This window comes from Pseudopipra pipra, chromosome 1 (genome assembly GCF_036250125.1).
Source record: "Pseudopipra pipra isolate bDixPip1 chromosome 1, bDixPip1.hap1, whole genome shotgun sequence".
NCBI classification, from domain to species: domain Eukaryota; kingdom Metazoa; phylum Chordata; class Aves; order Passeriformes; family Pipridae; genus Pseudopipra; species Pseudopipra pipra.
The window spans coordinates 52,457,756-52,588,710 of NC_087549.1; the positions used below are offsets into that span (position 1 = coordinate 52,457,756).

Consider the following 130,955-nt stretch of genomic DNA (forward strand, 5'->3'; position numbering starts at 1 on the left):
GCCTTAATATAAAACCCTTTTCATAGTTCACAAGGCTAAGCTTAATTAAAAGGAGAATTGTGGATGCTCTCCTTTCATTTGGTAGTAAACACAGGCTCCTTCACTCCATACAAAGCTAATGGTGGTAAACCAGATACTACACTACTCTGTATGGGAATAGTGTACTGTGGAATATACTGCTAGAAGGAAACAGCATTACTATTCAGTAAATTGAGTTGTAATTTATGAGAACCTCACTGCTCCTGCAGTGAACGGGAAGGCAAGAAGGTATCACTGTCCCGCCGCTAAGACTCCCTGAATTTTGAAGTACAGATCTCCAGTTATCGCTCCAATAAGACAACATATAGTTTGGTGAAGCTGACATTTACTTTCCCTTTTCAAGCAGGAAGTAATAGCTAGCACCTATACCAGAAGCATGGAAAGAATGGAGCCACCCAATTTCATCGCCACCAAAAGTAAACTGAGACAGTTCTTGTCATTTCTCGTGTTCACTCATAAAAATCATCATACTGTCTTTTCAAACTGTCCTCAAAATTGGCAGCCCAGCGACGACTGATAAAATGGAACAAGTTACAATAGCTATGGACACAACCAAATCGCAACCTTGAACGCCCCCAGTGGGCCCTGTTTTGAACTGCGCCTTGGTACATGAAATCATGACAACCTTTTGTTTGGATTGGAGTTTACACTGCAAACACCTGCATGCTCAGGCATATTTCTGTATGGAATGATACATGAGAAAGGATTCATGCAGCCTCATGGGCTCACATTAGTATTTTCATAAGGCTCATGTGGAAAAGGAGTTTGATAATAAGATATGGAGCTTTCATCAAAAACTGTATGAATTCATCCTGTATAAACTGGATGGATTTTGCTAGGCTAAGTGATTTCAATCTCAGAGAAAGAGCTCTAACTTGATTCATTTGTGACACATCAGGCCTGGTGTCCAGCCTCAGCAGTTGGTGTTGACTGGCTGTCACGATTTAACCCCAGCCAGCAGCCAAGCCCCACACAGCCACTCGCTCACTCCCCCACCAGCAGGATCGGGGAGAGAATTGGAAGGGTAAAAGCTAGAGAACTCAAGGGTTGAGATAAAGACAGTTTAATAGGGAATGCAAAAGCCACGCATGCAAGGAAAACAATCCAAGGAATTAATTCAGTGCTTCCCATGGGCAGGCAGGTGTTCAGCCATCTCCAGGAGAGCAGGGCCCCATCACACATAATAGTTACTTGGAAAGACAAACACCATCACTCCAAACATCACCCCCTTCTTCCCCCCACCTTATATACCAAACATGACCTCATATGGGATGGAATATCCCTTTGGTCAATTGGTGTCAGCTGTCCCAGCTGTGTTTCCTCCCAATTTCTCACCTGCTCCCAGTCTCCTTGCCAGTGGAGGCCAGAAAAGGCCTTGGCTCTGTGTAAGCACTGCTCAGCAATAACAAAAACATCTCTATAATATCAACCCTGTGTTCAGCACGAATCCAAAACATAGCCCCATACTAGCCACTGTGAAGAAAATTAACTCTACCCCAGCCATAACCAGCACACGGGCAAATTTACTGAGTGATACAGACAAGTAATCTATTGGATCACCGAGTCTTGACTTCTGTTTTTTCATGTCATCTCAGAAATTTCTTTTCATATATATAAAGCTCTACTTTTAAATTAGTTTGCTTTTCATTTATTGCTCTGACTGAATGTCCCAAAGCCTTAGAAAGCCCTACTCCTAACTTTCAGACTAAATCCATCTGAAGCCAATTTATGTCTATTTTTTAATTGAGCCAATATTTTACTTTAGCTAGTCTTGTCCTTTCTTGGTGCTTAATTTGCTATGGTATTTGTAGCATCATCAAGTTGTACCTCAGCTTCTGTTTTTCAGATGTAAGCAAAAAGCTTTTTCTGATTCTTTTCCCATCTAACAGTGGAGAAATGGTAGCTCTATCACCAGCTTGGGGCTATGGGACATCTCTTGCAAAGAATGAGAAAACTTGCATTACTTTTCACACCTTCGATAGGAGATTGCCCTGGGGATTAGCAGGGAATAAGTAAATTAAACTTGACCCTCTTGACAAACATACATCTCTACTGCCAAAAATCTTTCCCAAGCACTTTAGGAACAGTGAATCTGTTACAAGGTCCAGCAAGAAGCTTTATACAAACACTCCCAGGTTTTATTCATCAGCAATAATGCTGCTTTTCAAAGTACTTGGCAGTGAAGCTGCAAGTAGGATCTTACAGAGGTTTACTCCCCTCTAACCTTTTCCAGCAGATTTTTCTCTTCAGGAGGGAGTAACTGGACCATCTAACCGCCACAAACAGGAGATGTTAAAACATGAAGCAACACTACAATAAAATGAAGTGACAAGCAACTTCAGAGTCTCTTGGCATTCACACTGGAACCAGTGGGCTATGAAGTGCCTAATTCACTTTTTGTATGTACAATGAAGTGGAATAACCCTTTTCAGGGTAAAAACAAAAATGACAGTGGCTTAACTGAAATCAGAATCAGGCTCTTATTTCCACCAGGTCATTTCTGTACTCTGGTTTTCATGTCTCCAGAGTATCATGATGCCTTTCCAGGGCAGCCCTTTTCTAACCTTTGTGGTGATTAAACAAACAAACAAAAAATAGCATCTTCCAGAATTTTAGCCATTTCGTAACCACTGGACTTTGCCTGAGATCTAGGGCCTGAGCTGGAAGCTGCTCCTCCCACTCAAAGAACGCTTGCTCAGCAGCAGCTGCTTTCGTTTTAAGAGATTTTGGCAGTTTCTTGGGCAAGCACCAGAGAAATTTCTGTTGTGGCAGTCATTAGTGTACTGCGTGTTTGTGTCATCCAAGGGATGCAGAGGCATTTCTCCCAGGGCAGCAGGGAGTTAACTTGTCTCCTGTTCCCTGTCTTGGGAATAAGAGCTGGGATGGCAGCCCATAGTAGGAGGGCCTGGACCGAATTTGCCAGTGAAGAGGAGGGATAACAATTTTGTGTGAGAAAGATGCTTGCCAAGAAATAGAGAAGGAAAGTAACATGGGAGAAAGGAAGTAACTCATCAGTGTTCAGGACAGAACAACAGCAGTTTCAGGATCTGGGTACACATCAGGGTCTTGGTCAGATTTCTCTCTACCTAGGTCACTCAGCAGAGAAAGCAAGCAGAAGGAGGAAGGTAGATGCCTTCATGAGTCCAGGAACACTGCCAGAACCTCAAAACAATTCAGTTTCCTACCAATACAGGCTAACTAAATACCACTACACCACTTGTAGAGAGGAAGAGGCTGAGGTTGTAGAAAACTTTTAAACATAGGACTGGTTTTCCACCAGCACGAGCCACATTGGGTCAGGAACATGTGGGTAGGGGCAAAGAGAAGGGCAGCAGCAGCCACAGCTATCACTGCTCTACTCTAAAGGAAGGCTGCTGAAAACCAAAGTCACTTGGCTTTGTATTTTCCAGAAGCAAAATACACTTGGGTAGAAACAATTGAGCTACATCACTGCTTCAAAACTTACAATTGTTCATTGAATAAGATGCTACAAAAGGAAAAAAATAAACAAAACCAAAAACCCTCAAAAAAACATTTGGGATGCAAAGACTTGTCTTCCTTTGCTTTTAACCAGCCATTTGAAAACACTGCAACATGACCAATTCCACAAAAATGTTTTCCTGACCACAGTGTCTTGCATGCAGACAAACACAAGGATTATGCCAGTTCCTGGAAGAATGAACGTCAGTAGCTTTTTTTAATATTGGAGCACGTGTCTGTTTGTATTGTTGTTTTTCTCTCTTCTTATTTCTGTAATTTTGGGGGATACATTTTTTTTTGTTGTTGTTCATAGGCTCTTTGTTTAAACAACTACAATAGGCTATTTTTTCCTCTGGTTGTTCATTTTTGTTTGGCTCTTTATATTTTTTTCTGCCTGTGCAAGTAAAATTGCCCTTAACAATCTCTCTCCTGCTGTTTCAGCTTGATCAGCTTCCACTGGGTCACCATCATGCCACTGTTTTAAACAATTTGCTTGTTTGTAGGTAGCTAATAAGTTATATGCTCTCCTTAGAAAGAAGCTTTTGAGGTCTGGGCTGTAAATTTTTTTTAGTGAGATATACTACTGTGTATTTGAGAAATTTCCCCAGGTAAGATGAAAGACGGGAATCTGACTTGCTTTCCCGGGCAAATTCCTCAGGCACTGTTTTGTATTTTGGTGGTACTGAGTCAAGGCAGCAATTGGACGTGTACTTACATGCCTTTGAAGTTGGTGAGATGCATTACTGTCTCAAAAATAGACATGCTTAAGCAAGCGCTCTCCCGAACTGGAACTTTATTAATTGTACTCTAGTGCATGCCCGCACTGGGAGGCTTTAGAAAATTAAGGCCTCTAGGTTAAAGCTGCAGAGCCTATGCACGAACAGTGAAGTACATTAATCTGTTCTATGGAGTCTCTCATTGCCATTACATCACTGTAGCGTAATCTGAGCACACCTATGGACAAGTCCTCAAGCTGTGCTTGTGACACTGAGCAGCTTTGACCATAGTGTGCCATTTATCAGTCTCTTTCTGATCCACAGTCTAATGTAGAATAGATTATAATTTAATCCCCATCCCTGCAAGTGTTCAACCCCGCCTGGATGGCGCTTAGAGCAACCTGGTCTAGTGGAAGGTGCCCCTGCCCATGGCAGCTGGGTTGAAACTAGGTGGTCTTTAAGGTCCCTTCCAACTCAGGCCATTTTATGATTCTATGATAGTGTAATTTGAGTGTTTCTTGCTGAAATTAATTCAGATAGCATAATGTTTCATGTGTACGATAAGCAAAAATTCCCTAACTTCAAGAATTACAAAACTGGGACTAAAGAAAAAGGTACATGACTAATGAGATACATGAAAGACACAGAAATGTTTGAAGATGTGACAAAAAAAAGGAAAGGAATCTATGGAAAGGTGCTCCTGAAGCACAACACTGTCAGTGAAAGAATGTAGTGGGATGGTGTAAAACCTTAAAAATTAGTATCTCCTGTCAATTTCTAGAACTAATTACTAGCTGAAATGTTGAGCTTCTTTAAATTAGCTGTGCTATGAGTGCAAACTGTAACTGTTTTATGTTAGTGAGTGTATTCTATTTGCTTATTGAAATACTTTATTGTATAATGCAATCTTGTGGAAAGGCAATGAGCAGCCAGGATCCTAGCAATACTCTGTATTGCTTGCCTGAAAACCTGATGTGTTTTGTTTCTTTTTGCTAAATTCTCCTAAAAAATAAAGCTTAATTAAATCAAAAGCATCTCTCTGATGAGCCTTTCCTTTGATCTCTCTCATTTGATACTCTCTCTCCTGACAGGCTGTGATACTCTGCTAGAAATACTTTGTGCTTTCCTCCATAGGTATAGCAACTGCTCCTCTCCAGGCATTTCCTTGGCCTAAGATTTGGGAGCTCTGGAAGAAGGCAAACACCATCCAGCCTATAAGTGTGAGTGCGGGACTCCATGTGGAACTAATTAGTGACATAATGAACACCACAACAGTTTATTGCCAGGAAGCTCCTAATGACGTGGCAGTAATCTTACAATGACTAATCAAGATTTTCTTCATTTCCCTTTAGCAATTGTACCTGATAAATTGGGGGGGGGAATAAAACTGTAAGTAGAACAGAGGCTTTGATTTAAAATACCTGACAGGTGATGCTCTTCTGCTTTCCTGGGGTTATAGTGTGCAACCCTGCTTCATAAATTCTAGAACCCTGGATACTGAAAGCAGAGTGGTTATGACTCCTTCCTCAATGATTTTGGTGGACCGGCTTAACTTAACTTAAATTTAGCATAACTTTGATGTGTGGGGTGCAGCCCTACTATCAACCTGAAGTTGACTGTTTTAATCAAAAATGAGTGTGTATTACCAGGATTAGGTAAAAAATGGAGCTACTGTTTTCAATGTTTTCCGCAAATAGTAAGAGAAACTAAAAAAAAACAAAAACCACATAGATGGATTCAGATGGTTCTCAACCGAAGTAGTCCCCATCCTGTGCCTAGCCCAGCACATGGTGTGTAGGACTGAGCATATGTGCAGCCCCATGCAGGAAGGATGCTGTCTCTCACCAACTGCTTTTCTCACAACAACAAATATTTACACTGCAGTAAGAGAAAGACAAGGAGCTACTGGAGAGGGTCCAGCAGAGGGCCACGAAGATGATTAGGGGTCTGGAGCACCTCTCTTATGAGAAGAGACTGTGCTAGATGGGCCTGTTTTAATGTAGAGAAGACTGAGAGGGGATCTCATTAAGGCACATAAATATCTCAAAGGCAGGTGCCAAGAAATGGTCACTGGCCACCACTCTATTCAGTGGTGGCCAATGGCAGGACGAGGAGCAATGGCCATGAACTAAAACATAAGAAGTTCCACCTAAGCATGAGGAAGACCTTTACATTGAGGGTGGCAGAGCAGTGGAACAGGCTGCCCAGAGAGGTTATGGAGTTCCCCTCTCTGTAGACATGAAAACCCATCTGGACGAGTTCCTGTGTAACCTGCTCTAGGTTGGCAGGGGGGCTGGACCAGATGAGCTCCAGAGGTCCCTTCCTCCCCACTCCCCAGCCCGCTCCAGGGCTCAGCCCTAAGGCGCGGTTCACAGCCCCAACCCCGGCACATCCCGTGCGGGTTCCCCGGTCCCTCGCAGCCGGGACCAGCGGCGCAGGGAGCCGGGGGGCAGCGGCGAGGCGGAGCCGGGCGCATGTGACCGGCGGCGGGGGCGGCCCCGGCGGGGCTGAGCCGCCTCGGCGGGGCAGTGCGGAGCGGCGGCGCGCCGGGGCATGCGGAGCGGCCGGGCCCCGCGCAGATGATGGCGATACGCGAGCTCAAAGTGTGTCTGCTTGGAGTGAGTAGAGGGGACCGGCGGGTCGCTTCCCCCTTTCCTTCCTTCCTTCCCCACGCCGCATGGGGGGGCTGCGGGAGGCGGGGTGCTCGCTAAGCTGGGGAACGCTCCCAGCCCCCGTCTCCCCCTTCCCGGGGGGCGCCGCGACTCCCCGTCCCGGCCGGGCCGGGGGGGGGCTCGGCCGCAGTAAATTCCTCCACGCCGAAACTTGGCAGCCGCGCACCGAGGCGGGGGGAGGCTTCGGTGGGGGCTTTTCGTTGTTTTTGTCTTGTTTCTCAACTTTTTAAAAGTGAGAAGGGCGGGGGGGAGGGGACCCTCTTTTGAGGGGCCTCCCCGCAGCGCTGCCCAGGCGGGGCGCGGAGCCGTCTCCCCGCCGGCGGCCGCGGTGACATCGCGGCGGGTCTCCCTCCAGTGCCGGAACCCCAAAGGTGCCCGGGAGGGTTTCCCTGCCCGCCATCCCCGCGGGTAGGGGAGCTGTGGGGTCTTGTGGCCTCGCCGAGCCCCCGCAGCAGTGGCGGGGAGCGACAGGGAAAAGAGCGGCAGCGCTGCCCACCCTGGGACGCTCTCTCGGGTGGTTCCTTCTCCCGGGGCTCGGTCCCATCTCACCCATGTGCTGGTCAGTGCTTTGTTTAGTTTCTTGCCGGGGTTTATTCAGACCTTCTTTAGCTCGGCTCCTTACAGGAACGTCCTTTCTGCCATTCCTTTTTTTTTTTTCCCTCCCTTCTTTTTCTGCTCTTTTGGCGAACCCGTGCGTGCGTTTCACATCTGGAACAGCAATGTGCTTAGCTCTGCAGTTTGGCTGCGCCTGCCCCCTCTCTGCCCGGCACCCAGGGAGCTTAGCAGCAAAATGCACCCACCAAGTTGGGACAAACACCTCTGGAGAGCAGAGCCACCTCTCTTGACAGTAACTAGCAGAGCATCACTACTCAGTTCTTTTTTAAAATCAAACATCTCAAATTACTGGGTGCGAGTGAGGCTGCTTTTAGGCCTCTATCTCTATAAACATTCAGAGAAGCTGCATGAATGAAGACTTTTTAGGGTGAATTCTCTTTCATGTGCCATCCAAGTGAGTTGTAAATTTGAAAAACAAACAGAAAAAGACACTCTGGTTCTCTCTGATTTGTGTTGACTCTTAGCCCAGCAGGAGTGGGTACCTTGCCCTGGAGTAAGTGCTAGGATGCGGTGCCAGGGCACTGGAGAGTTCAACCCAAAGTATTTGGCAGCAGCCATTCCTCCTTTCCTGGTTAGAATTCCTGCCTTCAACTTTTAAAATGGCACAGTGACAAAAATAAATGTGGTTTACACAAACATGAAGAGTCTGCGGTAGAATATGTGGATGTGTCTTTATTTTCTTCCCCAGCAGAAAATGTTGTAATTTTATGAAGTGTCTTGTGGAATGAGATTCCTCATGGCTATTATTTATTGCTGTTTTGTAACATTTAAATATACTGGGGGTTTTGTAGGGCAGCTGTTTACTTTTTTACGACAGGAAAAGAAACCTATAATGCAGCTCTGTGTTACTAGGAGTATGCAATTACTATGTAGATTCATTAAAATGATAGGGTGGCAGTGGTAACACTTAGGAACATGTGCCTGTAGTTATAGTAACTTAATAGTTAGTGAGATGTTCCTGAGTTTTAAAAGGGCATAGTCCTAGAAAACCATCTACTTCTGATCATAGACATCTCATTTACCATGAGAATTGACACCATTTTCCCAAAAGAGAGGAGTCCTTCAGATGATGAATCCTTTTGAGAAGTTCAGACAGATTTTCAGAGCAGGGAAGCTCCATACCTGTCTGTGTGAACAAATGCATGCATTAATCTTATGATCTACTTGAAAGCTAGATGGCAACTCAAAAATGCATTTTCAGGTCTACCAAAAGAAATCTTGACAGTTTTTATCAGTAGGTCCTGGGCCTGGTAGGTTAATCTGCACTGTATCTAGTAGATCCCCTAATGATCAGTCAAGTCTGGCATGTCCATGTCCCAAGACTTGGATTTCTTATCCTTATTAGAAATAGGAATTAAATCAGTTTGTAAACCTGTATCCCTCACCGCTTCTGAACAAAGCCCTAGGCTACACCTCTAGATCAGACAGGAGGATCACTGATGGTCTCTGGCCACAAGGTGTGCAAAGGGCCTGGGCTTGAGCTGTTTATGCCTGTTTAGAATTTCCTAAAGGGGAAAAATTGAAGCTGGCGCAACATTTGCAAAGCTTCTCCAGAGCCCTATAAGCTACTACAGTGCTCCAGGGCCAATGCATGGCCCACAGCCATTGCAGTAGAGCTGGGACTAAGTTATCAGCTCCTGAATGTTAACTCTGTATTGCCAGGGGGAACCTGGCCTGTAATTTTTAGCATAATGTAGCAAAATGGGCATTTGGGTATCTGCATATCACTTCCTCCTCCTTCAGAGTATCTTGGGGTTTTTAAAACTCTGTGGGTGTCATGGGAGTGATTTAGAGCAGCCTGGAGTAGTGCACAAGACATGGGACTTGTAGATCTTGAAGGAGACCCCAGCAAAGAAGGACTGAGAGGAAATCTGGGGCAGTGCAAGACTAGTTGTGGGTCAGTCTGGAAGGCAGGCTTTGATGGTCGTGGGGCTCTTTGAGACGAGATGGTTCCAGCTTGCTAGTGGGCTGGCAGGAGCAGGATGCTTCCCTGATTGTTTAGTGCCGCACAGCCTTAGGTGCAAGAGCTACGGAGGTGTAGTTTAATAGCTCTCTTTAGTATGTTGCCATGCAAGTGTCCTCACGCCTGCTGCTAAAACTACTTCCTCCAGTAAATTATTGCTGCTGGGCAATGAGGTATCTGCATGTGGAAAGTGTTCATCTTCGTAAGTGCAAACGCTTGAGCTCTGCTCCAAGTCCTGTCTTGTCATGCCAGACTCTTCCTGATCTCTCAGTCTGGTGGTGGTGTTTGGTGCCAGCAGTTGTCCCTGCTTCTGGGACTGAACAAGTTTTAGCTGAAGTTCAGACTATGCAGTGGAATGAAGTGCAGCTCCCACCTGACTTGCATGGTGTTTCTGCGTGGGTACCTTGTTGAGGGGATGAAGGAGAGAGGCGCATAGCAGGGCTGGTGTGTTCCTGAGCCATGTTTCAGTGCTGAAATGTGGCCTGGTGTGCAGCTGCCAGGTTTCCTAATCTGTCTGTGGCTGCTAAGTGCCCTGTGTCTCAGCTCCCAACATTTTCTTTATGTGGACTGGAGGAGTGATTTACAACTCTCTGCCAAATCTGACATAATTGTGTGTGGCAACTGCAGAAGAGATTGCCAGGTTTAGGACTAAGGCAAAGTTTCTTGTCTTTGTCACTTCCTGAGGAAACTTTGACAACTCTTCAGAGAGACTTTGGGAAGTGGCTTGCTAACTACCATCTGAAGTGACCTCCATTACTCCTTTCCTTTTGTTTTTGTTTGTTACATTTTTGTGTTGTGACTGTTCATCATGGGACCAAAGGAGTTAGGTTGGAAGAGGCTCAGAGGTCACCCCTTGCCCCTAAAGCCCCTTTCATAGCTTTCCTAACATATGTTTGACTCCTCTGTCCTTAAAAACTCATGATCTTCTCCCCAGGGTTATGTCCCAGGGCTTAATTGCTCTTACTGTAGAAAGTTTTTCCCAAACATAGTGCTTTACATCTTCCTTGCCTGAGACTTCATTCCTTCACCCTTCTGTTTGTGTTTCCATTTTTTTGCTCATAAGAAGTCACTTGCTGGCATGCATTCTGCTAGCGTGAAAATACTGTCTGAAACTGGTAAGCATACATTTGTAAAAGGAGAGACATATTTCCTCTGTGGAGGAGAAGGAGGTTTTCTCTGGAGTTTCTCTGCAACTGAATCCCATTTGCTAGGTGTGGAGAACAGTTTATTGCCTTTGAGGATGTCCTGTACCTCGGTGTGCAGCGTCTGCATGCGGAGGCTGTGGAATTGAGCTCAGAATTGTTTGATATTCAAAGTAATTGGGAACGTGATAATAGTTTTCTTATGGAGAAGATCTCTGGTTTTCTTATCTTCATGTCGTGGTAATGTAAAACTCTGGATTCTGCTGGATGGAGAACAAATTCCTGTAGCAGACCATATGCATGCATCAGACCTTTCAGTGCAAAGCTTAAGTACCCACTCTTCTTCTCTAAGTAGCTATGCTACTGATCATATATGACTGGGAATCTTTTAGTGTATGTTGGTGTCTGTGAAAGACATAAATTGTATTTTTGTTTTGACTCTAAAATATTTGTCATTAGTAATGCTTTTAAGGCCTAAATGTCCCAACACAGATAGGAGCACTGCTGTTAAAAATGAAACTGCACCCCTGGATGGGTTGTACCAGTTAAGGACCTTTCTTCCTACTAGGTATGTGCAGGGTGGCCTCCGTGTTAAGATGAGCATCCTGCTGAAGACAGTAACACTACACAGTGCAGAAGCCACAGGTGCATCAACAGCTGAAGGCTGAACAAGAGGGACCAAAGTAGAGCAGATGACAAAGACGATCGTGAAAAGAAGAAAATTGTACTGATGAAGTGAATGTATATAATCTAAAATTTTGTCCAGAAAACGTCAATTTGAGAGGAGAAAAGACTGAGAAGTGATTCCCCCCCCTTGTGTTAATGGTTCATCATCATCTACTCATTCAGTTGTATTTTATTATGTAAACAGGTAGCTCTATCATGAGAGAAATTTTTGAATCATGACTACGTGGCTGTGTGTCTTGTGGAGTCACTGGTTTGAAGTGTTCATCACTGCAGCCTTTCTATTAAAGGTGCCCTCTCATCTGGTTCTCTTTCCTAGCCACTTATGTTTATGCATTGTAGTGAAATACCAAATCCCCGGGTAAAACTGAACAATGATTTTAAGTTCATGGGGAACTGAAAGACGGAGGGACACACAGCTGCCTGCATAATCACCATTTTCTTGGGAAATGGTTTTCTTAGTATTCTTCCCTGGTGAAGAATAGTCTGAAATTTCCACTTAATGTGTGCCCATAATTCTTCCATATTTCTTTGCCCTGCTTTGCCAGTTTTAAGAACTGTGTACCATGATACTGAAGTAGACTTGGACTGGCAATTTTTTTTTTTAATATTGCATCAAAATCCAGTTATGCACCAAGTGAGAAATGCCTTTTCTCTTGTATCAATAAAAAAGTGTCTTCAGAAGCCTAAATAACCTTTTTCATATTAATTTATGAAATATTTAAATGGCTACAATCAGATTTTTTGCAATACATACATTGAATATGTAGGTAAACAATTTCTGAGAATTTAACCAAATTCAGGATTTTTATATTGACCTTGGCCCTATTGCTTTCCTGCCATAGCTACAAAACTATTTTATTTACTAATCTCTTCCAAAAGTTTTGTGTGGGATTGCTTAGAAGAGCAGGGTGGATTTTAACTGTAACATCCTTCTAGGAAAAGGTGAGTATGGAGGCCACACTCTGCTTTTGTTTTCAGCAGCACAACCAAGCTGGATTTCTGAAGCAGCAGAAGGCGGAATTTGAAGCATGTTTTACTTTCAGAAGCAAAGCCACAGAAGGGGAAGCTTGTTACTGCTAATCAGCTGGGCAGCAGAATACCCCATGGCTGATGCCTGTTGCTGCACCTGATCAGCTCCCATTCCTTGCTTGTAACTTGCCTGTTGAATGAGTCCATGCAGTGACCATCGCTCAGAAATCATATGCAGGCTGTAGTTTTATTGTCTCTCAAATTCTGTTTATTTCTTTTGTTTATAATGTTGTCAATTGGGTTTTTTTTTTTAGGTTTCCCCAGCCCCTTGCTTCAATCCCTCTTTTTGATTTCTGGATGAAAAATTGTGAAACTTCTTGTTTTATGGTAGTTCTGTGGAAAAAGAAAACCTAAATTTTCTTTCTACCAAAATAAGGAAGTTGAATTGGTGATAAATTGCATTCTTTTTCACACGGTTGAATGCAGTTTTAGCCCTACTCAGTGAAGTAGCTCTGAGGCAGGCTGTGTGAAGCAACCAGAAACTCTGCAGTCAAGCGAAGTGTGGGGGAAAGAAAAATCTGTCATTTTCATCAGATGGTTCCTTTTAACTGGCTTAAGTCAAGCCATATTAAAGGCCATTTTTAATTTACATTTAAAGTATGTTTTCTGAGACTCTGGTTGATGGTATGACTCGTTTCTAAGGTGATAATTTGACTTATTGATGGGATGTGTTGCAATTACAGTGCAGTTGAGTTGCCTGTGGGCAACGGCCTCTGAGTCTGCAGGGCCTTTGCTTGTGCTAGTGTTCATAAATTACGGTGCTGGTAGGTTTTGCTTGTGTTGGATTGTGTCTGAGCTGGTTATGATGTGGGTGCTGCAGTCTGCAAGCGTACAGGCTGGATAGACATTGACGTATTCTTCCTAAAATTTCTCAAGCTAATTCCTTGTTGAGAGAAGCATTTACACGGAGGCTGGAGCCACAACTCTGCTCCAACTGCGCTTGAACACCCACCTTTTCTGTTCCCTCCCTGTTGATCCTTCTTTCAAATGCCATTTGCCAAGTCTTCAGCTCTGTTGGACCCTCCAGGGACTGCTGTTGATCTTGGATTTCCTGGCCACATCTCCGTTCAGATAAGATCAGTACAGGCACCGTTTTTTCATTTCCTGCACTGCGGTTTTGAGGGGAAGGCAGAGGGACATGTTGAAGTGAACACAACTCGCTTTAGCAAGTTTGCACTGTTAGAGAATCATACAGTGGTTTGGGTTGGAAGGGACCTTAGAGGTCATCCAGTTCCAACCCTACTGTCATGGGCAGGGTTACCTTCCACTAGAGCAGGTTGTTGTTGACCCCACCTTCCCCACTGTTCAGGTACTGCCTCAGAGAACTGAGTGCAGGGTAAGTTGTTTCTCCTCAGCTTCGGTGGCTTGCCAGTCCCCACCGATGGGGACGCTATGTTTGGGATTGTGGTTTGACTGCCTTGCCGTCATCTCCACCTTTATCTGAAGGTCTGGGTCTTTCTCAGCTCATGTTTTTCTCAAGCTGCTTCTGAGGCCAGCAGAATGCCCAACACATGGATAGATACCTAGAGTTACCTTCCAAAAGGGTTGAGAAAGGAGGTGGGAAACTCTGTAGAGTTCACCTACCCAAGAGCTACATACAAGTCCTACTTTCGTCCGGTGCTAATCACACTGATGGGTTAGAGCATGCCAATAAGTTGGATCATCCCACACTTTTTGGAGAGGGCAGAGCAAGCCTTCTGTGCTTTGCTCCTCGTTGGGGCTTGTCATGTCCCCCACTACCCACTGATTGTAGGCTGGGGGCAGCTCATGTGAATATAATTCTGCAGCCATGGGACATGTTCTTCCAAAATAAATGAAAGTAAAATATGTTTTTATTCTTATAGAGATGTTTTTCTTCTCACTACATACCTTATAGAGGCAGGGTAGTGGTGTAAGGCTCAAGGTGAAAGGAAATTTTTTAAATTCCATCTCAACTTCTAAGACGCCGGGAAAGGGACACATTTCAGTTTTCTTCTGAAACATCTTGTACACCCTTTCCGTGAACGCTTGCTGTTTTGAACACCACTGCCAAAAGACAAATCCAAGCTTTAGAAAGCCGCCAGCGGAGGTGGATGGGAGGCTGACTCGGAGCACAGCCTTGTGTAAGCAAATGCCAGTGGTTTGATTTACAGTCTCTGGCCTTGCAGGACTGCCCGCGAAAGCTGAGCAACAGGCAGTGGAACAAATGCTTTTTATTTTTGCCTAGTTATTTTTAAACATAAATGCTAGTTAGTGCCTGGCTTTTATGTTTCTTGGAGGAGAGGGTAGAGAAGTTATGGTTTTTCACTTTTTGTTTTGGCCAGAGTATGTTCTTATTTGGGCAACATGTGGAAGCACATGTGCATGAAATCCAGCTACTAAATACTTCGTGTCCCTGAGTTATTGTTTCCTCCTTTGTCAGCAGAGTGACAGGATGCTGCAGAGACGTCATCGGGTGTCCTGGTTGGACCCGTCAGCTTCTGCAGGGCACAACTGCAGGGGAGCATAAAAACTTGTGAATGACAAGTATCAGGCATTTACAGGAATTGACCTACAGTTAGGGTCTCTCTGAAGCAGCTTCTCCTTTCCTTTAAAGCCTGTCTACAGAGCCAAAATGAATTAGAAGAGATTCCTAAATTGGGTTTAATTCTGAAAAAAATAAATTTTTTGGCCCATTTAATTCTGCAACAAACAAAACCTAAGTGTTTATAGGACCTAATGGTTCATCAGCAAAGCTGTGCTTCTGGACAACAGGATGTGTCTGAAGTCACTTGCATGCTCATTGGTGACTTGTGAGATACAGCAGGCATTGGAGTAGCTTTAACCTTCTCTACCTAATACTTGCAGTTAGTAGCTGTTACCTTGTCTCCAGTATTGCCATTGCATGAGTTCTCCAGATGTGCCCATTTCTTAATTGTGAAGCTGATGCTGGGAATTCAGTGACAGAAGAAAAATCCTTAGGAATTTGGTCAGCATGTGGTGTGTGCCAACACCGGGAAGCTGTAGTAGGGATCACCAGACTTACCAAAGGCTGATGTGAAAAGCATCCTTGAGAGGATTTCCTTGAATGTAGTGTGGTGTCACACTAAAGCTCAGCTTGATTCTTGTGAATTTAATTAATTTTTAACTACTCAATTTAAGGGAAAGTATATTACCACTATGGTTGGTAGTTCAGGATTTAGAAGCATGTTACAACTGAAAAATTTAAACTGTTTGTCACTGTGTAGTCTTTGTTAGTTAGCCTCCCCCCCAGCCTCTCACTGACTGATACATACCAGTACCAGCCTGTAAGGGCACACTTCTACTTTGTGGCTGGATAAATCTGGCAGTTGGTTAATTCCTGGAGGGATTTAGGAAATGAGAAAGAACGGATTCCCTTTCTTGAATAGGAAGTCCATTATCTTTTTTTTTTCTTTCTTTTGTATGCTAAATATAAGTATACCTATTTTAAGAACCGTAAAATCAACACTTGCAATTAATTTTGTTAAAGCTGATAGGAACAGGAAGCAACCATCCTTTGGCCAGAAGTTGTTCATGGTGCATAATCCTTGCTGACTTCAACCTTCTCAATACTGTACAGACAAATTGACTTTTAGGATGATCATTTCTTGACTGTGCTACAACCTTTTTTTTTTTTTTTCTTACATTATCTGTTTAAGTCAGGAGTTTTTATTTTTTGGACAATATTGCTCTTTTGGAAAATTCAAGTAAAGTTGAACTTGGTTTTTGTCTCACTTTGCTTGAATGTCAATAAAGGATCATTGTCTTAACTGTTACTCCAGCAGTGGAGTGTAGGTTGTCTGAAGAGTCCTCAGAGTCAATTGTTCTGTCCCTTGATATTTTTTTTCCTGCCTTGGATATTTTCCGATGTTTTTTTCTGCAAGGTGTGCTTGAAAAGAATTATTGCATGCCAGGGCATTAGACAGACAGTCAGAACATGTTTTATATGACAGAAATGGCAGTTGCATAAAACCAGGTAACATAAATTTGATTTAAGATTATATTACTGAAACCCTAATCTGAGTAGCATCCTTAAGCATATGTTTGATTCTAAGCATTAGGGTAATCCCCCTTCAGCAGTGTATCAGGGTACGTCATTCAGCCTTTGCTGAATGGGCTAAATTGAATCCAAGGCTTAAAGCTCAGCATATGCTTTAATGCATAGCTGAATACAGTGCGGTGTGGAGAACAAGATAAATAGTTTAAGTAAATTATGTATTTGAGATAAGACAGCTTGTGAGTGATTTCTGTCATTTAACATTAAAAGCAGATAAAGTAGCTCAGTTCTACCTCTCCTTGGTTTTCAGCATTTGGTAGGCTCTTTGGAAATGGTGCCTTATTTGAGCAGGTATTAAGCTAACCCAAGTGGCCAGGTTTGCCTTCTCCCTTAGGCTGATGAGGAAAAATGCAGGAGCTCTGGTAGGATCTCATTGGCCAATAGAGATGTTTTCCTCAATCCTTATACCTGTTGTTCTGCCGTGTCTGGGATCTGTGGGAACTGTGGAGTCACTTCCACATGGTCCCAAACACTCAGGAAGTGTGTTTAGTATCCAGACAGTCTGTACTGGGAATGACTTCTCAATACCTTCTGTGTGGCTCAGTCTTTTCCTGCTTTAGAGGAAAAGATCAAATACCCTCTTCTTCTACTCCCTTGTCCTTTGAGGAGATGTCCTTAAATGTACTAAACTTCATGGTTTAGCATTCCAGTCAAAATGCTCCCAGCATGTTTTCAGTTGAGGTTTACAAAGTCCACACATCTGACCGTTTCTGGTTTCCAGTTTTTGAATGAAGATGAGAAAAATTGGCTGGGTGAATAAAAACTTCCTTCTTACAGTTGTAAGTTAGATACTGATTCCCTACTTATTTTTGGGTGGAGAGAAGTATAATAATAGCAACAAAAGCTGGTTTTGCCCATTTTAAGGGCTTTTTCTAAAATATTGAATTTCATGGCACTAGAGCTACCATCTTTTAGGATTTGCTGGGTTTCATATCCAGTGAAATCAACGGGAGGTGAATACATTTAAGATGTCAACTGCTTAAGGGATGCGGCCTTGTGCTGATAACGTCTTCCACTTATGAGCCTGTCTAGTGCAGACAGCTTTACTTTTAGTAAGTTCACAGCAGCACACAGTAAATCCACAGCTAAAAAAATTTAGCCCTAGGTCTTATTATACTGTGCTTGCTGTTATCTCTTCTGTTTACTTGCATGGGTGACAGAGGGGAAAGCACCAGGTGGGTCTTTATATGATGCTGTTTAAAATAAGTGGTGATGCTTACTGAGTTAGGGAAAACTTTAGATCCAGACAGTAGGTGAAATGAACATGTAATCACTATTGATCAAAGTTAATTAAACCTAACAGTTGGGTAAAAAATGTCTTAACACAGATTTGGGTTTATGCAAACCTCTGATTGTCCATTCCCAGTCCTACACATCAATTCAGGAAATGAAAGCCTCCAGCTTCAAGGATTTTAGACCTCCCCTTCATGCCACTTAATGTCCACATGGATGTATATTATCTATGTGTCATTTGCAGTTAATGGTAAAGAAAAATAATGGCAAATTTTAGAAAATCTCAATTTGTCCCCTTCCCCTGATATCCCCTGGAGAAGGCACATGTTTTAGTGAGTCTGGAAGGCTGATGGAGGCAGATTTCCAAAGGCTGCAAGTGGGCTAGCAAATTTATAAGAGCAGCCTGCAAAGAGGATGCCTTCAGTAGCTGGCCAGCCTTTAGGCTGCTGATAAAGGAGAGTAGCTCACACCTTAGATGGTCATTGGAGGCTACTGATTTTACAGGTTGTAGTGTAAAACAAACTGATAAGCTGAGGCAGAGTTTCTGACAATAAATCCAGATATGAAATCAGTCCCTCTCCCACCCTTGTAGAGTTTCCTGAAGTTGCTGGTGTCTGGCTGCCTTTGGCCAGTTGTTTGCATCTGGTTGGTAGATGACATACCCTGTACCAGGGCTCTGCTAATTTGGAGCCAAGAGTCAAGGCCATGAGACTGGTTCCTGTTTGTTAGCCAAAATGTCAGTTTTTATAGCTGCCCCCCTGAAACTGCCTTCTTGCTCTCTGTTGCCTGTTGCTGCAAGAGAAGGGATCTTGTCTCCAGGACTGAAGTTTTCAGCTGGTGTTTTGGTTGACACTCATCATTTATGTGGCTTTTTTCTTCCTCTTTGGTATGAAATGCAGTAATAAGTTGCAGGTGGGCTAGTTACAAATTGGGAGGAGTATGCCTGAATGTTGAATTGGAGAAGGCTTATTGAGCTTGGATGGACAAATTTGAAGGTAATTAAGCCCTTTTACAATTTTTTCCGGCAACCATTTTTATATTAGTGAAACAGTAAGCCGAACACAAGAGCCATTTTGTCAAATGCTGTACCTAGTTGATGTGCATATATTTGCTTGCATAAGAGCCACTACCTTCATTTAATAAAAGAAAATGACTGTTGGCACTTACAGGCAATCTGCAATATGAATTATAATGTTTGGATTGGAAAATGAATTCCAGACTGGCTGGAAGGATTTGAGTATCTTCTATATTGGGACAGGAAAATAAATTATTTTGGTTTTGTATTTACTAAGTGTCACTAGGAAGGCTGTATTTTGAAATTATGGCCCCTAATGATAGGATTTGACTACAAAAGTGGCAGGGTATTGGAGTACAGACAGAAACTTGTGTCAAACAGCAACTCAAGTCAAAGATTATCACCTCATCATACCATTATTTTGAAAGTTTCAGCTGCTACAAATATATGTGGGGAAGGTTCACTTAGGAAAAGAATTTGGTTTGGAAAGAACAACACAGAATTGTTTATCCTATTTTTTGCTGCCAAGCTGTACTCGAAAACAACATTTGTCAGGATGCTGTTGCCTAATGTGTTTACTGAACCATGAAAACTTCAGGTTATTTATGTATTTAGTCTGAAAATTAAATTTAGTTTCACTGATCACTGCACTGTGCAATGGGGATGAATGATATTTAACCAAATTGTTATGCTAGTGTTTGTGCATATGGCCAATAGAGATAACAGCCCCTGCAATCAATACTCATTATCTCTGACAATGTGAGGTACAGTGAGTTGTGTGTTACTTCCCTTACCTAATTTTTCAAGTTCAGGGCCAATTACCAGGATTTCTAAGTAGATATTATTCACATAATTTTTTACTGTATTTATAAATAAAAATTTATCTGTGGGAAGAGTATTACATCAAGTGGATTTTTGTGATTGCATGTATATTTTGAGATAGAGTGGGTAGGAAAAGGATAGCTGTGTGCAGATGTTAAAACATCTCTCAGATTTGTCCAGAAAATAAACTCTGACCATTGGAATTGCAAAAATTCAAGTATTGCTTTCAGTAAAATTGCAATGGAATTAAAGCAGGACTTGCAGTTTTTATTTATTTTTACTTTGGCTTTTTTTAGCTCCTCCTAGTTGAGGTTTGACTTGCTGGAGAAATCCGTGAAGTTGGCTTTTGGTTCCTCCTTCATTGGTAGGGGGAGGATCATGAGACGTGACTGTGACCCATCTGTGACACCAGCAGTAGGAATGTTCCCATGGTAAACCAGGGAACATCCTCACCTGAAAAATGAAGTGGTGAACATTGAAAAGATCATACTTAAGTGTTTGTAGTGGAGCTCAGACTGGAAACCAGCAAACTGGTAACAGGGAGGTGTTGTTGAGGTGAACTGGAGTGGTAGGATAGCATACCACAGATTGTGGGTGTGAGGTTGCTCAGAGAAGCTGTGGATGCCCCATCCCTGCAAATGTTCAGTGCTAGGTTGGATGGGGCTTTGAGCAGCCTGATCTAGTGGAAGATGTCCCTGCCCATGGTGGGAGGGTTGGAACTAGATGATCTTTAAAGTCCCTTTTAACCCAAACCATTCTGTGATTCTGTGATTCTGCAACACACTTTCTTATCACAAGGCATCCGTCAGGGTAGGTTTACCTGCTGGACTGTGTTGTTCCTTGGTCAGGAGGATCCTATGATCCAGTGATCAGTAAAAGGCAGTTAGAGGTATGATTTTTCTTTGGATTATAGTGACTCCATAAAGTCCCACAGCTATAGGTCTCCTAAAAATTAACCGAAATCATTCCCTCTGTGGCATACAACATTGTTGATACTGTGCAGGTTTAGGTGTGGGGGGGTTGTGGGTTTTGTGTTGGTTTTTTTTTTCCTTTTTTTGTTCATTAATACAATGATTTATGTGTGGTGTATGGGCATCCCTTTGCAGCTGCCTTTGGCTCCCCAAGGTGGTAACAGCAGTGGGAGGAGCCTGTGATTCCTGAGGAAGGTGCTCAGGCACTCTTCTTTCCACCTCAGTCTGTCTCACTTGTCTAGTTATTGTAACTCCCTCCTGCTATCCTTTTTCCCTCCTTACCCAGGCTTTTGTTTCCCAACTTGCTCTAGCAATTTAGGCGGTGGTCCTTCCTCCTTTCCTCCTGTCCCAGCATGGCCAAGTTGATTGGTTCCCTTCTCCCTTAGTCCCAGGAGTCACCAGGTGGTGCTATTGCCCAATTAAATGCCCTCCCTTGCATTGCAGCACAGTCCAGCCCTTGTAGAATGGTTTGATGGTGTTTGGTTTTGTGATGGAGTGTTCTCTGGTGGGCAGCTGTGTCAGGTAGTGCGAAGGGTCTTGCTTTTTGCCATCTGTTCAGTGTTGAGTCAGTTTTGTTGATGCAAAGTTGTTTCCTGTGACTTAATCAGCCAGTGCCTTGTTCGATGATGAGGTCCCCAAAAGACTGGACTGTTTCTACACAGCTTGTGTCTGCACTGTTGTACTCAAAAGCTGCTTTACTGTAGTGTAAAGCATGAGCAAGGCTCACTAAGGATATCCACAGGCTTTGTGCTGTTGGGTCTGCCCCTGCAATCCATTGGGAGGGTTTCTTGATCGTTTGTTGGCCTGTGCTGCTAGTTCAGAGCAGATTTGTGTGTGTATGTGTGTGACTGTTTCCATGAAAGGTGCTTCTCCTGTTTCTTCTTTCCTCCTCTCATCTTATTAGCCATCTAGATTGATACCACCTTATTTGCAGCTGCTTTTTATAGAGATCATGCTCTTACTTGAAACTATAGAGGCAGTTCAAAACACGGAGTTGAGCGTCTTAAGTGCATAGCTGATGCCCCCAAAAGCCACAATTTGAGATGGAGTGCAAATAAACACCAAGTTCCTGTCTTCCTTTTCATCAGGCTAAGCAATTCTTTCTCCGCAGCCGCCAAGACCACACGCTGTCAAGGGCATAAGAAATTGATTGAGATTCTGCTCTTTGATTTCAATTTAAAATCCTCCATTTCTCTTGGCAATTCAGCTGCTGCTCTGAATTTGATAACTTGTGTGCAAAGGGGAAGGAAATGTGTAAGAAAAGACACAGAATTAGCTGGAAATTTGAAGCAGTTTCTAAATAACATTAGCAAGAACTGCAGGCTGTTATCTTTGCTGTCCACACTCAGGGTAGCATGGTGGTGTGGTTAGCTTGCACTTGGTACGATAAGATGCAGTGATAAAGCATATATAGTTGAATTACAGTATAGATTTGGGTTTTGGTTTGGTTTTGATTTTTTTTTTGTTTTTATTTAACCAAGGTAGATGAACTTTAAAAATTGCTAAGTTGAATATTCCAGAGGTACGTTGGCTGCGGTGTTAATTTGTTGTTATTATTTTTTAATATATTCTGCAGTACAGATCCAAGTACAGTTGCTATTCTTGGATCACCATACAGAGAAAGGAACTGAGGTAACCAGAGTACTGACCCACAGGCTGTGTTTTCTTCATCATTGCATTTCTGTTTTGCCTTATGTTTTTAATTTATTTATTTTTATTCTATTGGAATTATTTTAAAGAATAGCTTTGAGGTTATTATAAAGAATAGTTCTGTTCTCCTTTTCTCTCAGTAGCCCCCTGTCTCATAAATAAAGATCACTTTATACTCCTGTGCCAGCTTCATAGCAGAAGAGTTGGCAAGTTGTGAAAGAGCAGCATGGTTTGTAAGTGCTGGCTGAGTCAATGTACAGAAGACACATGGGCCGTTTTGAGTTTTCTTGGGTAGTAGATAGTTTAACTGACCACTAATCCTGCCTCCCACTGCTAGTGTGATGTAAAACAAGGATTTGTTCCTTATTGCTGATGTAGTGCCGTGTCAGTCAGTCACTGGGCTGTGTACAAAGGAAGGATAGCTCCCCTTCTGACTAGGTCTTCTTTCCAGCACTGTCTCTTACCTTCTTTCAAGATAATGTTCATTCTCTGTAAGTCCCCACGTTTAGAGAAACCTTTCCACACCTGGAGTCAAATCTTCAGTTTAAATTAAAGGCATACCTACTAGCAGCCAGATTAGAGGGAGCTCTTTAGATGAAACCTCTTGAAAACTATGTGCTTGGGGAAGAAAGGAGGTGTGTTATGGCTGGTCCAGTCATCTTGAACTTCTTCACATCTGAAGGACAGGATGCTATCCAGAGGGACCTGCACAAGCTCAATAAGTGGGCCCATGGGAATCTCATGAGCTTTAATAAGACCAAGTGCAAGGTGCTGCACGTGGGCTGGGGCAATCCATGCTATCAACACAGGCTGGGGGATGAACTGATTGAGAGCAGCCCTGCCAAGAAGGTCTTGGTCATGCTGATGGATGAGAGGCTGGACATGAGCTGACAATGTGCATTTGCAACCCAATTATGAAATTATGTTCTGGGCTGCATCCAAAGCAGCGTGGCCAGCAGGGCAAGGGAGGTGATTCTGTCCCTCTACTCCTCTCGGGTGAGACCCCATCTGGAGTGCTGCATCCAGCTCTGGCATCCTCAAAACAGGAAGGACATTGACCTGTTGGAGTGAGTCCGGAGGAGGACCATCAAGTTGGTCAGAGGGATGGAGCATCTCTCCTATGATGAAAGGCTGGAAGAATTGGGATTATTGAGCCTGGAAAAGAGAAGGCTCCGGGGACACCTAATGATGGCCTTCCAGTACCTGAAGGGAGCTACAAGAAAGATGGAGAGACTTTTTACAAGAGCATATAGTGACAGGACAGGGGGAAATGGATTCAAACTGAAAGAGAGTAGGTTTAGGTTAGATATGAGGAGGAAGTTCTTTGCTGTGAGGGTGGTGAGGCACTGGAACAGGTTCCCCAGAGAAGCTGCGAATGCCCCATCCCTGCAAGTGTTCAAGGCCAGACTGGATGGAGCTCTGAGCAAGCTGGTCTGGTGAACGGTGTCCCTGCCCGTGGCAGGGAATTTTGAACTAGATGATCTTTAAGGTCCCTTCCAACCCAAACCTTTCTGTGATTCTATGATTCTTCAGGCTGCAGCTATGATTCTTCGTGCCATCAACCCAGCATGAAGAGCTTGAGATTGGAGCTCTAGTGAAGACAGCAGGATAATGCCAAATATTTTGGAAACAGTCTAAGAAATACTTTGGTTTCATATATTACATACACAAATATATCAACACCTTTAAGAAAGTGAATTTTCTGCTAACATTAGCTATAATACAGACATTAGCTGCTCTTCGGTGTCTCTCATCTCTGGCCAGGCACATCACTTTGGAAGGATAATAAAGTGCTTTTGGCCATCAGTGCTTGCTTTTGTACTTTATTGTTTGGCGAAGTCATGGTGTTGCTTGGGGGTTTTGGGTATGTCTTTGACAGAAGTAGATAGTTGGAGAGATTGTAACTAATATTGCAGTCTGGGGGTGAGGGAGGGCTGGAAATATTCTTTTTTGTCTATAAGAGAGAAAAGGGATGCAGCAATATGTTAAAGTATATTTGAAACTTTGGCATTAGGGTGGGGTTTTTGTCTCTAAAAGATTACTGGGCTAGGATCTGGTGGAGAGCAATGGACCTTTGACAGTGAAGATGAAGAAACTTGCTAAATCCAAAGAAGCCTACAGAACACCAGGACAAATAGGACTGTGTTCCTTGGCTTCAAGTATGGCAGATATTGGAGCAGCTGTGCCGGCCTGAGTTTAATTCCACAGGAGGATGTATGCAGGATGTGTCTGAAAGGAAACCACATGCTGAATAATCACACTGGTGAGAGAGCCAAAACTGGTAAGGGAGCCAAAACGGGTAAGGCAGCAGACATCTGGCTTTGGTGACTGGCTGGGAACAGGAGAAGTGGACAGGCCATAGACTCGCTTCAGCTCTGAGGCAAAGCAGGTGGGCAGACATTGTACGTGTTTTACTAATGGTTATGGACTGAAGGAAAACAAACCAAGAGAAGGGGTCAGATGATATGTCTTACATTCAGAAGTGTATTGGGTTTCTGTGGCAAGGTTTTGGTCGGGGGGTGGCTACAGGGGTGACTTCTCTGAGCAGCTGCCAGAAGCTTCACCAAGTCCTGCAGAGCCAATGGCAGCCAGCTCCGGGACAGACCCACTACTGGCCAAGCCGAGCCCATCAGCGGCGGTGGCAGTGCCTCTGGGATAACATGGTTTAGAGGTGGAAAAAGCTACTGCACAAGAGCCAGATTGGAATAAGAATGTGTGAGGGCAACAACTCTGCAGACACCAGGATCAGTGAAGAAGGAGGGGGAGGAGGTGCTCCAGGTGCTGGAGCAGAGATTCCCCTGCAGCCCGTGGTGCAGACCATTGTGAGGCAGCTGTGCCCCTGCAGGCTGTGGGGGTCTGCAGTAGAGCAGGTATTCACCTGCAGCCTGTGGAGGACCACACGCTGGAGCAGGAGCAGGTGGATACCTGGAGGAGGCTGTAACCCTGTGGAAAACCCATGCTGGAGCAGGCTCCTGGCAGGACCTGTGGACCCATCAGAAGAGGAGCCCACATTGGAACAGCTTTGCTGGCAGGACTTGTGACCATGCTGGGGACACACACTGGAGCCGTCTGTTCCTGAACGACTGCGGCCCATGGAAGGGACCCACGCTGGAGCAATTTGTGAAGAACTGCACCCCATGGGAGGGACTGATGTTGGAGCAGAGGAAGAGTGTGAGGAGTCCTCCCCCTGAGGAGGAGTGAGAGGCAGAGACAATGCTCTGGTAGGGAGCAGGTAGAGGAATTGGGAGTAAAGTTAGGCTCAGGAAGAAGGGAGGGGTGGGGGGAAGGCATTTAAAGATTTAATTTTTATTTTTCATCATCTGACTCTGATTTGGTTGCTAATAAATTAAATAATTTTCTCCAAGTCGAGTCTGTTTTACACATGATGGTATTTGGTGAGTGATCTCTCCCTGTCCTTATTTCAACCCACAAGCTTTTTGTTATACTTTTTCTCTCCTGTCCAGCTGAGGAGGGGAGTGATAGAGTGGCTCTGGTGGGCACCTGCTTTCCAGCCAGCATCAGCCCACCACAGGAGGCCAGGTAGCATTAAGCCCTGACCAGTAGATATTTTTCCATTTTAAAACACTAGGAATATACAGGTGGTATTGAAGACACCTCTAAATACCAAACTCAGCACTTGACTATCTCTTAAGGCACTTAAATAGCTCTTTGTTATTGTGCTGTCTGAGTACTTCACAACTGTCACTCTTTTACATCCCTGTAATGCTGTTACAAGGTAAAATCAAATGATTATTTTTATATAACAGCTAGTGAGCTGAGAACGACAGAGCCAAGAATTCCTGTGCCAAATGCAGTCCTTGAAGCACTAGAAGGATTGTGTTCTGATATAACAGGACTGACCTGGTTGTGGGTAGAACAAGCAGCGCGCTTCTATGTGTAGAGGGAATTAGGGTTTATCTAATTCTAATGCGCATCAGAGGAAATAGTCTGATTCTGTAGCTAATTTGTGCTCCACAACACCAGTGTTGGCCTGCAGTTAAACTAGCAATTAGAAATGACGTGTAGGTTGTTTTACTGTGGGATAATTGACACAGACCGTCCTAACTTTATGAGAGCAATAAACTAACGTAAAATATACCTATATTATATTACCATATCTTATGAGTTTAAAGAAGGGCATGCAACAAAGGGAAATGCAGACAGAGATGTTCTTGTAAGTTTCACATGTAGACAGATGACTGAAAGAACTGTGATGGTTCCTAGTGAAGTGAGATATTGCAGACTCCAGCCAGGGTCAGCCTGCCACAGGATGCCAGTGGTGGTCATCCTCCCTCTCGAAACAGAGTTGCAGTGAGATCCGTGGGTTTGTGCTGGCGTCTTGGGCAATGTGATCCCAGTATTCAGTGTGATGGTTGCTGTTCATTTGGCAAGTACCCTTCACACAGGAAAGTGCATGATAGCACAGTGACACTCCTGGAGGCCAACTTCCCTTTCAAAAATTTGCTTTGCAGCTGAGCACCCCTCAGATTGTTGCAGAAATTCCTTGAAGATCACTGGTGGTATAAGGCCACAAATTTTGTAAATTGGAATTTACAAAATTTTGTAAATTGGAATTTACAAAATTAGTGTCATCATTACATCATTAGTGTCCTGAATGAGATGTGTATTTTTTTGGCTGCAGAAGTGAGGCTTCATAGCACCTCTACCTGCATCTCTTTGGTTCAGGCTGAAGCCTAAGCAGTTCTGTGTTGGTGAAGCGGCTGAGAGCCAGTGTATGAGTCTAAGAGCTGCTCTCGTATTTTCATCTGTGCATTTATGCAGTGGTAGCTTTGCTTACTTGATACGTGTTGCAGATGGAAAAACTGAATAAAGGCGAGAAGCTATTTGCACTTCTTCCTAGACACCACTCCACAGCACATGGCTGTGTTTTCTCTGGGACAAGCCTGACACTTGGCAGATTCAGTTCAGTCCCATGGGAGTCTCTGAACCTAGGTCTCCTGAAAGGTATCTCTCCTTACAGCAGTGTTTGCAGACAAGCGAGTGATACCCACATAAAGGGAAAGCTGAAGGATGTGTTTAAGGTTAGTGAAAAGTTTATTGGATAGAGTAATTCTTGGATTAAAATACTGCACTTGGACACTGCGATCAGGAATCTGTTGTGCATAACTCTTCCTTGTATGTTCATACAGTTGATAAAAATCCAAAGGCAGTTCCAGATGCTCTTCAAGCTGCCTGCCACAGCCTTCCAGAGCAGCTGTAGCTGGGTTAACAAGACATGGAAAGTATTGCAATGCTACCTGCGTTTGATCGTGTGAGTAATGATTAAAACGTTAAAGGCAGTCATACAGGACTAAAGCAGGCTGCATATTGCAAAGCTTTAGTTTGTTTTTCAGGTTGTTGCTTTTTTACCTCCACTGGAATTTAAAAGGCAGCCATAATCCTGTACTCAGCCTTACCTCATCACATGTCTTCGAGTTAAGAACTGGCATCTCTGAAAGCATTGCAGATGCTGGTTGGGTATCTCAGTGCTACATGCCAAGCCTTGCCCAAGGAGTGACATTCCTCCTAGACACCAGGCTTGGCCAGAGTTAAGCATACATTTCTGCTAAAGCCCAGCTATAGTTTACAGTGCAGGCCTGGCAGTTTGTTTGATGATAGCTAATAAAATGCAAACCATTTAGCAGCTCTGCGATGTGATTACACTGCTGTGAATTTTCAGATTCCATCAAAGTCCTGCTGAGGCTAATGGGAGTGGACCAGGGTGATTCAACTGTAAATCAAAAACTAAAGCATGGCCAATTCTGACAGTGGAAAGAACAGCTATTTTAACGTGCAGATGCTGAACTGCCAAGTCAAAACCAGCTGCGCTTTACAGAGCTACTGGAGTGAAAGGTCTCTCTGCATTTGCATTTTTTGTAAGACTCACTGATTATTTTTCTTCCCCAAAAGTTTAAACCTTGTCTTTCTACCTCAGGTTTGGCTGACAGAGGTTTTCGGTGCCTTTTTTGGTATTATTTAAAATATCAAATGCATTGATGAGGAAAGTTTTCTCCTTTTTGGTAATTTTATACCAATTCAAGTGTTTTCATCTGCATATCTCAATTACTCCAATAATGAAAGCACTGCACTGAGCAAGGCAAGGACCTCTCCTGTCCCTCTGCTGTAGCACTGGCAGGAGTCAAATCAGTGAAACAGAGAGGAGAATTAAACTTGGGAAATCTTAAGCATAAACTGGCTCCTCTGTTATTTTTCAGTTAGTAATGAACCAGCCAAGAGGTTTGTCCAGTGGTGTGAATATGTAACAGGGAGCCAGGAATTGTTGCTTCTCTTAGAAAAGAGGAACAGCCAGCTTCCTCTCTGAGCAGATCCTATTCCAGGAGAATGGGACAGACTTTTGACTGCACCCTTGTTCTCTATGTTGGATCAATCCTTTTTTATTTTTCTTTCTTTCTTTTTTCCTTTTTCTTTTTTTTTAATTCCTTTCTCTGTATCTGAAAAATGACACAAAGTATTGCTTTCTGGCTGATCCCCTGAGTTTCATCTGTGAGCAGCTTTGTAATTCCAGCTCTATGCCTGGTGAAGAAGCTATGCCATGAGAGGCTGCCTGGGAGTTGTACTAAATCAACCCTGGCTGCATTGGTCACACTCTTTTTCTCTTGATTGGGCATCCTCAGAGGAAGGGTTGAACTGCCAAATTCTTGTGGGGCCTTTGCAGTTAGGGTAGTTAGCAGGTAGCTTTTGGGGAGCCCCAGCATAAATGGACTCGAAGGGGCAGTTGCATTCCTGCTGTGAGGTGCGGGAAAGTCCTGCTGAGTTCAGTGGAAGCCACATGAGCTATAGAATCAGTTTCTTGCTTATGGGAAAGGATAAAGACTTGTTACTTCCAAATGTTTCTCATACTGTTCTTCAAATAACATCTACTTTACCTGAGGGTTTTTTTGAGAATGTAATATTAATACCCTTCATGCTAGGGCTCATTCATCTCCTGATCTCTAAGACTAATGTATGTTAAACCTCTGCCTGTAGATTGTCTCAGTGACTCTTAGTTATTATGAGAAATGTTTTGAAGAGACACACATTTTTAATTTGTAAAAATTTATAGAAATCGAAATACTATTGATTGAATCCTGGCTTTGTCTAAGCTGGTGGGAAAACTTCCATCCTTCTGGAGGAGCTGTATGTTGGATCCGTATTTTACAGAGATCAGTTCTCCATTACCTCTTAATGCAAATTTTTGTGATGCTACAAATACTCATTTCCAGGGTATCTCAATCTTCCTTTAAAGCTGAAATGGGAAGTTAGTCATGAGATCTCTGGTGGTTACAAGCCAGATGTTCTTTTTTTTTTCTTTTCTTCCCCTTTACTTTGCAAGTGGAAGGACTGAAGGTACTTTCTTCAGTATGTTCATTCTTAGTGTGACATTTCCTCATGTGAAGTGCTGTCTAGGGTTTTTGGTTTATTTGTATTTTCTAAATCCTAGAATCATAAAAGGATTTTTGCATGGTTTATATAATTTTACACATATTTAAAAAGCCCTGTGTGTTAACATAGCACAGAAAGACTCTGCATAGTTAACACTAAAAAAGCTCTTGCAGCAGTGTGCATAATTATAGGGCTGCTGTTTAGTCATCAGTCACAACATGTGTGGATTTTTTTTGTGAATTCAACCTTTATTCCATTTCAGATGTAAAAAAAAAAAATTACACTAAGACGTCAGTTTACACAGCACAATAGGGCTTGACCCTGAATCTATTAAAAGCTATTATGATATCAAGGCTAAAGAGCCCAATCAAGCTGTAAGAGCCCAATGAGGGATGTGTTTGCAGGGTAATCTACCTCCCTTCAGTTTGGAAAAGTGTTTGGAGGACTAGGCCCTATGTGCAAAGATATCAGTGAGACATCCAGATTTAAATTAGAGCTAAATTTTTCTGCATTAGGTTTTTCTTCCAGGATAAATGCATTTGGAATGATGGGCAGAGGAATATACCAAATGCCTACTTGTAATGGGAAAATGATTTTCTTTTTTAATATATTGCTCATATCAAACTTCTGCCTGTTTTTTTTTTTTTTAATCTTCTTCTAAGATGCTGCAAATCCATCAGAAGAAATCAGAAACTTGGTTGTTGTTTGCCTCTTGTTTGCAAATGAGTTGCCAGCAGTCTGTGTTGCTGCTGGCTTGAAATATAGTCTCGTCTCCTTTACAGTAATGTAAGCTGAGAAGAGCCAAGTGGGGTGGTTCTCCATGAGCAGGAGTGTGGGTGGAAGCACTGTTTTCTGTGGCATGCTGCTCTCCATTCTGGTGCTCTTAAAATCCTCACGCCTAAATCTGCGGGTAAGGGTTTTTAAAGGAATAGAGAATGTGTTTTCTAGGCTTAAAGAATAAAAATCTGGAATTAGTCATGCTTGCCTTGGTTCCTTCTATTTATCAGAAACATCTGATACAGTTTCAGATTTTCAAATCCATTTTGCTGACCAGTGGGAGATTCTGAAGTTGTAGCTACTTATTCTGGTGAGCTTATAGTGGTTCATTTACTGTGATTACATTTCTGTTCCTTTCCTTCCTCTCCACCCCACCCATTTTGCTTATCTCACTACAATGTGGTTTATAACTGATATTTGGTAAGTGTGCTACCAGACTTACCAAGAAGAAAGGAAAAAAACAAAACACGGAGTTGGTCCCATGAGCGACTGGTAAACACCTTGATTCAGAATAATTATTTTATATTTATTTCTTCCTTGCCACTTTCTTTCATGGATTGGTATGCTCTTGATCGTGATGAGTCAGTTAATATGGTGCTGAAGCCCTGGATTTCCTCTAGATGAGGATTTTTATGTAGAATTGCAAGATCTGTTCCTTGAAGTGCAGTATAACTCCTGAAGGCATGTTCTCAGTTTCTGAAACTTGTCCAATCCATCATCTCAATACCGCTGTGACCTTTTACATCAGCCAGAATGCTATTCCTTGGTGTATGTTTGATGTTATAGCTGTACCAACATGGAGTAAAACAAAACAGAAAAACAGATTAGAGGGGATAAAAAGCTGGCAAATAGCAGAACTTTTGAGAACTGGAAAAATAACTCATGTATGCCTGAATGTTACCCAGGCATGTGCCTTGATAAGTCTGTTATAATCTTTTGAAGAAAAAGAGAGAAAACAAGGAAGATCATCTCCATCAAATGTTAGAAAAATGGATTTATGTAGAGAAAGACCATATAGTAAAGTACAAAGTAGCTGGTTGCAGGAAAGATTTATTCAGCCTTAGCAAGGAGGTTAAATTTTGATGCACTGCTGAGAAGTGAATGCCCTGTCTACTTCTTTGAAGCAACAATCCTGCTTTCCTTGTCTTCTGTGAGATTGACTTGAAAGGTAGTCCCCTATTGTTAGTAAAAGGTAAGGTCTCATTTGTATTTTTGAAGTTGTTGTATTATGTTCATACAGCATGATTTGCTTTGCTTTCAGGCAGGTGTCTTGTTTGATGGGTGTTAGTATGGAAGCGTGGACTGAAAAATGTCTGAGTAGTTTTAAATCCCACAATGGAATGATAATCACTGCCTTAAGTAGGAAGCTTTTTCTATTTTACTTCCTTCCCCTCTGTGCTCTAATTATACTCTGGTAGCAGCTCCTTTGTATCCTCCAGGCAACAAAACAGAAGGTGGCGGTGCTTGTTTCGACTGAACCCCCTTGGTGCAATAAATTGCCTGGCTCCTGGAGAGCACCAGCCACTGGCTGCAGCAGTGATCATCCTAGAGGTGGGTTCACTTGTGGTCCAAGTCCATTGGTTACACTTGAGTTACACCAGGGGTAAATTTAGCCCTCTTGGTAGTCCAAGCAACCCCAGGAGCAAAGTGTAAGAATGCCTTTAAGCTTCTGGAGGGCTGTTGGTGTGCCTGCCACGTCCTTAAGCTTAGCCGTGCTCATTGTGAGCGATGCGAGAGCAGTAGAAACTTTGAGAGTTCCTTTAACATTAGCATGAATCATTAGTGAGAGCCACGAACTGAAAGATGAAGAGGTAAGATGTTCCAGGGAAGTGAGCTAAGCTTTAATCCAAGCTTGTGGATGTCACGTCCCTGCCGGAGACCAGGCTCCTGTTATAATTGCAGTTGCCATTCTGAGTGACCTGTCAAGGGAGCTGAAGGAATCAGATGAAACTAAAGCATCATGAGGTCACAGGAGTCAATACCTGGTTTCAAACACAGTGGCAGAAACTGTCCCCACAAGAGGATAATGTAATTCCTTGCAACCAGTGGGTGATAATTCTGGTTGCTCCACACCATTTAAAATCTGGAATAATAATTAGATCCTCAGTTTCAGTGTAGAGGATTTTTAAAAATTTTTTTTAATGTGTTCTGCCATCCTGGTGTAGTAATTATATAGAGATGTCAGCTGGAATTGATAATGAAGGCAAAACTTGATAATAGTAGCAGGATGTGTTACTGCTATTGATCAAAGACTACAGGGCTGTTTTTAAACACTGCTTCTCTCTTTGATCTTTTTTTCCTATTGATTGAACAGAGTAAATAAACAACCGTCTGTGTAGCATGAGTATTTATTATGGCTTTTAAGCTGACTAAGGGCAGCTTTGAATTAAATATGAGAGTTTAAATGATGGTTTTCTAATAAGGACTTTGCTTGGTGTGACAATACAGTTGCATTTAAGCATGGTGAAAGGAAATCTAAATACGGGCATTCTTTTTCTTTCGTACTCAAAAAGAAGGTAATGCAAAATTGATTACAGGAAAGGCAAAGGTACTTTTTTAATATGTAGTTATGTGTGGGCGAAAGCTGCTTTTCTTTTATTTAATATACAGTTATGTGCGAAGCGCTCTCAAGAAACTGTATTATCTTGTCTTGGCACTTTTTGAGAAGTTTGTGTGAATTAGTCATGTCTTAAAATGTGGATGCAAATGAAACTACCAGGTGCAATCTGGTAGTTCTGCCATCACTTCAGTGAAATAATTAGAAAACTTTCCCTTGACTGTTTAATGAGTTAGATTGGACCCTGGGCTGTCATTGTTAATGTCTTGGAAAGGTCAAGATCGATTTCCTGGCATCTTTTTTGTTTCTAAGGAGGCTCTTTGCAATTCTGTGGAAGATGTAGTGATGTTGCTATTCCTCTTTCTTGATACTTACCTGTATAATTTAAGTTCTTCTACCTACCATCCAAGGCTTTGGGGAATAGCAGTGACAGACCAAAAAATGCTGCATTTTAGGGAAGTTTTTCATATTTTAAATGCCTAAAATAGTATTGCTGCGTAATTTAAAAATTTCCCCTGCCCCCTCAGGTTATTCTGAATTATATTCCGGTATTGTACTGCTGTTATTTTTCCTTACTGATTGGGTGTATGTTAAAGACTTTCTGCAAATGAAAGCAACCTTCCATGTTGCAGTAGAGAGAGCAAGTTGTGTTGCATTTGAAGTAATGCTGTTTCACTGCGGTCCTACAGCACAGCATGCACAGGAATAGCTGCACATCTCTGGGGACCCAAATCTTTGGATTCCTGCCTTTTCAAAACCACCTGAAGCCTCTGCAAAGTTTCCACCAAATGGGCTTGTTTGTCTTGCCATGAAAAGGTTATTTCTACTAGGTTAGTGCTGTCAGTGTGCTAAAAGGTTGGTGTTACTAATCTGTTTTGGAAGCATAGTTGGGCTGCCCTTGCAACAGGGCTGAATGAAATTGTTTCTCTGGCTTTGCTGAGTAATACGCTGTGTGTTGAAGAGCACAGGGTTTTCTTGTACAAGTAAGTGACTATGCTTGAAGGATTCCAGTCCTTGCAACAGGAATATAAAATCCACGCAATAAAATACAAGGCTTGGAGAGAAGGGAGTGTTGGGAAGAGGACTAGGGAGCTTCATTCACAGTGCTGAAATTTGTAAAGGATAAGCTATGTCCTTGCTTTTCTTCTGAAGTGTTTAATGTGCCCTTCTTGCTACTAGAGAAGATTTAATCTCAAAAATTAATATTTGACTATTTCTTCAAGTGAAGTATTGATATCTAGGATCTCCTGAACTCACTGTCATGGTTTTCTTGATTTTCAGGATACTGGGGTTGGGAAATCGAGCATTGTTTGTCGATTTGTCCAGGACCACTTTGATCATAATATTAGTCCTACTATTGGGTAAGTACCACACATAATGTCTTTTTTAATTCTATATGTTTTTTTAACTCACTGCCCTCTGCTGCGGCCCTTTCTTTTCCTTACTTTCGAGGCTCTGAATATTGTACATCTTTTTTTTTTCTCCATCATCTCACTCAGCTCTTTACTCTCCTTTACTGGCTTTCAACTCATGTTACCTGCTTAAGAGAGTCAGCAGCTGCTCCCGACCAGGTCAGCTCTCCTCTCTCTGTTCTGGGAATATAGAGGGGCCCTAAACTTACTGTATTGTAGCATGCTGTATTATGGAGAAGCTGAAAGAGCTCTGCCATTCTCCTGAGTCCTTTCTGGGGCCATCCAGAACCACGCTGCATTAACCTGTGTTCTTCACTGCCATGACTTTCAGATGTTCTGTTTTGTTTTTCTTTACCCATCTTACACCAAGAGATTCTTAGATGTCTTATTCAACTGGTGTCTTTATCTTTTTATCTTGTCAAGAGCTTCCCACTTTAGATTGTGCTTTGGCCATAGGACCCTAGGACTTAAATCACTTTAGTTCCCGCTGGTCAATGAAGTATCAAATTTGATCCTTGAAGCTAAAAAAAACAAAACCCCACAACCCAAGAGGCTGTGATCTGCATAATGACCAGATCATCCCATAGCTGAGTAATGGCGGGAAAACCATGGGAAACCCTTAAAGTACCTTCACTGTGTGTCCTGGTAGGCCAGGCTGGAACATGGACAGCGTCTATTCCCATGTATGGACGTACTTTTGTCTAAATTTAGGATGTGTCACATTATCCTGCCTTTCTCAAAATAGAGACAACACAATTTAAACTAAGTGTAATTAATTAATACCTCTTCTTTAAAAACTGCTAAGCTTCCTTGTATCAGATCATCAGAATCCTCTTAGTCCTGTAGTTGATTTTAATTCCAGAGGGTTTTTTTCTTTTAATATCATAGGGACAAATCTGCCAAATCCAGTGTTACCTGGAAAATTTTTAAAATTGTGGATCTCTTATGGGAAAGGAAGCTAATATGTGATTTTCACAAAGGAGTAATTTGGGGAGAAAGGGCTGATCTGCCTTGTGTGTCAGAGCTGTTTTAAATCATCTGTGAAGGCTTAGTATTGATTGCTGTGTGTTGTTCAGACGGTTAGACGATACTTTCTAAAGCTCTGCCTTTCAGTGTGTGAAGGTTTCTCAGCTGGAAGTTGCACGTTGAATTTCCAGGACAAGTTTGGACTCCTGAATGTCATGAATAGAGAAAAATGGACAGAGAGAAGGGAAGCATTTCATGAATAAAATTACTGAAGGACACTTGTTTGCAGTGAAGAAATTGATGGCAACTTGAGTGGTTTTTTTACTCCTAAATTATCAGCAGCCTTTTCCCCCAGGTAGTTGTTGTTGCTAAGTAAATGCCTTCTGCTCAAATTGGAAAATATTTTTCCTCTGTTATCATAATTATGAAGATTAAAGGGATTTTTTTTTTCCATTTGAAGATTAAAATGTGAAGGCTTGTTTCACACAGGTGATATTATTTGTCTATATGGTTAAGGTTTTTATTTTCTTCCAAATTATTCAAATGTTTTAAATATATAATCCTTGCAATCAACAGTAGATACTGTGACTCTATAAAGTTCCCATTTTTGAAGCTGTAAAATGTTGCTTAATGCTTTTTAGAAGGAGAGTGACAAGTGAAAGCATATACCCTGAAAACAACCAAAGAAATACTGCTCTTTTTTTACCTTACTTAGTATTTTCATAAGCATTGCAGCATTGTTAAATTCAAGGAATTTGCAGATGGCTGTGGAGTAGAACTCTGGTATATCATTCTCAGAAAATGTTTTGATCAGTCATATGTCATTTGGTGCCTTTGTAATGACAGTGCATTGTATCAAATGCATCTTTATGAATGAGGAAAAATGCACCACAACAGAAATTGTTCAGCAGTATCCAGATAGGATGGGGAAAATAGAAGTCTACCAGAGTTTCGCAGTCTCTCCAACCAACTTTCAGCTGAACTGCTGTAATATAGAAAAAGCCTATAAATTTGCAACCCTCTTTCGTAAAAGAAAAAACTGTGAAAACATAGATGAATCTCATTTCCTATGGAAAATAAAAGAAAACGCAAAGACTTCTGCATCCGAGTCAAAAGGGGGAAGAACGAACTTCTTTCCATTTGTTCACTGTGTTCATTCCAGCAGGTGATTTTCTGTTCCCCGGTGATCCAGTCTCATATGTTAAGTGAAAAGTGGCACTGTTGCCTTTTTCTCAGGTCCATATCTCTGAGAAGATGGAGCTAGCAAGCAGCAGAAGCTACTTGTGAGTGGCAGGAGCATTTGTGTTCCTGGACCCATGCACAGATGCCCTCTGAACCTCAGAGGCTTTTCCCTTCTTTTAAAAAATACATACATACATATATACATATATAGGTAGATAGCATATGCCTTATCTGATAAAAGGGAGACTTTCACTTCTGTGGGCATTTTCCCAGGGTTTTGGAGTTCTCCCTGTATGCAGTCTAACCCAGCAGAGCTGGCTAAGGTGTAGAGGTTGCAAATTCAGAGTGTTAGTCATGTTACAAATTCCTCCTCCTTCCTTCTTTTCAGAGCATCCTTCATGACTAAAACTGTGCCATGTGGGAATGAGCTTCATAAATTTCTGATCTGGGACACAGCTGGTCAGGAACGGGTGAGTATTAGTTTGCAGTATGCTTTCATTATCATGGTCTCTCTTGATGTGTTGGTGTACTTTTTCTACACTTTTCATCTTCAGAAGACTTTCTAAGTATAAACCTACTGAATCTTTGCAACACTCTGCAACCCAGGTGGTCAGCAGCCACCAAGTATATAGGTTACCTCTTCACAGGTGGGGAAAATGTAGAGACAGGCTGACCATACCATTTAGCAAAAAAAAACCAAACTTGCTGTGAATTGTCAGCCACTTCTCCTCATGACATTTTGAGCAGTGCCCCAGCAATCTCCAGCTCCCCTCTGGTTTTATCAGGTTTGTGTGTGGTGGCTTTCATTGGCATTGGAAAGACCTGGACTTCCAGCCCATGGGCTGGTGGGTAGCCGGAACTTACCTGATGACACTGGGGTTGTCCTGAGTTGCGACATTGAATATGGGCATGAGTTGTGTCTGCTGTTATTATTTTGGAAGTCAGCACCGTCAACCTGAACCACTTAGGGGTTTTGTGTTGATTTTTTCAAGTGTGTGAAGTGCTTTACTCAAAGCAAGCAGCTTTTCCTTTAACTTTTCAAAAAAAAGCCACAATGGAGTTTTGGGCATTAGTTCATATTGACTGTATGTAAGCCTGGTTGGTCATTTGTTTCTTTTAATAGCCTCAATGGCAGTGGTATGCAGTAATGGAGTGTAGAACTGTAGGTTTCTCTTAATATGTGTCTACATTTATCTTGAGAAGTTGGAAAGAAATGGAAAAAACTATGCATACTTTTAAAACATCTTCAGACTTCCTTGTGAAATGGCACAGTGCCTGTTCATAGAAGAATGTAGCTATTCTCACATCAGGTTGGGATAAAATGAGACGCTTATACAGGCTGGAATGTCAGTCCTGATACATCCCATTGTGTTCTTCATACCTTTTATGTGAATTGCAGGCAAAGAAGAGTTTTGCTGTTAAGTGCAGGAAATGCTTGTGCTTTTATTTACAATGTCCGCATGATGTAAGTGACTGTGATGAAATCTGTTGGCTCATAGCAATTCAGTATGTTATTTATGATGGGAAAATGGACCTTGAAAAACATATTTGAAATATAACATAATTCTTTCCCTTGGATTTTGTTTGTTGCATTTCTGCATGGTCTGGATCTGATAACTGGCTGATTATTGCAAGAGGTAGCAAAGGTTCAGTTTTCTTTCCTATGGTTTCAGCTTTTTTGCTTATTCCCTCTCTCTCTTCCCTTCCTGCTCTCCTTGCTTTTGCTTTTTCTTTTAGCTCTTTAGCACACAAAACTCAGTTCTTGAGATTTAGATAAAAGTATTACTCAGTTTTCCTGCATAGTCTTAAGACTCACAAAGCTTTTTTTGAAGAAGGTGAATAGTAATAAGGTCTTGTTTACTGAAATAAGTGATGCCTCATTTGAGACAGGAAATCTGTGACTGAGCTCTGACTCTTGGACACAAAGTCCATCCTTCCCATCTAGTCCCTTATGTTTCCTCTCAGTTTTTTCTTTTAGCTCATCGTTTTTCAAATATATGCTTTGCTTTTTTGTGTGTGTCAATCAATGGTGAGCACTGAGCTCACCATAAACGTTATATTGCTTAGAATCTATTACAGATAAGTCACGTTATGGGTTTTCATGAATTAGGCCAGGGACTATCTTTTTCTTCTGTGTTTGCACACTGTATTCCCAGTCCTTCACGAGGACTAGGAAACTGAGGTGATACGGTAAACAGAGTGCTAGCTGCAGGGGCTGACAGGTTTCCCAAGGTGAGGTCCATACTGGTCCATGTTGTTCCGTGTCCTAGAACATTCCCATTTTACAGCTAAACACGTGATGCTTCTCAATACCTGACTCACTTTAATCAGGGATTTTGGTTACTTTGTTTTTTGTTGCTCCTTCTGATCTGCTTGCTATTCAAGAACAAATGTATCCCCCTGTTAATTTCTTTCTCGTTGTGCTCTGAACAACAATGGTGACCCAAAGCTTCCAGTCTACCCCAACCTCTGGACCTATTGCTGTTTTTCACAGTGTACTAATAAATGTCTTCTGAGTGCTGATTCTGCTTCGAGAGTTGCCTTCCCTTGTTCTTTGCAATTTTTGTTGAGGCTTTCTGTTCCGCTGCTGAAGTCTGGAAGTTTTGTCAGTGCCCCATTGTCTGTACTGCTGATAGCAATGTTTAGGACTTCCTGCTTTTTCAACATTGCCTTTGTTTGGCTTCATTCTCCTAAATACAAGGCCAAGCATAGGGCCTGTGGTTATTCTGGAGTTGGGGCACACTGTGCAGCATCTACGTGCTGATGTGGAGCCTTCACAGCAGAAGAGCCCTGGGTGAGATTTAACTGAAGCCTTACTGTGGCCATGAAAGTTAAGCTCAAACCTCAACCATGGTAGAGTGGTCAGGTGGAACCAATAGTAGTGGCACTTCTGTGATCCTCGTTCATGAGTTTGTCCTTTTTAATGAGTTTTCTCTTCCTTGTTCATGAGTTTCTCTGGGAAACTGCCATCTTGGAGAGTGTAGAGAAACCACTCTTAAATATTGTATTCGCAAGCCCTTATTTGAGCAACACTCTGTGGGAACCAATGTGCCTCCTGGACACATTCCTTCAATCAGCTGGGAGAAAGTGGAAATTCATGTGGCTGCTTCTGAAAAGGAGTAGTGTCCTGGGTGCCAGGACAGGAGCCAGCTGAAAGCACTCAGCACCCCCTTGAGGCTTTAAATTAGTTTTTGGATAGCCACTTGTAATGTTGTGAGCCTTTACAAATGCTGGTCACTGTTGGGTTTAAAAGCTTGTGGGAACACCTGAGTGAGCCTTAGTACACCGGCTAGCCAATTGGAGGTTGGTCATGGAGAACAGGTAACTTCTGATTCATATCTAAGATAATAAATAGAATATTTTGGGTTTTTTGAGTCAAGAAACTCAGAATTGTAGGCAGAGTAGAGAAGGAACCAGAATTGCCATTTTTTGGGGAATAACAAATAAATGTCAATGCTGCAGAATGACAGTAATGCAGCAGAAAATGGAGATTAAAAGTGTTTCTATCATAGCCTTAGTGGGGGCGAATGCTCAGTGTGCTGCTTTAGGAGAGGACCCTGGAGATGTGGCTAACAGTGAAAAATTCACATTGTACTTGATTACAAAAAGAGAGAGCTTCTTAATCCTTTTATCTTGTTTTTTTCTTTCCCTTTTTTTTTGACTAGGAAGAAACAAACTGGCAGCACACTTAACAAAATCCTCCTGTCTTTTGTGCCTAAGTACTGGTCTCCGTGGACCCGGTTGTTTTGTGTTGGTATGCAATCCAACAAACTCTATTTTCTTCTTCAGAGTCTCTTTCCCTCCACCCCACTGTTTTCCAAATGTCACTTCCCCCCCTCATGTTTTCCCCATTAGCTTTGAATTGTTGCCACAGACTTCACGACTTAAATGCCTGACAATTATGTTATTGTTAGCAAAGATTCCCTCCCCTAAGAAGAGTCTACTCACAAGTTAGTTAATGATGTTTTTATTAGCATATATTTTGGTTCATGGTGCCCTAAGTAGCTTCTAATTACAATGCTTTGTCTGAATACCTTGGGTGGCTGCCAGCTTTCCATTTTGCCAGCTGAGGAATATGGTAGCAAATAGTTAGGGAGCCTGAGGGCCATATTTCTAGGGCAGGAAAAATTTATCTCTGTTCTTTTTAAATTTACTGTGTTGAACTCTGGGATTTTTAATTTTGTTTAATAAAAGAAGCCTCAATTACTTGAGCCCAATTTAAGCCTCAGTAGGAGATAACCTGTGTTGTGATGTTGTTGTTTTGTGGGTTGTTTTTTTTTTAATCTGCTCCACTTCCAGGAAAAGGCTGATTGATTACATGTCTACAGCTCCCTCTTTTCTGAGTGACAGTAGTTGTCCTTGTGATTCAGTGACAGTGTCACAACACCATCTATCAATGACTTGAATTATTTCTGCAGTCAAGATGCTGCCTGAATTTTGCTCTTTAGTGTTATAAAGACGACTCTGACGGTAGCCCACATTTCAGTCAGAGTGGAGGTGGTTCATTTTATGTGGTGTGAGGACCTCCCTGCATTGAGCTACTGCTTGGGTGCTGCAAATGTCAACAGGTGATTAGGTGGTATGTAAGAGCACAAGTGGCATTAGAAGTAGTAAGTGAATATGTTATTTTTATTAGTTTTAGAGTGAGTGTAAAGCATGGTAAATGTTTGAAGGGATGCATGTAAAGGTGTTTTTTTTTAAGCTTCAGCAAACTTGTAACTTGACAGCGAGTTGTGATTTTGATGTAGTGTCCTTTTCATCCTTTGTTTAATGACTGTAAACTTCAGAAGGGCTAAGCACTGGTCAGTTTTATGATGTTGCAGAAGTCTGTTTTCTGCTTATTTAAAATATCTTTAAAAGATTATCCTAAAATGTTGAAATTATTCCTTCTTCACTTGAAGAATTCTTAGATATTGGAGTAAAATGGCTCATTTATATATATATGTGTATGTATACATCTCCAAATTAACTAGCAAAAAATACCTGCAGGTCAGAGACAGACAGATCTTTCCTGATTTATTCAGCTTGCAAATCCCAAGAACTGGCATCTCGGCCTTCAATCGTGTAGGGAAAAATATTCAGGGTTTTAAAATGCTAAATGCTATCTGATAGTGGTTTTCGTGCATAACATTTTTCCCATTTGCTCTCTGCCAGCTGAGAATGTCAGGAATTTTGTATCCCTCCCTGTTCTAGAAGCTTATGTGTCAAAATAATCTGTTTAATGCTTTTGGGTTTTGCCTTTGCTTTTCTCCACACTGCGATTTTCTGTCCGTTGGCAGCCGCTGCCTTGAAGGTGGCAGGAATGGGGGGATGTAAATACCCAGACTTGGGCAAGTGAAGGCTCCTAAGCTGTGGAATGGGTTCTGTTCTTGGTGCACTGACTGCTTCAGTGAGCTCATGGAATGCAGATGCAGAGGTGGCAACCTCAGTGTCTTCCGCCATGGGCGCTTACCTGGTTGGTCCACGGAAGCAGTTAAGGCAGCTCTCCTAAACAGGCTGGTGGAAGCTTGTTTCTGGCACTGATCTACTGTTCTTTTCACCATGATAACTTCAAAGGTTCACTTTGTAGGAATGGGAGGCAACAGCATGAGGAGGAATGTACTTCAGATGGGTTTTGGGACAGGAATGAAGAGGTTTGTGGGGTTGATGTTGGCTGGCAGGAAGGACCAAGAACAAGAGAAACAGGACACCTATAATTGCCTGCAGAGGGGTAGGAATGGACTATTGAGTGAGGGGACTGAGGTACATGAATATCCTAGTCTAGAAAGCTTGAATATTGTGTAATAGGAAGGGGAAGGAATTTGTAGGGCTACCTCACTGCCTGCACGTGTTAGCGACTAGCAGAGCCAGAAGCTGTAGCTGTCCTTACCATTAATGGCACCCAGATAAAGAAAGGGTAAACATCTCTGACCTTGAGAGGAGCCAAGTGGTTTGGTCTTGGCCACTCAGATGCAACATATGTCCTCAGAGAGCGGCTCTGTAGGAATGGGGGTGAAATCTAGTCAAATGATCACAGATGTCAGGAAGCAAATCTTGTGCTGCTGTGCACCTGCAGGTGCTTGAGAAGGCACTGTGTAGGAAAGTCTCGGCTGAGTTCAAAGGTGTTTAACACTCACTGAGCACTACTGTGATTTTTCTCAGTTCGTGCGTCCTTATCCTTTCCAGCTGTGCTGGTAGGCAGAATTCTAATTGATTTGTGTAAAGAGCAGGTGATGTACAGTCTAGAATAGTAAAAGCAACCCAATAGAGGAGTTAGGTGGTGGTGGTGGTTGTTGGTTTGGGGTTTGCTTTTTTCCCTCTTGGCTGTGGAGTTGGGAAGAGGCAGCTGGGATGTAGCACCACAGGATGGTGCAAAGAGCTGCTGACATGAATTAATGTTCCTTGCTGTGCCTGTCAGATTGAGTCCTGACTGTCTTCAGCAGAATTTGTCAGCCTGTATATAAACAGCAGTTTTTATTTCTGTATTTATTTGGCCTCTGTTTTGCTTTCTAAACCAGCATTCCATAAGACAGGGCTAAGAGACTTTCACTGCCACAGCTCAGGTGTGATTTACATTGTGTTCCCCTGAATTTGGTTTTCTATTCCAAGTATGATATGACTGCTCTGTGGGTTTTTCTTCCTCCCCGTTCTTTCCTGTTAGTACAGAGGAAACATGAAAAGCATTGCCTGTGACCAAATATACCCCTCCATGATGAGATGCACAGGAAACAGAAAGCAAAATACTACAGAGCTTTTAAATAGGTGGTAGATTCCTTAATGGCTGCTTGGTTCCATCTTTCTGTCCTTTGCAAGGGCAAAGCTTCTGTTGACTTTGAATGAAGGGTTGCAGAATCCCAAAATACTCCTGAAATCAATGAGAGAAACTCTGGTTATGCTGAACCTGAGTTTGCACCATGTAAGACTGAATATGCCCTCTGTGTTGCAGGGCTGTACAACTGTAGAGATTGGGCAGCTTCTAGTTGGATCCTGAGAGAAAAAGGGGATCTCCTTTCAGTGGAAATTTCATAATGCACATGTGGCCTCAATTCTTCTTTAGTGGCAAAGGGTGATGAACCACAAGTGCAAAATGGACGTGTTGATAGAGGAGCACAACTATGTTCAACTGTGTTCAGGTGCTCTGAACACAGTCAGCATTGTGCCAGTACTTATGTGACTGTAGGTATGTGGCACACTGTGTACTGTGCTCCAAGGAAGAGGGTCTTGGAAGTCTGCATGAAGCTACACAAGTAATTGATTTTGGGGTTTGGCTCGTCTTTGGTAAAATAAATTTCTTATTTATACTTTCAGGGGCCTGGCTGTAACTGTTGAGTTGTAAAATGTACCTCTACAACTTAGATATTGCGTTGTGTGGTTTAGTGACTTCAGCCTCACCAGTTGTTATCAGCCCCTCCAAAAGCAAAGTGGGACTAATGAGTGATGAAGTGTGTCAGTATTTGAAAATAGGCAAACTTCTTTGTGGATACTGAATGAGAGACACAGGACTTCTAAATTCCCACGAGATGTGAGCTGCTAGTGATAGTTTACTCATTATACAGAATGGGAGGTATTCCCAATGCCCAGAAGGACATGGTGGAAAATGGTGGGGATGAAGTTCAGTAGTACAAGTAGAAAGTCCCTGTAGCTTTTGGCTCCCAACGAAAATGTGTGCTGTGCTGTAAGGTTGTAGGTAATTTTTTTTTTTTTTTAAATAGAGGAGGAAAGACACCTGTGAATGTATTTACTGATTAAAGAATGATCACGTGACTATGGTGCATCCATGAGAAATGTGTTACCTGTTAGGAGAAGTGCATTTAAGGCTGTTCTGTGTCGAGAATGCCACATACAAACCTGGTCACCAGCAGTCAGAAAAGATGAACTGAAGCTGGACCAGGCACAGGGAAAGGTGATTAGATGCAGATTTCTCCTTGTTACCTTTTCTTCAGACTGGAAGAGCCTGATATAGGAAACTGGCAAAGTTAAATCTGAAAGACTGCTGCTCTGTATTAATATTTCAGCTAAAGGCAAGCAGTGATCACTAAATTTTTCTAAGTCAAGGTGCAAGCAAGTTACAAGTAATTTATTAATTAGGAATTCAGAATGTTATTAATTGTCAGAATAATGTGATCCTTGTAGCAATATAATGGAAAAAAAGAACACTGATTATTTTAGTCTGGACATTGATCATCTTTTGAAATGGGTCAGGAATGTGATTATTTGTGATGGTGGGAGCCGATGGAAGTCTCTTTCTGGTTTGTGTTTTTCTGTTAGCCCAAGGTGATGTGAGCTGCTGATGGCTGTAGGTAGGGATGACATCTGTCAGGCTATGGAGGAGCTGACTCCCTGGCAAGTTGGGGTTGTGACCTGGGTGTCCGTGTGGCAGAGCTGGGAGTGGCCGCCTGAGCATTTTAGGTGGCTTTTCTCGAGAAGCAGAGTTGTTCTTATGCCAAATCTCAAACTGCTCCTGTTTCTTCTAATTTTCTTGGGAATTACTGGATACAGAAATACTGAGCTATAAAATCAAGGTAAGAGAAATTGTAATTTATAATACAGAAGGTAGTCCCATGAGATTTAATTTTGTGAGCTGTTTTTTTGTGTGTCACTTGTTTGGGCATCTGTCCCACATTTGGTCCTTGGCAGGTGAAAAATGTGCAGATTAGTATTTTGTATCCCTTTAATTAATTTTGTGTGACTCTCTTTTTCCAGTTAATTAGGCCAGAAAAAGGTTCAAGAGGACTTTCTTTTTGGGCACTGATTTAAAAGAAAAAAAAAGGAAAAAAGAAAAGAGCATCAAATAAACGTAATTATTTGCATGATATTGGGAAGTCTGTGTTCATAAAACACATTTGTTAAGAGTCTGTCATTAGATCATGAAACTCATGCAGTTAAAATTTTTCAGCTCCTCTTGATTCATTCAGTGATGCTAAGAGGCTTTTCCTTTTTTCTTGTAGAAAACAGTGATTTCTTGTGACTGGGACATTGTATTGTCACATGCACTTATTAGCCTGTATAAAAGAATGATAAAGGGCATTTTTTTTGTTTGTTTTGTTTGTTTCTAAATTATTATTTTTATTTTTACTTTCTGGCCCTAGCACTGGAAATATTCTTCAGTGAAACACCTATTACAGGAAGTGTTCTTGTCAGCTGGTCAGAAGAAAAGGGAGAGAAATTCCCAAGATGATGTACAGGTCCTCAATGTGCTCTCAGGGCCATTATTAAAGGAATTTGAAGCATGTGAATTTAACTGCATGGCTCCTGTGAAGTGTGATTACCATTATCTGAGAGCTCTTTGTAAATTCATGAATACTGTGTAATCTAGATTAAAATGTAATCTAGATTAAGACCAAATCAGCATGTGTGTGGGGTATATACGTTTTTTTGCAGGAGTTTATGGCCTGGGGGGTGAGTGCTTACACCGAGAAAGATCACATGTACCCTCCACAGTTAAGGTCCCTGATTTTCAGGCTGCTTTAACACAACTCACATGTTGAGGAGCAGGTCTTGGAAGTTCTTGAATTTTGTAGAAGATAACTTCTAGTCATGAGTACACAGTGAACCAATTTGGAAAGATGCCCTCCTAGACTTGTTATTTGTGATTAGAGAAGGACCTGAGTGGCATATGATGGTAGGTGGGATGCCTTGGCCACAGTGGTCATGAAACAGGTAATGGGTCCAATGGCTTTTTTTAGACCTCCTCTACTATTAACATACTTGAAAAAGCCCTTCTTGTTATCTGAACTAATGCCCCAAGCTTGTGAGTGTTTAAGAAGCATTTGGACAATGCCCTCAACAGGATGCTTTAATTTTTGGCCAGCACCAAATTGATCAGAGTGTTGGTCTACATGATTGTTGTAGATCCATTCCAACTGAAATGGGCTATTCGGTTCTAACAAACTGAAAATTTCTGTCATGATTTGGAAGCATAAAAATTCTGGAAAGCATTTATTGCATTAAACATGCAAATAATAAAGCCAAACATTAAAACTCCAGAAGGCACACATCTACCCAACTCCCTCAGGATCATGGCTGATCCCATTTCTTCAAACCACGCTTCTTGACTGATTCCTCTTTCTTTTCTCATCCTCTTTCCTGCTGTTTTCTCCTATTAATGAGCTCTCCCACCTGCCTCACTCCCCAAAACACTTCAGCATTTGACCATCTGTCACTGCTGCTGTGCATCCACACTGTTATAAAAGAAAGTGTTGACCTTGAGCTGCTGTGCGTGATCTGTGATGAATAGCTTACAAACTGGCAAGTGAACCAGTATTGCAAATAACTTGCGTGATACATGGCTCGTGAAACAGCAGTAAATGTGGAGGCTGCTAGGTCTGAATGCTCCGTCTGGGTACAGTTCAGAGAAAAAGATGTGTCCAGTAAATCTGCAGAGGTTTGCAACATAACACATGGATACGTGCGTGTTTGCTGGGCAGTGAGATTTATACCCTCCCCTAATAATGTATTTGATTTAGGAGTTGACATCAGTTGTCAGCTGCAGCTTAATATGCAGCTTTTGCAGATTATTTTTCAAATAAAAAATTTATAAAATGTCTCTGCGAGTACAGCAAGACTGAATGTATTTTCCAAGAAAGATTATTTTAGTTTTTTTTAAGACAAAGTTTAGTTGAATCAGCAGAAATACTCTTTTACTTCCTTTCTCTAATTGTAATTATAAGCTGAAATTGTAAGTGAACTGCTTAGTCATGTTAAATTATGAAAATTATGCTGTTCTTTCGTTTTTATAGCAAACTTATTCACTGTTTGTTGTTTTTTATTTTTCTCAAAGGATGTTTTCCTTGAAACAAAAAACTGAAGAGTAACTGCAAGAACCCATCTTTTTTAAAATATCTATCATATTATAGGATAGGTAAACTTGACAGGTTTTCAGATTTTTCTGACAAGTTAGCTTTATCAAAGTCATTTGCAATGTTTTATAAAGCTCAAACCCAAACTGAATCCAGTCTTAGACCTACAAAGCAAAGTGATGTGGTTTGCCAGGGAAAGGGGTCCATACGCTGTCAGGTTAGACCTCCAAGTATAGGTGATCTTCATGTCAAAACTTGTCCTCAGAATCCATGCCCTGTAGTGGAAAAGATACATTGAACTAGTAAGTTCTGATCTCATTAATTTAGCAGGATGAGGAACAGCAGGAGATAAAGGAGCTCTGCTTTCTTGGTGTTTAATTTTAAGGAAAATTAGAGATGTGCGACTGCAGAGAACTCTTTTTTCTATGGGATGATAGAAAGTGGGTGGTCCTGCCACGGCAAGTCTTTGTGACCTGACAAAGTGTGTGATAATTCTGATTTATTAATTATATTTTTTGTCGGGGGGGGGTTATGTTTTAACAGTTTCATTCCTTGGCTCCGATGTACTACCGAGGTTCAGCGGCAGCCGTGATAGTTTATGATATCACCAAACAGGTAAGATCTTCTGATTGCTTTTTGCCTGTATTAATTCCTCTGCTTGGGCCTGAGTTGGAGTTAAACCTCACAACTTCAGAAGTATTTATATGTTAATTTATCTGGGGTGTCTATGCTTTGATACTTTGTGTAGGTCTGGATGGAGGTGTCCAACTGCCATAAAACATTAAATAAAAAGTCCTGCCTCTGTGTTGTTTAAACTTCATCTAGACAAAATGTTGGAGGCTGCATTTTGTCAAAGTTTCTTTGGATTTCCTCTGTCTAAGTAGACAGGATAATATCCTGCAATACCCCCTCCCAGTACCACCACCTGTGTTGAATTTCTACTACAAAAAGCAGCTATTTGCTTTATCAGCTGAGTGGAAATTAAGTTTTCATATTACTGATTTTAAAACTAATTATTTTTATCTAAATGTATCATCTCATGTTTGCATTGCAGGACTCATGTCTTAACTTTGAAATCAGTAATGAAATAATAAGTCTCTGACCTTTTGTCTCAACATTAATAATTTGGAATAAAAATTGTATTTTCAGACCCTAAAGTGCTCTGGCTCATTTCTCAGGCAGAGAAGGCTAAGAGATTCTAGCTGAATGCAGTGAAAGAGGCTTTTGGAAGAAAACCCCTGCTGATAAAGCTGAGTCAGAGGTGGTGTTAATGGATGGATGGTCATGACAGTTCACTATCATTTTATTCCTTTCTTGCCAATTGAATTATTTAGCACTAGGTTGAGAGGGCTGGGTTGGTTCTCCAGTGCATTAGTGTAATGATCTGTCGCTGCTGATGGTGGTCACTGTTGCACAGCGGTTCTATTCTCCTTTGCTACTTTGCCAAGAAAAGGCGCAAGGAAAAGTGAGTGGTGCTGGATTGATACATATTTAAATCAAAAATATCTTACAGTTGATCTTGTAATATATTATAAGAATATAATTTTGTTTTGCCAGCCTTTCTCCAAGCTTATGTGGAACAGGGAAAATAGGAAAGGAAGGCCAATATGCGTTTCACTTTCTGATACTTAACATTCAGTGTTAATCATTAAAGCAAAATGGATTTTTTTTTTTCCCAATTGACTGGTGATGCTCTACCTTCATTGATACTGATACAGCCATTGCTGATTTAGACAGAAGTCTTATGTGCATTTCTGAAGGGGAAAAAATTATTTATAATATATTTGGGAGCTCACTTTGAGTATCAGTAATACTTTCAACCATGCATTATAATTAGAATCTCTGGAAACAAAAGTGATTTAATGCTATTACTTCATTAGTGTAAAGAAATAGAAAAATTACTATTAAAAGGTAGGTAACATTAGAACGTTTGAATTTTATGCTTGGAGGGGAAAAACTCCAAGTGAATTGTCTCCTGTCTCTTCGGTTTCATAATGAATATATTTAGGTTTAGCAGGTCACAGATTTGGAAATGCAGCGGGGAGGGCATCACGGTGGAAGCTCTCCTAGATGTTACCGAAAATTTGACAGTGTTTGAGAGAATAATCCACTGGGCAGAAGTTGAAATTAGACAAATGAAGCTCATATTGAAAGTGAAGGAAATTAGCTACTATCCAAACTTAGAAGAACTGGGTTAGTTTCTTCATCGCTGAAAATGCAACGTTCAGTGCTGCTTTGGGGTGAGGAAGAGGGGGAGGCAGCAAAGAGGGAAATATCCAAGTTCAAGAATTAATTTGAAGAAGTCCTATAACCTAAATCTTGAAAAGCAGATTGCACAGATACATCAATGATTTTTCAGTTTTGTGATCTATATAATTATTTCATTAATACTGTCAAAACTGTGTTCGTCTACTTGAAAAATAAGCAAACACATTGATAGAGAGTAGGCTGTTAACTTACTTTGTTATTTCTCTGACTTAGGATTCATTTCATACTTTGAAGAAATGGGTGAAAGAACTAAAAGAACATGGTCCTGAAAACATTGTAATGGCCATTGCTGGAAACAAATGTGATCTTTCTGATATCAGGTAATAATTTTTGTTGTTGCTTTCACTGCAGTAACTATATTGTTTCTTTACTTCAGGTAACAATTTTTTTCATTGTTATAGTAGTATATAATTTTGGCCAGCTGTATTGGTTCTTTCTAAGACCAATGATTCTAGCGATGCAAAACCTCAAGAACAACAGCACAGTTTGAATTATGTACTTTTTTTAACCTCTCTTTTACTGCCCTTCCTCTGTGTTTGTATAATCTCTACAACCTTTAGCTTTTGAACCACTGGAAATGAAAAAGTATTCTGTTTTATTTTTTACCCCTTCCATTCAGTTCAAATGTGCAGAATGTGATAAGGGATGAGCAAAACCAACAGTGTAAAGCTAGAAGGATGGGCCTAAGGTAAAAAAGTGTCATTCAGAGAGCTTTAAGAATTGTGCTTTGCAACAACTGAAACTGTCCCATAACACTGGATGTAGAAAGTGTTTTCTTGTTTTTTTTAGTAGCATAACATCAAGTAAAGCTTTTCATCTGCATGAAGCAAAGAACCTTCTGGGAAAAAGGGGGAGGGTTGAATCCACACTTGTGCAGAAGGGTTGAGATGATGCTATTTGGAATGCTAGTGAAGCTGGAATCACTCTTCTGTTTGTTAGCTTGATTTGGATTTACATTTATCCTTTCAGGAAATGGAAGCACATTCTGCTGTACAGTAGTGATTCTTTGTGTCAGTCCATGACTGTTATTTCTTGCTTCAGCTAAGAGTACATACTCAAAGACTGTATTTGATGCTGTCCTCTTAGAACCATATAGGCTCTCATGGTTGTGCAAATATATTCCCCTGTTGTTGTATAATCACACTTTGGCCCAGGTTCACCAGAGCCCTGGAGCACATGTGTAAGTTGAAGTAAGTGATGCAGTGCTTTGTTGAATCAAGGCCCATATAAGGATAGGACCTGTGTGGGTTTTGGTTTGTTTTTTTTTTTTTCTTTGTTCTTCCCCCTGCTACTGTCAGCCATGAACCAACACAAAACTGCAAGTCACTGCTTTCTGTAAATAGTGAACAAGCTCTGATTCTAGGAGACTCCTAGTTTCTATTGGGCTAAGAAGTGGGGACACAGGTGGCATATTGTCATCTCCCGCGTGATTTTGTGATATGCTTGTCAACATGGTGAAACTGAGTCCTAAAAGACAAACCCAAAGGTTTCCAAGAGGAAAGGACAATTACAACAATAAAACCAAAAACTGGTTAGCACAAATCAGAGTTTTTGGTTGCCCTGAAAGTCACTTTAAATTTATCGCTTAAGTGTTCCCTGCGATACAATAGACAGATTAACTCAAGGGTAGTAAGTTTGGAGATTGTGACACATGATACCAATTGCAAATGAACCCATAACCAGCCCTCTCCCTGCTTTTGGAAGCATTTGCCATGGCAGCTAGCTTTTAAATGCAGTTCCACCAGAGGCGGATTGACTTGAGGACATGAAGAAAAACCTGCACCCCAGAAACATTGTGGGAGTACTGGCATTCCTCACAGAGCAACTGCGATCTTCTCACAACATTGTTATCAACCACTACCTGTAGTGTACTCACTGCTGATCATCCAATTCTTGCTCCTGTTCTGTTCAGCCAGTACAGCTCTTCTTTGTGCAAATTGTTTTGCTGTGTGAATGGTCCTCAGCGTACTCCATGAGGTAATGTCTCTTAATTTTTTGGAGTTTTTTAGGGAGAGGGCTTTTTCTCCCTGTAGTTATGAATATTTTGGGAACATTTTTCTGTGCAGTTTTTCTTTCTGCATCCCCCATCTTTTTTCTTTCTAAAGTCATCCAGTGATGCCCAACTAAAGAGATTTTGGTGGAAAAATAGAGAGCAGACTATCTCATACATGATATATTTTCACAGTTCTTGTAGAAATCTGATTGTTTATGCAATGCATGCAGCAGTATGCATTCTCTGTCTGCTTTATGTCTTGAGATTTACTTCACTAAAAATGATTTTAGGTGAAATGTGTCAGCAGTTTATCAGATTGTTTCCAATGATTGATTCCAATGCATGCCTTCAGGCACAGAGAATTTAAAAATAAGATGATGTGAGCGCACAGGAGGAAGCTGCTGTTTGTATGCATTTTTGGCATCTCTCTTTGGTTTTGTAGAGCTTTTGGCAGATGTTTTGCTGGATATCAGAGAGAGACAGCTGCTTTTAAGACCAACACGAATAGATGCAAAAGAGGACAAGCTGACCCAGTTCAAGTTGATTTGATTCTGCCATCTCTATCAGTGTAGGAGATAATGTCCGGAGGAATGAATGTAAGCAATAAGAACTGATTATCTTCCTTTGGGAAAAGACTGACACTATTTCTCATAATCATTGACCATGTTACCCTTCTCGATTAGCATCTAGAATCTGGTTTTAAGCTTCCAAGATGTATTTGGGACACTTATGGGTCGTGCTGCTTTTCCTCAGTGTTGTTAATAGACTATCATCAGTTTTTGGTGCTCTGTTGAAGTAAATTTATTCTCCACTTTGAAGGAATTTCTACAGATAGGCAAGCAATTTTATTAAGTATAAATCCTTATCTTTGTTGTAGTATTGTCAACTCTATTACTGCTGAGTGTTCAGCATACTTTTAAGTAAAAGTCATACTTTCTTCTGATATGTGTCCTGTTGTTCTGACAGGTTACTAAAAAATTATTTCAAAGACAGGAGCTATAACTTCAATGCTAAAATGTTGTAAGTGTCCAAAATACTTCTTTGAGCATCGTAGAAGTCAATAGTCATAACAGCAACTAAGTGTTCACTTCCCTTAAAATGTGGTGCATCTTAACAAACTATGATCACTGGAAATCCCTGATTAAGAGAATTCAGCAGAATTTCATGCTCAGATCTTCACTCCATGCATCCAGAATACTTCTTTATTCACTAATTATTCAGAAAATCTCAAGGGAGATTAAGTCAATAGAATAATTTGGAAAGGATAAAATGAAATAATTGACATCTTTCAGAACAGAATGAAACAGAGCTAGCAGATCTTTAAGGAGGTCTTCCATAGAATGCAAGAGCTGGCAATCCTCAGGAGCAAGAAATCAGGCAAGGAAGGCAAGAGACCAGCATGGCTGAGTAGGGTACTGCTGGTCAAACGAAAGGGAAAGAAGCAAGTGCACAGAGAGAGGAAACAAGGACAAGTATTCTGGGAAGAGTATAGAGATGAAATACGGTTGTGTAGGGATGGGGTGAGGAGGGCCAAGGTGAAGTTGGTACTGAACCTGGCAAAGAATAACAGGAAGAGCTTCTACTGATATGCTAACCAGAAAAGGAAGGTTAAAGAAGGCGTACTTCCTCTGATAAACAGCATTGGAAAACTGGTAACAATGGACGAGGAAAAGGCTGAGGTACTCAAACAACTTTTTTGCCTCAGTCTTCAATGGCAGCCTCTCTTCCCAACCTCTTGAGTTGATGAACAGCAGGATGGGGAGTGGGGAATCAAAGTCCCTCCCTGTCATAGTTTGAAATTGGCCCCCCTTGAGAGTTCAGGGGCTCAGAGGTGTTTGGGTGCCAGGGCAGTGTTCCCTGCAGAGCCAATCACCATCCATGTTGTTCGCTTTTGCTCGAAAATCATATATCACAGCACTGGAAGTGGTTGGCAGTTCTGGTCTTGGTTGTTTTGCTGTTGGTGTCTGCTGCGTGTAGGTGGAGAAGGCCAGGGAGTGGCTGGGCTCCCTCTCTCCCCCTCCGGGGGGAAGAGGGGAGCCCTGCGGCCCCCCTAACTCTGCCTAGGCCAGAGTTAGAGACAGCATTGGAATAACTGCATGTTTGTGAGGGATGCGACTCACAAACAACTGGTAAGTGGGAGAGAGAGAGAGAGAGAGAGACAGGCCCTTTGGCCAGGCCCTCTTCTTCTTTCCTCTCCACCTTTGCAGCCAAGCTGCAGAGCAGGGCTGGTTTTTTCCCTCTCGCTGTTTAGTGAGAGTGGATGTGAGGCTCAAGTTGACGGGCCGGAGGAGGCTCGATTGCTAGGGAGAAAATCCCAGGCAAGAATTGGAGACGGACCCCTGATAGAGAGGGGCCCGGAGGATGTCTCTGCCGTGAACTAAAACGCAGGACAGTCGGAAACCCGAAGGAGGAATCAACAGACGCTTGATAAGCTGAACTACACTGCAGCAGCCTACGAACCAAGGTATGAAGCAGAGAGAGAGAAATCACACAGCAGCAGAAGAGCAAGGACTCAAAGCTATCTTCTTGGACTTCATGAGGAGGAGAGACTGCAACAAACAACTGGAACTTGGTGAGGCGGGAGCGTTCAGGCCCAGAACACTCCCACAAGAGGGACTGGTTACTTTCCAGCCTTGAAAAGCTTCTTTCTGGACTAAAGTTAAAGGAAGGGGCTAAAAGGACTGACAGAAATGTAAATATATATATGTAGTTGCTTTTGGTTTGTACAGTACAGTATATTTATTTGTGTAAATAAATGTATATACTTCCCCCTTCCCATACAGAAGCCTCTGGTCTGAAAGTTTCTCTCTGGTGTTAGGATAAATTGTGAGAAGGGGTGGGAGGGAAGCCTGAAAATTGGATTTTGGATTTCTAATGTGGCTCAAACTGCTACACTCCCACTGTAAGGAAAGATCAGGTTCATGTCCACCTGAGGAACCTGAACTTACATAAGTCTATGGGACCCAATGAGATGCATCCCAGAGTCCTGAAGGAATTGGCTATGTATTTGCCAAGCCATACTCCATGATATTTGAAAAGTCATGAAGTCCTAGGTGACTGGAAAAGGGGAAGCATTGTACCCATTTTAAAAAAGGCTAGAAAGGAGGACCCTGGGAACCACTGACCTGTCAGCCTCAGCTCTGTGCCTGGGAAGATCATGGAACATATTCTCCTAGAAGCTGTGTTAAAGTACATGGAGGACAAGAAGGTGACTCAGGACAGCCAGCACAGCTTCACCAAGAGAAAGTTCTGCCTGACCAACCTAGTGGCCCTCCATGATGGAGTGATGACATCAGTGGACATGGGAGGGGCTACAGATGTCATTTATCTGGACTTCTGTAAAGCTTTGACACGGTCCCCCATAACATCCTTCTCTCTAAACTGGAGAGATGGATTCGACTTGTGGACTGTTCGATGGATAGGGAATTGGTTAAACAGTCACGTCCACAGGGTAGTGGTCAACGGCTCAGAGTCCCAATGGACACCAGTGACAAGTGGTGTCCCTCAGGGATCTGCATTGGGACCAGTGTTATTTAATATCTTCATTAATGACATAGATGAAGGAATCAAGTGCACCCTCAGCAGTTTGCTGATAACACCACGCTGAATGGTGGTATTGGCACACCTGAAGGATGGGATGCCATCCAGAGGGACCTGGACAAGCTCAAGAGGTGGGCGCATGGGAAGCTCATGAGGTTTAACAAGACCAAGTATAAGGTGCTGCACCTTCTACCAGGTCAGGGCAGCCCCCAGTATCAATACAGGCTGGGGATGAACAGATCAAGAGCAGCCTTGCCAAGAAGGCCTTGGGGATGCTGATGGATGAGAGGCTGGACATGAGCTGGCAGTGTGCACTTGCAGACCAGAAAGCCAATTGTGTCCTGGGCTGCATCACAAGCAACGGGGCCAGTAGGTCGAGGGAGATGATTCTGCCCCTCTACTCTGCTCTTGTGATACCCCACCTGGAGTGCTGCATCCAGCTCTGGGGTCCCCAGCACAGGAAGGACATTCACCTGTTGGAGTGAGTCCGGAAGAGGGCCACCAACAATGAGTAAAGAGATGGAGTATCTGTCCTACGAGGCAAGGCTGAGAGAACTGGGAGAAGAGGAGACTTCAGCGTGTCCTGATTGTGGTCTTCCAGTACCTGAAGGGAGCCTACAAAGAAGGTGGAGAGACACTGTTTATAGGGGCATGTAGTGACAGAACAAGGGGAGATGGTTTCAAACTGAAGGTAGGTTTGGATTAGATGTTAGGAAGGAATTCTTATTATGAGGGTGATGAGATACTGGAACAGGTTGCCCAGAGAAGCAGTGGATGCTCCACTTCTGGAAGTGTTCAAGACCAGGTTGGATGAGGCCTTGTGCAACCTGGTCTAGTGAAAGGTCTCCCTGCCCATGGCAGGGAATTTCAAACTTTAAGGTCCCTTCCAACCCAAATCATTCTGTGATGATTCTAGAAGTTATTCCTCTAACTTTTACTGTAGCCTTGGAATAACACTTGCTCAGCACTCCAGTGATGGTTGTTGCCTTCTTCCCTCTTCACCCGATCTTGCGTGTAGTCATCACTTTTCTTAGAGTTCCAGCATTTGTACTTTTCCTTTTTGACATGGTAACATCTTAACAGTGCTAACATCCAGATTATGATAAGTCCACTTGATGTCTGCAGCCTTTTTGATGCTGGCAGCACTGGATGGCACGACGCTTATTGCCCATGTGCTGTGGACATGAATAGCTTTCTTTAAAGATGTTATCAGAGAAAGCTACAAAGTTTTGTGATGCTTCCTTGGAATATTGTTACTTGCTGCTGCATTACTGTTTCCTTGACTCCTGAAGTTTGCTTTCTTATCCAAATTACACAAGTTGACAGTCTTCCTTACATAACCCTATGCTTTCAAATTTCTCCCTTTACTGTTGTTTGAATATTATGTTATGTAGTTAAGTTCCTTTTTTCTTATCTCCAGGGCCATCTGCAAATAGTAGTATCTTTCATAATAAAGGCCAAGGTGCCATTTCAGAATTAGTAAGGGGAATGCTGCCTTCCCTGTGTCTTCTGCCATATAAAGACAATACAAAGAAGCAAGTAATAGAAACAAGCTCTGAATCCAGATGTTGGAATTGTAGGCTACTTTTTTGAAAAAGATTTGTCATAAATCCAGCAATTATTCTGGCTCTCTCCCTGTTTCCCATGAGCGTATCTGATTTATTTAAAACATACAGCTCCATAAGCTAATAATGAAATTGTGTTGCTGTGATCCCACGTAGGTACCTTCTATTAAAGTCCAAGGCACTCAGACTGGGAGGAAATTGTTGAGGAGTCTGGGTTGGTATATCAGAGCTGTGGGGTGAAGGAGTTGGTGTAAATTCTGCATGTGCGACAGACATCTATAAAGCCACACAAAACAACACTTGATGTGTTGAACAATTATGCTGGCAGCCTGGTGTTTCAACATGTGCTCTCCTAATTGGGTATACCTTGGGTGCCTGTTAGCTTGTTCAGTCTCTCAGATTCTCAGCTGTTGCTCAGAAATTAGGAATGGAGGTGGTTACAGACAGCAGCAGACACAGGCAGATCCATCTTTGCCACTTGGCTCAGGCAGATACAAGGTCAGCATGGGGCTCGCTTGTCTGAAGTGGAAGTTTATTGTATGTTGTAAACTACATTTACCAGCTTTTGACATGTGAAGTATTGGCTACAAAATGAGGGTGTTCTACCAGTGATTTTAAGGTGATGTCACTTTGGTGACAAGGCACAGAATAGTGGTCTTTCCCCAGTGAACTGGCACTCACAGATCGCTGTTGCTGATGTGCTTTCATATTTATTTGAGAATCTCTCGTTTCCTTGCTGTAAAGACCAAGACATGCGATGCTCTTATCGCTTTCATCCACAACATTCGTACCCTATCTTGTTTGAACAGTTGGAGAGTGCTGGTTGCTGCCTGGATCAGCAGAGTTGTGTGTCTTTTCTCAAACATTTTAATGCTTTTCTTATCGAAGTCAAGCTTAAAATACAAACAAATGGGTTGTCATTTAAATTATCTTCTTTCTTTCAAGGCATGAAGTCAACAGCAAGTCTCAGAAATCTGCAGATTGATCACTGTTGAAATGTTAATATTTTGAATGTGATGATCTAAATGCCATATGAAGAAAGATAGTATTACTTTTGCCAAGAAGAAAAGCATATTAATGCTTTTCTGATCAGGCTGTGTTTGAGATTGGGTGTCCCCCCCCAATTTTTTTTATTTAATTTGACTTCTTTTATTCGTAAATGTCTTAATTTTTTTTTTTTTTGTAGGGAGGTTCCTATGAAGGATGCCAAAGAATATGCAGAATCTATAGGTGCAATTGTTGTTGAAACCAGTGCAAAGAATGCTGTTAATATTGAAGAACTTTTTCAAGGAATAAGTAAGTAAATGTTCCCTTTATTTAATTAATTCATTTTGGTTATTCAGGGGTCTTCTGAAAACAGCAGTTTGTTTTGGGTCTGTAAACTACTTTCCCAAGGACATCAATAAATCCCACTGAGCTGGTAGTATGGCTGCTGTTTATGCACAGGTAAACTAAGAAAAACTTTGAATACGCCAGAGCAAAACATAATAGATACAGGATAAACCTGTTCATTCTAAATCTGTATATAAACCCTGACCTGGGTCACATCTTCTGTTTCAGATGAAGCCTGCTGTAAAGGCAATTCTGTTGATCTTACAATCATGTTGATAAAAACTTAAATGTTGATAAATGCTCCTGGAGGACATTGATAAGTAAAAAGTAGTTATTGCAGTGGAATCCGTTTAAAAACCAGCCCCAACGTAAATTTCTTTCCAGGTCTTTTAAACATGATGAAACTAACACTTGTCATGAGGAGAAGAAAAAATGTCTCATTTAGTCTGCCTTTTAGGGGTTCCGGTGTTGGTCTCTGTCTGCAAGTGGGAAGGACTTTTCAGGCTGGAAGGGACCTCACAAGACCTTTAGTCCAACTTCCTGTTCCAAGCAGACTTGATAGTGAATTCAGACCAGGGTGCTTGGGCCATTGTTTGGCTGGACCCCAGAGCAGAGGTTCTACAACCTCTTTGGGCAGCTGAGTCCAGTATTTAAATAGCCCTCACAGTGACATCCCCACTCTGTTGTATCAAGCCAGAACCTATCCTGATTCAATTCACAGCCACCATAGCTCCTTGTCCTGGATGCACCTCACTAAAGAGCCTGATTCAGTCTTCTTAGCAGCCTTTCCCACAGGTACTGACAAACAGCTTTGTGGTCCACCAAAGCCATTTTATCTCCAGGCTGAACTGGCCCTGTTTTGTCAGCCTTTCCTCACAGGGCAAGTGCTCCAGCCCTGACTGTCTTGCGGCCCTCCTCTGAATTTGTGCCAGGTTGTCAACGTTTTTTTTTCTGGGGGGCCCAAAACAAGTGTGACCCAGCTGATGTTAGACTATATCTAGAAGGAGATAGCCACTTTGTCTGATGTGCTGTCTTGGCTCTTGTGGGTATGGCTGAGGATCCTGCTGGCTGTCTTTGCTGACAGGGCATGCTGCTGCCTCATACTCAGACTGCCGCCCTCAGGTTCTTTTTGGCAGATTTACTTTCCAGACAGCCAGTCCCCAGCCTGTCTCATAGACAGGGGCTCTTCCTTCCTGCAAGCAGGGCTTGGCATTTGTCCTTTCTGAAGTACATAAGGTTCCTGTTGACCCATCTCTGCCTCCAGCCTAAGACCCTCTGAACAGCAGCCCTGCCCTCAAGGATATTGAATACACCCCTGAGTTGGGTATCATCTGAGTGTTGAAGTGAGTGTGTGTTTTTTCATCCATCAGGCCACTGATAAAAGGTATTAAGCAAAGTACTCTACTTGTAACTGGCCTGGGGGTAGATGAGTACTGTTAACCACTGACCTTTTAGGTATGATGATCCAGCCAATTTCTCACACAGCTAACAGTCGTCCTGTCTAGACAATAACATCCCAACTTGGATGTACCAGGATGCTGTAGGGAAAAGTATTGAAAGCTTTGCTAAAATCAAGGTAGACAACATCCAGTGCTCTCCTTCGATCACAGATCCAGTCATACTGTCATTTAGGGCAACGAGGTTGGTTGCACCTGGTTAACCCTTACTAAGCCCATGCTGACTTGGTCCTGGTCATCTTCACCTTGTGCTCAGAAGCAGCTTCTCAGGGTTTTGCTCTGTGGTTTTCCCGGGAAGTAGAGTGAGGTTAAGCAGCCTGTAGATCCATGGCTTATTATTGTGCTTTTTGAAGACAGACATTACATTTACCTTTCTCCACAACCCTTCAAAAACAATAGGGATGATAAAGAGCAGCCTTACAGTGACACTGGCTTGCTCCTTGTGCATGCTCAGATTATATGGGTTGAGATTTCTTCAGAGCTCCATGACCTGACTCTTTTCCATTACTGGTGGCTCCTATTCTCTGTGAATCCTCTTCTGGGGTGCAAAGACCTAGGAGATAGTGTGTCCAGAAACTCAGCCTTGTTTCCCTGCAATTACTTTATTTTATTTCACATATTCATAATCAGCTGATATTATCTACCACACTTTGCCTGAGATATGGCCTGTTCAAGTGCTTGCTTCACGTACATGGGATGTATTTGAAATGGTTAATGAGAACCAGTATTCCTAGAATACCTTACCTTTTTTTTCCTCCTTTTAAAAAAGAGGTGTGTGTAACATGGCTGTCTGGAGGAACTGGTTCTTCCTTGTGATAGTTTACTTGTTTGTCTGCGTCCGGTGGTTGTGAATGTTCTCGCAGAGGAACTCATTCTTGCCACGTAATTAGATAATTAGTTTCCATCTTTGATACACATTGCTGGCTGTGTGCACTGTCCCTAATAATGGATATAATAGATGAGGAAAATCAGCTAAATTAAGTTTAGTATGAACTAGATACCCAGGCAAGTGCACTTAATTCCACAGGCAATTATTTCTATATATAGAAATATTTGGTCTCAGTGGATGTACTTGTGACCTTATCGAGCACTCAGAGGAGAGAAAGGAGAAAATTGGTAGTGTATGTTTGCGGAAATACAGTGGAAACCAAGTGAAAAATGCTTGAGTAGCAGGAGAATTAATTAGTATGGTTATGACTGGGCAGCAGATATTTATAAGTAACTTTCTGATGTTTTACACCACTTCAGTCTTGGTGCAATTTCCAAAAAAGTCTGTCTCTGCCAAAGTTGCATAGCAGCATTTCTGCTTTTTCAGTGTATGAAATCCTTCATAGGTCATGTCTCCTGCTCTGTTGACTAATTTTGTTTGTGTGGTGCCCTGGAAGTCACGTTGCAGCTTTAGTTTTTTGCTTTCATGCTGCCTGAGAGCTCCTGCCCTTCTCTTTGTGCTGCTGTAGAAGGGCATGGTGCAGCTTCCCAGCCTCTGAACAATGAGGCAGCAGGCAGCAGCTTCTGTTTACCTTGGACTTTGTAGTTGGACTGTATGTGTTGTCTATTTTACAGCCTAGATTTGGAAGACTATTCCAACATGTGTGGAGAATTTCTTCATTAAATCCTCCTTGAAATTGATAGCACAAACAGAAAGTGTAGACTTCATTTTAATTTAGCTAAACAATTTACCTCCTGCTTACTTATGCTTTTCATTTCCCAGGGCTTTTTTAACATAAACATTTTTCCTTCCTAAGGTGTCTAACAACTGTCTTTTTTCCAGGGACACTGTTATGAAAAGAGTGAAATGGTATAATTGGAAAAACTTACTTATCATAATGATATAACGAAGGTGTAAAGAAGAAAAAGGGAACTGGGATGTTTTGCTGACAACTAGAAATATCTTGGATAAATGATAGAGATTATAGACAGATCACTTAATTTCTAAGATTATTATGTTACATTATGCTTAAAAGATTTTTTAAAATAAGTTTTCTGTCAGAATTTGAGGATTTGGCTGCTAAGAGGGATGTCTTCATAACACAGTCTCAATACAAATTCATTGTCCTTAATTCTTATCAAGAAAATACAAAATGTGAATGACTAGAATCAGTAAAAGTTTCTGAATTTTTGAGGTTGGGTCAAATTTGGCAGGAGAGGTATTCTGCAGTCTGTGTACTTATGCTCAATCTGCCTCCTCAGCCTTATTTGCCTAAGTCAGCACAGTTAGTGTTCTCTGCACTGGAGGGTTTGCACTGAGCTGAGTGATGGGCTGCAGCTCCTGGTTTCTGTTTTACCCATGTGATTTCAAATGGCAAGCCACTACACTTACCCTGGTTGCATTCAGCAGTGCCTGACTGAAACCTTGCTGTGATTGTGAAATATCATGTGGCTGATTTATGTCTCTGTAAAGAAGAATATTTTTAATACAGTTGTATATTCCCCACTTGAGCTAAATTTTTCCCAGTGTCTTTCTTTAGAGGTTTTTGACATAAAAAAGGCTTAACAGGTTTTTTTTTTCATGTATTCCAATAGTTCTTTTTTAATAGCTGAGTTTCTATAGGATCAAATGTTATTTTTATTCCCAGCCTTAGAAGAATCATAGGCACAGTGGCTCCCTGTAATTAGTTTATACTTTAGCAGCAGCAAAAATGCCAGTAATGTATTATACAATCACAGTATAATAAAGTTGTGCCTGTGCAGGGGGCCATACCTTGTTCTATATTGCCCCTTCTTGGCTGTAGGGCTGACCTTTGTCCACTGACCTTTGCTTGTGCCTGGCTGGTTTTCAAAGACTAAACAAGCTGCCCCATGTGTACTATCATTTAGTGGCAATCACACCCTTGCAATTTTCAGACACCTGTTCATTTAGCAGCTCAAATAAGCCTTAGTTACCTTATTCAAATCTAGTCCACGCCCAGCTGTTTCTCCTCAGCCTGTGTGTGTTGCCTGTTACCTCAGTGTGAAGGTGCCCCAGATACGAAAGAGCAGATTACATAAAAGCCATCCTCCGTAAATGGCAAAGCTGAGGCTGTACCTCCCAGGCTGATACTAGTCTGCATCAGTAGGTCCAAAGGTGAGCAGGTGGTGGGACAAGTAAGCTGCTGAAGAATACCTAGCCAAGTGAAATATGAAATAAACTTGTGCCTAAACAAACAAGAGCAAAAAAAATTACATCCGTGCGTTATTTTTTTAAAGTCTGGCAAATCATAGAACCATAGGATGGTTTGGGTTGGAAGGGACCTTAAAGGTCATCTAGTTCCAATTCCCTGACATGGGCAGGGGTGCCCCCCACTAGATCAAGTTGCTCAGGGCCCCATCCAACAAATGTTGGAGATCAGTGTGCTACCAAAGGGGGCAAGATTGAAGCATTTCAGCATCTTCTTGTTGAGGGTGAGAAAGAAGTGGGGAACAAGATTATCACAATCAATTTATGGAGAGTGTGTAAAGAGTGGTTAGCACACTCGGTCTTACTGATGCTGGTACTACGAGGAGGAGAGACAGGGTGATGTTTAAAAATCCAGATAAGAATGTTCTTCCTAGATGAGGCTTCCTAATTAGACCAGTTTCTGTCTTGGGATTCAGCCTTTCATGTGGTAAATGCTCAGTTATAAATGTACGAAGCTATTGATTTTCTGATGCCTTGCCAGCAGCTCATATATTGAATATTTAATGTAACTCAAATACTTGTTTCCTAGAAATACTCAGAGATTTAAAAAAACAAATCAAACTCAGTCTCTAGAGTTTACAGTTTAACCAGTTGTTTACTGGACAATCTAAAGAGGAAGGTGTGAAGTGTCTGTCTGGAATGGGGAAGGGATCCTTCCAGAAGACATTCAATGTTTGCACTGACTCAGATGGACTTGGAGGGATGGAATTGCAGATGGACAATCTTCAAGCTTTGTGAGTGATGAGTATGGTGGTTTTCATCCTGTTATCTGCTAATTTGTAGGTATCTCTGAATTCCTTTGAAGAGGTCTATGAAAGATATTCTAAGAAAATAAAGTACATTTATGTTACAAAGCAATTCACATGCACCAGTTTTTAAGGTAGTCCATAACTGAATTTTTGTAGGGAGTGTAAAAGGATTGAAAAACATTGTCTGAACTTATATTTTAGATTATATTCTTTGCAGTTTATGTTCCCTGTGTTATAGGATTAGTCCTCCTCTTAATTTCAAATTTTAGTGAATGGAGCACAACTTAATGACCTTTGGACTACTCCTGAAGTTAAACATGAGGTACGAGATTTCTCTCCAAGCAAGGAGAGCTCCTCAATATAAACTAGTAAATAAACTGAAACAGCCCACAGTTAATTACAGCAGGACCTTGAATCAGAGTTGGATCTCTCAGTAATTAAAGTCATTAGGACTACTGCTGTTTACTTTGATGCATGCAGGATTAAAATATTTGTTACGTTTTGGGGTTTTTTTCTGGAAATTTTCATTAAATGAGCAAAATGTAGTTGTATTGCTGCTTCCCCTAGTAAGAACCTCAGTGTCAGCAATCTATGCTTTTGCCTTAAAGAAACAAACCAAACAAAGGCTTTTATTTTCTTGCATGGAGATGCTGTTAGATGTGCTATTAGGAGTATTAAAATAATTTCAAGTTAACTATGTTTAGTTATGCAATAGATTTTATTTTAAGGATGTGTTCCCTTGCATGAAAAGTTACAACATGAGTAAACAGCAGTCATCTGTCAGCTGGGGAAAACATTACTTCACTATAAATATGGGGGAGAAGAAGAAACTAGAGTCAGACTAGTGGGCCAGACTTTATGACCCATGTGAGAACATGGGCAACTTCTAAAATAGCAGTGAAATGGGTTTCAAAGTGTGAAAGGATTTGGGGAGATGTGACGAGTGACTATTTTAAGTCCTACAGGTGCAGAAAACTGCCAAAACTGTTGGATAAGATGTGCCTGCTTCATTCTGTCGTGTCTTCACAGATGGCTGTTCTTTATTAATGAGGTTTATAGAGAGCAGTGCTTTGCGGTGGCTCATACTGCTGTGATATAGCAGACACTTTGAGGAGGAGGTTCTGGCCATTGTATAGCTGTCTGTATCACCGCTTGAAAATGTTGATCTTTTCTCAGGGGAGCCATTAGAAAAGCTCACCTGAGCTGTGATAGATGCCAGGCTGCTGCTCTGGGACAGAGTGAAATGGATTTCACATCCTCCATTAACAAAAACCTCACCTTCCTCCAGCCCTGTAAAAATTATGCTGTACATGATTTTCGGGAAGATGGAGAGAAATGCACAGAAAGCCACGGTGCAGCACTCTGCCTTTTACCATTAGCAGAATTGTTGTCTAAGATAGCAGGACTGTGCTTCTTTGGGAGTTGACTTCATCATCTGGAGGTGCCAGGTCAGGTTGATCACATCTGTTTCCACATTATACAAGTATCTGTTCAATGCACTGTTGTGTTTGTCCCTTTGACAGCATGCTAACAGTTGTGGGGTTTCTATTTCCTTACGCTCAGCTTTAAGGCTGTTTCCAGCCTTTCCTTTCATGCAGGCTTGTATAGGTATAGGATAAAAATAGTTTCATGTTAAAAAACCCAAACAAAACCATAAAGCTCAACTCCGAGCCTGCTTTTTCTGAGCTAATGAATGTCACAGCTTCTAACTGGAGCATCGCATTCCAAAAGGAACAAAGTGAGCAGCTTTTATTACTGTGATGATGCATCCTGCTTCCAGCAAAACAATCCCCATGCGCCTTTCTTCAAGTTCTGCTCACTGAGCTGAACCCAGTCCCTGTTGTCTCTCTTGCTTCCCTTGCTACGGTTTTCATTTTTCTCCCTTCACATTTTGTTTATCTCTTGTCACACCCTCCCATTTCCCAATCTCTTTGCCTTTGGCACTCTCAGAACAGCAACACCCACAGTGCTGATTAAGCTCTTAATAAATCTCAGATTCAGTAGCAGGAATTGGAACTCTACCAGGCTTTGGAGAAGACTCTGACCTTCATCCTAGACTGCCTCAGCCCAGCTCAAACATGCCAGAAAGGAGGAGATGCAATTGCTTTAGTGCTTTTCACCTGTTAACCTGGATAGTTCACTTCAGAACTGACAACTTCTGTAACCCTACATTTGAGCAGCCTCTTGTGATGCTTATTATTTGACACACTGTGGTGTGTTTACTGGAATGAGATAATGGAGGTCACAAAGACCTCTGCAGGAATATGTGGAGGTGCATGGTTACAGTTTTGTTGCACAAAATCTGCGAAACATGGTCTAAATCTTAGTGAAATGAAACCAGAATATACAGTCATATATTTAATAATACCAATGCAAAATCAAATTTTTAAATTGCAGTCAGCAACTCTATTAGGAATATCAGCAAGGGAAACCATGTAGGACTTGTATACTGCCTCAGTAATATTTTATCCCTGAGTTCCTCATTTCACCAGTTTAGTTGCAGAATTATTAGATAAATGTACACACATTCTCTATGCGATTAACCATTTCATCTGGAATCCTAAGGTGTGGTCTTGGTGACCTTTGGCAAGCTGGCTAGTTGTGCCCTGCTCCGCAAAACAGAGCAAAGACTCTATTTGTGGTCTAGTTTGTCATCTTAAGTTAAGCAACAGATGAGAATAGGTTGCCTCGAGAGGGTGTGGATGCCCCATCCCTGAAGTGTTCGATGCCAGGTTGAGTGGGACCCTGAGGAACTTGATGTAATGAATGACATCCCTGCCTATGGCAGAGGGATTTGGAACGAGATGATCAAGGTCCCTTCTACTCCAAACCATTCTATGATTCTATGAGTTCAGTCTCTCATGGTCCTTTTGAGCTGACTATCTTTACAGAGCAGGAATTACCTTAATCTTTTTATCTCTTCAGCATGAGAATTGCATGGCTGGATGTCAGAGCACTGCTGCTCCTTTCTGACATGACCTGCACAAAAGAAATAACCTACAGCAATGCTAATTTACGGTACCTAATACGGGGGTATTTTTTATTGGTCTGGAAAAGAGACTATGGATGCCAGTGAGATGCAAATTTTAAATGAGTATATACTTTCTAAAATTAATTCACTTTATGACCTCTGTTGATCCTCACTCAGTGCCAGCTATATTTGAGTTGGTGTCAGCAATATTGATGCCATATTTATCAGGAGCTGAATGACAAGATGAGATGATCACAGTGCTTTTAGGTGGCAATAGTGATTGAGCTGGTTTAGATGCAGGAAGTGTGGATGCAGGCTCAGCGTTTCACTGCTCATCCTTAGTGTTCTGTGCTGCTTAAGCCTTTCTCTGGTATAGCATCTGCCATGAGACTAGCTGTCAGGGAGGCCTAGGGAAAGACAATAAATCAAACAAATTTCTGACTGATTTTTTTATTCACTTTCCCTGATGCTTGATGAAAAATCACTGTATCATTTGCTATGGAGCTGGTTCTCAGGTGTTAGACTGAGTTCTGTGCTCCAAAATAGTTACTCCTGTCATGATAAAAGCCGCTTGGGCAGGGATGTTTTGTTACTAAAGCTAAAATGATTTCACTTGATGGTTTATTAATTCTGGTAATAAGAGAAATAGTAAGTGAGAGAAAACTCACCGACTGAAAAAAATATTCTCAAACTTGAAAAAAGTTTAGACTGTTTAAACTTTTATTTCCTTGCATTGAGTTCAAGGAACTCAAGGGAGTGGTGGTGGTGGTATCCAAACAGCAGAAAACATGGCTAGTTCATGACAAACAATACTTAAGTTCAAAGGCCAGAATAACTAACCAGCAAATATGTCTAGAGGTTTTTTGTCTTTATTATTTGTACTTGTTATCTGTGTGGGTTTTATTGTTTTGAGAAGTGAATTAAATCCAGGGGATTCTCAACAACATACATTGTGTCCTGGTCTGAACTGGACAAACTGCTTGCTGACCTTGAAGCCTGCAAGGTTTTTGCTCCAAAGCTAAGTTTGCCTGCTTCTTGGCATACACGTCGAGAGTACTGTAGAAAAGATTTGAAACTCATAAGAAATATGAAACTCTGAATGAAAAGCAAATAGAGATAACAGCATTGTTTAATGAGGAGTTGTAAGATGAAAGTTAGGCTACTTTGCATGTTAAAGCTCTCCGCTTCCAAAGTGACTGTTAGAAGAACCAAATGTTTACAGGGTGTTTGCTTAATGGCACATTATGGAAACTGTGTCTGTAGATTAATCTTTTTAGCTACATTCTGCTCTGAGTTAAATTGACAGGATTTTATTTTACCTGGGACTGCATTGAAAGCACTTTAGAAGTAGTAGGTACCTAATGCAGAAGTTCTCTCCAGGTCTCTACAATATCAGTGGTACCTACTTGGAAAGCCGATACTATGTTCTTCATATTCTCCAGAGTTTTAAGAATTAGTGGATTCTCTGTCTCCAAACAAAGCCAACAGGACTAAATGCATGTAACAGATGGGTCTATAACCACCTATTCTGCTTTTTATTTTACTTTACAAGCATGAAGTCCAAACAGAATGTTAAGCAGGGTGTAAAGTTGATATTTTAGTGACCTGAATAGAGTTCAGCATTGTAATGTCAGTGCTTATACATGCTTCAACCCTCAAGATACCTATTTCTCAGTCTCTTGGACCAAATACTATATCTTCAGCTTAGGAATGTGAGGAATTTTCCCTTTCACATTCAGTTGTACAAAAAAGATATCTGCTTCAGAAGTCACACTTTTTTTGTATAACATACCTGTGCAGAACTGACTAAATAATAGAGGCGAAATTTTGATAGTCTTGGCCAAAGGTAAAGACAAGTGTTAGAGATGAGATTTTGCTTTGGGATTGGATTTTACCTGAATGCTTTTAACTCGCCCAACCACAATCACTCCCCCAAGTAATTTGTAGGACTTAGGCTTCAACATAGGTGCATGTTACTCATTGAACATTTGGTAAGAGAGCTGTGAATAAATGAAGCAAAGGATGGGGAAATCTAAACTGTATAATCTGCCTGGGTTATGATGAGCTGTTCACAGGAACTTTGTGTTCTCTGAAAGTGGCATATAACAAATGTTAAAGATTTTAACTCCTGTTATTTAACATGGGTAATAGTAAAACAAGGAGTAATTCGTAGAAAGTAGATTCAGCTTCAGAGAAAAATTTTCAAGAAATCCACAAAGTGATGAGAAAGTACATTACCATGACTGTAAGATCTCAAGGTACTGATGGAGAGATCACACAAGAGTTTAATGGAAAAACCAGGTGCACACCAGAGACAAAGGATAGATTAGACCTGGGAAGATCTTGTTATTCCATTTATAATTCTAAGTATTAAGTCCATCAGTAGGAAGGCAGTTAGACAAAAGATGCAAGCAACCGTACTAAAAGAGCTCACAGGGATGGAGTTGGAGCAGTGCCCTGCTGCCCCAGGAGAGATGTCTAGCTCTCCTGTGATGGCTGAAATTCTTTCAAACACTTGAAATAATCACTCTGTAAGATGATTAAAAAGTCAGGAGTGTTTGCAGGGGAGGGGGTGGTGTTAAGTAATCAAAGCTGTCAATTAGAAGGACATGGGCACAATTCAAAGGAGGGAGGGATTCAATGGAAAGAAGAGATTTGTTTTTCTCTCTCAAGTGTAGGCACCATGCGTTTACTTACAGTGCTTTGTAAAACTTTAGTGTGCAAGGACTAAAGGCCATGCAGATTTAGGACAGGCACGATCTCATTAAACTTACGCCATTCACATTTGAGTGGAATTAGGAGAAAGCTGAGAGAGTTTTCTCTTTCTTGGTTGTAAGGCGCTCAGTAAGATAACTGTTTTTTTTAAATACAGGGATAATATAATTCCGGTGTACCTTATGCATTCTCAATAACCATATTTCATATATGTTTTTAAACGTGAAAATGTTTTTTCATAAGCAGGATGCAAGGAAAAATATCCAAGATACACAGGAGATAGTTGTTTTCTGGTGAAGTTTCACAGATGTAATTCTTATGCAAGCTAAATTCTTCTAACTGTTACCTGCATGTGGTGGTGTTACTATATCAGGAAAACTGAACTCACTGTCTCCTCATGTGTTTCAGGTCGGCAAATTCCACCCTTAGATCCTCATGAAAACGGTAACAATGGAGCAATCAAACTTGGAAAGCAGACTTCACAGACGGGTAGGCGGTGCTGCTGACCCAACTTGATCTTTTTAGATTTACTTGAAAAACAGCACCATTTGCCTTTTTTTTCACCGAGAAAGGACTTTGTGATCTCAGTGACGTGGCTCCTTATCTTGAAAGCAGTAATTTCAATACTTCCCATGAGCAATAACGCAAGGACCAGAAGCAGAAGGCTTTACTTCAAAGGGATTTTGCAAAACCCAGTTGGAAAATCCTCTCTAATATCCTGTCAAAATTACAATGTCAGAGTACTCCAACTCTCTGTTTAAACCAATGACTGAGGGTTTTTTTTTAATAAAAAGATTGGTTTATATATAAAATTCAGTTTTGCTGCAAAAACTTATCTTTTACATTGCAAAGTGGACTTGGCATGTTTTTAGAGTTTTCTCTGTAATAATAGGGTGAAAAAAAAACCACCGTAAAACCTGAAACCTGATTTGCTTTTTTTTGTGGCTTCGCTGCCATCTTTTTAGCTGGACTCTGCTTCACTGTTTTTGTAAATCTGTAGCTTCATCTCACACTTTCAGTAAACATCAGCAAGAAATGGACTGAATTTGCTAACTGAAGAAAAAAAAATGGATCCAAAGGATGAGTGAATGCAGTTTTTACAGACTAGAGGTCAAAATCTGTGTCAGGAGGTGCTGTGTATGTGAAAGAAGGAGTTGTCATGAAGGAGGCTGCTGGACCGCAAACATTTCGAGTGTGCTCCAGAAGGAAGTGAAAATGCAGCCACTGTGCAATGACTGGAATGATTCCCTGTGCAGGGTGTAGGCTTCATTAATTACTGAAAATGTAGAAAGAACGTAAATACAGGCTTTATCTCCACTACTTACCAGGTTTTCTCCAAATCTGTGCCCCAGACCAAAGTTGTCTCTGTTCAAAGTTGCCTATTCCTTGGTTTCTAAAAGAGGATGCCACAGTGCCTCACTCCGCATGATCTCACTGCTGCGCTCCAAGAGACCTTCAAGTTCAGAGAATGATATTTCTGTACAAAAACTGCTTAAGAGAGCACAATATAATTTGGAGTTAGAGGCTGGAATCTAATAAAACAAACTTGAATGTTCGGTTACAAATGTAATTCTGTGAATTTGTGGAGTAGTCTTCTCATTTGTGGTGTGGAAGACCCACTGTGTGATATCTTTGAAGCATGATGCACTTGAAAAATGCAGTGTAGGAAAAAAATCCTACAGATGGTTATGAACTGGTAATAATGTAAAACTGTATGCGTTTTTCACTTCCATCTTTTATGAATTTGTGTGACTGAGATGATAAAATCCAAATTTATCTTCTTCATCAATCTCATTGGAAATGGGAATTAGGGTAAGAAATGCCAGATTCAAAACCAGAGCCCAGCCTGCATTCCACAACATTAATTTGTTCTCTTATGAGGAAAATTATCGTCACTGCACATTTTGGGGGGAACTTACGAAAAGCAAACAAAAAGGAAAAACAGCTTGGCACAATAAATCACGAACAGGCAGGCTAAGAGCGTGGTTTCCGTGTTTATACATAAAAAGCAGACCTTATTGGCTGATTGTTAGATTGCTTTGATAAAATGTCACTAATTATTAGGGCTTGAAACAGAGCCAGATAAAATCAACAGGAACATTTTGTCTCCAGACGGCTTGGAGTAGTTATAGGTGGGAAATGTCCTTCTGGATTTTATCTAAGAATCTAAACTGCATTGTTTTTCACATATAATCCATTTCTCCCATATTTTGGCCTCCTTTGAAAGCACTCATACTTGAAAATATGCCCTTGGATATTTTGGGTAAACTTTCAGTTGTCACCTGTGCTGATATATGATCCATGTCTCTGACTCATTGCAGCAACTGTTTTACTGATAATCCTGGGTTATTTAAGTGAAAATTCAGCAATCATCATTTTTCGTAGTTGGGGAGAGAGACAGGCTCCTTTAGGGAACATTTAATCCCTTCCTGGTACAAGCAAGTCTTTCAGTGGTGCCTGACTCTTTCACCTGGCTGTGGAGGGAGAGCTTAACCTGGCCTTCAGCGCTAAAGAAATATCAGACTTACCAGCGTCACAAATTCATACAATTTATGGGCTCTATGACCCAATGCTGCAAGAGATCTGGTTCCTCCTAAGTGAAACCCAGTAAAAGGCTAGACCTTTTACCCAGGAAACAAGGTGAGATCAAACCCATGTTTTTAAAGATGTCACAGATTTTAGTTTAACGTATAGCAGTAATGCATAACTGATTTTTTAGCTTTTGTAAATCATTGTAACTTTTTTTTTTAACATGGCATCTCAAAACTTTCTAAATCCTAATTGAGATGTCTGAAAGCTTTGTAAGACAATTCTGCAAGTACCTTGTATAACTTATGCTAGAACTGGCAAATGATGCTGATCTGCATTGGGATGTTGTCCTAAGTGCTAGCTCTCACAGCCCCCATTGAGCAGAATGTGAATCAGAACAGATTTATTAGTTATATGTTAAAATAGTTTAAAATTGGAAGTTTTTAACAGTGAATGTCTGGCAGATTTTTAAAATTTGAATGCTAAGTAGGCTCAAGATGTTTTTGCATTTGGTGGGTCAAATCTAAATCACCTTATTCTACTTTTAGTCAAGAAAAAGATTTAAATGAATAAGGATTCTGATTGTGTAAGTTCTTGATATTTGGTTTACTGTGAGCTTGAGCAGGGAAGTCTGAAGTCACAGGTGAAAAAATAACAGGCCACTGTGCTGCACAGAGCATCTCTCATTTTCTCTGAACAGAGGGCTCACCTTCAACGATGATGTTGCCTTCTGCTGTTCGTCAAAGCTAAACTGCAGCTTTCACACACTTCTTGAAATGGGATTTGTTATAAAAATTGTGGTTTTCAAATGTAAAATCAATGATTTCTGCTTCCTTTTGTTGCCTATGTTGCTTGGAAAGTACCACTACCCTTCATAAACAGCCAGAAGAATGGCATAGAAAAATCTCCCAATCTCAGAGTCAAAAGTTTCAGCAGCAACTGGAATTCCTCTTAGTAGTTAATGGCTGGTGAAAAGTTAAATTACTGTACAGGAGCACCTGACTCTGTAGCTGATCATCTGTAATAATAGGAATAGTAGTAATATCAATGCTGCCTTTCTAGGTTAGCCAGCTGGTGCTGGGTTTGTCCAAGATTTATTTTCTCAAGAGAGCTGGCAGCAGGACTGAGGCACAGGCTGTAGTGCCAAGGATATTTGGTGGAGCTTGTTTGCACCATGACTCGAGACTGTGACTGTCCAGTTGTGGGTGACTTGCTTTTCTAGCTTGTCGTGAACTAGTTTAAAAACAGAATTATGAAGGAACTGGTTTTCATATATGCTCCACATATGTGTGTGTATATAAGTACGGTTTTATATTGTTGTGCTGACATGTAGTGTTTTTTCACTATGTCTGGTTCTCATATACTGCACATTGTATTCTGTAAGTACATTTTTTGTTAATCATCATTTCACCTTTATGGACTTAAAGTTGTGGATCAAAGGTAGCAAGAAGATAGGTACACATAGGTACAATTGTTGACTTGCCATTCTTATGCATGAAAATGGCATATTATAGAAAAAGTTTGTCTTGCAGACTGAGAAATCTAAAAAAGGCCATTATTATTCAAGAATTGGGATTCTGAAGTAATAAAGTGACATTCAAAAAAAAAAAAGGAAAAAACTATTTTTATTCATGGTACAGCATGTCTGTCTGAAATGCTGCAGTGTAACGTGGGTCTCTATCGATACCTAGAAAAGTTACCTGTCATCCCATGTCTTCACTAATCCTTCACGGCACATGGTAATAAGCATGACTAGATAGATTACATGTGTAAGCATTCTGACTATAATTAGACTGTCTTAACACAGTGATACATTTTACTATCCTACCCTTAATTATTTAAACCAGAGTCAGTGATAAATTGTCAGTTTAAAATCATCTGCTAAGTATTCTTCCTCTGTTTTGTTTATATAAGGGCTTTGACTGGGCTGGACCCACTCGCTTCATGTATGGGATGCTGCAATCTGTTAATACTTTACCTTTTGTTTTACGTATTAATTGTATCATACCTAATAATATTTTTTGCCCTAAAATGTAGTTTTGGTGTTTTATTTAACCTACAATGATTAACGATAATAAATGTTCTAAATGCCTCTGATTTGGGGATGTCTCTGGCTTCAATAAAGCAAAACAAAATTGCTCTCATTTTGCACATCATTTGCTCTTGAAAAAGGCTCTGTGCAGTCTGTGGATTACTTGCCTGGGATTTAAATGCTGCTTGAAATGTGTATGGCTGGCCTTATAGCAGAAACTGAATGCATTTCTGGAGGATCCTGCAGTGCAGGTGAACTTCCAAAAACCAGAAAAAGATGATCTGAAAATGCCTTTGATAAGTTATTTGATTTATCCATTAGAAGAGAGGGACCCGAGTGGCCAGTATCTGCTTAGAAATTTAGAATAGTAGCTGTCAGTAGAAAGTGAGCTTCCAGTTACCACTTGCTTTGAATAGCAGCAATGACTGGGATGTCTCATAAGACACTTTCTCTTTTGTATGTTTTTGTTTTGGTGATACATTTATTTTTCCCCCCTACTTTATGTCCCTCAAACTTATACTTAGGAGATAAGGATTAACACTCTCTTAGGAAGTATGCAGTGTTTAATACGCCTTAGTGCTATTGTTTCAAGAGGTGTTTGACCTCACCAGAAGTTTTTTGCACTGTTTGTCTCACATTTTCAAAGTTGTTAACACAACTATGAGGACTATGAATAAAGGGTTGGGTTGTTTAAGTTTTTTAAGGAAAAACTGTTTTGGACTAGCACTATTCTAACTACTATGACAAATTCAACACACACCAGTACACGAGAGGCACAGTAACTCAAATAACAGCACAGAACACCATTTTTATATGTAAGGAGGAACCAGTATTTCAAAGAGTTTTCTTATGTTGAGTTCAGTAGCTGCTGGATAGATACCCAGCAGGATCTGTTCCCTGCCTTAAAGCAGTTATAATTATCTTGAAAAAATCATGCATCTTTTCCCCAGCTATGCATAAATAAGAATGAACCCAGGTACACAACTGTAAACTAAAAGGTGAGGTACTTAATTCAAGGAAAGTCTTAGCCCCTTAACTACTACCAGTGTGCTGGAAAATCAGAAGTGAATGCTGTTTTGCCTTTACGTATGTAAAGAGAGTTGTGCCCCTTGATGGATCAGTCCTTGTGTTATCAGTGGATGTTTTACATGGCTTAGAAGCATGTTCTTGTGGTGCTTTACGTTAGTTTGGAGTTGAATTTAGCAATTAGAGGGCAGCCGTACAATTGGCTGGAAAATAAATGTCTTCTACTTTCCTTTTGAACATTGAAGGTTATGTCTAGAGGTACTTCAGGAAAAGTATTTGACATTTCAGCCTTCAAAATCTTCATGACTCCAGCTTCTGTCCTTCTGCAAAGAGCATCATAGGACACCCTGCTGTGATCTCCTGAGCACTGTACTGAAATCAGGACAGAGAGGCTGATGAAATAGCCTGTGTAGCTATTTCATACCTCCACCTCCTCACCTCATCTGCAAAAGTGTTTAGGCTACTACTGAGTTTGTGAAATGCCTCCCTTCCCTGAAAGGAAACCAGTAAACTGCAGGATTATTACTTTTTTATCCCCCCTCGATGTTGTTTTACACAAGGCTACAGAGTAATTTTCTTTAAAAGTGTTAAAATGCTCATGGGAGGATAGACTAGCTAAAGGCATTTGTACAAATGCCCCTGTTAATTGGCGCAGGTTACTCCCTAAAGTCTCGACATCAATGGTAGGATGCTGTCATTGTGTAATGGGGTTCTCCACCATCAATAATGTCTTCTTTTGATCTTCTATTTTTAAAACAGCTGGATCAGGGATAAAGTAATTGTTTGATATGAATGCTCTCTCACTGTCCAGAAGTAAGACTTTCCACTAAAAAGTATGAAATCAATGGTTGACCACATTTAACAGATTAAGATGAGACAAAATACGTAATAGCATAATGCAGCATAATACAGCTTTTTTGTGTATGAAATACCTATCTCAGATGGGTTTCTTCTATTTTGATTAAGAAGAGTCCTAATTGCCAAATGCCTGTATTTCTGATACTACCAAGTGGATCTTGATGCAGATTAGTTTGCATTACCTCTACCACTGCTGTGTGTTTTGCGGGAATATGAGGACAGATTCATGATACTAGCAGTCATAATCATTGCATTTTCAAGAGATAGGTGTAGAAGTGTTACCAGAATCGTTTTGTAACATAGATGTTGTGAAAACTTGAGGACAGCACACTGACAGAACTTGGTGTAAGAGACCTGTACAAACTTGCATTTTACGTCACAGCAATTAATTAATTAATCAGCTGTCATTATTCAGTGCAGGGAAGAGAATTTTGAGTCTTCTGGTTAGGTATTAAACATTTAGCAGCTCAGGAGTGATTTCTCTTTTCTGGCTGTTAGATTACTCCAGCACAAAATCATTTTTATCCCTGAGACTCCCTGAAGAACGAAACAAAAAAGAAAGCTTTCTTTGAAAAGTACTGACCTTGTTTTCTCAAAACCTCCTTGAGAACCCGAGCTTTCTCTTCCCATCACCTGTCAAAAGTTCTTTGAGACACACCTTATTTATGATGCATTCAACCTTTCTATTTGCTACACTTTGGGAATTTTAGAAAACAAAAGTGCCTTTCCACTAAAGTCCATTTAATTCACATTTATTTTACCTAGTCAGTGCCACTCTGCTCCCTCCACAACAGTAAAATACATGTTTAAATAAGAAGATAAATACTTAACAACTGAATCCCTGTTCCCACACAGTATGTAGAGTACTCTGGGGAAATGATCTGTTACAGACTAAAACAGAAATGATCCCTATGCTTCTGATTACATATTGACAAGTACCGATCAATAAGGAAGTCAGCTTACATGTCTGAGAGATGCCCTTGAGGAAAATGAACATCACATTCCTTCCTCCTGGTCAATATAACATGACTTGAGGGGCAAGTGATAGCATTGTTGTTACTGACTAAAAATAAATAAAAAATGAGTAAGAGGATGGTAACATTTTCTCTTCACTTGTTTAATAGGGTTGAAATGTAGGTTAAGCACCTTATAAAAGTAATTCCTGCTGTTTCTTGTCTTCAAAGACTCAAGTTGCTTTGCTGGCAAGTATATGTTTGGAGTTTTCACAGCAGTTTAATAAGAAACAGCAATGGATAGAATCCGGATAAAACAGTTCATTTCAAAATCACTTTCCTATATTCTAGCTCAGCAAAAAATCAAGTCATCGCCAAACCTGCAGTCACTACCAATATCCAAGGTCTTGTCTGTGTTCATCACTTATCACATGGGACAATTTTGCATGGTAGATATTTACCAAAAAAAGCATAAAATGCGTAGAAGGAATCTAATAAAAGCCCTTAGAAAGAAGGACCTTCAAAATAAAGATTTATCTTTACTGTGCTATTTCTTGAGAAAGTCAGGAACACAAATGAGAATGAAATAGCGCTTCTGGCACCATTTCTTTTAGAGATACTGTTTGTACTTTGAGTTTTGCCACATTCTGTAGGTCATTCCTGATTCTCAAGGAAAATTTGCTTTCAAGGTGGCAACCTGAACAGCCTGCTGGCACCTAACCAGCTCTCCTCCCACGCCACAGCCTTTGAGTGGTTCTCCTCATAATCTCAGTAAGGAGGGACAGAAGTCTTACTAGCAGCTGACATGTCTAATGGAGGTGACTCAGTTTCTTGACAGTTTAGAATACTAAGGAGGTTCTTGAGATATGCTGGAAATATGAACTCACAATGACCTAGGAAAGGGCTTTCAACAGATAGAGTTGTTTCCTTGTAACAGGGATATCAGAAAAGGAAACATTTTTTTTATTAATATAAGTTTTTTACCACAGTTATTGTTTGTTTGGGGTTGTTTTTATGCTTTTAGGAGGTTAAATTTCTGGAGAGGAAATAGGTTTCTTGGAATGAAAACAAAGCCGGAATGTTTATTATTAAATTCTGAAGAGGGAAGATAATATTTAGAACTGAAAAGAAAGGACAAACAACGTGATGATGATGGTGGGTCACAACCCTATTGAGGTGATAAGAAACAAAAGCTATGTCTGAAACACAAAATCTGGGTTTGGGGTACAAAGGATATCACATTATAAATGGTCAGAGTGCATATACATGCATTTCATGGCACAGCCACATTAACACCACTGTTACTTGAAAACCCTAGCTAATAACTGAGCATAAACAAACATGAGATTGAGTACATCAGGTGCCTATGCCCCACCTATTAAAATGATACCATATCTTTACCTATGGGTATGTCTGAATTTACAAAGTACAAAGTCCACTGAGTAAAAGATGATACCCTTTCACATAGTCCATGGCACACTGGTTGAGTTGGAACCCTGGGCAAAGGGCTGTGGCTAATATATTCCAGTGCACTTACACAGCCACCCTGCCTACATGGTTTAGCTTTTCATGAAGCTCGATGCTGCCTGAATGATGTCTTGGAGTGATGGGTGGTTTTGAACAAAATGGGCAAATTGCTCCAGAGAAGACTAAAGAAGAAAGGATGAGGTGCTGATAAATGCATCCAAGTAGGTTTGCATTGACTGATTTAACCGCAGCGTGTAGTATATACTTAGGTACTTGCTGCTGGCAGTATAACACAACATCCATCACTGAAAGTTAAAATGGAGGGATTTTTATTTTATTTCTCCCAGGAGGAAATTGATGCCTTAGAAAATCCACAAGGCTTGAGTCATCAAGTCATCACTGTCAGCGGACACGTCTTTTGGACACTTCGCCTTATCTCACTGTGAATCACACAGCAGTCAAAGGTGCATACCATGGCAAAAAATTGCACCCTTCCTTTTTAAACTTTGGTAGACACAATTTAAAAAATTGCAGGGCCTGAAGCAACTACTAGATTAGAAGGAGAGCCGCCATCTGAGAAGCCTGTTTCGCATCACATGAGTGACAGCGAGGTGAGGATGTCTGGGAGCTACAGGTTTCAAAGCTCTAGGAAAGTGGTTACTTAGCTATTTGGCAAAATTACTCAGCCCATGTCTCTGGTAGTGCAGAAGTAATTGAGGTTGCCTTCTGACAGGTCTGCTTTTGAAGAAAGCTAGCTTTCCTGGTGAAATGGTGCCAGGATTCCCATGAGAAGTCCCTGTTCCCCAAGATGTTCAAGAAAAGACGTGGTCTCTGACATTTTCAACCACCTTCAGAAATTCTCCTTCCATTTAGTGGGAGATCCAAGCCATAAAAAAATCCTGAATGTTAGATAATTCTAATGTATATTTCAAGCCAGGCAGACACAGGCAAGAAATCAGAGTTCAGAAATTTCTGGTGTCTTCAGATCATTCCGGAAATGTAAGGAGGCTGTGTTTCAAGCTAGGACATCTGATTTTATGCACAACCATGGCAAAAAAAAAGTGTGATGAGGGTGATGAGGTGATGGAAAAAAACTCTATCAAATTTTGTACTCATTGCAATTTTAAATATATAACTGTTACTATAATGTCATAGTTGTTGTTTGCCTACATCTTTCATACTCAGAGCTGGTCCATAGAGGGGCAGATTTTGACTGATGATGACAGAGTGTAAATTGTTATACTTCTCCCACCCAGGTAAATGCCTCCAGTTTATATATCCATTCTCTCTGGAGAGAGGTCAGAGAGGACAGATCTTTCTATGCCATCCTTCTATGAGGCCATTGAATAAGGAAAATTTAGAGTCAGGCCTTTGAGACCTTGAGGTTGAATAACCTCACTGTCAGGCCTCCATGGGAGCTCCCATTACCTCCATCAGAACTGGCCTCTCTATTGCCTCATGGCTTCAGGAGTGGTTTTGTGCGTTTCTAAGTTTTCCTGTAAGGCAACTGCAAATATTTCATTTCCTTATGGTGTCATCTGGTATCTGCAGAGGACACAATCAAGGAAAGTGTTATATGTTATTACCTACTCAACTCACACGAGAGCAACAAGGACAGAAAAACATGAATATGCGCAAAAGTCTGTTTAAGCTCATCTTGGGCAAACTCAGCTGTTCTAGTTTCCAGGAAAGGATTCAGATAATTGATAGACATTGCTGTGGTCATCTCATCAACTGAATTACTTCTCCTTGCATTTAAGAATTAATCCATCTATGATATTGAGGCTGAAATAGTCAGAAGTCATCTGATTCTGTGAGTTGTTACTGAAATTTGTTAAAATTGAGTCAGTGGCCTAAATTAATCATTAAAAAACCTCTATCCACTTTGTGGATACAAGAGACAAATGTAAGATTGAAACCTTCATTTTTCTTTTCAATAAATGGAAAAAATAGTGAAGAAATATCACACATGATGTTACTGGAATACACAAACTTTACCAAATACATGACACGTTTTGAGGAAGAGCCTAATTCTCAGATTTAAAATGTGACTTAGTAAAAATGTAATGATGCAGCTCCTTGCTTTGCTGTCCATCAAAGCTATCCAGATAAAGCCTCCTAAGATTTGCTGAAGTTTACATATCAGGCTTGGAAACAAAACTCAGAATGTGAAAACTGCCTAAAGAGTAATCTTTTTAGCTTAGTCATCTCTAAGATTGAACATCCAATACTTTAACTTGGTTAAAAATTTTGTTACTGATGCATAGGCCAAAATCTAGGTCATGTGTTTCTGTTACAATTGTATTGTCTCTAAATAGCTAACAAGAACAAAATGCAACAGTTTCTTTTTTGACTTTGATATGAATTCATGTAGGTACTAGTTTCTGGATAATAAAGCACAGTTTTTCCTAAGCTACTTTGAAAAGATGGATTTTTTCTGTTATAATAATGAAGTGATATGAGATTTTTTCCCCTTCACTGTATGTGTGAGAGAGTGTTCATCAGTGAAAACAAAACACATTTAAGTCTTCAGGCTCTAATGCTCCCAAGAGTATGACAAAAAATTGGTGGAAATACTGTTGGATTCATTCATCTTCATTCTGAAATAATATTGGGAGATTTCAAATGACTGGTAAAAAGTGAATGTGGCACGCTGCAAAGAATAAATGCAATGGGTTTGTATAATTACAAGCATTACATGGACCCTTGGCAAAATACTAATAAAGACAGATTATAAATACAGAAATAAATAGAAATAAATTCATAGGTAGTAGCTTGTGTAATGTTAATAAATTTTTGTTTTGGTGGCAAATAGATGCATTCAAGCAACAAGATGAGACTAAAATGCAGTTGCTTAAGACAGATGTATTGACTTAATACACCTGGATTACTTTAAGTCATTTGATGTAGCCCTGCATGACAATCTGGTAAAGAAACACAGTACTATACAAAATCAATTTACCTATATCAAATGCTCTGAGAACCAATTAGCAGCTACATCAGCATGTTTCTACTCTCCTCTATTGCGTTATTTAACAGCTTCAAAGGAGCTAATGCAGCTCAATATCTTTATCAGTGATCTGGAAAAAAACATAAACTCTGCTGGTAACTTTGCAAATTACACCAAAAGTGCTGGAAAGGAAAGAATGAAGAGAAAAAAATTACATAAAGGTATTGAAGTTGGTGCTTCAGATCTTAAGCTTTAAACCAGTATTTAAAAAGAGGATGACTCTCAATGTGGAAGATATACTAGCTGCTGTCTTCAGAGGTGGGATCCTCTGAAGCCTCTGGTGCCTCCACTCTTCCAGAGAGGAAGAGTGATGAATGAATCAAAACTACTCTCTGATCCATTATAGATTCCCATTTTCCTAATTTCTATTATTTGCATTACTCGGGGAAGGAAAAAATGCAAAGAATGAAGACACAAGAAAAAAAAATCACATTCCAGATCGGCAGTGCCTAACTTTGTTTTTCTATTAGATTGCTATTAATTTCTATTAAATTTCTTTTTCTTATACTAGGGAAAAAGGAGGGAAAACCCCAGCTGTCTCCTTTGAAGATGAAAGTAGGAGAAGTTTGCTGGCGTGTCAGCTAGCCAGCAGGAAGACAGAGGCAGGAACGTGAATTAGGAGACAGGAAAAGGGAAAAAAACACCAGCAAAAGAGGACAGAATTAGTTTGGGGATGATGGAGTGGGAGGTGAAGGGTCTCTCTCACACTGTAGTGTGTTTCCCTCTGAAAAGCAGAATTGAAGCCAGGAAACTTGTGGAATTAAAATACAGACTGTACAGTTAAAGTCTGTATTGAAAGGCATGCTCACAAAATATTTACAAGCATTTAACTTTATCAATTTAACAGAGAAAGTTCCATTCATGTTTTTATCTGCAACAGGTATGTAGGCACAGGATCAAAGTAGTGGGTGAGTGAGTATACTTTCTTAACCTTCCTTGTCAGTGCTTGGTGTTTGGAGGGGGAAGTGGTAAATACTCATGGATGTAGGTGGAAAACCCTGCACATGGTTGCAGTGCCCATAGTGTAGGTAGGAACTTCTGAAGGGCAGGAGGGACTGGGTTGCCCACAGGGAAGGGGAGCATCAGGAAAGCATGATAGATTGCTGGCTGGTGGGTGCACGTGGGTTGGGAGTGGAAACGTCCCACGTGGGGTAATCCAGGTCAGAGCATCTTTTGCTACATGGGGCTTTATGCAGACCTTTTTACCCCTTGCAACTTCAAAAATGGTGTCACTTTTTCCTGCTTTGCCTCTGCAAAGTGTTCATACCTGTTTTAAGGTGACCCCCAAAGTGTGAAAGACACAGCCCTGTTTTTGTGTAGTGTATCAATTGCATATTGCAATCTAACAGGTCCTCATGGGTATCATTTGCACAATGAAGCTATGAATAATTCAGTATTTGGCATTCAAAGATTCCATCTCTAATAATATGCAGACTTTTTTTCCTTTTTTTTTTCTTCCCCAAATGCAAAGTAAATATTTCATAAACGATCTCTCAGGTACAGTGTTCAAGCTTCTGTGCAGACATAGAAACCAGAGTGGGGAGCTGATTCTAGAAACCTTGTGTCTTTATTCCTAGAGATAATGAATTAATCAAAAGCAAAGATTTTTCATGTGTGTATTAGTCCCACATTAGTAACCTTAGCTTCCTGCATTTGCTAAAGAAGCATTTTAAGTACTTCTCTGTTTCCTGCCACAAGACAAGAGAAACAAAGAAAGAATTTCCAGGAGATGCACACAATTAACGAGAGGAGAGCGGCTATGGATGCCCACAGGAGCTGTGATCTTGCAAACCTGCAAACTCCTAACTTTATGTAGAACTTTATGTATCCAGTATTCCTCTTGGTTGCATAAACATGTGCAATTGCAGAGGCAGACCTTTAGCTGGCACAAGTGCTTGTGAGTTAATTTATCATTCAGAGTGAAGAAAAATCTTTATGTTGTTTGGTAACAGACTATGGGGGAATGATATTTCCTCATCGGTCACTATGCAAATGATTGAATCCACTGACAGCTTCAATGTCTTCCCTTCTTTTCCTTTGCTCATTTTCAGGCTCTCAGCTAATTTGGTCTTTCAGCAGAGACAAACATTTCATTCTCATGTTCATGATACCTATTTATTTTTAAAGTGTTGTTAGCATAGTTTTAGCTGTCTCCTTCTGTCTGGCCTTGCTTAATTGATGTAAAAAATAGCTGTATAAAATGTTCTTCCTTGAGAAAACTTGCTAATTCTCCCCCAGAGATCTTCTCCTTGTGTCTGTGTTCAGTCAATTCTACTCAATTTTGTAAAAAAATCTAGCACTGCTCCTTCAGTTTGTTTACTTTCTTTTGTAACCATTGCCAACTAATGTGCCCTGGGAAAAGGAGTTGAATTCTTCTCATTTGCAAATACCATTACCAAAATTGTGGACCAAATTCCATGTGCAGCTTCAAATTACACACTCAATTAGGGCCTGATCCAATGCTTATTAAAGTCACTGGAAAAATTCCTCCTGATTTCAATGGGCTGTAGCTCAGACATTGGGGAACGGATATTTCCACTGCAGATGAGGAGTTTAATCTTTGAACATGCTGGAATTCACGCAATGATAGACTCACAGGGCTGGAAAGGACTTCAGAGGTCACATCTCAAGGCAGGATCAGCTAAATTTATATCTCCCAACAGATGTCTAACCTGTTTTTAAAGGTCAGAGACAGCAACTCCATGGATTTTGCTTCCAGGTAATGTTTTTCGATAATTATCCTTACTCTTAAAAAAAGTTCTTCTGTTCAAATTACTGAGGTATTACTCTGCTCTCCATTGCTGGCAAAATCCTGGCAAGAATACTTTTGAACAGATTAATACCTGCTATAGCAGAAGGAATTCTACCTGAAAGCCAATGTGGTTTCAGAGCCAACAGGAGTACCACAGACATGGTGTTTGTTCTCAGACAACTGCAAGAGAAGTGTAGGGAACAGAACAAAGGTCTCTATGTAACCTTTGTTGACCTCACCAAGGCTTTCGATACTGTGAGCAGAAAAGGTCTATGGCAGATTTTGGAATGTTTAGGATGTCTCCCTAAGTTCCTTAAAATGATCATCTTACTTCATGAGGATCAGCACGGCCAAGTCAGATATGGCGACGCACTTTCTGAGCCCTTTCTAATAAAGAATGGTGTGAAACAAGGCTGCGTTCTTGCACCAACCCTATTCACAATCTTTTTCAGCATGATGCTCCAAAGGGCCACTGCAGACCTCGAGGATCAGGACGGTATCTACATTTGATATCGTACTGATGGAAGCCTTTTCAACCTAAGGTGACTGAAGGCCCACACCAAGACCTCAAACCATCTTGTCCGGGAGCTGCTTTATGCTGACGACGATGCCCTCGTTGCCCACACAGAAGCAGCTCTGCAGCTCTTTGGGCTGGAAGTCAGCTTAAAGAAGACAGAAGTTCTCTATCAACCTGCACTTCAGGAAGCCTTCCATCATCTCCATATCACCATTGGCCAATCAGAGCTCAATTCAGTCCAGGAGTTTAATTACCTAGGTAGCCTCATCTCCTCGGATGGTAAGATTGACAGAGAGATAGACAACAAATTAGCAAAGGCATATAGTGCTTTCAGAAAACTCCATAGAAGAGTTCAGCGAAATAAACACTTGAAGAAAAGTCCAAAGATCAGTGTTTACAGAGCCATAGTGTTGTCCACTCTTTTATATGGATCCGAATCATGGGTCATCTACCGCCACCACCTCCGACTCCTAGAACGCTTCCATCAACACTGTCTCCATACAATCCTAAACATCCACTGGTCAGATTATGTGACCAATACATCTGTTCTAAAACAGGCAGCACTTACGAGTATTGATGCCATGTTACTGAGAACACAGCTGCGTCGGGCAGGACATGTCTCAAGGATGAAAGACTACTGCCTCCCTAAGATCTTGCTTTATGGTGAACTTGCCACTGGCTGCCGCAAGAGTGGAGCCCCGAAGAGAAGATACAAGGACTCCCTGAAACAACATCTCAGCCTTGGCCATATTGATCACCATAACTGGTCTACTCTGGCCTCCAACTGGGAGGTCTGGAGACACACCATCTATAACGCTGCTGCTTCCTTTGAGAAAGCACGCAGGATCACTCTTGAGGAGAAAAGACAACGCAGAAAGAATCGTGTCCTGCAGAATATACCACCTAAGGAGTCCTTCTGCTGTGCCTTTTGCCACCGGACTTATCTATCTCGTATTGGCCTTTTTAGCCACCAGCGTGCTTGTAGCAAATGTGGGTAGAGCCCTTCCCAAATCTTCGTTCGCGAAGCCCAGCCATGATGTAAAAAGTTCTTCATATCTGCTCTAAATCAGTTCTTGCTCTAATCTGCAACCATTACTCCTTTTTTTATTCAAAGTAAATAAGAGAGAATACTATTTTCTTTCTCTTTGCAATAGCTTTTGATGTATTTGAAGACTATTACTGAACACGTGAGACAATCTTGTCTTCCTTAGGCTAAACAGCCTCGGTATTTCAATATGTTCTTATGTTTCAATCTGTCTGTTTTCTGGATTTTAGTCATTACAGGTCCTTTCTTCTAGACCCACTTCACTTATCCCACACCTTTCCTGAGAGACAGTGCCCAAAACCAAACAAATCACTTCAGCACAGGTCTTATCAGTGCTTAGTAGAGGAAGAGCAGTTCACATGTCAGGCACAGACTCAACAGAGTGCTTGTCTTTCACACATTGATATGACACTATTTGCTCCCATTTATCTTGTGACCCATAAGAACTGAACCCAGGCATAATTTGAAAATATAATTTGAGGGTTTCCTGGGAGTGCTGGGGAGATGCTGAGAGCAGAATTAGCAATGCAGAGCTGCTACATGTATTAACAGAGCAAATGAAATGGGGAGTTTGAATCCCAGTTGCTGGATGAGTTCTTCAAGCTGAGATTGAGAAAGACCATGACGTTGTCAGTTTGAGAAAGAGATGTGATGATCACAGGGCACCATCATGCTGGTTCTGCAGAATTACTTCTCAGGGTAAGGCTTATTTAAGTCTTTAAGAATCTTTAAATAGTCATTAAGGAGTCCTTAAGACTCCTCTTCTGGAGGCAAGTTTCAACTATCTACTTATGTTTGTATACTTATCTGTGCAGATTTGATCTTTGGCTACTTTTTAGGGAAGTCTTTGTCAATTTTTAGATATGCAACACCAGCAAACAACAACCAACACACACACACACACACACACACACTCTGTCTGTATTTCACATATTGAATTGTCTCATTGTATCCCTCATGAATCAGTAGGAATGTGTAAGAATCAATTCTTGAAAATAGTATTCAAAGCTCCATTTCCTTAATAACTTTGTCCTTTATGAAAAGACTAATGGCTGTTAGCACGTTTGAAATTGTCCGAGGAATCATTCAGTTCTTTAAATTGCACTTTAAACCACAAAGACAAGATACCACTTTTATCTTGTTCTTATGGAAGTTAATTGTCTAGGGCATTTCTGTGTTCAGCAGAACAGAATTGGGTCCAAAATATGAAAAGCACATCAAATTTTACACTATAACTATTTATGAGAATACCACTATGTGTTGTTGTCTTCTTTCTATATGAATATTCAACATGCTTTGTGTGATTTTATAATAATTTACTAGGTAAAGAAATACACTGTATTCGAACCAAATTGAAGATATTCAACTAAGATCTACTTTTCCAGTCTGTGGCAACATTTGAATAGTGCCATAAATTGTCAATAATAGCGTGGACTGAAATTTTACCTCTGATTTACAGTATAAAAAGTGGGCCTAAAATTATATATGGAACTCACTAGCAGTCAAGTAAATGATGACTAGAGCCTGCTGTATGAACATTTTGGTATTTCAGAAGATAAACAGCAGCACCAAAAGGCCAGGTATTTCCTTGAAGAGAAATTGGAACATACTCTTTCTTTTGTACCTTTGCATTTTGCAATATTTACTGACTTAGCAGTGCAGGATGCATGAGATACTTCACTGAGGGAGACTTACAATTTTCCCATTAACAAAACAAGTAATGTGGCACTTGGTTGCTTTTTCTGACAGTCTCAATAACACCAAGAAATTGCAAAGAAGGTTGTGATAATGTTTTATTGCAAGACATTTTCAAGAGTTGGTGGGACTGAATAAACTACCTGCACAACAAACAGTGGAAAAAGCTGTTAAGAAACTGAATCTATTCTGCTACTTCTCAGGTATAGAGAGTGCTTATTTAATATTTATTAGCAAACAGTTTTGAAAGATGTCAAACCACCTCCAAACTGAGATATTGTACTTAACAATGATGAGTTCACAGTGTGAAAAACATTAAGATATCCAAATACACAGGACAAATGTTGACCTCAGATTAAGCAATTGTTATCCTTTTGCAAGCAGTGATAAATGCACTAAAGACACTTCTGGAATGACACCATCATCTTACCAAAATCAGTGACAGGAGTTCTATGGACTGCAACAGATCCAAGATTTCATTCCTGAACCTATGAGGTGTTGAAATGAAATGAATCAGATGTTGGAGAAGGTTGCTAGATATTGCTGATCAACAGCACAGGTGTCATTTAGTCTAAAAAATCACATCAGTCTGGATGAAATAACAGCATTAGATCAGAAATGATACTAAATGCAATAAAACAGATCAATGCATTACTAAGGTTCAAAATGTGTTCAAACAACAACAAAGACTACATTAAAAAAAAACATGTTCATGCATAATTACCATTAAGCCACCCACTCAGTGTTTATGTAGTAACTTTGCCAATACTAGAACACAAAAGGAGTGGGTTGAAGCTGGACAGGGAAGCACTGAGCTGGGCTGCCCAGGGAGGCTGTGAAACCTCTGTCCTCAGAGGTTTTAATGATTTCACAGGACGAAGCTCTGAGTGACGTGGGCTGAATTAAGCTTTGACCTTGCTTTCAGGTGGAAATTGAGCTAAAGACCTAATGGGGTCTCCTCCAGCCTCAGCGATGCTCTGGTGTCCCTCTGTGAGTCACAGCTTGAGGCTGTGCCCTGTCCTTCATTCACTGCCTCTCCATATGCTGGTGATAAGTATTAACACAGTTTTCCCCCAGCCTGTGCACACCCCCTGATGTCAGTTATATCTGTTGCACAACCATGTCCAACAAGTTGTTCATACTGAAAACCATGCATGGGAAAACCTGTAAGACCTGTTGTCATATTAAGGAGAGATCTGAACTTCTGGTTCTCCTCTGTTTTTCTTAGACATGAGATGTATAGAAGAATTAGACAGCAGAGGTATTCCTGTCTTCTAAATCTGCATAGAGGAAGCTTCTTTTGAATTTTAGTCTGCACCATTAATTTTTGACCCCATAAAATGGCATTTAGTATTTTGCAGCAATTTCCCATGTCTTGTTTTTTTTCAAGCTGAGACCCAGTTCTTCTGGTACATAATCACCAGGTAATTCGAGAGCTAAATTACCACTTTCTGAGAAGTGCACACTATGGCTTAATCTTTAGTGGATTCATGAACAGAAACAGAGAAAGCATGGAGATAATAGAAGTAACATTCTTCTTCCATGTTAACAGAAGAAGAAAAACCTCTATCTTCCAGGTAATCTCCCAGATCCCAAGGGTAAGAATGCATAAACAGAGTGGAACATTGGTTTTGCTAACAAAGCCCAGCAGACCACCAGATAACAACTTTAAGTATTGCACTGTAAGTAAAAGATGTAATTTAAGATGCTGTTTTATGCGCATCATAAAATAAGTTTGTAGCCGAAAAACTGCAGCCAGAGTAGCTGCAGAGTTCTAGAGACATTTTCACACATATGCCACATAACTCCACCTGTTGAAGCCAATTCCAATCAGGTAAGACTGCCCTGAGGTACTTTTCCAGAGCATTTTTTACTTATTTCTTCTTCAGTCAGTGATGGTATTAAAAGTCACATGGATGACACTTTGCTGTTGTCAAGAACAGCATGGAGAAAAGTCCTGAGTAGGTATGTGTGATGGTGGCAGGCCTGGATGGAGGCTCTACCGGAGACAAGGCAGAGCCTGAACCTAAATTACTCAGAGGGTCTCTCCAGCTGAATGGCCCTAAAGCCCTTCCTTCATGGCTGGAGCTGAACTAGAGGTATCCACCAAAGAAATTACGTGATTCACAGGTCTTACTATGATGAGCTGATTTTGAACATAAAGCATTTATGTCATTTCAATGTATTTATTATTAGGACATATTTTTCAAATGGGTTATTATGTCCATATACATGTTCTTAGCCCACCGAGACCAGATTTTGCAAGAGAGAAAAAAACGTGTAATCTTCCATCACCTGTACTCCAACCTCACCTGAACACAATCTTGTATATCTTACAGCCAGATTCTTCAGAAGTAGATTTAGGACCCAGGAATCATCAAGGTTTGGATGGATTGGGCTGCCTAACTGTATTTTTCTTGTTTGTTTGTTACTGGTGTATTCAAATACCCCAAGATGCACCATCTGCTTGAAAGTATGGTACTAATGAAAAGGCCCACTGTGACAACACTGTGTCTGACAAAAACTGCAAGCGAGGAGGATGGCAAACACCCCATGTTCCTGCCTACTAATAAATAATGGCTCTTATTTCTCTTTCAGGTTTTGCAAGAGCTCAGTCTCTCTCAGTATTTCACAAAATCACAGAATTCTTAAGGTTGGAAGGGACTCCCAGAGACCATCTAATCTAACCCCCCTGCCAAGGCAGGGTCACCTAGAGCAGATTACACAGGAATGTATCCAGGTGGTTTTGAATGCCTCCAGAGACAGAGACACCAGGACTCCCCTGGGCAGCCTGTTCCAATGCTCTGCCACCTTCAATGTAAAGAAGTTCTTCCTCGTGCTGAGGTGAGACTTCCTGTGTTTTAGTTTATGGCCCGTTTATTGCTCCTTGTCCTGTCACTGCGGACCACTGAAAAGAGTCTGGCACCATCCTCTTAGTACCTGCCTTTGAAATATTTACAGGTCTTGATGAGATCCCCTCTCAGTCTTCTCTTCTCTAGACTAAAGAGGCCCATTTACTCACTGTTAATATTCCTAAGCCTTCACATAATGACGATTTCCCCACTTGAGTAGTGTTTTTGGCTTTTTTGGCCACCGTGGAACCCACTACCCAGGCTCGTCCTCCCTCCGCCAGCTTCGAGGGCAGGGCCGGCCCAGCCACAGCCCCCTGAGGCCCGAGGACAGGGCGCCCGCCGGGGCTCCCCGACAGACTACAACTCCCGGCAGGCTCCGCGCACGCCGCGCGGCACGCTGGGAGCTGTAGTTCGCTCAGCGCGCCGTGGCCACCCAAAGTGCGCAGCCAGTGGCGCCCTTCCCGCTCCCGCCCGAACTGTGTGTGCGCGCTTGGGAAGGCGAGGAGCAGGGGTGCCGCTTCTCCCCGCTCCGTTCCAGCCAGCGGTTGTTGTGGGGACCAGGCCGCGGTGGGGGCAGGCTGGATCCATGACCACAGTGGTGGGAGGTTCCACAAGACCAAGTGCTAGGTCCTACACTTCTGTCACACCACCCCCATCCAGCGCTACGGGCTGGGGGCAGAGTGGCTGAAAAGGTGCTCATCATTAAAGGACCTGGGGGTGCTGGTCGACAGCCAGCTGAACATGAGCCAGCAGTGTGCCCAGGTGGCCAAGAAGGCCGACGGCATCCTGGCTTGTACTAGAAATAGTGTGGCCAGCAGGACCAGGACAGTGATTGTCCCCCTGTACTCGGCACTGGTGAGGCTGCACCTCAAATCCTGTGTCCAGTTCTGGGCCCTCAATTCAGGAAGGACACTGAGGTGCTGGACACATCTAGAGAAGGGCAACGAAGCTGGTGACGGATTTGGAGCACAAGTCCTATGAGGAGCAGCTGAGGGAGCTGGGGTGTTTAGCCTGGAGGAGGATCAGGAGGGACCTTATCACCCTCTACAACTACTTGGAAGGAGGTTGTAGCGAGGTGGGGGGGGTCAGTCTCTTCTCCCAAGAAAACAGCGACGGGATCAGACGACATGGCCTCAACCTGCACCAGGGCAGGTTTAGGTTGGACATTTGGAGGAACTTCTTCACAGAAAGGGTGATTTGACACTGGAATGTCAAATTTGACACTGCTGCCCAGGCAGGTGGTGGAGTCACCGTCTCTGGAGGTGTTTCAGGAAAGACTGAAGGCACTCAGTTAACGCGGTGGTGTTCGGTCACAGGTTGGACTCGATAATCTCGGAGCTCTTCTGCGACCCGACTGATGCTGTGATTCCGTGACTGACTCGCTTCAGCGACCGCAGAAGGGCTGCGAACACCAACGTCCCTCAACCTCTTGGGTGGACCCCGAGGCGCGCGCCCGCGCATGCGCGCAGAGGGGGAGGGGGCCGCGCCGCCGTCCTCGTGCCCGCGCAGGGGGCGGTGCTGCCGGGGCGGGGAGGGCGCGGGGCCGCGCTCGGGGGCGCGCAGCAGAAGCGGCAGCGCCCGCTCTCGGCCCGCGCCCCGCCGGTAGCGCCCGCAGAGCCGCGCCGAGACAGCGCCCGCCCGTCGTGAGGGAGCGGCAGCACCGCCGGCCCCCTCCGCCCCTCCTCCTCCACCGCCTCCTCCTCCTCCTCCGCCCTCTCCCCCGCCCCTCCTCCAGCCGGAGCGAGCGATCGAGATGGCGGCCGCCGGGGCTCTGGCGAAGCACGAGCAGATCCTGGTGCTCGATCCGCCCACCGACCTCAAATTCAAAGGTGAGGAGGGGGGACCGCAGCGCGGCGGAGGTGCGGGGGGCGGCGGCGCCGGGGTGTCCCGCTCTGCCCGGGCGCCGGGCCGCCTCCGGGTGCCTGGTTCCCCGCCGGCTGCCGCGGGCGGGCCGCGGTGCCGGGCGCTGCCCGCCCGCCGGGGGATGGGGGGCGCCGCCGAGCCGGCGAGCGGGATCGGCCGCCGCCATCTTGGGATCCCGCGGGGATCCGCCGTGCCGGGTGGGACCGGCCGCCCGCTCCCCGTGCCGCCCCTGCCCCCGCGCGGCCCCCCGCCCCCCGCCGCCGTGTCACCGCTCCGCTCGCAGGCCCAGCCCTGCGGCAGCGGCGCCCGGCGACGGCGGTGTCGCTGCCCGGTCGCTGGCGGTGCGGGCTCCCTCTGGCAGCGGCGGGCGGGAGAGGCCGCGGAGCGGGCGGTGGAAGCCTTGCGGGGTTCCAGGCTTCGCGAGGCTGCCCTCGCGTCCGGCCTTGTCCCACTTTCCCTTTCTGGCGCGCTGGAGCCCCGGTGCCCCCGCGGGGCTGGCGCGGCTCTGCACCATCGCTCCCCGCGCCCTCGCCCCGGCGCATCCCGGCCCCGCAAAGCGATCCCCGCCCTTTCGCCAGAGCTGTCATGGCTCAGGCAGGTTATCGGAACGTAAACAGGGAGCTCGCCTCTTCCTTGGGAGCGAGGGAGAAGGAATGCGTGCGTTTCGGAAGTTTTATGTGTGCTGCGTGCCGACCGCATGGCTGTGACCGGCGTGACGCGCTGCTGTCAAAATAGGTCCCGGTTGGTGCTGCTACCTTGTCGAGGGGGGTTTTTCTGTCCTCATCAGTTAGATAGAGCCTTCCCTTTCACAGCTATCAAAAATGAGTGACCCTTGGAAGGTAAGGGCATAAATAACAGCGCGATAGAACCTGTAGTTCCCAGTAATATCTTGTGATTATATCCTGTACCTATAAGGGGCATTGAGAAAAATCTAAAAACGTTTCAGATTTAGAATCAACAATGCTAGTTGGTTTTTTTAAAGCAGTTAATGTTATGTGAACTTACATTTTTAAATGTTGTGACTAGTGTCAGGACATGTACATGCTTCTATTTTCCACTTTTAGTAGACTCATTTTTCATTGTTTTCAAGGGATAGAGTGGAATTTATGATGTTGTAACAATCTTCAAATGGACAACTAGAACAAATGAATGTTCATATTAGAAAAGAACACTGTATTCCCCCCAAATACTTTTGGCTGGCCTGGCATCTGGACAAATTTAACAAGCTATGCTTGTTTTATTGATCCATCAAATCAATTAAAACCCAAAATCTGTCTGATCACCCATATTAATTTCTTGATAGCTTCAGTTTCAAATTTTTTAAATCACACGTTCATACACAGAGTCAAAACCATAGCAGGAACTTACCTTTTTCACTTTGGTTACATATTGTTAGAATGCTGCCAGGTCTGGCTGCACTCACAATTCAATATGCTGAGTTCTTACTGCAAGAATAGGTTGGAGGAAAAAGCCTGATTTTTTTTTAATTAAAAAACTGCTGTGTCTAATTAGAATCTTTCATATGTTGAGCTCTCTTTGAGCTGGAACTAAGCTGTGTTTGTGGATATGAAGCAGTGTGTTGATAGAATAAATACTAGATTAAAAATTCTGTCGGTATGAAGCTGTTGTCAGTCAGTGATCTTTATTGTGCTGTGTGTTTATGTACTTGGAGCATGAAATGTGTATTCTTTAGGCATAAACTTTAGTTTCAGGTTAATGCATATATTAGGAAAAATTCTATAGAGCAGACTAAGCAAAAACAAAATCTGAAGCGTAATGAGACTGCAGTCTTAATACTCCATGGAAAGCACTTTCTATGGCTATATAATTTCAGTAATATACTATACAAAGTGCTATCAACTGAGAGAGCATTGAGTGCACACTCAATAAGTATTTTCTAACAGCTTATTATTTGGAGGTGTTTACAAAGGTTTGTGGGCCACAAAGGAATTGAGTTTTAAGTACTACATTGAAGAATACAATATTGGCAGAAGGGAATTCTCAGTGTTACCTTTAAAAAAGTAATTGGTTAGTAAGAGAATGTATGACTTGGAATAAACGTAGCTTAGTGTAGGAAAAGCATGGAACTTTGTTGAAAGAATAAAAGTATACGTTTTTTCAGTGCAGCTGGTTTTACTTTATTGGTACAATCATCTATTATTATTATTGACTTAATACTGTTGATGGGTGTGTAACAGAGATTCAGTTTAAACATTTGGATTGGACAAATAGTTTTGTTGGTTTTCTTCCCTCAGGAACTTCTAATGGGTTGCTGACCTTTAGGGTAACAGTGAAATGTGATAGTATGTCCCTGTGCAAACAACAATTTAAATTAAAAAGCACATGGGACTTATCTTAAGGAGCTGTTAACAAGGCTTTAAATTCATTGTTGCATGATGAAACTGCTTTTTTTTTTTTATGTTGATATAACTTAATTTACTCAATAGGCAAAAATAAACTCTATAATACATTTCTCCTTGAATTTTGTTCAGCATTACTCAAGGGGAGGTCTAAAGAACATGTCCTGTGGTGGCTAACACATTACTTATTTCCCCTGGTGTCCAAAAGATTAGAATCCTGTTTTTATAGTGCTTTGTAGTCCTAGAAATTTAATAGTATTTTGGGTCATGGTTCCCTCTGTCCCCATGACTAGGTTTTTTTTGGCTTCTGAAACTATCAGGAATATCTAAGGAAAACTACAAAAGAAATAAGTACTTTTGATAGTGTTGTGCAAATGTGACAATGGGAAAAATTTTACTTAAAAGTGATGAAACCAGGAGGCAGTTGATACACTGCATAATATTGTTTTCAGATACTCAGTATGGACCACTAGAGAATTTGCCTCGTGGTCCTTGTGCCCAGATCTTCAGCCATATTGCTCCTGTGGATTGGCTTTCTTCTGTATTCTGATGTATTTTGTTTAGCTTCTCAAATCTGAAGGTGGTTGAGTTTGTTTAGGACAAGGATAGGAAGAATGGAAGCATGAGACACTTAAAGGCATCTGATTTGGAAGGTGGAACATCTGCTTCTTACTGGTGTCTATGTGTCTTGTGTATAATTGTTGTCTGTAGCTCTAGTTTAGCGGAGATTATGGTAATCTGGAGTTGGTTCCTTGTGAGTAAATACATTTTTTTAACACTTTTTTTAAACAGTCATGGAGTTTAATAGCAGCATTTGAAGCTTTGAGTTCAAAGATTTGTAGCATTTTTGTGGAAACTCAGTCTTCCTTAAGTCGAAGAAGCGAGTTTTGCAATTTTGAGTAAGATGTATTTAAGTTGGTATTGGATGACGGTCCTTTTTAAAAAAACTTTTTAAAACCTTTGCCGAATCTTTAAATCAGTAATAAGATGTGTTTCCGCAACACCTAATTGAAAATCAACATTAGTTGATTTGATGAGCTTTGGAAGATTAGTAGACAGTGTTCAGAATTTGAATTTCATGTGATTCAGAGGTGTCTGACTAGCAATTGTCAGACATCATAAAAATGTCTGAATATTCTAATTTTATATCCTTTATTACAGTTCTTGCTTACAATGTGTGAAATCCAGTTATGTTACCTTTGTAAACAACACAAAATAATAAGGCACACTTCCTTTAACAGACTAAAGTAAAATTTTAAGTGTGTCTGTGCAGTAAATTTTCCTTTTGATGGTTTGAGTTACTAGAAGAGATCAGTGTAACAGGGGATATTTAATATCTGATTATTAATCTGACTCATAATCTAGAATTGTTAGTGTTTAAAATCAGCTATCAGCTGGTATATGTTCAAATGACTTTTCATGTGAGGTAGGGAGCACTTAAGTGTTACGGCTTATTCTGAAATGCAGATTTCAACAACCTTTTAAATAATACAGAAATATTGCTCCAGGTTATTTTGTAATCATTACACTGCTATTGGTAACATTGAAAGCCACAGGCTATGTGTTGCTGCAAATCGAGAAGGTGGAATTTAAAGGCAAAAATAGCTCAATGTTAAATGCATCCCCTGCCCTCAAGGTCTGTTGCCAGAATTGGCCTAGGATGCCTTTTAGTGTAGGCAGAGTTTGAAGTCCTCAAATGTGATCTTACTGCTTTACTTGTGTGTGTCTTGATTATGTCAGATTTTATGCCTGTTTTCACTCTCTTCAAAGTGTCAGTAAATTTGTGATGTCTCTGTTTTCTAAGATAGGTTAAAAAAAAGGTGATTGCGATGTCAATTTTCTGGTATCTTCATTCAAGAGAATTTTTGAGACTAAACAGTGGGAGTGCAGAGGGGAAAAACTGGTTGTAAGTGATTACTAATATAGTTGTGGCTTTCTGATACTTTGAAATGATTCCATATGAGTTATTATTTTTGCTGGCTGAGTGTTGCGTAGTGGCGAAGATTGAACATCCCATAGAATAACTCAGTGTTCAATGTGTAGTATTTGACTTTTTTTTTCTTTTAAATCCAAGAGTGATTCCTTGCATTGTTTGCTCTTCTTATATATCTGTACTTCTATCCGTTGTTTCATGGCTCAACTGTAATGTTTCTTAGTATCTTCATTTTTTAAATTATATATATTAATGAAAATTGAAGCACAAAATGATTTGTGGGAATGTGTTGAGGAAGAGAAAGGAAGATAATGTTTTTTTACCTGGTGTTGCTTATGAGGTGGTATTATATTAATACAGTTGTCTCTACCATTGTGTTAGACTGCATTTAAAACTGCCTTGTAAAAAGGGAGTTCTGTTGATCTGTGAAGTCGTGTGTATTATAGGTGTTAGATTATATTTTGGCAGAACTAGTTTGTTATTTGTTTTAAGATTCCATAATGGAAAAATTTCCTGTAGTGATAGGGGTATACAGTAGTGAGGATTTGGAAGTTTTGTCCTTTACCTGCAATTTATAGGATGTTGTTTTACTTAATATTGCCATTGCTTCACTAAACAGTGAAACACAATCTGAATCTCACCATCTTGTACTTCTAATGTGTACCAATGATTATTGGTTTAAAAGCTTCACCTTTACATTCTATTTAGTATAAAGTGCCTACTCATGCTGCTTGTTGATAGCCTAACCAAGTGTTCTAGATCACTGTAAGACATAATTATTAATAGTATAAAAAAAAATACTGTATTATACATGAACAGTGTACGTTTGTTCAAGGCCAGGCTGAGAAGTAGAAACTTATGATGATTGAGAGGAGCTATTTTATACGTCATGTAATAGGTCTGAATATTTAGTGCACTGACCAGTGCACTAACACCACCAGTGTGGTGTTATAAGTTGTTCCTGTTTTGGCTTGACTGTGGTTTGTGAACGTTTTACTTTCTGACCAACTTTATCTATGGGAGATGTTTGTTAACCAGACCTTTGTGACCATCATTAAAGGGTTATTACATGCTCCTCTTATAAGCCATGAATTTAAGTAGGAAAAGACTCCTGAAGAGAACTTGCTGCATTTAAAGTTGGAAAAAAACACCCTGAGTAATTAGATAAGTATTACATTTTTTGGCAGTTACCAGTTTACAAGGCTTGTATTGTCAGATGAGCCTGATAAGTAAGTGTAAGCTGATTTCATTAAAAAAAAATTAAGCAAAATGACTCTACTAAGATAATTTCTGATGTGCTGTTGTTGAAAATAAAAATGCAGAAACATGAGTTAGAATTTTAGTAACTTTGTTTTTCTTAAGGTAGTAAGACTTTATCTGGTGCATAGTGATCTTGGCCTGTAGCTTGTCTTGCCTTTTAGTGTTGTTTGGTATTTTATACAGTTAATTCATGGCAACCATGAATTATTTGGCAATGTAAATGTCGTATTTCATTTTATGGTTTGAAAGTCTTTAGAAAGAAGTGATTATGTAAATTAAATATTTTCTGTTCAGTTTCACTTATAAGTTAAGATAGTTTGTGGAATACTATCCTGATGTAAGACTTCATGTGTTTAATAATGAGTAAGGAAGAAAATAAGAAGAAAAAAAAAGAAAAATATAGTCAAATCAGAATTTTTCCCTCCTTTGTTTCTCAAAATGTGGTCTTATTTGACATAGAATCTTAGAATAAAATCATAGAATAAAATGCAGCATGAGTGTCCCAGGTACAATGTGGCAGTTCTGATCTAAGACCTTCCCCTCTATCTGTATCTCTGTTACCTTCATCTCTTCTCTGTGCATCTCCTGAACAAAACCTGGTTTACCTCTGGATTTATTGGATGCTGCCACATTATTTCATAATGTCATAGAATGGTTTGGGTTGGAAGGGATCTTTAAAGATCATTTAGTCCGGCTCCCGTCGATGTCTGTCACTGCCATCAGTTTGCTCAGGGCACTATCCAGCCTGGCCTTGAACACTTCATGGATGGGGCATCCGCAGCTCCTCTGGGCAACGCCTTCCAGAGCCTCACCACTCATAGTGAAGACTTTCTTCCCAATATCCAATCTAGACTTACTCTCTTTCAGTTTAAAGCCATTACCATTTGCCCTGTCACTACATATCCTTGTAAAAAAGTCCCATTCCAGCTCTTTTGTAGCCTTCTTTAGGTACTGGAAGGCTGTTGTAAGGTCTCCCCAAGGAGTTCTCCAGGCTGAACAACCCCAACTGTCTTAGCCTTTTGTCATAATAGAGGTACTCTTTGTGGCCCTCCTCTGCTTCCATACCCAGTAGTTCCATGTCTATCTTGTACTGGGAGTCTCAGAGCTGTATGTGGTACTCCAAGTGGGGCCTCATGAGAAGGGAGGAGAGGGGAAAAATCACTTCCCTCTACCGGCTGGCCCTGCATCTATTCATGCAGCCTAGGGTACATTTGTGGGCTGCAAGTGCACAGGGCCAGCTCCTATCCACCAGTATGCCCAAATCCTTCTCTGCAGGGCTGCTATCAATCCATTTGTCTCCCAGTCTATACTGAAATTGGAGATTGCCCTGATCGAAGTGCAGGACCTTGTACTTGGCCTTGCTGAACCTCATGAGGTTCCTCAGGGCCCACCCTACCAGCCCACCAAGGTCCCTCTGGATGGCATCCCTTCCCTCAAGTGAATCAACTGCAGCACTCGGTGTCACCTGCAAACTTGCTGAGGGTGCACTCAATCCCACTGTCAGTGAATGATATATCATTATATAGTGATATAATGATAAAATACTGAATAGTATTGGTCCCAGTATGCATCCCTGAGGGATACCACTCGTTACTGGTTTTCACTTGCACGTTCAGGCATTGTTTGGAAGTCTTTGGACACGACCACCCAGACAATTCCTTGTCCATCTAACCGTCCATGCATCAAACCCGTGGCTTCCCAATTTAGAGGTAAGAATGTTGTGGGGGAGTGTATCAAAGACCATACAGATGTCCAGGCGGGTGACATCTGTAGCTGTTCCCTCGTCCATTGATGTGTCCACCATGGAAGACCACTAGATTAGTCAGACATGATTTGCCCATGGTAAATCCATGTTGACTGTCTCTAATTCCCTGTCTTCCATACATTTTGACATATCTTCCAGGAGGGTCTGTTCCATAATATAAATACTGATTATTTGATACAGAGGTATCTGCAAAAGTACTAGTTAAGTTGCAGGTAAAAAAGCTTAGTGGAAAAACATAAGGTGGAGAAGGGACGAGCTATAAAATAAGTTGCAGCACAGCAGTTGGGCTGTTGGAAGCATAATAGGACCTTTCTAAATGATGGACCAGTGTTGTGTTTGAACTCGGTTTAGTATTTTCATTAATGACCTTGGTGTGGGTGGGACTGTGGTGGTAGAGCTCATTGGTAATGCAGAGTTAGGAGATGTGATGAACACAAAAAGATAATGTGCATTTAATGTGTGCTAATAATAGAACATTTTGGATAGAAGTGATGAAAAAGGAGTAAAACTAGAGACTAGGACTTAATCATAGGTTTATTGTGAATGTGAAAAGTCATGAAATGGGACAAATGTGAGACTGAAATTTTGTAGTGAGGGAAGTATTAATGTCAAGGCTTGTGGCATTGATGAAGCTTTATCTGAATGCATCTCTGGCAGCTCCTAGTCACATAAAATGAACCCAAATGGGAATGGTGCAAAGAAAACTTTATTAACATAAGTGAAGTAGAATAGCTTTGGCTTGCTAATCTTAGCAAAATGAAGATTGAAAGGGGGTCTGATTGCTGTCCATAAATACAGCAGAAGAGGTAAGCACCGGGGAAAAGAAAATCTCTGTAGGCTAAAGGATAGGATTGGTATAAAAATGAATTGGCTTCAAGTGGCTATGACTGTATTTAGATCATTAGAAACTAGTTGAATTTCAAATCTGAGTCATGTCAGTCTGAACCAACCTTCTGAAAATCATATGGGCAAAAATAGTTTTAAATTCATCAGATACCATCTTACAAAATACTTAGTTTCATGTGGACTTCTGAAGGCTTCTCCTAGGTCATGACTTTACAATGTTCTTGAAAGTTTGGTAGGACAGCAGTGGTACCTAATTATGTACTTAAGCTAGAGCAGGTATGTCATGTTACGTTCCAAGACATTAGAATAGCTTGACTGAGATATGTGTTTAATGTCTTGTCTTTGTAAAAAGGGATGTTTGTGAATTTAAAAATCATATATGTAGGAGTAACTGCTCCATATGTGAAGTAAACTTAGTAATTATAGTTCACGGGGCATGATGTTGATTTACATGTTTAACATATTAACACTATGATGCTAATGTGGCCACTAAGTGTAGCAGACCAATGAAAGTAAAAACCAGTTTTTAATTTGAATGTCCACTGGCCATCTGTTAGACACGTTCCAAGTTACACCTCAAGTTGGAACTTGAGCTGTTTCTGTAGAAGTGAGCTGACTGATCCTGGGAAGCGTGGCTGCTTTAGCTCGGCTCAGTACTCTGTCCTGAAGTTGGTAAGGGAATGGAGTTTGTGGTCGTGTCTGATCAACAAGACTGACTAAATGTAACATTTATTTGAAGTAGGTGTTTGTTTTCCTGAGTGACTGTAGGATGTGCTTGTACTTGGCTTTCAGAAATCTAGGAAGACTTTATCCTAGTAGAATTAAGAGCTACCAGTTTAAGTAGGCTCTTAATGTGTGGCAGAAAGAACAATGTAACCAGATAAAAATAATTAGCAAGTAAAGAATTCACCATTTTATGGAGGTTAAGTAACAAACATGCCTTTGATGTTAGTAACATGACATTTCTTTAGTAATGGTACTCTTTCAATTGGAAAAATATGAAGAATAGACATTTATGACTAAACTGGGCCTAGACTGCTAAATTATAAAGCTTAAGCTTAGTACCAGCAGTAATATCTTTGTATGAAGTTATTCCATGTTATACCATCTTATTAAATCTGGTGTTTTGTTGTTAAGGAAACAGTTGTTCATATTTAAATGCAGGACAATCTCCATTTAGTCTGTATTTTATCTAATATATAAAGCAGATAATGTTCTCTTTACCGGAATTTGCTGGTAATGATATGTGGCCGTACTTTACCCTTGAGATAGATGCTTATTGCATTTTTGCTGTGGTTTATTGGCTACTAACAACATTTTGGTAACAAACTGGAATGAATAAGTTCTGATCCAGAAAGAAAATGTAAGGAAAATAATTATTTTGTCTGCTTTGAAATGCCACTGTATTGTATTTTTGTCATTTCTCTGTCCAAATGGCAAGCAGAAGGTTTCAGCTCCCATTTCTCTTACACCAGCTTCCAGTGAAGCATTCTGCCAGCATCTGCACAAGCACCTCTAATAAGCTGTGTAGCCGTATGGAGCCTCTGCCCCTTTGACAGAGGAAGATGCGCTATTTTAGGATTCAAAAATGGGCATTGTCTCAGCATTTTTTAGAAAGAAAATTCTCTGATAGACACAGCATCAGCATGGATGCTGACAGCATGTCATTGTGGGGAGCTCAGATAAAATCTGATGTTACCCCTGGTAAACAGTGCTAGCCTAGAATCAGCCTTCAGGAATTGTGGACATTGAGGTGTGTCAGCTTTCCTATAAAGCCTCTTTTGCATTCTAAATGTTACATGCAAGTTGATGATAAAACTATTTCTCAAGTGCCAGGGTAGAATAAGAAATTAAAGATTCTGTAATACTGTTCTAATGTATGAATATCTTCCTGAAAGCTATGATTATTTGTAGGTATTATTAATCTTGCACCTCATACCCTGATTATTTCTGATCATTCAGACCCATGTTGAAGTATTGATCCATGAAACCTAAGCCATTATGCTTCATAGACCATGAATAATTGCAATGTAGGTGATTTGTTAGAGTTGGGATTTTTCTTCCAGTTGGAGAAGGTATTTGAATGGTCATGGTTTTGGTATTTCAAGAGGAAGGAGTTATTTATGTTCATTGACAATGCATGTTGTGTGTTCTCTTCAGGTTTTATTCACAGAAGTCTGAATATTAATTTCTTAAAACTGATTTATGGAAATAACATTCTACTCAATTTCTTTTGTGTTGGCTGTGTCATCTATGCTTTTTTCAGAAAACCTATAAAATTAAATTTTGAGCAATTAAGTGCTTCGTGTATATTTTAAGAATAGTTTTCTTATCTGATAGTCCAGGTAGTTTTGACTCGCCACAGAACACAAATATTTCTCATTTTTAGATGTCTTTCCTTCTGTACCTTTGGTGGAAGATGATCAGGTCAAGGAATACTTAAGTAAACTGGATCTAATAAGTCCATGGACCTTGATGGAATGCACGCACAAGTGCTGAGGGAGCTGGCAAATGGAGAAACAGGCTGACTGGAACCTTCTGAAGTTCAAAAAGAAGTGCAAAGTCCTGCAACTGGGAAGGAGCAATCCCTGGGCAACAGTGCAAGCTGGGATTTGACCAGCTGGAAAAGCAGCTTTGCAGAAAAGGCCCTGGGAGTCTTGGTGGACACTGAGTTGATGGTGAACTGGTGATGTGCCCTTGCTGCAAAGAAGGCCATGGTATCCTGGGCTGCATTAGGAGTGTTGCCAGCAGGTTGAGGGAGGTGATCCTTCTCCTCTGCTCAGCACTGATGAGGCCACAGCTCGAGTGCTGGGTCCATTTCTGGGCTCCCTACTACAGCAGAGACATTGGACATACTGAAGAGAGTGCAAAGGGCCACAAAGATGATGGACTGGAGCATCTCTCCTGTGAGGAAAGGCTGAGAACTGGGACTGCTCTGCCTGGAAAAGTGAAGGCTGGGGAGGATCTTATTGACAAATACCTGAGGGGAGAGTGCAAAGAGGACAGTGCCAGGCTCTTTTCAGTGGTACCCAGTGGTGGGACCAGAGGCAACAGGCGCAACTTGAAACACAGGAGGTTCCCTCTGAACATCAGAAAACACTTTTTTACTGTAATGATGACCGAGCACAGGCACAGGTTGTCCAGGGAGGCTGTGGAGTCTCTGTCCTTGGAGATATTCAGAAGCCTCCTGGACGTGACACCCAGGCAACTGACTCTGGGTGTCCCTGCTTGAGCAGGTCCCAGATGACCTCCAGAGGTCCCTTCCAATCTCAGTCATTCTGTGATTGCTATGTCAAATGATAGGAAAGAAAAACAATTAAATTTTGACCTAATTAAAAAATTCCTTATTACATCATACAAATATACTATATAAAAATATAGATTACATGGGGCCATCTTAATTTAACTTTTCTTTATTCCATTGTTACTTTTGATTTCGGCAGAGCGAGTTGATGGAGACCTTACTCTGTTCTTACCAGGTCTATCCTAAAAGTCAGTTAACTTGTTCTCAAAATTTATCTTTTTGGATTTACAATAGTACTGCTAGTTTTTATCCTGCTTGCTTGGACTCAGGGCTTAAACTGTCAAATGCAGTAAAATGATGTTTCTTTGTCTGCCCAGCCTGACTTTATTGTGCACTGAAAGAAAACTACCTTACCTGAAGTTTGTTTTGGTAAAGGTGCCTTGAAGTGTTCTGTATATTTCAAGGGCTTTTGGGATTTCAAAGGTGATGCAGCAGTTGTGAAAAAACAGCATTCCACTTAAAGCATATAATCCCAATTGAAGTTAATACTGTACCTTACACATTTTAAGGAGTTTGGATTCCTTTTGCCAATCTGTGTACTTTTTAATGTGTACTTATATTGTTTTTTAGATGTGGCTGAATATATCACTTTACCGTGCCAGTTTACAGCTTAAATAAACTTTAATTCAGTGCATAAAATAGAGTGCTTTCTGGCAGTCAGCTTAGGTGTTGGCTTTTGTAACAGCTACAGTTCAATGTCTTAAATTGAAGAGGGCAATATGCTTAACACTTAAACTGTTTCATAAAGTGCTGTTGATTTTGTTTAATAATGCATGCTCATTTTTGTGCAACTCTATACAAGTGATCTGCCTTCTAATTATAAAAGATTTTATGTAATTTAATAAAATTATGATTTCTTCTTATCCAGTTTTAGGTAGAGGTGATATTTTAAGACAGACTCTGCGTGTACATTATGAAAGCCTTGCTAATTTTAAATGAAACTTCTTGCTAACTAAACCTGCCTGGTTCTCAGAAGTGCTTTGTTTGCTCTGTAGTGCCCACAACTAGAGATACTGACATTGGTCTCTCACCTTACCCAAGGGGACCACAGCCTAAGGAGGTTTGTCTAAGGTCTTCCTTCCTGCTCTAGAAAGGCATATTCACATCATTTTTCCCCTGGTGTTTGACCATCTCAGATGGTAGAAGGATGAGTTTTGGGTCTGAGACAGTGGACATGTTAATTTGAAGAGAAAACAACATTGTTGATTAAACAGATCTCTCTATAGGTCCTACCTATCCAGTAATATGTAGTATTTTGGTTTTACTGCAGCATAACTGGCAAGTTTGTGGCAAGCTGGGAAGCTTGGCGCTGTGTTTCAGCAGTGGAAACTGGCTCTGCAGAATCTGTGGCATTTCTTCTGCCCACCAGTTGCTATAGTCCAAGATGTGTAGTTACCAGAGGCAACCCTGGCAGTAATGTTGCAGTAACTGCACTGCAAGATTGCTGAAGTAGAAATTCAGCACATAATGTTTTTGGAGATGTCCAGTATTTCTGAGTGTGATTAGGCAGTTGTCTCTCATTCCTTTCTAAGTCAAGACGACAGGAAAACTTGTGGCATGGATTGTCACTGCTCTATTCAAAATGGTTGGAATAACCTGGCACTCTCACAATTTTTATTCCAGGAAGATGATGTAATTGGTGTCTTGAATTTACACTACTAAGGAAGTTGCTGAACTCCCTGTCCCTTTTAAAGTAACTGTAACTGCCAGAGGTTGTTAGATTGAAATTACAGGTTTATAAAGCAATGATCTCCTGTCATTAGACATCGTAGTTTATCATCTGTATAGCTTGAGAATTTGGTTAGTTGAATTATCACAGCTTCTAAAAACCCTAGTTGTGGATCCAGAAGTCTGTTGTATTAAGTTGTACAAATACAGGATAAAGGAAAGTCTTAAGCTTTTGTATGGTGTGTACATGAGCCTGTCTGAGGTTTAAGTGCTTAAATAAAAACCTGCTTTGGCCCAGGTGTCATGCAAGCAGCAGGTGAGATGCTATTTTTGAGATTATAATGCTGTCCTAGTATAGCTGAATGTTTTCTGAGATGAAGTGGGCATGCATTTGTCCATTTTGGTGCATATGCAGAATGTTTGTATCCATTTCGCCTGTTCTTTTCCTTGTTTAGATGCAGTCTGTGTGGTGTGATCCAAAACATTTCTTCTTCCTGGTTCTCTCCCCATTCTGCCCCCTTTTTTTTTAATAGCAATGGTCATGAATAAGGGGTTTGCACTTAGGCTGTTAGTTCCAGTTTGTACTTTATTTCCCCACTCCCCTAGAGGTAGTGGTATTTATGTTTGTGTGATTGTGAACTCCAGAATCCTCTTCAGGTGTTGCACAGTTTCTTTTTTGAAGGACATGTCATGCTAATTTAGATTGTCCTCTGAATGGTAATAGATTTTTTTTTTTCTAATTTACCATCCTCCTGCTCCCACCTGTCCATGCTCCGATTCACGCTGTCAATATGCCACTAAACTACCAAAACAGCTGGGTTCTGCAGGAACAGTGAAATTCAGTCATCTTTTCCTTTTGTGCAGCAGTTTGTTACCACCTCTTGATTAAATCTGATGGTTGAGGTCTTGAGAGACTTTAAACAGCTTTTTTTATTAAAGCTTTTAGAAAGCAGGTGAAAGCTAAAGCTGTCAGAAGGGTACTCTAGACCTTAGAAGAGATTTCAGTCCCCTCTGAAAGATGTCTGATGCTAAAAAATGTCCCTGAGCTAAAAGCTTTTTTTTTTTGTGAAGTATCCAGGAAATGCAAAGGAGGCCACTGCATTCATGTACCTGGGGAAGAAAAGCAGATTTCTTCTAATTATCTGAGGTATTAAGGCTGACAGTAAATATCAGAATAATCTGAAGAGTGTTTTGAATCCTGTCTCATTATTACACACTTTAAAAAGGCAGGCATGAGGAGACCTTTCATGTCTCAAAAGAAACATAACATCTTTTATTTTACCTTAAAAACCAGTTTATCATCAGTTTATAAATTCATAACTGCTTTGTCTTGAAACAAGCTGTTTTTGAATAGTATAGCTTCTTTTCTAGATCACTGTGCCTTTCAAAATGAGCCTTTGAACTGTGCCTTTTTTCTTTTGTGCAAAATATCCTTAGTAGAAGTAGTTGTGAAGATTGAGAAGCAGAGCTCCTCAGGTTGCCTAGAGTTGCAGTTAAAAAAAAAGCAGCCTGCATCACTGAAAGCCGTATTCAAGGTGCTCTTTACCTCTAGGCACTGCAAGAGCAGTGGTTATTAGATGGCTAATAGTAAAACTCCCAAAATAACTTCCTCAAAAATGTGTGTGTAGCTTGAAAAACATAAATGTTTGGTGTTTTATGAGTGTATCACCAGTCTTAGAGTATTCAGCTGCCTGATTTTAGTTCAGCTTGCGGCGGGGGTGATGGGAGCTGTTTTAAGTCACACCCTGTAAGTAAAGGCAACTGGATCCTTCAAGAACCATCAAGACACAAGTGGCAGAAAACTTTGAAGTAGTTTTGTAAATCTTCCTCTTGGGGGCTGTGTCAAATTTGCTTGGACTGAGAGGGTTTTTTCATCCACCATATAAAGTCAGATTAAAGTGAAGTTTCAGACAAGTAATACCAATTCCTGTTTTCTCAAAAGAGCCTCGTTGAATTTAAACCTATCTCACATGTATCTTCATCTACATCTCAATATTCTGGTTCTCAGTAATTATCTTTTTAGTTCTTTATTGATTTGTATCTTGGTGTTTTGTGTTAAGCATCTGTTTATCACTCTCTCAAAATCAAGGATTTGGAATGAGGTATAGAAACAAAGACATCAGTGAGCCCTCTAGTGTACTAACATCTTTGATAGTAGCCAGAGCTATTTCCTTTGGAGTAATGCAGACACCTCTGTGGAATAAGATGTTGACTTCTGTGGAAAAAAATTGACTTCCTTTGTCTCATGCAATTAATGGTTTTGTTGTACGTTAGCACTTATTCATATCACATATTTTTCATTGAATTTAATCTAAAGGTTGCTTTCTTCGTAGTTTTTTAATAGAAAAGTTGTAATGTTTTCAATACTGATGAAAATTATTTTGTAGTAATTTAGTGTGTAATTTTAAACAACTGTAAAGGTTCTCAAAAGTTAATGTACACATGAAATATTTTTGAATATATTTCATGTTCATATGAAATACCATTTTCTAAGTTACATTCTTCTAGAGCCTGTGCAGTCTTGCCTTCAGATGACACGAGCATAAGGGAGATTAACACAGCTCAGAATGCTGTGAACCTTACTCACTTTTTGTGCTGTTACTGAGTGGCATTGCATGGAGGTGATCCCTGTTGGAAGATGTGCTTTTGCAGCTTGACATTGAAATGATGCCTCTTGTTCCATCCAGTCTTGGAGGGAATTCCTATCCTACTGGTTTAACATAAACTCAGTTTAGAGAGTACACTGCACGGAATACGTAAATACAGCAACTACAACTTGCTTTTTTATGGATCAGTTAGAATATATTCATAAGCAGAGTATCATCTCTCTTGCTTATTTTGAGTTTAAAAGATGAGGTTGATGCCTCGTTCTGTCAACTTTATAGGAGCTCAGAAGCCTACAGAAGTTGAAATCTCAAGAGCAGTTATTATATTTCAGTATCAGTGTTTTCTTTCTTTAAACAGTTGAAAGAATTCCAAAGGATGTGTTGCTTCTACTTCTAAAGAAAAATTCTGAAAAATTTACTTTTGTATATGACCATTACCTTCTAGGTATTCCAAATGTTAAGAGTGATTTGGTAAAATTAACATATATATAAATTACTTGCGACGGCAGCTTGAGTCTGTCATATTATTTAAGAGTTACTTGTTCATTGCTGTCAAAGACATTATTATAACTAAGGTGATAGAACATTCTTTGCATGTAACACAGTTTATGTGCCTACCAGATACATGATTTAACTCGCTTTTAGAAATTTGTTGGCATCAAGTTATATTTTAAGTTAGTTGTACTGTATAAACAGATTTCTTTTCCAGAGTTACATGTATATTTAAAAAAGAACCACCTTTTTTTTTTTTCAGGTCCCTTTACAGATGTAGTAACTACAAATCTTAAACTACGAAATCCATCAGATAGAAAAGTATGCTTCAAAGTGAAGACCACAGCACCTCGCCGATACTGTGTGAGGCCCAACAGTGGAATTATTGACCCAGGATCATCTGTAATTGTTTCTGGTAAAAACAAATATATGCAGTTTTAGATTACATGCTTTTAAGGCCTTTAATAAAAGTTCTGTAATGCTTGATCTTAAAGACTATTTGAAGATATCAGTTTTTTTAAAAGTTAGTTTAAAAGTAGAACTGTTTCCCTTCATTATGTGATGGCAACCTGATGTAGAGCTGCAATGATATGGTAAAAAATGCTCCATATAGAAATACTTGCCATTTGTCACATTTATCTGTGGCTTTCTGAAAGGCAGAAAAGAAAGTTGGAAATGGGCAGTGACATTAACAGTACCTTTGCTTCAGACTGCTATGTTCATGAATCTTGAAGTAGAGCATTGCTTGGCTGCTCTGATCTGTTTAAAGTATAACATTTCATAGTTCATTGCATTTTAAAAAAATTCATGTACAATTGTAGGCTAGTTTTTTTGACTGTAGTTTTGGTCCCTGAACTCTATTGTTTCATAATTCTTCCATTTATCACAATAGTTTGTGCTAAGGGGCAATAATTAAATTGCTTTTAAAAAATAAGAGTTTCTGTTGGTTTGGATATGTGGAACAGTTTGTAGCCCTTACATTTGAAAAATCTAGTACGTTTCACTATAGAGACATTCTCCTTATCCTGGTGGGTGGTATTTTTATTTTGGTTGGATTTTGGTTTGGTTTGGGTTGGGTTGGGTTTTTTTGGTGAGGGGTTAAAAAAAGAAGTTGTACTTTTCAGCAGAGTGTAGCCCTGAAGCCACGCAATGTTATCTTTTTTTTTTTTTTCATGAACCTCCATGTGGGTTTGGTTTACATACTTCCTACTGACAATTTTGATAACTGATTTTGATAACTGGATGTCTAATAGTCTAATCCTGTAGTGGACTGTAAGTCCAGAAGATGAGGTCTTAATAATGTGGGAGTGGACATTCTCAAGAAAATGGGAAAAGACTAGATATCAGTGTTCTGATTTTGGCAAATGATTTTCGTAGGTCATTCTCCTGATGATGTTGAGATAGAATCTCTAGAAAAAGGGAATTCTAAAACCAGTATTAGGTGAGAAACTTTTTATTTCTCTGGACCTGCCTTATTTCCCAGCTCGGAGAGAGGGGGATCCCCTTTTTATAGGCTATGGTCTTGTAGAGATCCTGTAGGCTAGGTTGTAGAGATCACAGGCAAGAGGTCCAGCATCCTGTGGATGAAAGATCATTTTACTGAGAATTGGTTTAAGATATAGTCAAAAACGTGCTTTATTTCCAGCTATGACTTACAGCTATTTTGTCCTAGCTGTCTGTTTGATCTGGTATCCGGGATCTTTCCAATGGGTAGTCATACATCACAATCTTGATGGGCTTTCCCTTGAGGGATTTGAATAGACTGAAGGATTCCATCCTATGTGTTTTCATAGTTACAAATCATCCTTTTAATGCTTTAAATATTTTGGCTTTTTACATGAGTCAGTAGTGGAGCTGTAAACAATATTTCAGCTTCAGGATCACCAATAAAGGGAAACAGTGTCATACTGCTCGACTTTTCAGTTTGCATAGCAGGGAATCTTTGATTTGCCTATTTCTGTATTACTGGATTCTCATGCAGTTATTCAGCTACAGTGACCCCAAGATGCTCTCAAGTGCAGTTGTTTAGTTACAGTGACTCCACAGTGCTTTTCAGAATTGAGTTCTCTTCCCCAAAGTGTCAGCTTCATTTTTTTGTTTTTAAGCATATAATTTCTTTCGGATCACTTGGTAAACTAAATCCACAGATTACTTTTCTAGTGACCCACTTTATCTCATCAGTCTCTCAACTGAATGTTTTCAGTGCTGAGTCATCTTTCATATAATTAAAAATAGATTTCTCTCACATTGTTGTGCAGAGAGAAATAACTATAGGATACTGTGGGCTGAAACTCTTATGTTCAAAACTAAATGTTGAGATAGTGTTAGCTGTCTTCAGCCTGTTTAATGCATCGTGCTGATTCAGAGCCAAGTCAGTTTTTAATTTCATTGTGGGAGATGTGATTTTAGTCATTTTAAGGAAGTCCATGGACATTTTTTTATCATTAAGTCGTGAATCACTAAGTAACCTTCTTCAGCCATGTGTATTCATTTTTTCCAAAACCACTAATTTGATAAGACCTGTTTTTCTTTACCTTGATGCCTAAATTTACTATTTATTATCACATCATGTATTGCTTGTTGTTACCTTGTTAACAGCAATTTCTTGTTGATGATTTTTCTTTTCATAATACAGCATGTTACTCTTCTTCTTTCACATCTTATTGCTGTTACTTGTTACTGTTTTTCCTTCTGCTTCTGTGTTCTTCTAGCTATATCAGTGTTGCTGCTACAGTTTTTTCATTGCTGTAAAATAGGTACACGTATAGATACCTAGTACAGGAGTCCATGTAATTTTTTTAATATTTTTCTGAAACCGCTTCAACTTCTCTTTTAATTTTGTATGAAGATATACTGAACTGGAATTCCCATTCTGTGGAAGACAAGTGTACGTACACTGCCAAATAATTAATCTTTTCAGTTCATTGAACCCTCATCCTCTGGTAGACCAAGTTGCAAGTGTACCTACAGACACATATTTAGGTGTAATTTTTCTTTTGTGTCACTCATGGGACCTGTTTGTTCATATTTGTATATGAAATGTCTTTTAGCTATAGTAATTAGAGAAATAATTATGTCAGCTACACCAGACTCTGACCTCTCAGTACCTGTTGCTACAGTGTATGTCTGCTCTATTTTCAACATTGCCTTTGCATTTTAACTTTCAGTGGTTGTTCAGTGAAGAGCAAATCTAAAGTGGATAGCATGGTTGCTACAGGGCTTAGCTGAAGAATCACAGTTTTATGCTTTATTTTTTCTTTGGAACAGTAATGCTGCAGCCTTTTGACTATGACCCAAATGAGAAGAGTAAACACAAGTTTATGGTACAAACAACCTATGCACCACCAAATATTACAGATATGGAGGCAGTGGTAAGTAAAAATGGAGTAAAATAACTTGTGTATTTTTTTTCTTAAAAATCTAGGCTTAACTGTAAATGATTCATGTTTTTGCAGTTTCTTTTTGGAGAAGAACTGTTTTTTTTCTGAACAAGGGTGACTTCATATGTGATTCAGGGTTTTTAATATGAAATACAAGGTCAGTTCTTAGAACTTGCCTAGTGAAGTTATTGAATGGAAATAGTAGTGAATCTAAGGTGAGGTCAGGTCAGTTCAGTGTGAAAATATGTACATGTTGTACCTTATATGCAGCTAATTTAAAGGGGATAAACAGATCAACAAGCCTGAAGCAGTATGAAATGGGTGCATTTGGTATGAAAAGTGTTTTAGTGAAATGTTGAATGGGATTATAATGAATTAAAACATTTCAAGACTAAGATGTGTCTTTCTACAAGATACCAAGTGACTAAAGAGGACATAAATGATAGAAAACATGTTCTGTTTTTTAATAGATTCAGTTCTTAGGCAGGGTTGGTCTGATCCGGAAAAAAGGTTTGTGCTTTTTGCTTCAGAAGTAGAGCAGCTATTTCTGACATTACTGGCTGGCTGCAATGGGAATGAAGCCTTCAGTTGTCAGAACAAGCCTTTTAGGGTGCTTGTGGACTCCTAAGTGTGTATTTTAAGATGGAGGTCAACGATGCTTCTGTCTCTATAAACTGTTGTAAGGAATGCCTGGGTTTACACAAGTGCATTTGATGTTCTCTCAAGGCAGAGAAGGAGAGGGGAAACAGAGAATAAAGATGAGGTTTTACAAATCACTGAAGACTGCTAGAGCTTTCAGGTTTAGGCTCTGTCCCCTTCTATGAAGGGAGAGAGTACTGTGGCATCACTCTTCACTGAAAACAGTGGAAAACCTTTTAGATTTTGTGAAGCTTTTGAGATATGTAGCTAGAAAGTTAGCATCTGTCTTCCTTGTTGGTCTGGTTTAGTTTTTCTTAATATGCTGTAATAGCTCTTGGTTATGTGTGGTAAATGAAGCGTAACTATTTGGTGAGGATGTAAAAATCAACTTTAGAAATACCTTTTCAAATAACTGCTTTCTTAGTGTGTTCAAGTATAGAATGCTGAGAAACAGATCTTGCAGAAAATCGGTAATTGTAGTTCTACGTTACTGTGCAACTAATGCCACTGGAAAAAAAAAAGAAGAAAAAAATTATAGGAAGGATGCTATGAAAAACCTGAATGTTCAAGTATGTAACACCTACAGTTCCAAGGTAACTGTAGAGGACCTATTAGAAAAATTACTGCGGACTTCAGATTAGTCTCTGAGCCTAAAGATTTAAGGAAACTACATGACGTATGCTTTGAAAGGTGATTGTCAGTTGAGCAGAGAAATTCTAGCATATTTCAGTTATTTAACTATATTGATAAGCATTGGAATTTAAAATGGTTTTTATAAACAGCTTTGAAAAATTCTCTAGGCCCAAATTGTTATGTAATATGCAGTAAAAGGAGGAAGTGCTTAAAATCTAAAATATGAAGAACTAAAGAAATTTACTATGGAACAAATATAGAGTCATTAAAAAGTGTCTTTCAATCTCTTGTTTAAAGTTGGTGCTTCCAAGATGGAATATAAGAAATACATTTACTGAGGCGTAATAGAACTTCCTTCTCAAACTGACTCGGGTGGTACTTGTTTCTCATTGTGTGTTAAAGAAACTGCTGCATTGTCCCCTCCCTGTCCCATACAAACCTCTGATGGATCCATCCTTACATTCAGTTTACTCTCTTTAATTTCCAGACTTGAATAACCATTTCTGGCTTTTGTTGCTTCACAGTAATCAATGTGAACAAAAAGCATAGTTCTTAAGCAAGTCTGAAAGTTGCAGCTAGGGTAAGGATAGTATCCAGCTGTAGAGGAGGCAAGTACTGAGAGCAAGCTTATGAACTGTTCAGATGTTTGCATGAGTCTGGCAAGTTAAGTAACTATTCATTTTTGTCTTAGTGGAAAGAAGCAAAACCTGATGAGTTAATGGACTCCAAATTGAGATGTGTGTTTGAAATGCCCAACGAAAATGATAAACTGGTAAGTAAGGGGTAAGAAATCACCGTACACTGACCGATAGGATCCCACAGAAATTTGAGGGGTTTTTTAACCTGTTTGATTTAATGATTAAATGGATTGAAGGAATTTGTACTAAATTAGACAGGAGGGGTGTTCAGTATATGACTTTTTAAGGATTCATAGAATCATAGAGCAGCCCAGTTTTAAAGGGACCTTGAAATACCATCTGGTTCAACCTTTTCTCTGAAAGGGAGCATGCTGTCAACCACATCTCAAAAAAACTCCAGCAATGGAGACCAGTGCCAGAAATTATTATTCTTCTTTTACTTATTGATTTGCTGTCAGACTTAAAAAAAAAAAAGAAAAAAAAAAATCTTCGGTACTGCATTCCGTGAAAAGCAAATTGCATTGTTTTCTTTATAAAGTATTAAATTATTTTCAATTAAAAATACTGTTTCTAATTCAGTTGAATTAGAGAAGAAAGTAACAATTAGGAATTAATGCATACTTTGGGAATCCTAAGTGCATTTTTATAAGGTAGTGGTGAAGACAAATAATCAGACAAAAAAAACACCTATTGCCTCTTTCATGCTCTTACCTTCAGACAAAATCTATTCTGGTTATGTAGGAGATGACAGTTTAATTGTATATAGACTGAAGATGTCTGTTTTGTGTTGCCTGATATTTGGAATAATAGTTAACTGTCAGTTACCTAGAAGTTTTGCAGAATATGACTAAATTCCTAAGCATTAACATATTTTTTACCCTCATACTTGAAATTCTGATTTACGGAGTCTTAATACTGTATATCCTTTTTCGGGGGGGGGGGAGGTGGGTTTTTTCGGTGCTGCTTTTAACATCATGAATGAGAGAGCTTAAGTAGGATTTCTGTTAGCAACCTTACTGCCTTTATGGCTTTGAAATTTTTTTTTAGTACTGTCCAGAGTTTATGATAGTTTGTAACACATGTATAGGGGTAAATAGCATGAATGCATGCATGTAAAACCGTGATCCAGGTACTAGACAAATGAAACTGGGGAGAAGCATTGCTGGACCTGTCTTTCACCAGTGTGGATGAGCTCATTAAAGAAGTTAAGGTTGGAGCATCTTGGGGTGTAGTGACCTTGCCCTGGCTGAGTTCATAATCTCAAGGAACATAAACCTGGTAAAGACCAAGACCCTGAATTTTAGAAGAGCTAACTTCCAGCTGTTTCAAGAATAAGTGGATGGGATTCCCTGGGGAACTGTCCCTAGGGACTCTTTAAGTCAGCTCTCTAGGGCCACTCTTAAGGGGCTTTAGGCCCCTTTAAGGCCACAAGTGCAAGAGATCTCTATCCTGATATGTAAGAAATCAAGGAAGGCAGGCCAGAAACTGGCATGGCTGAGCAAGGATCTGCTCCTCACATTGAGGAGTTAAGAAGGCAATGCAGAGCCAGTGGAAGCAGGGACATGTGACTTAGGAGGTACAGGGATATAGTTTGGGTATGTAGGGATGGGATCAGGAAAACTTAGGCACAGATGGAATCGGATTTAGCAAGGGATGTGAAGAGTAACAAGAAGGGATTCTTATGACTTATGTCAGAAAAGAAAGGTCAAGGAGAGTGAATCTCCCCTGTTAAACAGGGAGAACTGGTAGCAGCAGATGTGGAAAAGGCTGAGGTACTCCTTGAGTTCTTTGCCTCAGTCTTCACTGGAAGTCAGGCTTTCCGGGTGATATGGTTTGAAGCTGGCTCCCTGCCAAGTCTCCAAACCTTACCACAAGAAGTTGTGTCCCCCCCTTCCTCCCCCCCCAAACCTCAGGGAGAAGAAGGAAAAAAACAACCAAGAAAACCAAAACGAGAGAGAGAGACAGCTAAAGCAATATATATAAATATATTTACACTTATGTTACAGTTATATACAATTGAAATATATATATATATATTATTTCACAAGGGAAAGGGAAGGGGGAAGGGAATAGGAACAAAACCAAAATAAAATATATATATCCCGATTAGTAGCTCAATATCTAGCAACTAAAAGAATTGGCAAAAAGCTATCTTACTGCTCTCCTTGGGACAACGGAGAGTCGCTCTGGAACGATCGCCGGCAACCTGTGTCTCCCAAGGTTGACAAGGCCTAACCAGGCCTCGCTCCCCAACACGACAGACTCAACAGCAGGGAACCTGCACCTCCAAGCTGCTGGAAGGAAAGAGAGCGAAGACCTCTCCTCCTTTCTTCTTATAGCCTGGCTTACGTAAAAATCGTAGGGAATACTGGGTAAATCTGGACCCTTCCTTGGTTACAAACTGGTCACCAAGGAAGGCCTAGGCCAAACTACCACACCATGTCTTGGGGGTTATTGTGGATTGAAAAGCTGGACGTAAGTCTACAGTGTGTGCTTGCAGCCCAGAAAGCTAACAGCGTTCTGGGCTTCATCACAAGAAATCTGCCCAGCAGGTTGAGGGAGGTGATGCTCCATCTCTACTCTGCCTTTGTGAGACTTCACTTGAAGTCCTGAGTCCAGCTCTGGGGACCTCGGCACAGGAAAGATATGAACCTGTTGTAGAGGCTCCAGAGGAGGGCCGTGAAGATCAGAGGGCTGGAGCCCTCCTAGGAAGATGGGATAAGGGAGCTGGCGTTGTTCAGCCTGGGAAAGAAAAGGCTTCAGGGAGACCTCATTGCAACCTTCCAGTACTTAAAGGGGGCTTATGTAAAAAAAGGAGAGTGACTTTTAACACAAATAGATAGTGATAGAACAAGGGGGGAACAGTTTTAAACTAAAAGAGGAGAGATTTGGATTAGATGTTTGGAGGAAGTTCTTTACTCAGAAGGTAGAGAGGTTCTGGAACAGGTTGTCCAGAGAAGCTGTGGTTGCCCCGTGCCTGGAAGTGCTCAAGGCCAGGTTGAATGGGGCTTTGTGCAACCTGACTAGTGGAAGGTGTCCTTGCCCATGGCAGGCGGGTTGGAACTAGATGATCTTTAAGGTCCCTTCCAACCCAAACCGTCCTATGATTCTGTGTTTTTGAGCAGAGCTGTGGGAACTAAATTTTAATTTTATTTTTTTGCTATTTCACAGCTTTTTATGTGACTTTTCACTAGTATTCGAAGTTACTAATGTGTATCTCAGATGCTATGAGATTTAAATTTCATGTTTGTTCAGTGCTCTATATTCCCTCACTAAAAGGTGCTGTAAGTGCAAAACATTTGTGTCATACGTAGTTCGTGAGAAGACCTGTTTTGTTTTTACTTTGTTTTGTTTCTTACTATTGCAGGATTACTTTCTTCATTTTATTTTTCCCCCTCAAGTTCAAATGCTGTTTGGTGTATTTTGTGCTCTCTTTTGGATGCCTTTTGGGTCAGTGTTAAGCAGTGAAGTATTAATTTGTGTCTCAGTAGTGTGTAGTACCAGATGTAAACAGTGCGATCTTCTCTTGCTTTTTAATATTCGAGCTAATCAGAATTGAACTGATAACAGAACTGTCTGTTCAGATTACTGTAAATATAAACTTCACTGAACTGTAGTACTAGCTTCATTGTTTTAGTTTTAAGCTGTGGATGATTTTTCTCTAGGAAGTAAAATTCTCAAGTCATTCTTAATATTTGTAGAATGATATAGATGCAAGCAAATCCGCCCCAGTACTGAATACATCTAAGCAGGATGGACCGATGCCAAAACCACATAGTGTTTCACTTAATGATACTGAAACAAGGAAGCTGGTGGAGGAGTGCAAAAGACTTCAAGCAGAGATTATGAAGCTGACAGATGAAAATCGGCACCTGAGGGTAAGTTTTGCTTCCGTGTTTACATTGAAGTGACTTCACTCCCCTTGGTTGAAAGGTCTGATTTGTAATTAGGCCAAAAGATGTGTATTTCAGCAAGTAGATAAAACTGTTAGAATGTCAAGATTGATTTGTAATATAATTTTACTGTCCTGTATATACTGTGTATTTTGAACTTGTCAGTGATTGAGACTTTGAGATTGTCATGGATGAGACATTGAAGCTACATAACTTTCTTCTTAAATGCAACTGTCCTATTTAAGGTGGTCTTAGTACTTTAAGTCTAAATCAAAAATAGTGCATTAGTAGCTTTTATTTAAAGTGCATTATTTTTCATTAAGAGTGAGTAAATGAGATCCAGAGCAGTAACATTTTGTATTACAAATTCATAGTGAACAAGAACAATTGCTGGTCAGAGGTAAGCAAACACTACTTTCCAGTACCTTTGTGTAAAGGTGTCATTTCAGTAACCTGTAACTAGTCAATACATGACTTTATGGGACTTTTCTATATATTTGCCTTTGGAACAGTTCTAACAATTTCATTGGCCATGATAGCCTTTTAAAGAACCATGAAATAATGATGTCTCCACACCTGCAATTCCAATGAAGTTTACACAAAGCAGATGTTTCTTCTTAACGATAAGGAATCACTGCTATTTAATTTTGACACATAGTAAATAAAAGCAAAATACTTCATTGTGCTTGTCAAGATTTTCTGAATCTTTTTTAACCAGAACATGGAGAGTGACTAGTGGATTACCTGTTCATATTTGAAATATTATGGTTTTCTATGTCCATGTTTTGGATTTCAGTGTGGTGTGATGTCGTGTGTGTGTGTTTTTGGGTTTTTTACTTCATTTAAATATTCGCCAGTAAATTTGGCCTTTTAGTTCAGTTTTTAGTATTGTTAAGAAGATGTATTTATACTTTTTTTCTATCTGTATTTTCTCCTCCCCCTCAGGATGAAGGCTTGAGGCTCAGAAAGGTAGCGCACTCGGATAAATCTGGATCACCCACAGCTTTGGCCCTCAGAGATAATGGCTCTAATTCTCTTCCTTCACTTCTTGTTGTAATTGCAGCCATTTTCATTGGATTCTTTCTAGGGAAGTTCATCTTGTAGAAAGAATGAGTGAGAGAAGCATGCAAAAGTGCAGCTTCCTTCCTTGTTTTTTTTTTTTTTCTTTTTTTTTTGGTTTCGTTTTGTTTTGTTTTTTTGTTTTCTCTTGGCCAGAAAAAGGTTTGTTTACCTACCACATCATGGGTAGTATGGCCCAAGTGGCCCTTTTTGTGTACAGCATCATAACAGGCTTTGCCTTTAATGATCTCGCACGGTTAGAAAACACAATCTGAAAAAGACAAACTGTTCGGCTGCTGGACAAAATTGTACATTAAGTCATCAATAGCAGGTACCAGTTGCACAGTCAGTCCTTTATGAAAATTCATAAATAAAGAATTGTTCTTTCTTTCTGTGGTTTTAATAAGAATTCAAAAATTGTTCAGAGTCTTGTAAATGTTATTTTAATAATCCTTTAAAATTTTATCTGTTGCTGTTACCTCTTGACAAATGATTTATTAGATTGCTAATCCCACTCATTCAGGAATATGAATACAAGAGGTATTCTGGGGGAAATGGTGCCTCTTACTGTGTAAATTTTCTCCTTACCTTACTTTGCTAATATCATGGCAGAATTTCTTTCTTTTTCCTTGTGAGGCATTGTTGAGAGTTCTTCATCCTTACAATCCTGTCCCATAATATTTAACATGACAAAAGAAATAAAATTGTTAACAGATTTTTCTGCTGGGTAGCCTGTTTGTGTGTGTCGTACTTTTAGAAGGGATTCCTAACAAGTTCATTGTTCATGGTAATTTGCTACTTGTAACAAATGGCTATTTTGAAGTTTATTTGCTTAAGTCTCTGGCTTAGACTGTTGTAATTGAAGCTTGGGAAAGAAAAAAAAGGTTTCCATTCCATTTGTTTAGGCTGTTTTCTGACTGCTTTCAGCTACAGAGAGGATGGTTATCAAACTTGTTTTGGAACAGAATAATTTGGATATCCAGCAGGTACAAATACCAGACGTGAATGCTTTCAGTATATTAACAATTTGCTTGGATTGTGCAGGAGTGTAATAATCAACCTTCTGTTCCATCTTTGGATCTTCTGGGTGTCTTCCAGGAGTCAGTATTATTCTTTGATTTCTTAAGGGTACTTAATTCACATATACTAACTTACCGGGTTTGTAATTCTGTTTGAGCCGATATTCAGAAATGCAAGTTGAATCATTCAGACACCCATAGTGAATTCCATGATGCAGAAGAGTTGATATTTGCTGAGTGAGCCTCAGTTGCTCACCTTTGAGAAATAAAAATCATTTTTATGCAACTCTTGGCAGACCTACCTGTGTTAACTGTGTATAGCTAAGTTTTAAAGAATGCATTTTTGGGGTCTGAAATGCTTCCCTGCACTTAGTCTTATGTCTTGCCTCATATCTGAATATGTCATAAAAACAAACAGTAGTATTGAAACAAAATGTTATCTGTACTTCTAAGTAAGCATAATCCAGTACAGGGAATTACTTGTAAACTTGAAAAACTGTGGAAGGGGTATACTCCTGTAAGCAAAATTGTATATGCTCTTGGACAGCTTGACTTGATGTGGTGCAGCTAAGTGTGTTAGACCTTGGTATATGCACACCTTATGTAGCTGAGAAAAATGTTCTGGAAGTGATGTACGTTATCTTGGTTGCCTTTGATTTTTAGTGCTTTTTTTAAAAAAAAGAAAACAATAATTACATCATGTTCTATCATTGCTCTCTGTGATAAACATTTTTTTATAAAATCTTGCACATGTACAAGGAAGATGATGGAGAAAATGCAAATACTGCTTATCTTTTCACTTAAGCATGCAAGCACTGATGTTTCCAATTACTCGTTCCAGTGTCTGCATTCAAGTCTCCTTCCACCCCAGTGACTGGAAAAAACTATGTTAAGGTCTTGATTGTTTTTGTTCCACTGGTTCAGAATGGTGTATTTCTCCTGATTTTTTTTTTTTTCTCTAACAGAACATTGCCACATCAAACTTTCTTAGCCTGTTCCAAAGTGATTACGTGGAAAATAATGAAAGCAATATTGCGCAGGATGTAGTTTGCTTCAGACAGAGCAGTCATTTCTGCATTGAAGGGAGAAAAACTAAACAAAACCCTCTGGAAGATCTCAAAATGTTTACAGCACGTTGTATGGAGGTTTTCAAGGGTGCTAGCACTTAGAGGACTTTGAAGCAGAAAAAGAAGTCATTGCTTAGTGCAGCTGACTCAGGTTTTGGTATCTGGCAGCAGAAATAAGGTAAAAATAATGATAAAATCAGAATGAAATAACTTTTTCCATAAATAACAAAAGAGTTGGTGGTAAAACTTGGTCATGTCTTCAAAGTAAAAGTGTACAGCGGTCTCATAACCAGTGTACTCAGTAATGGTATAAGGAGACTGTCCTGGTTTCCCGTAATCCCTTCATAGCTGTATATAAAATGTAATGCTAAAACTATTTTGCTCTCAGGAGTCACTTTGGATGAGATCAACTGTATTCAGTGAATTATGTAATATGGATTAAATTGTTTGTCTTTGTTCCTGAAATGGTTAGAACTTCTTGCTTTGTCTGCCTGCTTACTTGTGTATGTAAGCACAGGGAAATACAGTCTCTCCACTGCTCCTAGTGAAATGAGCAGATGATGATGCCCATAAAGTCATGTGAGGGTAAATGTGTAACTTCAGTTAAATACATGTTGCAGGTTGCTCTTCTGATTTCTCAAAAGGGCAAGATAGAACAAGTATACCATATCAAAGTAGTATTTTAAAGTTTTTATGAATATAGCACTTTAAAAAAAGAGTAGTGTGGTTCAGGGGGAAAAAACAAGCCTAGTTAACTAGAAGATACTGCTTCTGTAGTAATTCTGGGCACCAAATTTAACCCAATTAAAAATATATATATATATATATAAAGTTCATTTAAGAAAAAGTTATTGTATCAATGCACAAGTTACTTGTGCATTTCTACTAATTCTCTAAAAGCTGTTGACAAACACTATTGCCCAGGCTTGCATGTTTCTGCTGCTATGTTTGAAGCCAATTCACTTACAAGAAGCAACCAAACACCAGCTTGGAACTTCATTATCCTCCTGGGAGGAGGGAGGGTGGAGGGAGGAGTTTAAAGGTGATATTTTGCCAAAGGGGAAAAGACAAAGTCAATAAGCAAAACTTATCTTTCAGGCCTTCTTCAAAGTTATTAAAAGTTGAAGTGTTAATAAACTATGAAAAATGTAGTAGTGTCCTTTTTATTTTGGAACTTCTCCCTGACTACGTTCTGTGGACTGCTGATAATGAATAGGTGTATCTTGTCCACCTTGTGGACAGTGTAACTGCTCTGCTCTGAGGTACAGCTGGGAAATGGCATGAAGCTGCCTTGGATGAAGATTCAGTGTTGGAGTGAAGAGCAGGTGCCTGGATCCAGGCAACACTGAGGATACTGATGGGTCTGTCAGATTTATAGGAATCATCTTGACAGAGAGTTTTATTTTTCCTGTTTGGAGTCGCTAGATATTTATGTATGATCTGACTTGGCAGAGCAAACACTTCCTTCAGTTCTGTGGCAAAAGATGGAATGGGAGCTATGCAGTTACAGAGCAACCCTAAGAAATACTTAGTACAATACCAAAATGCTCTGCTCTGCATGTTTACAGGCAGGATTGAAATTATGTAACTTGTCTTTTTAGCCACATTGCTGTGAATGTAATAGTGCTTTGCCTTTTATTCTGGTTCCTGTGGAATGGCTTTGTGGGGGATGTCCTGGAAGGCCCATCTGTGTGTAGCAGTCACCACTGCTGCCAGCAAGGATGTCTTTGCTGATCCTGAGCTGCTGTGGCAGCTTTAGAGTGGTGGCACATTGGAATGTTGGACCAAGAGGGGGAGCTAAATACAGGAGTCAGTTTTCACAAGGGTTTGAGCTCCTGTGAGAAGGACAAACTAATGATGGTAAAATGAGACAGATTATTTCCTGTCTGAATGTCTTTCACAGGGGTGTTCAAATAAGTGTAACCGAGGGTATGATTGAGGTTGGTCTGTTTATCTTTTTGAATGTGTGTTGTATGTTCAAGATGTGAGTACATGTGAATGTATGTTCAAGAAGAATTGCTGATTCTGCCACGGCTCCATAAGCAGAGGTAGCGATGGTGTCGTCACCTCCATTGAGTTGCCCTTTATGTGACAAAGGGCCGTGTTGAAATGAGGTCTTGTGCAAAGGCGAAACAATTGATTCATATCTTTTATCTGGCTTTGTCATTACTGCCAGGTGGTGGTAAGGTCGGTGCCTGTGCCTCGTTTGCTAGGACAAGGGTTTATGTGTGTGTGGTGAACTGGGTCTGGAAACTGCTTTGGATGAAGTTATTGTTTCATCCCCTACACATTATGTTGTAACTATAAGTGGTATAAACATCTCTCACCACATTACAGTGCTGTTTTATTTAAAACTTGGTACCACTTTATGTAATGTTCACAACGCTGCCAGCAGGGTATTGAATCCCTGTTTATACCATAGCTGCTCTGTTGCTGGCAGTGGTGGAATGCTGATCTTCTCCTTCTTCTTTAGAAAAGATTTAAAGCGTGTTGCGGTAACCAGGCATAGAGGTGTGAGACAGACAGCTGTAATTACAGCTTAGTAGTCTGAACTCAGACATGTGAAATAAATGAAACTAATTGAAAGGTGGCTGAAATAGTTACCTTTAAAATCTGTTTATAAGAAAAAAAGCCTTGTAAGTTGTTTTACTTTTTTTTTTTTTTAATTAGACTGCTTATTATCCAAGTTCTGCAAGAAAAAAACCCAACCAACCAACCAACAAACTGCCATAATCTGGGAATAATTATTTCAGGATATTATGGAAAGTTTTTACTAATGCTGGTGCAGGTTCACGTGCATAGGTGAGTTCAGAGAGATTATCACTAGGGATCAGTGTCTAAGCTGTTCTCAGAACCGGCAGTAGTTAAATCGCAATCCTTGTGAGTGTCTCAGTCTGCCTTGTCAAGGATGGGTTTTCCTGGCTTTAGAGATGGGGAGACCTGAGGTACAAGTGTTGAGGCAAATTTTTGGGAAGGGGCAGTTTAAGCACACACTGTCCTGTTTCTCATCGAGCCTTCCTTGGGCCTTGTCCAAGGTTTGGTTGTTTTTTTTGTTGTTGTTGGATTTCAAAAATGCTGCTTAGTGTTGCTTAGAAATCTTTCATAGTCTTTTAAAGCACCTTCCTAAAGGCTTAGCTGTTGCCTTGTCTGTCCCTGAAGCTGAGTGTTGAGCAGACAGAAAATGTGGCTGTTAGGTATTTAACAGTGGGATGTGCTCACTGGGATTATAATGCCTGACCTTGGCCAAAGACAGTAAAGGGTGGGGGGGAAATAACATTTGGGTGTGTTGCTTTTATAGTCCTGGAAGTGAGTGTCTGTTCCAAAAAAATTCTGTGGAGCCAGTGCTGTTCACTGTAAAAGAAAGCAAACAGTCCTAAAACTGTACAGGTACTCTGCTAGTGGGGGTGTATATTGCTGTATTGGGTTTCTGTGGCAAGGTTTTGGTAGCAGAGGGACTACCGGGGTGGCTTGTCTGAGAAGCTGCCAGAAGCTTCCCCTTTGTCCAACACAGCCAATGCCAGCCAGCTCCAAGACAGACCCAAGGCTGAGCCCATCGGCACTGGTGGTAACACACACCTCTGGGATAAAACATGGTTAAGAAGGGGAAAAAGCTACTGCAGAAGAGCAAATTGCAACTGCAGAATGAGAATATGTAACAACTCTGCAGACAGCAGGATCAGTGAAGAAGGAGGGGGATGAGGTGCTCCAGGCACTGGAGCAGGAATTCCTCTGCAGCCCCTTGTGAAGGCCATGGTGAGGCAGCTGTGCCCCTGCAGCCCATGGAGGGCCATGGTGGAGCAGAGATCCCACACTGGACCAAGTAGATGCCTGAAGGAGGCTGTAACCCAGTGGGAAACCTGCGTGGAGCAGGCTTCTGGCAGGAGCTGTGGACCCATGGAGAGGAGCCGATGCTGGAGAAGGTTTTCTGGCAGGACTTGTGACCCCGTGAGGAATCCATGTTGTAGCAGTCTGTTCCTGAAGGACTGCACCCCATGGAAGGGACCCATGCTGGAGTAGTTCATGAAGAATTGCAGCCCGTGGGAAGAACTTACATTGGAGAAGTTCGTGAAGGACTGTTTCCCGTGGGAGGGATCCCATGCTGGAGCAGGGGAAGAGTGTGAGGAGTCCTTCCCCTGAGGAGGAAGGAGTAGCAGAGTCAATGTGTGATGAACTGATTGCAACTCCCATTCTCCATCCCCCTGCACTGTTTGGAGGGAGAGGAAATTGGGAATAGAATTAAGCCTGAGAAGAAGAGGGGGACTGGGGGGGGTGTGTTTTAAAATTTGATTTTACTTTTCATTATTCTATTCTGATTTGATTGGCAATAAATTAATTTCTGCAAGTAAAGTCTGTTTTGCCCATGATAGTAATTGGTGAGCAATCTCTTCCTGCCCGTATCTCGACCCATGAGCCTTTCATTGTATTTTCTCTCCAAGGGGAATGATGGAGCAGCTTTGGTGGGCATCTGGCATCCAGCCAGGGTCAAACCACCACAGTTGCTCTACCCATGGAAGTGGAAAAATATTTTTCCATTGCTGCTTTGATAGCCCAGGTACAGATGATATGGACAGCTACCCTCTGACTACTTCAGAAGAGCCAAAGCACTTCTTTTTCTTTAAAACCTAAACATGTTCGACTTCTTCAAGTAAAGGTGCTCCAGTAATAGTAGGCTGACTCAGATGTTAAATCCAGTGCTCTGTTTTCACTCAAAATTAGTAAATGCTGTTATTACTGCTTTTCAGACTGCAGTAGACTTCTGCAGTGGTATGAGGGCTGTTCTGAGGAATATTAGTAATGAGAATCTTAATTATAAAGATGGGGCTCTTTTTCTTAACAGTCGCGAGGCATTGCTTTAAATTGTTGTGTAGTTTATAGAACCATGTTTTAGAAAAGTTTAGGAAGAAAATCTGCAGAAAACAAAACTTGAACCCTGAGGCAAATAGAGGACCCTCTGGAGCTGTAATCACAGGTATTAGAAAATGCAGCTTTGATGATGAAGTGATTTTTAGAAGGTGAGAGCTTGTGCAGTGGTTATTTTTCCCTGATTGCTTAATCAACTCCATCTAGTTTAAAATGTTGAAGTCATAAATACAAAATACCTGTTCCACACCTCAGTGGCTGGTGTCAAGTGAAGAAAACAGGAGTGTGGTAGGAAGAGATGGCCATGAGAAGGGTAAGATGGACTGCTTCAGAAGTGTCTCTGTGATGACTTTGTAGTCCCAGGACTATAGAAAGGTCTGTTAGAAAGGAGTGTATGTACTGCCTTCTTTCCAGACCTATGCTGGAAACTGCTCTGCCTTCTCCAGGAATGGGAATTTCCCTCCAGTTTTAGGATGTAAAGCCTCATGGTGGTCAGCCTTGTAAAGAGAATGCCAGGAGAAGGATTTCATTGTATTCATGCCCAGGATTGTCCAATCTCAGATTTCCAGTGCAGCCTTCAGCTTCATGGCAGTGCTTTCAGACTGCGCTTTCTTGTGTAATACCTGGAAATATTTTAGCCTTAGGGACTCTCATTTCACATCCCAGCTCCAAGAAAATCAGAACAGATTGCTTTCCTGATTAGGTGAAATAATCTCTTCATCCTGCCTCCACAGGAAACAGGTTACAATGGCAAAGGAAGGTCAGTGTATTTGTGGAAAAACTTGTCTCTTTTAAGAGACAAAACGTACAGAGACAAGGTTTATGTGGTTGCAGCATCTTTGTGCTGCTGCTCCCTGTGTGGATTTGAAATCTAATTCAAGCCACATTTGATAGAGAGGTGTGTGTTTCACAGACACCAATTACCTGCAATTAAAGGGAAAATTAGAGCTCAAATGCAAGACATTTAAATTGAGGCTCTCATCCTGGGCAAGCCTGCATGGTGAACTGGAAAGATGTGTGTCCTGCTTGCTGCTGTTGGACCAGTTAGTGCTGGCATCCTTGCCAAGCTGCCAGCATGGGCATAGATGAAATAGCCCAGCAGCTGCCCAGCACTTGTCAGTGATGTGGGTGAGAGATGAGTGGGTTACCAGGGAGCAGGTTATCAGTCACTGCGGGGTCTACAGCGGTCACCAGCGTAAGCTCATGGAGAGCCTGTGGAGGTGGGAGTGGGGTTTGATCTACTGGGAAGTGGGAACGGGTGATGCAAGAAAACTGCTAAGTAACAAGTAAAAAATGCTAAAAATTGGTAGAAAGTATAACTCTTCATGTATGCATCCTCACTTCTCTGATCTGCTCTGTTCAGGTGCTTCAGAAACACTAATTCAATGACTGCAAACAGATGGGACAAGTTTGATGTTCAGAGTAACCATAACTGAGCTCAAAACTTCTTGTAGACCAGTGCTTTTTTTTCTTTTTTTTTTTTTTTGTTGTTTAAAAGGTGAACTGTGGATTTCTAAGTCCACTTCTAACAGTGTGTAGAAATTGTATTTGTGGAACTAGAGGTTTAGAAATGAAGCAGCCAATCAAAAGTAAACATGAACGTTTTCAGCAAGGTAACCAGCAGTGTATGGAAGGGACCTCCTGCTTTCCTTGGCTCTGCTCTGAGAGAGCAGCAGAGAAGAGCAGCACATGACCAGAGCCCTCCGGCACACGGCGCAGCTTGTTGGGTGAGCCACACAAACATTGACTGCCCTGTGGGCAGGTGTGACGGTGGGGTTATGCAAAACCATTGTGTGTGTCTGTGTATGTCCATATTTACATCTGAACACAAATCTTTCTTGGGTGCCTGTGTGCCAGTATGTGAGCTGGTGATGGTTACAGCAGGCTGGGTTACTGTGGGACTTCACACAGTGTGATATGTTTGTAATCACTTCAATTGCCTCTTATCTGTTTTATTCCTTCAGTTTTTGATTTTTCAAATCCTTTTCAATTTATTTAAAATTGCTAATTTTGAAGGTGACTGAGTACAGAAACGCTTCCTTCCTTCTTGCCAAATGAGAGCCATCCTATCCAAAACCCATCTGAAATGCACGCAGCCTCTGCAAGTGTTAATTTGAGACCTTCAAAGAGAAACAGGAGGCTTAGGCAGGAGGATGCTGACACAAGATGAACTTCCAACATTCAGAAGCAATTGCTGCTGCTTTTGTGAAGTCTAAAGATCTGTGCTGTCAGTGCAAAAGCAATTTTGGATTTAAGAAATTTGAATTTAGATTTTTAGAAATTAAGCTGAGATTCTTCCCAGTCTCTAAGTTCTGTATGCTCCGTTCCATGTCACTAAATATGCATAGATATCTCTTAGTTCTGGTTAGAATCATGGAAACTAAAGCATATAACTGGGTGAAACAATAATAATGTAAAAATTTTAAATATATTCTAAAATTATAGTGTATCTGTCAAAATTCAGTGCATATTTAGTGTATTTGAGAGTTTATGTTGCTCTTAGTTTTAGTGAGTGTGTGATACTCCTTATTAAAATTTTTGGTAATTCCCTGCATAAAGTACTTTCATATGAGCTATGTGTATATATCATTACAATTTTCAGTCGCCATCACCTATATATACATTTTTGAACAGATGCAGAATATGGATCAATGGGAAATGCAAGGTTTACAGTTTAGTAACGGTATTCTCCTTCTATGGAAAAGGCAGAAATGGTTGCTACAACTTAGACCATGCAATCATGTCCTCTGTATCCTTTACAGAGTGCAGAGAAGGGATTCCTTTAGTGCATACTGTGTAAGTTCAAGTTTTGCCCTCATTGGATGGTGCTGGGCATGCAGGAGGGGCTTCAGTTAAGGCTGGGGGGCAAAACTTCATTTTGGCATTTCCTAGCTCTTGCAAGGGTAACTTCACTTTTTTTCTGAGTGTAATTCCTGTGATTTTTTTCATCACTACTACTCCCGTGGATGGTGTGCCCCTCTGGTAAGGAGAGAGAGCATCACGTGGAATGAAACTATAGTGATAGTCTCACCCTCAGGGAAGATTTGTAAAGTATCTTCAACAGATGAATGTTTTATTTTCTGTACGCTAAACCCATGGCCTCCGTAGAGAAACTGGCTTCATTACTCATACACATTTTCTGTTAATTTGCCCAATTACAGAATCACACAATGGGTCAGGTTGAAAGGGACCACAGTGGTCCAATCCTGCTCAAGCAGGATCATCCCAGAGCACATGGCATGGGATTGTGTCCAGACATTTCTTGAATATCTCCAGTGAGGGAGACTCCATAACCTCTCTGGCCAATCTCTTCCAGTGCACAGTCACACAGTAAAGAAGTTCTTCCTCATGTGCAGATGGAATTTCCTATACATCAGTTTCTGCCCGTTGCCTCTTGTCCTACTGCTTGGAGCCCCTGAGAAGAGCCTGTCTCCATCCTCTTGGCACTCCCTCTTTAGACATATGAGGTCTCCTACTGTCATCTCTTATTGAGCTTGAACAGTCCCAGCTCCCTCAGTCTTTCCTCCTAAGAGAGATGCTCCAGTCCTTTGATCCAGTCATTTTGTAGCCCTCCACTGGACCCACTCCAGGAGCTCCATGTCTGTCTTGTACATTTACGCAGGCTCTGATGATCCTTTCGTGAGAGGTGGGCGTGTCGCCCTCTCACCTTGCTCCGCAGTTCCTGCTCTCCCATCTCAAGCGCTCCGAGTTAATCGCTATAACCAGCCCGAGGGGCCGCACGACGAGCCTGTCCTTACCTTGGGCTCTGCTGCTGCTCGTTGTTCTCGATGAAGGGGACAGAGCCTCACGGCCTGGCTGGGTTTGGGCTCCCCCGTGATCGTGTCTCCAGTGGATTTTGTCGGGGGGACGCTGGAAGGAGAGGCGGCGTTCCGCAGTTTCCAGCCGCCAGATGGAGCTGTGTCCCCGGCCCTCGCCGCTCCCGGACGGACCCACGGGCCGCGTCCCTTCTCCCGCCTCCCCGAGAGTCCGCGCTGGGGGCTCCTCTTTGCGGCGGAGTGTCTAGGGGCTCGGGGGTCTCTTGTTTGTAGTGCTGAAACTATCAATCGTGTTTGTTGGAAGATGCGGTTGCTTCCTGCAATGCCTTAGAGAAAGAATCCTAGAATGGCTGGGGTTGGAAAGGACCTTAAATATCATCTCGTTCCTACCCCTCTGCCACGGGCACATTCCGCCAGACCAGGTTGCTCAAAGCCCCAGCCAGCCTGGCCTTGAACACTTCCAGGGATGTGACATCCACACCTTCTCTTGGCAACCTGTTCCAGTGCCTCATCACCCTGATAATAGAGAATTTCTTCCCAATACCCAATCTAAATCGACTCTCTGTCAGTTAAAAACCATTACTCCTTGTCCTAGCACAACAGTTCTTGCTAAAAAGTTTGTCCCCATCATCCTTATATGCCCCTTTTAGGTGCTGAGAGGCTGCAATAGGGTGTCCTTGGAGCCTTCGCCAGGCAGAACAGTGCCAAATCTCTCAGCATTTCCTCATAGGTGAGGTGCTCCAGCCTCTGATCATTTTTCTGCCCCTTTTCTTGACCTGCTCTTACAGGTCCATGTCTTTCTTGTGCTGAGCTGGATGCAGCACTCCAGGTGGGGTCTCGTATAGGGCAGTTAATACAGCTGATGCCCATACCTAATTTTGATTATTTTTGCAGGTTTTTGGTTGGTGCTAAAAGTAAAGTGATCCAGTAGTTGGGCATTTACTTAAAGAAATTCATGATGCATGTATCTGTACAGCAAGCATCTGTCCTCTGGATGAAAGTATGTAGGTTTGATCCTGGTTTTAATTTTGTGTGTGAAATTGCAGAATTCAGCAGGGACCCAATGCCCAACATCTTCAAGTGTAAACTTTTTTCTCCCCACTTTTTTCTTTTATTTATTCAAAACCAGCACTACCCTGCACAGCTTTCTTTCTCATTTTCCAACAGACTGTCTTGCAAATGACAGCAGAAAAGGACCACTGTGGTTCTCATGGGAGAGGATGTTGGGAATTGTGCCTGCCTGCTTTGAGGTGGTGATCATGGGCAGTTCCCATCATTGGATGACACGCAGGAATTAATTACTGTCCTTGGGGCTTGGTAGTACCATAGCTAGAATCTATCCGATGGACTGGTTCCACACCTTGGAACAGACTTATGAAGAAGATGGATGGGCAGAAGGTGCCTGATAAATAATTGCTCAGGCCAATAGCTACCTTGGCTATTAAGAGAGTTGAGGCTTGATTCCTCAAAGCTGTGTTCGTCTCTGCTTGATTCAAAAGTGGAGTTCTTTATTATTATTTATTGCTGGTAGCAATGGCTGTGAAAAAAACCCAACAGTGATTGCACTAGGGGAGACTAGAAGGAAAAAATACTTGTAGGAAGAGAGAAAATTATGGAAAAATAATGAACTTGAATGAACCAGAATGAGTGGTGCTGGTTTTTATTACATGGTCTTCCCTGTTGTGTCAGGACTGAGTAAATTATGCCAAGTAGAAGCTTGCATAATCTTGCAATAAATTGCCTGGACTCATCGATACTCACCGCTTTGTGTGGAAGGGAGGCCATTTCACAGGCTGTGGCTACTGCACTCAGAGTACCTTGTAATTTAGGGCACGCTTCCTGAAAACAGAGCTCATCTTTCAGGGATCTCCTGAGTCACTTGTAAAAACTCAGAAACCGGTCAACTATAAAGCTTTTGATGGTGGCAGTAGAAGGCTCACTGATTGCATTTCACCTCTTTCTGTGTGAAACTGCAAAGCACTCAGGAAAGATGCTTTTGTTATCCTGTGGCTTGCTTTCCCTTCACAGTTCATTTCAGGTTTTTCTTTCAAGAAAAGTGTCCTTTCAAATCCCTCCGTGCTCCTTCCCCCAGGCCATAGCCCTTAAAGCAACTGAGATGCAATAGCAGAGCAACAGTGCTGGTTTGTTCATTTACATCTCATTTATGAAAAACACGTGGTTTCTGTTGAACCATACCTTTTGTGCTGACACAGCTGCTCTGACCGTACTCTCCCTGCAAGCCAACACCATCGTTACTCACTGAGCACTTACAGCCCCGTAAGGGAA

The 130,955-nt window shown here is 41.0% G+C and overlaps 2 protein-coding genes across 3 annotated transcripts; both read left to right on the forward strand.

The window, feature by feature from the left end:
* The first annotated feature begins 6,724 nt into the window (after positions 1 to 6,724).
* On the forward strand, positions 6,725 to 73,545 carry RAB31 (RAB31, member RAS oncogene family). Of its 2 annotated transcripts, none has more exons than XM_064656931.1 (7): positions 6,725 to 6,853; positions 34,069 to 34,148; positions 36,736 to 36,817; positions 47,669 to 47,740; positions 49,607 to 49,713; positions 57,678 to 57,787; positions 69,281 to 73,545. In XM_064656931.1, the coding sequence occupies exons 1-7, from the start codon at positions 6,815 to 6,817 to the stop codon at positions 69,376 to 69,378; spliced, it is 588 nt and encodes a 195-aa protein (XP_064513001.1). In that variant the 5' UTR covers positions 6,725 to 6,814; the 3' UTR covers positions 69,379 to 73,545. The 2 variants fall into 2 exon arrangements, with proteins under 2 accessions (XP_064513001.1, XP_064513002.1); XM_064656932.1 differs by having other exon boundaries at positions 6,757 to 6,838.
* Positions 73,546 to 91,155: 17,610 nt separating this feature from the next.
* Positions 91,156 to 118,663, forward strand: VAPA (VAMP associated protein A). Its single transcript, XM_064656996.1, has 6 exons — positions 91,156 to 91,437; positions 107,968 to 108,120; positions 110,973 to 111,076; positions 113,049 to 113,129; positions 116,697 to 116,873; positions 117,834 to 118,663. The coding sequence occupies exons 1-6, from the start codon at positions 91,362 to 91,364 to the stop codon at positions 117,990 to 117,992; spliced, it is 750 nt and encodes a 249-aa protein (XP_064513066.1). The 5' UTR covers positions 91,156 to 91,361; the 3' UTR covers positions 117,993 to 118,663.
* The last annotated feature ends 12,292 nt before the right edge of the window (positions 118,664 to 130,955 follow it).

Bases quoted from the DNA above. Each gene is read 5' to 3' on its own strand.
- RAB31 (XM_064656931.1), top strand. From the start codon at position 6,815: ATGATGGCGATACGCGAGCTCAAAGTGTGTCTGCTTGGA. The intron at 6,854-34,068 runs GTGAGTAGAGGG...CTTGATTTTCAG, and splicing joins TCAAAGTGTGTCTGCTTGGA to GATACTGGGGTTGGGAAATC. The intron at 36,818-47,668 runs GTGAGTATTAGT...ATGTTTTAACAG, and splicing joins ACACAGCTGGTCAGGAACGG to TTTCATTCCTTGGCTCCGAT.
- VAPA (XM_064656996.1), top strand. From the start codon at position 91,362: ATGGCGGCCGCCGGGGCTCTGGCGAAGCACGAGCAGATCCTGGTGCTC. The intron at 108,121-110,972 runs GTAAAAACAAAT...TCTTTGGAACAG, and splicing joins ATCATCTGTAATTGTTTCTG to TAATGCTGCAGCCTTTTGAC. The intron at 113,130-116,696 runs GTAAGTAAGGGG...TAATATTTGTAG, and splicing joins CCAACGAAAATGATAAACTG to AATGATATAGATGCAAGCAA.